Source organism: Papio anubis, chromosome 3 (genome assembly GCF_008728515.1).
Source record: "Papio anubis isolate 15944 chromosome 3, Panubis1.0, whole genome shotgun sequence".
NCBI classification, from domain to species: Eukaryota; Metazoa; Chordata; class Mammalia; order Primates; family Cercopithecidae; genus Papio; species Papio anubis.
Genome location: NC_044978.1, coordinates 83560115 through 83704293, shown reverse-complemented (window position 1 = coordinate 83704293; position 144179 = coordinate 83560115). Strand labels below are relative to the sequence as shown.

The 144179-nt window shown below is 37.4% G+C and overlaps 1 protein-coding gene across 2 annotated transcripts; it reads right to left on the bottom strand.

Moving 5' to 3' along the window:
- Positions 1-37798: 37798 nt before the first annotated feature.
- On the bottom strand, positions 37799-142500 carry PPA2 (inorganic pyrophosphatase 2). Of its 2 annotated transcripts, XM_003899048.5 has the most exons (12): positions 142300-142500; positions 125073-125137; positions 121979-122023; positions 117999-118052; positions 115398-115517; positions 106444-106530; positions 92695-92821; positions 68809-68936; positions 66005-66090; positions 53961-54030; positions 39099-39135; positions 37799-37996 (listed from the first exon to the last, which is right to left on the bottom strand). In XM_003899048.5, the coding sequence occupies exons 1-12, from the start codon at positions 142454-142456 to the stop codon at positions 37968-37970; spliced, it is 1005 nt and encodes a 334-aa protein (XP_003899097.1). In that variant the 5' UTR covers positions 142457-142500; the 3' UTR covers positions 37799-37967. The 2 variants fall into 2 exon arrangements, with proteins under 2 accessions (XP_003899097.1, XP_009205561.1); XM_009207297.4 differs by lacking the exons at positions 37799-37996; positions 39099-39135 and adding an exon at positions 50385-51281 and having other exon boundaries at positions 142300-142480.
- Positions 142501-144179: the final 1679 nt, after the last annotated feature.

Genomic DNA, 144179 nt, shown 5'->3' with positions numbered 1-144179 from the left:
TAAAAAATTATATAACTCATGCTACTTCTACCTCATCCTCTACACGTGGGGGCTCTCATGTGAAAGCAGAAAATTATTAGCAGAGCAAATCATAAGCAGTAGTTAAGACATCAGAAACCACCCAGACAGCTCTGATCACTTTTGTTCTTTCTGGCAGTTGGGTTAAATTCCAATAGCCGTAATGCCTGTGTCCTATGCCCTCTTTAAGAAATCTACTTGATGCAAAGTACTCTATTAACCATTTTCAATTGTAGCACACACAAGAGAGCTGGATAGTCTTCGAATACAGCCTCTGTAGGCAGGCTGCTGACAACACTCCTCCTTCCTTACATTCCTCCATCCTTTCTGGTTCACTCATCAACTTCTTCCTGCTCTCCCATTCCTAGGAGGGAGTCTTGTTTTCAATTAAAGAAGAAAAATAGTTTCTAGCCCCTGATTGTCCTTCTCAGAGCATTTTGGGACAAGAACAGCTGCTTATCATCTGTGGGAAATGGTTTTATTAAAGAGATTGGGGAGCATTGATTCAATTCAGTAGACAAGATAAGTCAAAATTACCATGAGCTATATTAGTGCACTTACTGTTCCAGACTGTGAAAGGAACTGTGAGGATCCTCACTCAGAGGCCACATGAAGGCAATGAAGGAAACCACAATTACCTCCCTGAAGATCTCTCACCAGGACTGTAATTGGGCATGCCACGAGGTACTCAGTGTTAGCTGCAGTGAGAACTCAGTGTTAGCTGCAGTGATGAACAGCCAGCCTGTCATTGCATGTACAGGAACCATCCTGGAACTAAAAGTCTTGGTGACTTCTGAATCCATATCTCATAATGTAATCAATAAAATCCTTCACTATGACCCGCCAAATGCTGCAGACATTACTAAGAAGCATAAATGATGCCTTGCATTAGATTCTAACATCTCCACAAAGGAGAAAATGGAATTCTCTGATTTCGCCATTTACAAAACCTATAGACAAGGGGAAAAAACCTACCCCCACTCCCCAGTTGGGACAACCTCCTACTACAGACCTATTTTCTTTTATTTCCTCTCCTTCTCAAACTAGCTTTTATTTGGGAGGCACACCATGTCAAATACAGACTTCTTTAAAAATCTATTCTGATTTTCTTTTAAATTGGTGCTACATTAAAGAATCAGCAACATTAAGTATATTATGCAGCGTTGTGGCTCTTTACAGCTTAAGGAGAGAAAGCCCCACATTTCCAGCACTTTCAATTTCTCACCTTCCCTCGTGAGAACCCAAATTCTAAATTTCTTAGGTCCTCACCTAATCTGAATCCCAGACCAAAAGACCGCTTAGAAATGCTTAATGAATTAGAAGCATCATGAATTTTTTATCCAAAACTACAAGCTTGAAAAAGATAACTTAGATCACAGAGCCAATCATGTGGACTTTTCTTAGAAAGAGCAAACCATATTCTCTTGGAGAAAAGGGCTTAAAACCAGCCCAGGGTAGGTTATAACTTCCTCTGTAGTCACGACTGAGTTGACCAACAGTGGCAACTTTATAAAAGGAAATGAAGATGTAAACTGAGCACAGTGAGCCAGATTCTCCCTCAAGAATTTGAGCTGTAAGGCAGACTAAATAACAAATATGACGACGGGTACAAGAAGCGGAAGCAGTAGCATGTAGAATTGGGTCATGCAGCCATAATGGGCATGTGCTGATGAAACCACTTAGGTTTAGCAGGAAATACTGCTAAGCACTCATGAAGAACATGCAGATTGGACGAAAGTCCCAGCCTGCCTGCCACTGGCATGCAAGCACACTCTCCCAAGGCCCTGGGGGTTGACATGCCTTGCCTGTGGCTTCTGGCTCCCAATTGGACCATCAGAGGACCTAACAACAGGACCAGAACACCTGCCACCTGCACTCAAGATGCCGCATCCACCACAGTCTGAACAGGCACACTATCTGGGGGCCTGAGAATAGGACTGCACTGCCTGGCGCCACCATCACCACCCACACAACCTACCAACGTTGAGACTGGCCCTCCTGGCCTGCTACTGCCACTGCTGGAAACCACACAAGCCACCTACCATATGACCCAGCAATCCCAGTACTGGGGATTTATCCAAAGGAAAGAAAAGAAAATCAGTATCTCAAAGGGACACCTGCACTCCCATGTGTTTTGCAGCACTATTCACAATAGCAACAACACAGAATCAACCTAAGTGTCCATCAGTGTATATATGGGTAAAGAAAAAAATATACACATACACACACACACACAAAATGGAATATTATTTAGCCATAGTAAATCCTGTTATTTGCAGCACCATGGATGGAACTGGTGGTCATTATGTTGTGTGGAATAGCCAGGCATAGAATAACAAATGTTGCATGTATTCACTCATATGTGGGAGCCAAAACAGTTGATCTTATGGAGGTAGACAGTAGGATAATAGTTACCAGAGGCTGGAAGGGTGTGTGGACGGGAGGAAGGGATTAAGAGAGGTTGGTTAATGGGCACAAACATACTGTTAGAAAAGTAAGCTCTAGTGTTCGACAGCACAGTAGGTGACTACAGTTAGCAATATATTGTATATTTCAAAATAGAAGATTTGAAATGTTCCCAACACAAAAGTGTTCAATATCATAAATAACCTCGCTTGATAATGTTTTCTATGCATGTATCAAAATATCACATGTGCCCCCTAAACATGTATAAATACTATGTAGCAGTTGAAAAAAACATGTAGACTTAAAGGACAGAGGAAGCATCTTACTTTTTAAATTTCCAGTTCTAGTTTCTACATGACTTTGCTCTATTTTGTTTTCTATTCCTAATGTATACATTCTACTTTAAGTGGGCTTTCATTTCTTCCAAGCAATAAACTTTAAAAAAAAATTGGATTATAACTGGTCCAAGTTACCAATTCACATATAAGGACAATTTGTGTACTAATTGAGAATGAAACCACTACAAAACTAGAGGTAGAAATATCCTTCACATAATTGGTGTTTCCCATTTTTTTAATGCACTAGGGAGTAACAAAAGTCTCACCACATTTCCAATTTCTCCCTATCACCACTTCCAAGCAGCCCAGTGTTGTGAAACTTCTGGACCATATAAATCATATACTAAAGTCCCTGGATTAACAGTCACATTTAACTTTACTGGTTGAAGCTCCAGTGCCTACTCCCGTGATTCCAACAAATCTTTTGAGAAAAAGTTTATTTTATTTTTTCATCATTCCATTCATTTTTTCAACCCTTAGAAATCCTGCATGATGGCTTATGCCTGTAATCCCAACACTTTGGGAGGCCAAGGCAGGCAGATCACTTGAGCCCAGGGGTTCGAGACTGGCCTGGTCAACATGGTGAAACCTCATCTTTACTAAAAATACAAAAAAATTAGCAAGGCAAGGTGGCATGTGCCTTTAGTCCCAGCTACTTGCAAGGCTGAGGTAGGAAGATCACCTGAGCCCAGGAAGCCAAGGCTGCAGTGAGCCATGATCACCACTGCACTACAGTCTGGGTGGCACGAGTGAGACCCTGTCTCCAAAAGAAAGAAAAAAAGTAAAAGAAATCTCAAAGATGCTCAATGTCTCAAAAATTACCAACTTCTTCTTTCATGGCCCATATTGAGAAAAATGACATAAGAAATTTCGGGTACAATCAAGATGGAACATTATCAAGCTTGGGGAAGCACTGGTTTTATGTTTCTTCTTTTCCCAACTACTCACACATATACCTGTGTTCGCTCCCTTTGCATCATGCCTCATTTGGCTGGTGAACTATTCCTACTCACATGAACCTACCACTGTCTTCTTACTTGTCATGTCTTCCTTTACTTTTTCTTTTTTTTTTTTTTTTTTTTTTTTTTTGAGACGGAGTCTTGCTCTGTAGCCCGGGCTGGAGTGCAGTGGCCGGATCTCAGCTCACTGCAAGCTCCGCCTCCCGGGTTTGCGCCATTCTCCTGCCTCAGCCTCCGGAGTAGCTGGGACTACAGGCGCCCGCCACCTCGCCCGGCTAGTTTTTTGTATTTTTAGTAGAGACGGGGTTTCACCGTGGTAGCCAGGATGGTCTCGATCTCCTGACCTCGTGATCCGCCTGTCTCGGCCTCCCAAAGTGCTGGGATTACAGGCTTGAGCCACCGCGCCCGGCCCCTTTACTTTTTCTTATTAGGAGGCCCTGCTTGTTTTATTTCTTCTTTCTCTGTAAATCTCTTGAGTTTTCCCTCTTGGTGTTTCTCCAGCACATTTTTGTAACCTTATTTGTATCCTTAATGTGATGGACATCTTCCATATTCCATGATGTTCAGGAAAATGAACTAGACTGAGACTGAAGGCACGTGTATCAATCCCAGCTCTGCCACCAGTTGTATGATCTTATCCCTTACTTTTCTCGTCTCTACAATGATGAAGTGTTGAAGCAGATGATCTCCAAAAGCCTTCCTTCTTAATTTCTGTAACTTCATAATAACATTTCTTCCAAAAGGAAAAACCTTTTTAAAATGTTTCTCCCATGACTATGTCTTATCTTTGTATTTCCAGTACTTAATACTGAATATTTGGAGGATGCCTAATAAACACCTGTTAAGTGAGCATATCACCCCTGGCACTGATTTGTGGCATGAGCTTCAGTAATGTTACATTTCATTATCATTAGTGCAACAAAATGGAAAAATGTACATTCTCCATAATTCCAGGTGGTAGAGGTGAGCAGAATAACCTGAAAAGAATATCCTCCATAAAAGAAGTCAAACTGATAGAACTCTACCAAATTTTCAATGGGTCTGCAGGTCATGGAAGGGTTTTGTGTCAGAGGCATGGGCATTTAGAAGGTGGCAGAGTCTAAAGGTACAGGCAAACGTTGGAAGACTGTGATGTGATCTCTTCCTACAACCCTTCACATCTTCAGTAATATTACTAAATTCACAAAATCATTGACTGGACTTTCATGGAAAATGACATAGTGAAAGTTTTCATGTTGGCTGGCGTAGGCTGGATTGTAATGGTATCAACATGCTAAGATTGATGATGATTAGAGATGACCATAAGAAAAATGGAATTGGGAAGTCATAGAAGTTATGTGGTGAATACACATACACAAAAAGTGGCATATTCAGCACTATGCACAATAACAAAGACAGGGTATCAACCCAAGTGTCCATCAGTGGATGAATGGATGAAGGAAATGTGTTATACACACAATGCAATACTATTCAGCCATAAAAAATGAATGAGGTGTCATTTGCAGCAACATGGATGGAACTGGAGGTTATTAAGTGTAATAAGCCATGCACAGAAAGATTTCTCATTTTCTTACTAATATGGGAGCTTACAAACTTGATCCCAAGGATATAGAGAGTAGGGTAATAGATATCAGAGGCTGGGGAGGATGTATGGGTGGGAGGGGTGATGAAGAGAGTTTGGTTAATGAGCATAACATATGGTGAGATCGAAGGTGCAAGTTCTGACATTACATAGCAGAACAGGGTGACTATAGTTAGCAATAACATACTGTATATTTCAAAGTCTCTAGAAGAGAGAACTTGAAATGTTTACAAAGCAAATAAGTGATAGATATCCCAAATACCCTGATGTAATCATTGCACATTCTATACATGCGAAATCCAGCATATTGAGAATTTGAGCCCAAGTCACCTAAACTTTCAAGAAACTGAAATCCCAAGTGACATCTGGGTTACATGTCTCATTCCTTGCCAACAATTAGGGCCACAAATGCATAATTGGATGATTATAAATGTGATAAAATAAGAAATTAATATATCAAACTTATATGGAAATGGTAGGATGCTATAATTAGGCCAACATCAATTATAATGGAAATACTTTCTTTGAATAAGGCAGGATGCATAGTGATACAGCTCATAAAAAACAAGCCTTTGGGCTGGGCACAGTGGCTAGCTCCTGTAATCCCAGCACTTTAGGAGGCCAAGGCAGGTGGATCACCTGAGGTCAGGAGTTCGAGACCAGCCAGATCAACATGGTGAAACCCCATCTCTAATAAATACAAAAAATTGGCCAGGTATGGTAGGGCATGCCTGTAATCCCAGCTACTTTGGAGGCTGAGGCAGGAGAATAGCTTGAACTTGGGAGGCAGAGGTTGCAGTGGAGCCGAGATTGTGCCATTGCACTCCAGCCTGGGCAACAAGAATGAAACTCCATCTCGAACAAACAAAAAACAAACAAACAAAAAAACCCACAAGCCTTCTCTGTGTACTAACTAAAAAAAAAAAATTGCCTTAACAGTATGTGCAATACTGCATTTGCTTTTCTGCCTACACCAAAGTACTAACTATGATTAAAAAGGAAATTATCTCTGGATCTCTGCCTTTTAAAAATTTACCACACCAATAACATCTGAAATCAAAGCTGTTGATCAAAGGAAAGAACCACTAAAATAAGTTGGCATTGTATTGGATAGCAGAGAGATTGAAGCAAAAGATATTCTACCAACCTAATGACTGGGAAACTTATTGAATGTGAACTTAAGCAGGCTGAAATCTAACATGTCATGTGGTATTAGCCCTGTCTCCCAAGACCCTGACTATTCTTTCCTCAGGAGTCACTTACGATAACATCTAAGATTATTTATCTCAGGATACACTTGACTTACCAATAAAATCACTGGGTGGGAATTATCACGTCCCTACAATCATAAGAGTAGCTGAAATGTGACAAACCAGAAAGGTAAAAAAAAAAAAAAAAAAAAAAAAAAAATGGAGTTATGCTGAGGTTGGCTTCAAGAGGCACTTCCTTTTTTCCCTAAAATGAAAACTATTTTTTTTTGCTTGACAATAAAAGACACAGATGTTTACACAGAAAGTCAAATAATATAAAAGATACTCTGGTGTCTCTGTCTTCCTCTTATAAGGATACAAATCCTACCAGAACAGGGCCCCAAGCTTTTGACCTCATGTAACCTTACTTACCTACTTAAAGGCCTTGTCTCCAAACACAGTAAAAATCTCAGGTGCTTTCCAGCTCTTGACGCACATTTTCACCAACAGTTTATGTTAGTGTCCATTATCCCTTGCAAATCAAGTATTCTCTACCTCCTCCCACATCAGACTGACAGTTTTAGGATTTTTTAAAAATTTTCTTTGAGATGGAGTTTCACTCTTGTTGCCCAGGCTGGAGTGCAATGGTGTAATCTCGGCTCACTGCAACCTCCGCCTCCCAGGTTCAAGTGATTCTCCTGCCTCAGTCTCCGAGTAGCAGGGATTACAGGCACCTGCCACCACATCCGGCTAATTTTTTGTATTTTTAGTAGAGACAGGGTTTCACCACGTTGGCCAGGCTGGTCTCAAACTCCTGATCCACTGCTTTGGCCTCCCAAAGTGCTGGGATTACAGGCATGAGCCATCGTGCCCAGCCTGATAGTTTTTAAAACGATAGAATCTTGTTTTTGTAAATTTTTATGTCACACTGGCGGCTAGGCGAAATTTTGGGCAGACGTGGTTTAGTTCACCCCTTCCCATAAATATTTCAGATATTTAAATTCATGTCAATATAGACCTACATGATCATTTTAATGGTTTCATAATATTCTCTTGTATGGCTATACCATCATTTAAACAGACACTTACATTTCTAAATTTTAATATTCTAAATAATGCTTCAATGAAAATATATGCTTAGGTGCATTTATGTTTGTACCCTATTCTAATAATTTCCTTACAGTATATTCCAGGTAAAGAGTCACCTTGCCCCTTTGGGCTTAGAAAATTGGCATTAGAAGATGTTGCTATTCTGGTTATTGCTGTGAGTAATAAAGTTTTTGTCTCTGGCCCAGGCATCCATGAAACTGTTATGGCCTAACCTGTTGGCTATGCCAGTAATGTAAAAATCTCAGGTGCTTTCCAGCTCTTAACATTTTAAAATCCAACAATTTATGATAGTGTCCTTTATCATTTACAGATAAGGGATTATCTACCTCCTCCTTTATTAGGCTGATTGCTTAGAAAAAAAAAATCAATAGAATCTTATTGTATTTACAAATTTTTGGGTTTTGGCCATTCCTATTGCTTTTTTGGTAAACATCAAGTTTTCTATTGTGTATTTTCTGTACAAAATTTAACATTTTTGTATATTAGAAATATTGGCATTTTGTCTGCTAGATATTGACTTTTTTCAACCTAAGTATGTTTTTTATTTTTCTAAAGCCAAATGTAAAAATATTTTGTTTTGTGAGATTTTGTCTAGATGTCATGTCTTCTCCCCTTTAAAATGAGTGCTTAGTGACATATCTTTGCAGATATTCAGGTAGGCCATCAACCGGCAGGAAGAGTGCACCTGTACTCCCCTCTTCCTAATTGAGTTCTCCAGTTTGGTGAATGAGAGGCAGCTGAGCAAATGTTTCATCCCTCAGTGTCGCTTTCTTTGGCTACACCTCAATATGCCAGTGGCAGGGGCTCGTGGCCCAGCAACACTATCCTGTCCATGCTGTGGCTTCCCTGTGCTCCACAACCCTTTATACTTGGAATTTACATCCCAATGCCAAAAGGCTTATGCAAACAGTTGCTGAACTTAAAATCCCACTTTTGTTTATCAAGACCTGGCTCTCCTGAACCAAATTCAGTCTGCCCATATCGTCACCCCTTTTACTCTTCTTTTGCAGACTTTGAGCTATTATCATACTTTACTTGTCCAAAAACTTTTGGAGTCATTTTGCAAATATTCCCTCATCTCACTCCCTGAGCTCAATGCCAGTAGAATCTTCAGTGGGGTTGCGTTAAATATGCAATTTAAAAAGCACTGATGCCTGAATCCACAGCATATTCCTATACATTCTTGCAAGAATCTTTTCATAGCCCTCATATGTCTTTTTCATATTATCCCACACGTTTATTGGTAAGTTTCATCTTTATTTGTTATTGTTGATTATTCATGTTTTCCTACTGTATAACCAGTTAGTCTATGTAAAAACCAATGACTTTAATATTTTATAGCCAGCCATTTAACTTAATTTTATTGGCATTAATAGTTTTCCAGGTGATTATTTGCAAATAATAGTCAGATAGCTATAGTCATTTTCTGTAGTGGCATTTAGGGGTAGCCAGATGAAATAGAGGACCAAAAATTATTTGCTCAGGTAAACTGATAAGTTTTTAGTATGAGTTTTTCCTATGCAATGCTTTAGAGTACTATTACTAAAAATTGTTGTTCATCTGAAACTCGAGTTTAACTAAGTGTGTTGTATTTTTATTTGGTAAATCTGGCCAAGTTTGGTTGTGGTGCTAGCACTACAAGAATTGTGCCAAATAATGATGATGATGGCATTGCCGTACATTTGTTTTACTGGAAATGACTCTACAGCGTTTCTCTGTCAAGTATGTTAATAGCTGCTAATTTTAGTTATTATAAATTCAACAGGACCAGAGACCACTCACAAGTTTGTAAGCACAGTCCTAGCACCATGCCCGATACACAGTATATGTTTAAAAGATATTGACTGAATAAGTAATAAATATGCTTTACTAGATTAGCAAAGTTTAAGAAAGAAATTGTATAGCTGCCTGGGCATGGTGGCTCACGCCTGTAATCCCAGCACTCTGGGAAGCTGAGGTGGGCGGATCACAAGGTCAAGAGGTGGATAACAGTCTGGCCAATATGGCGAAACCCCGTCTCTACTAAAAATACAAAAATTAGCTGGGCGTGGTGGTGCGCACCTGTAATCCCAGCTGCTCTGGGGGCTGGGGCAGCAGAATCGCTTGAACCCGGGAGGCGGAGACTGCAGTAAGCTGAGATGGCACCACTGCTCTCCAGCCTGGGCGACAGAGCAAGACTCCATCAAAAAAAAAAAAAAAAGAAAGAAAAAAGAAAAAAAGAGAAGAAATTGTATAGCTTACATTGTATTGTTTCGTGAAACTCTATAGGAATGTGTAACTCAAGTGGCAAGTAAGATAAGAATGCATCATCAGACATGAAATAACCGTATAAGAAGTTAATAGCAGCTAAGAGTTTAGGTTCAGAGCCATACTGCCTGGGTTCGCATCTTACCTCCATTATACTGACTGCCTGATCGCGGGCAATATCGAGTCTCAGTTTGCACATCTGTGAAACGAAAAGAACGACAGTATCTACCTCATAGGGTTATTATAAGAATTAATTGGGAAAATTCATGGTAAATAATCAGCACAGTATCTGGCACGGAGCACTTTCATAAGTGATATCTATTAGAAATTATAACTACTTTGGGAGACCGAGATGGGCGGATCACGAGGTCAGGAGATCGAGACCATCCTGGCTAACACGGTGAAACCCCGTCTCTACTAAAAAATACAAAAAAAAAAAAAAAAAAAAAAAAAACTAACCCGGCGAGGTGGCGGGCGCCTGTAGTCCCAGCTACTCAGGAGGCTGAGGCAGGAGAATGGCGTAAACCCGCGAGGCGGAGTTTGCAGTGAGCTGAGATCCGGCCACTGCACTCTAGCCCTGGCGACAGAGCGAGAGTCTGTCTCAAAAACAAAACAAAAAAAAGAGAAATTATAACTACTATTTATTGAACATTCTGCAGGACTAAGTACTGTTCTATGTATTTTACTTATACTATCTCATTCAAAATAATATCACTCTGCACTTGTTTGCCCTGTTTCGGAGAATGAAACTAAGAAAATAACTGAACTTTTTCAGAAGTCTGTAAATTGATAATAATACAAGACTCTCAAAAGATAAGCCAGTGATTCCTAAATTGTAACGCTGGGTCCAGCGTCCTCAGTATTACCAGACATTGATTTTCTGTTGCTGCTGTAACAAATGACCACAAATTAAATGACTTAACATAACACAAATTTATCTCACAGTTTTTGTAGATCAGAAGTCTGAATCCAGCTTGGTTTTCTGCTTAGCGTTTTTACAAGGCCGAAATCAAGGTTTCAGCAGAGCTGCACTGCTTTCCAGAAGTTCTGAGGATGAACCCACTTTCGTGCACATTCAGGGTATCAGAAGCCAGTTCCATATAGGACTAAGGTCCCTGTTTCCTTGAGCCATTGGGGGTCATTCTGTTTCTACAGGCCAACCACATTCCTTGGCTCACAGCTCCTATCCTCCGTCTTCAAAGCTAGCAAGGACAGAGTGAATGTTTTTCATGCCCTAAATAGCTCCGACCTCTTCTTCAGCCTCACCGCTCCTGTTTGCCTCACCTGCTTTTAAGGGCTCATTAGATTACACTGGCAGTCTGGGCTAATCTCCCTATTTTATGGTCAGTTCATTAGTAACCTTGATTCCATCTGCAAAGTCCCTCCACAGCAGCATCTAGATTGGTGTTTAAATAATCAGGGGATGGATTCCTTGGTGAGGCATCTTTAGAATTGTTCCTTTCACACCTGAGAATTTTTGGAAATTCAAATTCTCTTGCCCCATCCCAGACATACCAAATCAGGAATTCCGGAGGAAGGCCCAACAATCTGTGTTTTAATGTAATTCAGCTGATTCTGATTCGTGCACACCACAGTTGGAGAACCATTGAAATAGTGGAAGGGTTGGGGCATGCCATCTGATTTCAAAACCTAAAGCTAAGCCAAGGATATCTGGTCTTAATTTTAAAGTAGATCTCTGAGAGAAACTCACTTTAATAAATTATTTTATAATACATGACTATATTAGTTACATTATAGCAACCATTACTGATTTGTTTTCTTCAGTGGTGATATATTTCAGTTTAATTTTTTACTGATGCCAATGAAAATGTTGCTTCCTCAAAGAAAAAAGGTGTTTTATATACATCTTCTTGAAAAAGAGGCTAATTTAAGGGGAAAGTTTTACAATCATGGAGGATAATATGTAATTAAGAGCATATGAGAAAATCCATAAAACAGCCTAGACACTCCTTCAACGCTGGTTAGTTAGAGGTAGCTGAGCAGGATTTTCCAGGTGCCACTCATCTCTTATCATTCACTTCCTTCAGTAGCTTGCTTCTCATTTTTTGACTTTCAACACTTACATGAGAGGAGACTGATACAGAAGAAAGGGACTACAAGGGACAAAAGAGAACAGAAGACAAAAGCTGGCTCTAGAAAACAAGTCTTCAGAGTTAGTTGCTAAACTGGCCAGCTTGTGTACACATAGTTTGCAAATGCAGGCTAGCGAGGAATAATTTCCTGACTAAATTATTTTAAACACAACTTTTAATCCTATATAACTATACTAAATGCTTTAGAGACGTTTTAAAATGAAAGAAGAATAAAGTGGCATAAGACCTCTTTGCAAATGAAATGGCAAAAGATTGACATAGCTGCTCTAGCCCATAATGTCATACACCTACCCAAGTTGTAAGGAACCATCTTCAAATACATTGCCTATTGTTTTAAAAATTGGGGGATGTGCAATTATAGCTACATAGTAAACCTGACATATGAATCTGATAAATTTTTTAAGTTCATTGTATATACCTTGAAAAATCTATCAAAACTTCAGAGGGCTGTGGGCATATGATTGATTATTTTATCATATCTCCCTCCTTGGGATCCAGATTCTAGATCAAGCTCAAAAGCCATCACAATGCTAGCCTTCTAAGTCCACAAATTTAATTGAACTAACCTATGTTTTGTTAGTTTCTAAACATTTTCTTAGAAGGGTTAGACTATGAAAACTGTTTAAAAATATGATAAAGGAGAGGGCTCCCTGCAATGTGTTTTAAAATATATCTCCACTTAAGCAACCTCACTGCTAAACTTGTCACTTGAGGGGGAGGTTAGTTTAGAATAATACAAAATGGTCTTTCTTGCTAACCTTTTCTTCTCCCTTGTGTTTTTCTGAGCAGAAACTGTTACAATTCTATTTCAAGCTTCCAAAAAAAAAAAAAATGTTTTTTAAAGGCTCACCCTCAGCCCCTTGGCATTAGACCTGGTTGATCACTTTCCCCTGCAGACATTTACACAAGAGTATTAATGTGGCATGTCAGTAAATTGAGACTCTCAGAGTTAAGGGTTAATCAAAATAATTTAGGTGATAGCAGTTAACTCTCTGGAGAATCTGAGACCTGAGTCCTCATCAGAAGCTGGCTGCACATGAGATGGAAAAACATGTAAAAGCCAGGGCTCTTTCAGTAGAAATCTCCAGGTCTCAGCTGGCACACAGGCTCAATTATCGGCTTTTAGCTTGGTGAAAAGTCAAGTCCCCCCAGGACCCTGCTGCTCCAGGCATTTTATTGGCTCATTAAATATAGGATTTTGTTTTTCAGCCTCAGCCAAACGTGATATGCTATCCAAACAGAAAGTATGATGAGAGCTGGAATAGCTAACACATGCGCTTCCTTTACCCCCTCTCTGCGCTTCTCTCATCCCACCCCACCCGCTATGCACTTTATTACAAGCACAAAATTCCTACAGAAAGAAACAGTGAGAGGCTTCACTGCAGGGACTGTTCGTAAGAACTCCGACCTCAGTCAGGTACTCGGAAAGTATGTTCTCAGCATGTGTGTTAGATTAATTCAACTAGAAATGTTTTTGCCCCAAAGGGCTCAGAAAATAGAAGATGACGATGAAGAAACGAGACCCAGAAGACTTTAATACTAGATAAATATCAGTTAAGCATGCTAAAATGTTCCAAAGTCAGAAGCCATCAATGAACATGAGAAATCTTTGGAAAACTGCTTGATAAATCAGGAAAAGTGGAGAAGAGTTTTTGCTTCCATTACTCATTGAAATGAAGACTAACTTATCCCCTAGATTGAAATATTCAAATTATTTTGTAAAAAATAATTTGTAAAAAATATGTAAAAAATATTCAAATTATTTTGGAATGGGGACCTGTTCTATGCATGCATAGGAACTGACTTTTGATGGTTAAAGTAAGTTCAATACAGTGGAAGTAGAGAAGACAATTTCTGGATACAATCCAGCAGACCCCAGAGCTTCCTGCTACTCTGAACAGACAGACACATTACTTTTTTCTCTTTTAGAAGTAAGCCGTTTACAAGAACTGCAGAAATATATCTTGAAACAATCTGTCACGCCATTTGCCACACACATAATCCTCCTAGATTAATTTAAAAAATAATAATGAGTGTTGATATAAACAGTGTGAGTGACATGGTGGTAAAATAAAATGCATTCGTGTGTGGCTGCTGACATCCTAAAGTAATAAAACTCCTAATAGATAAAACCCTAAGAGCACCCAGAGAATATGTGTTATAAACCAAAACTATGTTTATACCTTTTGACTGAGGAATACCAGCTTGAGGATTTATCCTAAGATAAATAAATGAAGAGAAGAAAAAGTCACATACTTAATTTATGTAAAAAAAATTATTGGGCTCTATATTGGCCCTGTGTGAAATACTTATTTAGCAAAGAGACAAATAAGAAATTGTCTTCAATTACACACTACTTAGTGGAAGAAAATAGGGGCATAAATAATCACGATGTGATGTAATAAGCACATCATCTGAGATATATGCTAGGTTCAGCAGTAACACAGGAGGTGGGAGAAGAACTAAAGGGACATTTATTCAATGTATATTGTAGAGCACCTCCTAAGGGCTGTGCTAGGCTCTGAAAATAAGAAGCAAGGCAGATTGCCCCTGTGCTCATGATGCCCATGGTGGTCTAGTGACTCCAGATGAAAAGGGCAGCACATGCCCATAAGAGATGAAATAGCCTAGTATATTTGAGGAACTGGATGTAACAAGGTATATCTGGAGCATAGAGTTAAGGGTTAAGGTTAGAAGGAGTGAAGAGAGAAGCAAAGCCAAACTGTGGGGAACTGGAATGCACAAAAAGCTGTTTAGACCTTACCCTGTATTTGATGTAGCTTCACTGAAGGATTTGTAGAGGAATGACAAAGTCAGATCTGCATTTTGAAAGGTGATTCTGTTACCAGCATAACATGAGTTGGGTTAGGGTGGCTGTGAGCAGTGAGATTAGTGTCAGGGAGACCAAATGAGAGTCTACTGGTCTAGTCCAGATGAGAAGTCAAAAAAAGCTTGAACTAGGTGAGTGCCAGAGAGTACAGAGAACAGAGAAGCAATTCAAACAATCTGGTTAAGCTGGCCTTTGACCTTCACAAGAGATTTGTCCTTGCAAATCCCCAGTCTGATGACTATGGCAGTGTTTATAGAAGGGCCTGGCTTTCTCTCAAACAACTTTCCATTACCACTTACAGATTCCTTTCCTGTGCCTGTCTTGATACCATCAGTTAAATGACTATTAATTTTTCATTATATCTTTCTCTTTCACTTGAGCAGTTTTTGCACTCAAACTGGAATGGCCATTGAAGTACTTTCGCAATGATGAAGTTGGTTATGATGCTCATCTGAACCACTGCCAAATATGACATTTCACTTCAATTTATCCAAATGACTGTCTTAGATTGTGTTCTCTTTCTTTTTACCTTTGCCATTAGCAATGGGTAATAAGTTCTTTATAGAATTGTGTTCCATAAGAAATAAAGTTTTGTTTTTGTCACTGTATATGCTAGAACAAGTAAGGAATCACAGAGCTGAATATGGAGGCAGGATGGGTTTCTGTGACAGCTAGAAGCAGTGACTCCCTTCTGTACCTTAGCTATACATCATCCTACATTAAATATTGCCTCAGGATGTAATGAAATAATGCTTGTAAGGTAGTTAATATTGTATCTAGTATACCAGAAGCGTTCAAAAAATGTTAGTAATACAGTGAAATTGAATGCAAGTATCAAATTAGTTTTTTTTAATTTAATGGATATGAACTCTCTACCTCAGGCCAAAAAATTTTACATACAATTTCAGAATACATACAAATGTATGAAAATAAGTGCTATGCAGGTATTACCGCATATGCTAAAAACTAACACACATATGCGTGCACACACACATATATACATGCTAGTACATGAGAAAACCAAAGACCATTAAGTTAAAAAAGAGAAAAGTGAAAACACATAAATTGCATTTTTTATTTGTGTAAAAATTTTTATAAATCTATGGCTAGACAGGAGGAATAAGTTCTAGTGTTCTATACCACCGTATGATGACTATGGCTAACAATACTGTTACATAGGTTCAAATAGCTAGAAAAAGGATATTGAATGTTCTCAACACAAAGAAAGGGTAAATGTTTGAAATGATGAATATGCTAATTACTTTTATCTGATCACTTTACATTATATGTATCACATCACTATGTACCCCATAAATATATGCAATTAGTATGTGTCAATTAAAAAGATTTTCTCTTAGGAAAATAACAAATTTTTACAACTTTTAGAATATCTCTTTGCATTTTCAGAATAAAGTAATGAATAATTTCACAATTGTTCTGGGAAAAATATTCATGTGCTATTTTCAGGATAACATGATTTATGTCATCTGACATTTTGGGGGTCTTTTGCTGGCAATGAAAGTTCACATGCAGAGAGTAGCTAAGCATGCTGCAAAGTGATTTCTCAGTTGCTATTGAGGTGTTTTAAGGTTCATTCCCTGTAAACACACGAATTTCTAGAGTGTTGCTTTTTCAGACCTCTCAAGAGTTTACATGTCTGTAAAATGTCATTTAATGTCACTGGGATTCATGTAAATTGAAGCTTTTACCTCTGGTATAAAAATAAAGGTTATCACCTACAATGCAAAATGTGAATGTGTCATCTCTGAGGTGCTGGTTCACCAGACCCAAAGCATCAGAGCAGTGTTCCCAATATTAAAGAAAAAGAGACAGATTTGAAACTTTCCCCAGTAAGACAAAGATAGTCTGGGGGCAAGAATTCCTTGAGATACATTTAGCGTAAGTGTGAGTTGTAAGGCTAGGGCCTTGCGATTGAAAATATGGTCTTCTAACCATCAGAGCATCAGCAGCATCATTGACACCTGTCAGAAATACAGAATCTCAGGCCCTACTCCAGGCCAAGTGAATCAGAATCTGCATCTTAACAAGATTGCCAGTGATTTGGAAGCACATTAAGGTTTGAGGAGATCTGAGCTTAAGTCAGTGGCTCGTTTGGGCACTATCATTAACATTGTTTCTCATTAAACAACTTCATATTTTTATTTTTCTATAAATTGTTTTATTATTTACATTACTAAGCACTATATGGCTATTTTATTTTAACTACTTGAATATATACATCAAAATGCTGTGTTTTTCTATGGAAAACTAATGTGTCTATTTTTTAAATGACCCACTTTTAGGAAACTAACCATGACTTAAATTGAGTCAGAAAAAAAATCACTATAATAGGTGGACTTTAAAGGTAGCCCAGGAATACTGCAAATTACCAAGTCAAGGATTTACTAGGAGGTAGAATTGGCATGTCCTAATGAAACTGCAGGCCGGATGCAGTGGCTCACGCCCATTTTCTAAAATTTCATTACTTAAAGAGGACATTTAAAATCTAAAAACTGACAGCCCAATTTAAGCAGGAATGAAACTGCCTATCTTGTGTTTTAGCTAAGCTTGTCCATTGGGAGACTGCCTGCTTCTTTCTGCCTGGGAGACATACTTTCTCATAGCCAGAGCAGAGGTGCTTGTTAAGAGTAATATTTCAGGCTGGGCGTGGTGGCTGACGCCTGTAATCCCAACAGTTTGGAAGGCTGAGGAGGGTGGATCATTTGAAGTCAGGAGTTCAGGATCAGCCTGGCCAACATGGTGAAACCCAGTCTCAACTAAAAATACAAAAATTAGCTGGGTATGGTGGCACACACTTGTAATCCCAACTACTCGGAAGGCTGAGGCGGGAGGATTGCTTGAACCCAGGAGGTGGAGGTTGCAGTCAGACAAGATCATGCCACTGCACTCCAGCCTGGGCAACAGAGAAAGACTCCATCTCAAAAAAAAAAAAAAAAAAAAAAAAAAAAAGTAAATAAAATTTCAATGTTAAAACAATGAACTTTCTTTTGTGCCCTGTCTTGCCTCTGATGGGGATGCAAGCGTTCTCCAGGTTGGAGGACCTGATCACAGCAACATCAGCTGCCGGAACACCTCCTTCTCAGAGTGACCACTTTGGACAAGAAAATAATTTTTCATAGGTATGACATGATTAATGTTTCTATGAGTTTCCTTATCTGATGACAGGTGCAGCAAAATATGGTTTCAAAGATTAAGCCAATGAGATTTTATGCCCTTTGTCCATCAGCCCTGTTATTTCACAGATTATTTTAGAGCTATGTATCAGGTAGACACTATTCTAGATGCTTCACATACATTATCTCATTTGATCCTCATATTGTTCCTAACAAGTCAAGTTTCAGTTATAGAGATGCGTATCACTTTTTCTTTATTCCCACCTTATCATCACATTCCAGGAAGGGGTAGACCTTCATACGACAAGACCCTGATCCCCAGGTCACAGTTGACTAGACCAGAGGTCGACACCTAATATCAAGTAAACTATGCTAATCAAATTCATATTTGTAGGAATTTGCAGCTGGATATATAAAATATTAAAACCAACAAATGCTGTAATACAGAGGCTATATTTGATCCATTTGTAAGTCTTTAGAGAGAATAAAAAACGATCTAGAGACAAAAGACCATTTGGCTCTAAGACAAACTCACTCAGTACTCACTGATGCCTATGTTTCAATTCCTAGATTGACTTGTTTCTGAGGCCTACCACATTTCATGTCCTTGGGGGTTCATAAGGCACCCTGTATCTTTACAATTATTTGTCCTTTCTTCTTAAATACCTTGAATAGATAAGGTCATCTACTGAACACATTCAATACAACCCAATGGTCTCTAAGAGAGTATTCTTATCCTCATTTTATAGATGAGGAAACATACTAAGAGAGTTTAAGCAAATTACCCAAGATCATGCAGATAGGAAAAAGTGGAATTCAAGTCCAAGTCTACATGACTCCAAAGTTTATGCATTTCACCACTAGATTAATTTAGATCCAAAAATTGTAATATACCTTGCTGTCTGTTAAAGCTGTCTAAATCTAAGCTAGAGGCTTTGATTTACAGAAGTTATTGCCATGTCTCCTTAGAGTTTAATACTCAAAACAACTGCTCATTGTAAACAGACAGACATAGAGTATCCATATTTTCATCTACATCATTAAGGTTGGGGAAGTGAAACTTCCTGCTTTCTAGCTAAGTTGGCCTTCTTTCAAGGACTCCAGTTCTAATTGCTTTTGCAGAACATGTATATTTCTACTATGTTAGACTCATCTGCTCCCAAGGAAAAATTTGATTTTTTTCTGGTCAATTTGCTATGCACAATTTGTCATCACTAGACCATTCCTATTGTTTATCTTTATGGATGGTTTCCCAGATGAAATTGACATATATTTTTTTCTCTTTCTAACTAGCCATGAGGCTAGAGTTACTCGTGTAACTCTTCAACAGCTCAGCTCTGGAGTTTAGTTGTTAGCCTTCCTTTATGGAGAAAAAAACCCACTTAAGCAATCCTATTACCGTTTCTGAGCTGTTTTGGTTTTTGTCCTGGGAGATGGGGCCTCACCACTCTATCATCCTACATGACTGCTTAGCTTACAAGAATCTGGACTTGGGCCACTCTGATTCAATGATTATGATAATGGTTTAGGTTAAGACATTTTTTTTGTAGTTCAAGCAAAAAAACATCACTTGCTATAAATCCACCAATTTTGGTTACTTTAAATTTGTTATACCCATAACATTATAACATCAACAAGAATTGGTAAAAATCATCCAGATGTCCACCACTCCAAGAAATCACCTTCATTAGTTTTCCTGTATTATTTTGTGTTCTGTTTGTAGACGTGTATACCTATTACCTAGTTTTAATCATAACAGATGGTACTTTTAGTTAGCGTTCCTTCATATAATTTGTCAGGAATCACTTTTTTGAACTGCTAATTCTTTTAAATTATTGTTTGCGTAGCCACATTCAACCATGTCAGATGTTAAACTTTTAGTGTTTCCAGTTACTTCTTTAAACAATGCTAAATCTGGTAACCTAGCCTTTGAGGTGACAAGCTCATGCTTATACCCCCTCACCATGAGTGTTGACAACCATTGGCCACATGTAAGCAAAAACTACACTGGCAGCAGGAGAGCTCATCCCAGGATGTTGCCAGTTTTTCATTTGCCTGGCAGGGGATCAGTATGCACCCATCTCTTCCTTGGCAGTAATCTAGGCAGATTTGGAAGGTTTTCATCATACTTAACTTGGGGTTCAAAAGCAACAACAACAAAAAAGCAGCTAGGGATCACTGCAATAACACATTTCATACTGAGGGCAATACGGGTCAGTAGGTGACATGCAGTACCAATTGAAACTAGTGTTTTCCATAAGCACTCAAAGTTGTATGCCTCTGTCTTCTCTCCAAATAGGTCCCAAATATGTTACAGAAAAATCTAGGATGGTATTTTCTCCCTTTGACCACAGCTGTGACTCAGAGAGACTTGAGGTCTTTCTGGTACTATTAGTGATCATTTTTGAATTTTTCTCCTCTGGACCCTCAGTCAGTGCTTCTAGAACTGTGTGCCTCTTTTGGCTACTATAAAAGGCACAGTGATTTAAGCCTGGAGAAATGTAAATCTGGGCAACGAACAACCTCCCATCTATCCTTCAAACACATATACACACACTTTTTACACATATCGGTTCATTTTCTTATCAAACACAAATACATGGAACAACACAGTAACAAGAAAAGCAAAGAGACCAGGGGTAGATAAGAGGTAATCTACATTTCCTAAGGTGTTTATACTGACCATCCCTCAGCCTTAGCTTTACAGGAGGATTCTCTCTTAAGTCAGGTTGCAGTGTTTAAAAAGCTATGCAATTTGCTACTGTGTTACTCAGTTTCCAAAAGCCGCAATCTATTCAGTTCACCTGTTCTGAATCTTTCTTGATTCTCAGAGAAGGCTGTCTCTGATGAGCTCCATCCTTCTGGATCACACTTCCTTCTGATATGGGGTCCCTCTCTTCTGTGAAGGTCTCTATTCTAGTCTTCGTGAAGCAGCCTGACGAACCCTTCTTTCTCTGTGTTTTTCAAATGGCCACAGTGATGTCACTCTCAGCTGTTTCTAAGCTGGTTGCTAAGCTCAAGACTAAGGGAATGACTCAGCTGGAATCAGTAACCTTGTCTTTAAAAGGTCAGACTATTTTGAACCACCACCACCATAGACTTAATGCAGTACACCATTTACCAGACAGGTATACATTAAATACAGGTATACTAAACATGTGTTCTGAGTAAAAAAGACTTATAAAAGATGGAACATTGCTTGCCAAGATTCAAAAAAGTTTTAACTTTGAAATTTCATTAAAGTTAGTCTGTTGAAGGTGCTGGAGAGGATGTGGAGAAATAGGAACACTTTTACACTGTTGGTGGGATTGTAAACTAGTTCAACCATTATGGAAAACAGTATGGCGATTCCTCAAGGATCTAGAACTAGAAGTACCATATGACCCAGCCATCCCATTACTGGGTATATACCCAAAGGATTATAAATCATGCTGCTATAAAGACACATGCACACGTATGTTTATTGCGGCACTATTCACAATAGCAAAGACTTGGAATCAACCCAAATGTCCATCAGTGACAGACTGGATTAAGCAAATGTGGCACATATACACCATGGAATACTATGCAGCCATAAAAAAGGATGAGTTTGTGTCCTTTGTAGGGACATGGATGCAGCTGGAAACCATCATTCTCAGCAAACTGTCGCAAGAACAGAAAACCAAACACCGCATGTTCTCACTCATAGGTGGGAACTGAACAATGAGATCACTTGGACTCTGGAAGGGGAACATCACACACCGGGGCCTACCACGGGGAGGGGGGAGGGGGGGGGGAGGGATTGCATTGGGAGTTATACCGGATGTAAATGACGAGTTGATGGGTGCTGACGAGTTGATGGGTGCAGCACAGCAACATGGCACAAGTATACATATGTTACAAACCTGCACGTTATGCACATGTACCCTAGATCTTAAAGTATAATTTAAAAAAAATAAAATAAATAAATAAAGTTAGTCTGTTGAGAATGGTAGACATTTTTAAAGCTACTAGTGAACTCCCAAAACTCAATTCAGCAGGCTTTCCTCTGACCTCATCTTCCTTGACCACTAGGCCCTAGAGTCCAAAGGCTGGAGGGGCCGAAGTTCTGATGCCCAAAAGAAGGAGACGAAGGGTGTCCCAGCTTCAGGAGAGAGAGGAGAGGAGAGAGAGAAAGAGACTAGCATTCAACACGATTGTCCCTCTAACCTTCCATTCCTATCCTGGCTTCTCTGACATCCACAATGCCAAGTTACTTTTGCTCTCATTCCTTTCGTGTTCCCTCAGGTAGTTTATTCATGCCAAGTACCTGCAGTTATCACCTGCATGTGGTTTCTTGGTATTAGTTGGGAGTTGCAAGTAATAGAAACCTAACTTGAACTAGGTTACATTTTACAAAGATATTTAAGGATCTTAGGCAAGAATGAAGCTGCCTAAATAAGGAATACTTGGGATCAGGGACTCAAACATGTGAGTTTTCTACCAATTTTGTTTTCTTTTTCTGTGTGACTGTTGCATTTTCCTATGTGCAGACCATTTTGAATTTATATCTCTTTTGTTCTAGAGAGCTGGAAGACTGGGTTCTAATGTCTTGGTCTCAATTCCAGATTTGTAAGTAAGGCTATTGATTGGCTCAGTTTAGGCTCAGGTCTCAAATAAATCAATTTCAGCAGGCAGTACAGTCAAGGGAAAAGGTTAAGTGATCACCTTGGATCAATCAACCATGGCTGGGTGGTCATAAGAACATGGCGTCTCTAATGTCACCTCCAGACTTAGCCTCCCATCTGAGCACATAAAGAATTTGCTAGATATTGTCACATGCTGCCATCTCCAATTTAAGCCTGAAACTGATCTCATAATTTCCCACCCAAACTATAGGCCACCTTTACTATTTGTGAATGAATAGTATCATCATTCTGTCATCATCCTTGGCCCAAACCTTGGATCATCCTGCCCCATCTCCTTCTCTTCTGAGTACAGTCACCAATTTGTAAAATAGTAATGATTAATATTTAGTGAATATTTACTGTATACCACTAAATGATATATGTATTATCTCCTTTAATTCTCAAATAAACTCCTGAGATAGATTCTATAGGTAAAGCCATTTTTACAGTTTAAGAAACTAAAAAAGTTAGCTTGCTCAAGATCATACAACTACAAAGTAATGGGACTTAGGAGTCAATTTAAGTCCGTTCAAACTCTGAGCCAAAGCTTTTGTTTTGTTTTGTTTTGTTTTGTTTTGTTTTTTGAGACCAGGTCTCACTCTGTTGCCCAGACTGGAGTGCAGTGGCTTGGTATTGGCTCACTGCAACCTCTGCCTCCCGAGTTCAAGTGATCTCCTACCTCAGCCTCCCAAGTAGCTGGGACTACAGACGTGTGCCAAGACTCCCGGCTATTTTTTATTTTGTATTTTGTATTTTTAGTAGAGACACACTTTCACCAGTTGGCAAGGCTGGTCTCGAACTCCTGACTTCAGGTGGTCTGCCAGCCTCAGCCTCCCAAAGTGTTAGGATTACAGGTGTGAGCCACAGTGCCTGGCCTAAGTCAAAGCTTTTAACAATCATGCGATACTGTCTTATCACTTCTCAAACATTTTTGTTACATAATATTTCTGATATCTCATACTCTACAAATCCCTCCCCAATCAGCTTGTACACCCACACAAACAGCCCTGGCACTGCCATTCCCCTACAGCTGGAAAGCTAGAGTCCAGTGTGAGTAGTCCAAACTTTTTCAAGGGTTGCAGTGCTATGTTCCTTGACGTTATACGTTAATTTTTAAAACAATGTGTTCATTTTTTTCTTTTTTTTTTGAAATAAGTCTCACACCCATCACCCAGGCTGGAGTGCAGTGGCGTGATCATGGTTAACTGCAGCCTCAACTTCCTGGGCTCAGGTGATTCTCCCTCCTCAGCCTCTCGAGTAGCTGGGACTACAGGCACATGCCACCACTCCCAGCTAATTTTTTTATTTTTTTGTAGAGAGAGGATTTCACCACGTTGCCTAGGCTGGTCTTAAACTCCTGGGCTCAAGCAATCCTCCTGCCTTGGCTTTCAAAAGTGTTGGGATTACAGGCATGAGTCACGGTGCTCTGCCAGGTTTTTTCTTTTCTTTCTTCTTTTTTTTTTTTTTTTTTTTTTTAAAGCAGTGAAGTGTATTAGCTTGTTCTATTTCTCTTTAAATCATTCATTCCTCTGTTATATTCTATATTTTTCATGACTCACTGGACACCTGCAAAAATTCCAAAGCATAAAATGCTTTCGATGGATATAGCCACTTATTGTTGGCCTATGTGTTGAATATATCATATTTTCTTTGACTAGATGCCCCTCACTGTTAAGACTATTCCTAGGAAAGACTTTCTCATAATGTACATCAATTTTCAAGTCTGGTGAACCTTGCAACTCCTCCACTAGGGCACATTTTCCCTTGGAACATGGCAGTGTAGATCTCCTCTCACATATAACCATTTGCTGGCCTATGAATTTCTATTGCTTATGGTTAGTAGTTATAGTAGGGGGACTTCAAAATGGTGCCCAAGGACCCTCTCCTCCTGATCTTCACTCCTTTGTTTAATCCCTTCTCTCAAGTTTAGATTGAACCTCATGGCTTGCTTCTACACAATAGGATACAGGAAAGTTGATGGATGTCACTTCCAAGAGTGATTACAAAAAATGGTGATGGCTGTCTTGCTAGGAGACTCTATTTCATTGTTGGCTTGTACACTTTGATGAATCAAGTTGCCATGTTAAAGAGGCACATATAGTAAGGGGATGAGCCAGAAGCCAAACCTTCCTATCCACCAGTGTAAGCTTGGAAGCAAATCCTTCCCCAGTAAAGACTTGAAATGACCCTGGTAATAAGAAACCCTGTTAGGCCCTTCCTGGATTCTTTGACCCACAGAAATTGTGAGATAACGTTTCTTGTCTTAAGCCAGTAGGTTTTATGGATTTTTACTCAGAAACAGATTAATAATATAACAAAATTCAAAACATCAACCTTTCCTGTATTAAACTGATGTAATCATATATTTGACTTTTTGGGAAAAATTATTTTTACAACTGTTTAACTTTTATTTGAGTCACACAATAAGCTATTTTTGTTCATCCTTAGAGTGTTTCCAGTTGATGACTTCCATTATCCTATGCTAGGAACAGGGAAAGAGGCAAATGCAAACATGTGGCTCCTTTTCTCTTAACACTCCAACATTTGAGAAGCTGCAGCAAGTACACTTCCAACAGAATTATGTGAGCCTTTCAATGTGACTTCTTGCCAATCCAAGGTCCCTCAACTAACATTCTTTCAACCATCAATTTCTTCATGTAATATTCTTCCTACTAAATAGTAAACACACACTAAAAATTTAAATTTCAGAACTTAAAAACATAGCATATTAGTTTAGAAAAGTAATGAGAACAGTAGGGAAAAATATCTTTATAATCTGAAATGATTCCAAAATTAATTCCAAAGTGCATACAATTCAGGCTGCCAAATAACCTGTTAGTTATCAGTTGTAGTGAATAAATTACCAACTCCTTTTTATGATGTGATGACAACTTTGGCTTTAGTGACCATATTCTCTGTGATAACAAAGAGCAAAGGGGCACCCACTACCTGTTTCCTTAGATGTAAAGTGTTGTACTCCTATTTTCACAAATTACAGAAAGATAATTGCTTTTGTTAATTATTTTCTTGGGAACAGAAATTTTACACTGATCCTGCCATCAAAGATTTGTATTCTACATAAAGCCAAATCTACATAAATAGCCAAATTTCTGTTTGTGGAGAAAATAAACAAATATTTACTGTTTCTCCCTTTTTTCTCCAAGAAGCACCACCTTAAGCCACATGTATCTGTGCACCCCCATAAACCATCAAGTGTAATATTAGCCAGTTAGATGATCCTTTTTAGGGGAGAAAAAAGGGTCAGAAGCCAAATAGCATCTGCATGTAAAAAGTACTTTATTTCTCCAAAAAATAAGAAATCTAACTTTAAACTGCATTTTAAAACCAGATACCTTTTAGTGTGCATGCAGGTTTCACTAAATAATTCTTTGTCTCAGTCACCCCAAGCATCCAACCCTGAGACCAACTCTTAACACTCCTCATAAAATATGTTCCTTGTAATAAATTGCAAAAAGCTTTCATGGGATGGACAATTGGTTAGAGAGGATGAATCTAATCTGTGCCACAGAGTATTTGGCCAACATCAATTCCAGCTCCCACACCACCTGTTATCTTTGGAATTCTGTCTCTGTTTTAAATCATTCTTTCAATGCACATTAGAAAGAAGCACTAAGGAGTGGCAAACCTAATTTGTTGCACTTTTTGTTTTATACCATGGGAAAATATCTACACAAACAGATGCTAATATAAAGACAGTATTTTTTAATAGAATGGATGGTTTATGTTCCTCCCGTTTGCTCAAACTACTAACACATCATTAACATTCAACACTGAAGAACTTAGATTGACACACACTTTTATTGTCCAACAAAAGTGTTAAGGGAAAGACAGCCACAGATTTGCATTCATCTCTTTCCTGTTCCCAGCATAGGATACTAGGAGACACAGATTGGAAGCATTCTAAGGATGAGCAAAAAGAGCTTACTGTCGGACTCATACATAATAATTAAACATAATTTTGCCCAAAAAAGTTGCTGTGAGTCAATCACAAGTAATATTTTAAAATTTAAAATGTTAAATCACACAGTATTCTTGAATTTACATTTGATCTTTAATTCATAGTCACATTTACAAGCAATATTATCAGGTTGGGCAGTGGTAAAAATCAAATTATGGTTTGAGAGTCTACCAACTTCTTATTACAAAAAAAGATCTCTGTATGAAGAATATTATTTTGTATTAAAACTATCAGTTTTAAATAGCTGCCAGTTGGAAAGAAATTTACAACAAAGAATGGTAAATGATGTATATCTTCTTTTTCTTAGTCAGGACAACACAATTATTTTTAACCACATACAGTATGAAGGGGCAAATAATTACGTTTCTACATTAAAGGAGGCAAAGTACACAAGAAAGTATGACAAAAAGCAAAGGCAAAAATAAAACAAGTTTGGATTAAGATCTGGTTTCAAGCCAGTCCCCATCATTTGCTAGTCATGTGGCTTTAAAAAATTAACCTCTGTAGATTCTACATTCCTCCTCCAATAAGCAAGATTCTTTCCAGTTCAAAAAGGGCATTTATATTCTAAATCCCCTTCAGATTCAGAAAAGCAACCTACAGTCTATAGCTTTGTACTTTCTGCAGATTCTGTATTAAATAAAATCTATTTGTAAATGGTTAAGTATATTCTAGAGACAAATTAACAGACATTAATGTAAATTGCATTAATAGTACTTTGTTTTGTGGGGCAGAATACAAGCTGGAGTAGGTATTGGTAAAAATGAAATTATGGTTTGAGAGCCTACCAAGAGTTCTAAAATCTTAATAAAATAAGAGTAAAACTGTTCTTAAAAAACTAAAGAAAATGAGAAGTCAGAGGAATGACATGTAACGTTATAGAAGGAAAAGGAAAAAAAAAATTAACTTTTCTTTGAGAAAAATATCCCCTAAAACATAGTAGTTTCGAGTAAGTGGGGTTTTAAGTGGCCACAGGTGGCCTTTAAACTATTTTTCATGAGAGTTTATCAACTGAACTAATTTATATTACATCCGGGTGGATTATGTTTTTCTCATTTTCACTATATATTATTCTTATTTGTCCTACCACTCTCTTCACATTATTTAGGTCTTCTATCACTGTGGTCAAATCGTAGTATTTCTAATCAGAAAATCAAAATATGTTACTGCTACTTTCAAGATCAGGAGGTCAATTTTCAAACATGGAAGTGAGAGGTGAAGCTGGCTGGGCTTCTGGGTTGGGTGGGGACTTGGAGAACTTTTCTGTCTAGCTAAAGGATTGTAAACACACTAATCAGTGCTGTGTCTAGCTAAAGGTTTGTAAAGGCATCAATCAGCGCTCTGTAAAAATACACCAATCAGCGCTCTGTGTCTAGCTAAAAGTTTGTAAATGCACCAATCAGCACTCTGTAAAAATGGACCAATCAGCAGGACGTGGGCGGGGCCAAATAAGGGAATAAAAGCTGGCCGCTGGACCCATGGGCGGCAACGTGCTCAGGTTCCCTTCCAGGGTGTGCAAGCTTTGTTTTTTCGCTCTTCACAGTAAATCTTGCTGCTGCTCACTCTGGGTCCGCACTACCTTTATGAGCTGTTAACACTCACTGCGAAGGTCTGCGGCTTCCCTCCTGAAGTCAGCGAGACCACGAACCCACTGGAAGGAAGAAACTCTGGACACATCTGAACATCTGAAGGAACAAACTCCGGACACACCATCTTTAAGAAGTGTAACACTCACCGTGAGGATCTGTGGCTTCATTCTTGAAGTCAGACCAAGAACCCACCGGAAGGAATAAATTCCAGACACAGAAGTTAATATCAGTAATTACACAAAAACCCATGTAAGAAGTCACTTTGGAACAAGATTTTTAGCCTTTGAGCCCTGAGTCTATTTTTATTGTGAAGTATCTCATGTTTATTTTTTTCTCATCCTCTACAAAAAGGCAGTAGTAAACACATGATGACCAGCCCTTGTCAGTTAAACTTTTCCCCAGGGGCATTAGAGGAATTTTGTATGAGAACTCTCAAAATGCCTTACATACTGCTGTGACTAAGATGTTACCCAGAGAATCTTACTTTCTGGATATCATTTATTTACTTGGGGGGGAGAAAAAGCAACCCATAACTGGTAACACTAATTATTGTTTCAGAAAACACAAAATACTCTAGGCTGCATTAAAAGGTATGTGGAATGCGTAAAGAATGAGCTATTGGTTTTTGTTTTGACATTAGGCAAATGTTTACTATATTCATTTGGAGGCTCCATAGCAAATAACATAATAAAATAATTTGACTTTAAGTAAAAATCTCAATGATGAGTAGAATTTTAGGAGGCAAGAATTATGCAAAAAGTTAATTCATTATAAAATTTATTTCTATTTTGAAAAGAATAAATTTATTACTTTTTATACCTTAAGATTTACAAGGAGCTCTCTGGATACAATGATCAGCTACATATATGTTAAAAAGAAGCTAAATTTTAAAAACCTGGTATTTAAGTTAGATATGTTAAGTCTCCTTTTTTGGAGATCCTTAAAATAAATATATTCTTATATTTCAAAGATATTACATGGGCTTTTGAAACAGAGCAGAGAGACACCCCTCCAAATGCTTTCAAATGCAGTATTAGAGTGCTGACAAGATGCAGAAGGCCTGATTTCCAGGAATCCACTTAACTTCTCTCTAAACTTTACTCAATGTAATAAGTAAAGTGGAAAGAATATTTGTCTTCCTCACAGGATGTTGTATCTATTAAATTCAATGAACATGAACTGTTAATGTGCAAAACAATAATGCAAACATTGTCATAAAACAATCTCTGCTCTCAGTGAGTTTATAATCTAGTAAAAGGGACAATAGGAACAATTTTAATACAAATCAGAATGACCTAAAGACTATAATGGAGGAATAAATAAATAGGGCTATTCACCTCTCACAGAAAAGAAAATCATTGATTTCAATGTGAACGATTGGGGACAGAAAAGGCTGCATTTGAGCTGGACTTTGAGGATAAGTAGTAGCTCAAGAAGCAACACGATAAGAGTGAAAGGGACATTAATCCTTGAATCAAAAGCCAGAGCTCTGTTCTACTTCTGCCTCTACCACTCACTAGAAACTAGCAGGAATCCCTTGCACAGAAGAGGCCGTGAGCATGTGGTCTTGTCTGAGTTGCTGTTGTTCACACAGGAAGGGACAGCTCAGTCTACTTGCTGATTTCACAGTGGGCTTAGCTGTTTCTGTCCACCTGTGGACCGAATGCTCCTGATGCATGAGATTCTGGCCTGAATCCTAGTATTCATGTTCTACTCTCCAACTGGGGAGAATTCCTGCATTAGGATGGTAATCCCTGGTCTTGCCAACTACTAAGTTCTCCTAGTAGAAGACTACAGATGTAAATCAGCCATCCAATTTTAGCTGCTTTAATTAGGTAAGACTCACTGTTTGGCATTCTGCATGATTCCTTTCAAAACCTTGCTGGTATTACTATTTAGCCATTTTCAATTTACAGTGTTATTAAAAGCTTAAACATTTTTATCTTATTTTCATTTTTAACTTTTAAAGAGAACAGGAAGCAATAACATAACAGGGAGAGTCCTACAGCTAGTCCTGCTGCAAGCAGGGAAAATTAGTATATTCCCACCCTGGCTTCCTTAGTTAGCTTGGCATAATATTTTCAGGGCTCAGGTTTAGATTTCTGACTTGAAAGTGGGCTAATCTCTTTAAACTTGGATCCAGTATTCAGGATCCAAACTTTGCACCTAGAACTAAGGAATACCATTATAATTGATAAAAAACATTAAGATCAGTGGATAAGTTGGCAAAGACAAGACGAAGGACATTCATAGAAGACACTATGATTAGTAAATATGTAGGGAAAAAATTAAACCTATTATGAACACTATAACAATAATAAAATATTCTATCCTAGGAAGAACAGGAAAGAAGAAAATAGAAATCTCATATATTGCTGGTGACAATATAAGTTGGAATAACCCGTGTAAAATTCTATTTGTCTATAAAATGTTCTCTTTCTATTTCCACCTTAGGAAATTTATAGAAATCTCAGTCTTCTCATTTCCATCCCGGCTCCTGCCCCCAGCACAATCAGTTTTCAATACCACAGTGGGAATGATCTGCTTCTTTGTTCAAGACCCTCCAGTGGCTTCTCATTTTACCAGGGTAAAAGGGCAAGTCCCTAGATGATCCATAGACCCCATGTGATTTCCCTGCTCCCTCTGGGGCCTCATCTCTGCTCCTCTTCCCTGCTCCCTACACTCCGGCCACACAAGCCTCCTTGCTGTTCTTGGAACAAGCCAGCCGCACTCTTGCCTTAGGACTTTTGCTCTTAGCATTGCTACTTCAATGCTCTGGACCCACACGGGCTCACTCTTGTTTCTCTTCACCACTTTGCTCAGTTGTCATTTTCCCAGTGAGGCCTGCCTTGACCTACTCAACTCAAAATTTCAATTTGCTACTCTTATCCCTAGATTCCCAATATCTCCTTACTCTGTTCTTCCTTTTACATATTAGACAAATTATTTATTATGTTTATGATCTGTCTTCCCACACAAAATGCAAGTTTTACAACAGCAGGGATTTTGTCTGTTTTGTACTCATGTATGCTAAAAACTTAAAATAATAGCACCTGACACATACACATAGGCAGGCAATAAGTAATGGCTGAATGAGTTTTAGAAAAACATAAATGAGAAATCATGTCTGAAAACAGCAGACTTGTTAATTAAAATCATTGTAATGGCATGGCTTCTGGATGGATCCCTCTTATCTTTCCGCCTGATTCAATCTTTTGTAGCTAGGTACTCAAAAGAGGCGAAAGAGCTCCAACTATCTATGTATTGGGTATTCTTGAATGGAGAAGCGACATTGACATTTTTCCTCTCAGGGTGAACAAGGATCCTTTTAGAGTCGTGTTTACTACTCATATTATAGAGGGCATAATTTGAGAAGTGGAGTCTGGTCTTAACAGGTCATCAGAACAGGGTAAATGTCAGGTCAACCACAGAAACCTTGATCTGTGGCTATGGCTCACACATTTTACAAAGCTCTTCTATCTTCTGTGGCCACCACTGTCCCCTCCCACCCTTGTTAGAGCAGAGCTGCTTCTTCACTATTCTAACTCCTCCAAGGCTGTCACATCAGAAGCAGAGGATTATCTCTCATTGTGTCCTAGGAAGACATACATCTAGGTGTGGGGCTGATAGGGAGCCCAATTATTATGCGCTTACTTTATCTAACACAGTTTGCTAACTTAGAAAACAAGTTATTCTCATCAAGTAAATTTTTAAGTTTTAACCCAAACCACATTTAATGTTTAGTACTAAACTTAGTGTAACTTTTATTCCCTCCGTCTTTTTATTTTCTAACAGGAGGTAATAATAATATTCTGTGTATGAATCCACTACACAGGCAGACACCTCATTTTCTTTCTCCTTTTCTTGGTGGGGAGATAAACTCAAACAGAACATTAACACTGAAAAATTCCCAATATGATCTATCCTGTGAATATCTAAGTCTAATCTAAGACTCATGGAGGAAATGAAAAATGATTGTGGCTCTACCCTAGAAATTCTGATGAATAGATCTTTAGAGAACGCCAGGAATTTGTTCTTTAAGAAGCATTCTTGGTGATTTTGATGCTGGTGTTTCACAGAGCCCACTGGCAAAACAGAATATGGAAAGAAGGATGAAAATAATAGAAGCCAACTGGAATTTAAAGATTTGATTCACAATGTAAGTCATTATAAAACAGCATAATAAGTAAAGATAAACTAGTAGTAGCAAGATGTACCTTGACCTATGGCAAGACAATGAAGCCGCTTGTGAAACTAAATCATCATATTATTAATAAGCATGTAAGCTGCTAAAAATGCATGTAGTCATTGTTGGAGGAACAGACTTTAAGTGCTCCTCAGTAGACTGAAGAAATGCTACTAAATATATCATATATGAAATGTTTGTCTTATGTGAAAAATAAATGAAAGCTCATAAAAACTTCAGATATTTGTAATTATAGCAAGTTTGAGAATGATTCTTGGATAGTCCACCCCCTTTACTTTTTCACATCCATGGGAACTGGCTGTGGGTATTACCTAAAATTGCATCTATGGATAAATTTTAGTTTCCTAATTTGTTTTAGAAAGTTTTAACAATAATTCACTCCATATTTTCCCAGTAGTTTTTCTTTATAAGTATTTAGTATAATGTCTATTCAATTTGTTTCATGGGATTGGACTGGCAAAAATTAAATTAGCTAGTATGGAAGACATTCTGAAACAATCATGAAAGAGCTGCAATTTCATCATAATAGTGATGACTATGTAGCAACGTAGAAAGATGTTTACAATTTTAAAAATTTCAAAATTATATACCAAGATTATAATTACATAACATCACACACTATGAAGACAATCATTAACTGGGTAACATAGACAGATGGTATATTAGTTTGTTTATGTGTTGCTATAAAGAAATACCTGAGGCTGGGTAATTTATAAAGAAAAAAGGTTTATTTTGGCTCACAGTTCTGCAGGTTGTATAAGCACAGTACTGACATCTGCTTGGCTTCTGGTGAGGGCCTCAGGAAGCTTACATCATGGCAGAAGGCAAAAGGGGAGCAGATGTGTCACATGGCAAGAGAGCATGAATGGGAGTTGCCAGGCTCTCTCATGTGAGCTCTCATGTGAGCTACCAAAGTAAGTGATATGGCCTGGCTCTGTGTCCCCACCCAAATCTCATAATGATTTGTAATCCAAGTTGTAATAGCCGTGTGTTGAGGGAGGGGGCTTGTGGGAGGTAATCTGATCATGGAGGTTGTTTTCCCGTGCTGTTCTCCTGGTAATGAGTGAGTTCTTATGAGACCTGATGATTCTATAAGGGGCTTTTGTCCCTCGTGCTCTGCACTTTTCTCTCCTGCTCCCATGTAAAGAAGGATGTGATTGCTTCCCCTTCTGCCATAATTGTAAGTTTCCTGAGGCCTCCCTAGTCATGTGGAACTGTGAGTCAACTAAATATCTTTCATTTATAAGTTACCCAGGCTCAGGCAGTTCTTTAGAGCAGCATGAGAATGGACTGATACAGTACATTGAGTGGAGTGCTGCTATAAAGATAACCAAAAATGTAGAAGCAACTTTGGAACTGGGTAACAAGCAGAGGTTCAAAGTTTGGAGGGCTCAGAAGAAGACAGGAAGGTGTGGGAATGTTTGGAACTTCCTAGAGACTTGTTGAATGGTTTTGACCAAAATGTTGATAGTGACATGGACAATGAAATCCAGGTTGAGTTGGTTTCAGATGGAGATGAGTAACTTCTTGGGAACTGGAGCAAAGGTGACTCTTGCTATGCCTTAGCAAAGAGACTGGTGGCATTGTGCTGCTGCCCTAGAGAACTGTAGAACTCTGAACTTGAGAGAGATTATTTAGGGTATCTGGCAGAAGCAATTTCTAAGTGGCAAAGCATTCAAGAGGAAGCACAACATAAAAGTTTGGAAAATTTGTAGCCTAATGATGCACAAAGAAAAACATTTTCTGGGGAGAAATTCAATCCTGCTGCAGAAATTTGCTTAAGTACAAGACCACGAATGTTAATCACCAAGACAGTGGGGAAAATCTCTCCAGGGCAAGTCAGAGAACTTCACAGCAGCCCCTCCCATCACAGGCCTCGAGGCCTAGGAAGAAAAAATGGTTTTGTAGGTTAAGCCCAGGCCCCCTTGCACCGTGCAGCTTTGGGACATGGTGCCCTGCATCCCGGCTGCTCTAGCCATGGGTAAAAGGGGCCAAGGTCCAGCTTAGGCCATGGCTTCAGAGGGTGCAAGCCCCAAGCCCTAATGGCTTCCATCTGGTGTTGAGCCTGGGGGTGTACTTCTCAAGAAGTGAGATTTTGGAACCTCAGCCTAGATTTCAGAGGGTGTATGGAAATCCTTGGCTGTCCAGGCAGAAGTTTGCTGCAGGGGCAGAGCCCTCATGGAGAACCTCTGTTAGGGTAGTACAGAAGGGAAATGTGGGGTTGGAGCCCCCACACAGAGGCCTCACTAGGGCACTGCCTAGTGGAGCTGTGAGAAGAGGGCCACCATCCTCCAGACCCCAGAATGGTAGATCCACTGACAGCTTGCAACCGTGTACATGGAAAAGCCACAGACACTCAACGCCAGCCCATGAAAGCAACCATGAAGGTGGTTGTACCCTGCAAAGCCACAGGGGTGGAACTGCCCAAGGCCATGGGAGCCCACTTCTTCCATCAGCATCGCCTGGATGTGAGACATGGGGTCTAAGGAGATCATTTTGGAAATTTAAGGCTCAATGACTGCCCTATTGGATTTCGGACATGTATAGGACGTGTAGTGCCTTTATTTTGGACAGTTTCTCCCACTTAAAATGGCTGTATTTACCCAATGCCTGTACCCCCATTGTATCTAGGAAGTAACTAACTTGCTTTTGATTTTACAGGCTCATAGGCAGAAGGGACTTGCCTTGTCTCAGATGAGACTTTGGACTTGGACTTTTGGGTTAATACTGGAAAGAGTTAAGATTTTGGGGGACTGTTGGGAAGGCATAATTGTGTTTTGAAATGTGAGAAAGATGAGATTTGGGAGGATCAAGGGGCAGAGTGATATGGTCTGGCTTTGAGTCCCCGCCTAAATCTCATCTTGAATTGTAATCCAAAAGTGTTGGAGAAGGGACCTCATGGGAGGTGATCAGATCATGGTGGCAGTTCCCCTGTGCTGTTCTTGTGATATTGAGTGAGTTCTCATGAGAGTTTATGATTTTTATAAGGGGATTTTCCCTGCTTTGCTCTGCACTTGTCTCTCCTGCCACCATGTAAAGGATATGTTTGTTTCCCTTTCCTCCGTAATTGTAAGTTTCCTGAGGTCTCCCCAGCCATGTGGAACTGAGTCAATTAAACCTCTTTCCTTTATAAATTACCCAGTCTCAGGCAGTTCTTTATAGCAGCATGAAAATGGACTAACACAGTGCGAACTTACTCATTACCATAGAGATTACATTTCACCATGAGATTTGGAGCAGACAAAACACCTAAACCATATCAAATGGATTTACCTCACTAGCAAGGCTCACTAACTAGGTAGCATCTGAGTACTACTGACTGCTAGAAGGAGAAGGGGAAAAATACTAGGTGTGCCTTATGCCACAAGAGGACCACCAGGCACAGCTTACTTCTTCAAGAGACTAACGTCACATGCCATAAATCCACTATCTATCTCTTGATAATTCCAGCTAACTTTTTACAACTATTGCAATAATAGTACTCTATTCTCTATCTTTCTGTATGTTTTATTTTCACAATTTAAACGCTCAATATATCAAAAAAAGTAAAAAGAATTCGTTCTTCTCTTACACTCTTTCTTGTCCCTCAAAGAGGTTCATACATTACCGAAGACACTTCAAAGAGAATATTTACTCCTGGAATAATCATTTAAACTCTCTGTGCCTGTTTTCTTATCTATAAAATAGAGGAGTGCTCTGCGCTTTGACTACATTGCAAGGCAGTTGTATGTGAGAAACTGCATGCATAGAAGGATGGAAAAACCATAGGATTTACAGCCACAGACTAATGGGTTCTATCTAATCCTGGCTCTGAAACTGAACTAGTTGTGTGACTTTGGGCAAGTTATAGAACTTCTCAAGTACAGGCATATAGGGTATATGTACACATAGTATCCAAAACAGTGCTTGTTATACAATAGGTGCTCAATAAACAATAACTGTTATCATAAGTCTTTTGTAAACCACAAAGCACTTTAAATGCAATTTGTTAATGATGATATATAGAAAAAGGGAGAAAAAGTAGTGAACAAAACTGGTAAGAAAGAAATGCAGTATTTAGAGTGTGAGTATTAGATGTGTTTGAGGAGTGAGTAGCATTGCATAGCTGCAGGATGGGTTTGCTGACAAAAGGAGAGAGTCTGATTTTTATTGTCAAGAATATAGAAAACTATGCATAGAGGGCATTTTGAGAAAAATATAACAAAATAGGATCTATGTTGTAAGAAAATCACTGTTTAGAAATGTGGAAGATGGTATGAAAGGAGAAAAACTGGAGGCAAGACAACCACTTGGTTAGGAGGTAAGAGTGCATGATACTAATCTATAGCAATGGGGATGAGACAGAGGGGCTGGATCTGAGTCATGGAGAAGAGATAGGAGCCTGTTAACAAGAATCCAGTGAAGTAAGGGAAAAATCAACAGAGTAGGGGTGTCAACAAATGAGGACAACAAATAAACATTTAGATCATCTTCATGAGTAAAGAGAAGTTCCATATGATTTCAAGGCTTCAAGTGGAAGATTTAGAGAAAGTCAATTCCATCGTTCAAGAACAAGGAGAAAGGAGCATAAGTGCAAGTGAAGATGAATTCAGGTATGGACAAGAGAAGCCAAAGGCATTTAAACTGATGACCAATAGGTAGACACCAGAAAGAGACCTGGGCTTCTTATGGAGATTTGGGAGTCATTGTTACAGAGGTCACCATCATAGAGGGAGTTGTCACTACAGAGTGACATCCCATAGAGATGATGAGAGTCATCCCCAGAGTCATCACCATAAGCGGAATGAATGAGAATCAAAAAGAGATTAGGATTTCCAAAACAATAAGTTACAGGAAGGAGCCTTAATAAATGTAACACATTTACACAGGCATTAATAAGAGTAGAGGTTGACCAAATATTTAAAGCCTCTACCAGCAATGGACTTGAAAGGAATAATACAGTATGAAAATGAAAGTAACAGTTGTCTACACAAATTTTATTAATTTATTGAATTTGTGATTTTTACATCCAATCTATAGAAATAAAAACTAGTAAAATCAATGGGTTCCTTTAGGTATAGAAACTAGAATTGGTCAACTCAATGCCTCTAAATTTGTGCTATGAAATGAAACAAAATCTTTTTTTTTTTTTTGAGACAGAGTCTCTCTGTTGCCCAGGTTGGAGTGCAGTGGCATGATCTCTGCTTACTGCAACCTCTGCCTCCTGGGCTCAAGCAATTCTTCTGCTTCAGCCTCCTGCATAGCTGGGAGTACAGGCATGCACCACCAGGCCCAGCTATTTTTTGTATCTTTAATAGAGATGGGGTTTCAACATATTGGCCAGGTTGGTCTCGAACTCCTGACCTCGTGACCTGCCCACCCCGGTCTCCCAAAGTGCTGAAATTACAGGCATGAACCACCGCGCCTGGCCAAAATCTTGTTTTTATATCAATAAATGTCCAAAGGAGACTAATTTAAAATTCTGTTTATTTATATATTGCACAGCTCAAAAAGTTTGAAAAACTGAAGTTTTAACAGGAAGTCAGTAAATGCTCACAGATCCCCTTAGCACTTGGGGAAAAAGAGTCTTGGAGTCCTTAGAGATGGGAATCTTGACAGCAGAATTTCAGATGTTTCAATCACTTGCTAAGGAAGTGCCATACTTGCTCTGCATTTAAAATGGGGAAAGAGGGCATTGGGGAAGGGATAAAAGAAAGAAGGAGGGAGAAGGGAGTGATTAATAAAATTTAATTTAGACTTTTAGGAAATATTTAGGCAGATACAAACAGTCATAAGCTCTCTATCTAAAGTTGCATTTCTCTATTTAAAGCTATTTCCCTTTAAACTTTTGTCCCAAGTTCTCTAATTTGGCCCAAGCCTTATATAAAGCTATATTAAACATTCTAGAACCTTCCTACTTTATTTCTTGTATCTTTCTGGGTCATTTTAGTCTCTAGCAGACAACACAGAAGTGCTACAACATGAAAGGTTTAGATAAAGCTCGTATAGTAAAATTTGACTACACAAAAAATACCCCAAATGAGATAGTATTGCAAAGAAACAATTTGTTAGCTTACCATATAAGGAATACAGTTTGCTTTCCCATGAAATCATGTCTATGGATTTACTCCTTTCTAAACATGTCATACTTGACTCACATTAAATAGTTCTCATATTTCTTCCAAATCTGCAACTTGAATATTCTTCTAATATTTTATATTAAAACAAAAAGCCAAAAGCCTTGCAATATTTTGAAAGACAAATGATGTGTGCACATGCTTAAATTTTGAAAATTTCACTACAGAGCATTTTTACTTGTTTATTAAAATAGCTTCAAATAATGGTAATAAAAATATTGTATTTATTTTTAATTCTACAATAGTATAGGTTTTAAGATCTTCAGCTAAAATAAGTGATTCATTAAAATAAGATAAATATCTGAATGTAAGAGGTTTTTTTTTTTTTTTTTTTTGATTAAGTCTTTTAAAATTAAATGTGTCAGAACTGGCTGGAATATCTCAGTACTTCACCAAAAAAAGTCACTGTACAATCAAATCATTTTCTAGGCTAGAAAAGTAGTTAAATGCATTCTCTTTATTTTCTGAATTAGAAAATATTTCATCTGAAATTTCAGCGACTATTTTAAAAATATTTCACTTAGCTTATACAGCTTTTCAATTTATCTCTTTTTATTTTTATGTTTTGACTTCCGCTACTGTAAACAAATAAATTGATACGCCTCACTCTTAATGAATCAAAATATACCATACCTTCTTCATTATTTTCTTTATTCGGTGAAGATAATACCTGAAAATAAAAACAGAGAAAGAATCTCTGTTACAATAAATATTTATATGTGGAAAGCGCATCCAGAAAAGTTTTTTCATGAAATTACAGAACAAAGTTTACACACAATGAATCCCTAACCTGAAAAAGGTAAATATTCCCCTTTGTTTTTCATTATCATCGTTCATTCTTTCAGATAAACAAACCACGGACTTAGAGTGAAATAAAAATACTTGAAAATTTTTTTAAATCTTAACCCATGGAATTCACTGAAGGTCTTGCAGCTGGGAATGAGAAGAAAGGTTTTCTTTCAATTGCTTCCACAGCTGATGTCTTGAAAGTTAAAATCAAGCACACACACACATATTTAAATATACGTTTGTTCATGCTTGCTATAAAACACACACTTGCTATAAAATTTATCTGTTTTCTAGAACTTTAAATTATTGTTTCTGTTTATTCTGATGGCTGGACCAAGATTCTTAGAACATACAAGTTTGAAGAAACATTTTTCTGAGATAGTTTTTTTCCCCATAATTAAGAACAATACTTTTTAACACTCCATTGGAAGATCCATTTTCCATAAAGAAGAAGCCACAAAGACTATTTAGTTTAAAGAACCATTAGAATTTACATCTATGTGTCCACCATCCAAGTAGAGAAATGAAACATGCCAGGCCCCTCCCCAACTATGACCCCTTCCTTCCTAGCGATAACCCTACCCTACCCTGATTTTATAACACACTTTTCAGATTTCAAATTTAATAATTAACTTCTAATTCTCTGAATTTGCTGACCTTCAATAGACAGGAAATACCTGCCTCTAGCATTTGTTAAGTCTGAGGCAGAGGTACAAAGGTACAAATATATATCTAAATATTTAAAAGTTACAATAACTCAGGCTAACAAGTGATGAATATATATATGAAATGTGTTCCATCTCACTATCTTGATACAAGTACCTTTGTAATGACCTAGAAGCTCTCATTTAGGATTCCAGACACCTGAGAGACATGTGTCTGGATGTGGCAGAGGAAGGAAAAGAGGCCCTCATCCTGCTCCACTTCTCTCCCTATTCCAGGCTCCTTTCTGCATTTCAAGGGCCTCATCTGCACATGGGTAGAAATTCAGTAGTCCACATATCTAGGCACTTTTTACCTCCAAACAGCCACCCACTGGCCCCTGCAGAAGTAACGGTGGGTACAAAGTCCACAGAGTCAGGAGTGTGGACCTGGGGAGATGTGTAGCCTGGTATCTACAGAGGCCCTGGAAACACGCTTAAACCGGTCTGGGCAGAGGATTCCAGAGTCCTGGGTAGCCAGGATGTGGTCTAGAATGGGGGTATGCCCCCTAGTGAGTCTAACTTTGGCCCCTTGTGGAGATGTGGTCTAGAATGGGGGCATGCCTCCTGGTAAGTCTATAACTTTGGCCCCTTTTGTTCTATTAAAGCCTTCAGCTGATTAGATGGGGCCTACCAACATTATGGAGGGCAATCTGCATTATTCAGAGTTCACTGATTTAAATGTTAATCTCATCTAAAAACACCCTCCAAGTTGACACATAAAATTAACTATCATAGGGAATATTTTAATATTGCTGAAATGTAAATCTTTCTTCTTGTAGAGTGGTGGCTATTCAGTACTGCCCTCAGATTTAAGCACAGAGAGCCTTTCTCAGATCCTGCTTTTTGGAGGGTCATACTTGGTCCTTATTTAGTCGCATATCTTACCCCAGGGCAAGAAGACCAAGGGGCCAAAGTTATAGACTTTCTACTCCGTTTTAAGAAAAAATCTGAACAAACAGACTTTGTTTTATTTTCTTTATATCAAAAAAAAAAAAAAGAAAAAAAAAAGGATGGTGTAACCATGTTAATAAAATTACAATTTTATCTTTTTTTTGGTTTGTTTGTTTTAGAGATGGGGTCTCGCTAAGTTGCCCAGGCTGGTCTTGAACTTCTGGGCTCAAACATTCCTCCCACCTTGGTCTCTCAAAGTGCTAGGATTACAGGCATGAGCCACCGTGCCTGGCCTAAAATTACACTTTTTTAAAAACATCCTTTAGTTTTTCCAAGTACTTCAAAAAGAATAAAATCTACTCAGCTTGTGCACAAAGAGAAATTCTTAACTATCATTGATTTTCGGGATGGTAGGATTTAAATCTGGGTATGACAGTAACACAACATAAAAATTGTACTCCTTGAGATTAGGCATTTGGGATTTGACGGCTCTATTTTTCTAAACAGACCATAAAACGGGGTAACCTGCTTCTTCTATGAAATTGCTATATACTCCTTAAATTGTGCAGGATGCCTATTTGTGTCCTGAACAATTTAAGGAGAGTATAACAATACAAATTTTTTTTCTTAAATTAGCTGTTTAGATTTCCAAGTTCAAATTAGCAGCTGCTTCTTGTTGGAGCTGCCAAACATTTCAGAGGAATAAAATGTATAGTGTATAAAAACAGAATAATTGAGCAGCTTCTCGTTAACCTAAAAAGTATTACAGAAAAGAAATGAGCAAGCTACTCTAAAACATTTATCGTTACATTTTATTTTAAAATAATTTCCAGAATGGTTTTATTTCTTTATTCTTAAAATAAATTTCTCAATTGATAGAATATATTCAGAATATGCAAAGCCATATGATATATATTTAAATACACACACCCACCCACCCACCCCATCATAGGTAAGTCTGACACTCAGAGATAATGATAAAAATGTGAAGGTAATTTAAAAAATTACCATATTAAAACAGAAACTATCATTTAAATTTGAAAACATCAATTATAATGGATTCATGATAAACATTAGCTATTTGACTCTTTACCTACAGTCGATGATTTTCTGGTAACTAAACATAATGACAAATATAACATTTACTTACAGAAAACGGAACAAAGAAATGTATGGAGCAGTACCCAAAAGATCACTAATCCCAATTCTTCACTCTCAGGGGATACTATGATTACATTTTCATTGTAAGAAACTAAAAAAAATAACTTTTAGTTACTTACTTCTAATTTCTTTTAATGTAATACCTCATCTAATTTCTTAGTAGGAAAAGAATGTGGACATCCTCTACTCACCCAAGATAAATTATCCACCAACAATGAGTATTGTTTTATAGTCTCATTCTAAAAATGCTATTTCCATGGCTGGGTGTGGTGGCTCATGCCTGTAATCTTAGCACTTTGGGAAGCCAAGGCAGGTAGATCCACTTGAGCTCAGGAGTTTGAGACCAGCCCCGGCAACATAGTGAGACCATGTCTTTAATTAATTAATTAATAAAAACGCTATCTACTCCTCTTCCTCATCCCAAAAATCCTTCTCATTATCTTTATATCTTTAATTGCTTTCAAACAAATCTAATGGTTTCATTACCAAAGTATTCCTTTCTTTTCTATTTATATATAAACTGTATTTTAAATATAAACTGTTAATACAGCTGCTCTGTGCTTAAGTGTCTCTCTTTCAAATAACTCTACCAGGTCCCTATAAGCATTTTCACCTGCAAGTTACATTTGTTCAAATGAACAAACATGACACACTGAACCAATATAAAGTATCCTGCTTTACTATATCTAACACAGGGATTGATATTATGTCATTTTAGTAAAAGAGTTCAAAATTAAAGGGAAAGAAAACAGGTTCCCAATTTTTCATTCAGGTGATGCAAGGTTTTAGTTGAATTAAAGTGTCTTGGACATTGTCTTTCTTTTTCTTTTTTTTTTTCTTTTTAGAGACGGGGTTTTACCATGTTGGCCAGGCTGGTCTCGAACTCCTGAACTCAAGTGATCCACCCTCCAAGGTCTCCTTAAATGCTGGGATTACAGGTGTGAGCCACCGCGCCCAGCCAGACATTATCTTTCTGCATTGTATTTCCACACTTCATAAGGCAGTTATGCTACATTCATTTTACTTTTCACATAATCCTTTTCTGATTTTTTGCTTTAGAATCAATAAAATGTCCAATTCTTAGTTATTCATAGAGAAGACATAAAAATATTTTAAGTTCATGTAAGTTTAATCTCTTAATACTTCCTCATCAAGCATGCATTTAAATGGCTAGTAGCTAAGTAAGTGATTGGTTTTACTTTCACTAACTTTGTCTACCATCTGGTGGTAATGCACAGCAAGGCTGTTAAGGGGCAAAAAGAGAAAGAAGAGGGAGAAATAACACTAAAATAATGTCTTTTCTTCAGAAGTCAGGGTCTGGTTCTAATCAGACCCTGACTTACGCAGAAAACACATTATTTAAAACATTTTTAAATGAATTCCCATAAGGATGTTCATTCTCAGGGTCATAAAACAAATCTGTGTGACATAAATATTGTAGGGTGATCTTACTAGAAAATTGCATCCTAAGATCAGTTCTACTCCAAAAGAAAATACAGTCCTCTTTGATGGAGAGATAGCTTTGATTAAAGTGAGCGCCCTTAGAGGGAAGTACTTCTTGCCTAGGTAGTCTGAGGGGTCAAAGCAGCCCTGGTGGTAAGAGGGTATCCCAGTCAGACTAACCTCAGAGATTAGTTCTGAGCTGGCTCAATTTCAATAACCAGAAGCCAGGGAATGCCTTCTCCTTGTGGACCATGCAAGGAAGCTGTTATTGTCATGTCATCAGGAAAGCCCTAAATAGAGATAAAGGCTTTGCCCAAAGGAACCATATAAGGAACATGCTGTTATAAGTCCTATCCAAGAACTCTATAATGAACCCCACCATTCTTCTGCTGGTCATTACTTCTCCTATTTATAACTATTTAAAATATTCATTAATTGGTATTTTCTTATTAGAATGCAGAACCCCTAAGAGTGTGGTTCTAAGCTGACTGCTTTATTCACCCATCTTGTTGTGACCCTTAGGAAAAATAAAACACAACTTTGGTGTGATTTTTTTTTAAGTGCTATTATTCTGAATGATAACAATGCCTCAGACTCACATGAGATGCTTATATTGATGGATTCACCTAAAGTCCTTCACCCGGATTCATCTTTGAGTCTCTACATAAATGCCAATATGCATTTTGGGATGAAATAGATGGCCACGCTACATGCTGATGTTAACTGCCACTGGGATTCACCTTATGGCCTTGGCCTCCTGAATGCACTGCTTTTTACCATTCAGCTAAGAAGTCTTGCACCAACTATAAGACGACCATCCAAATTTTATACAACACTATGGATATTGTTGCTTTACTGAAGAAATAAGATCTACCAAATGTAGCCAGAAATAATACATTTATACTGAAGTTCCAATTCCCCCTTGACTTTTTTACTTCAAAACACTATCCATTTAGCATCCCATGTACCATCATCACTATCATCTGAGTCTTGTGTGCTCCAGGTTTATCTGAGACTAGTTTTAGTGGAAATCTGTCCATGAACAGGCAAAAACAAAATCAGACTGAGGGTGCTAAGACCTCTCTGAGAGGCCTTCTATCTGCCCAGTTTTAGAAGTCTTTAACCTTTTGAACTTCTTCCATCACTACTACGAGCTAGAGGTTCACAGTGGCATGGGTCTGGTTCCCTAGAACTGAGCAAGTGTATAACTACTTACTCTTCTTGGCCTGAATTCCAGACTGTAAGAGTTTTAAATCCCTGGAGTTAGGCTGTGCACATGTCTGAGGCAGGTCTGGGAATCCTTTAGCACCGAATATGGCTCTCTCCTAGCTCTATATGCCACGAGTTTGTGTGTGGAGCCTCATAAAGTTCAATCATTTTTCCAGTAAAATGACTACAGTACCAAGTATTAGCGAACCTTACACATTGTTTAATTCAAATTTCCCCCAACTCTGTATAATGCCTAGGGTGTTCCATTTCCTCAAAGAGGAAAGTGCTTACACAAAGCACAAGGAAGAATTTTGGGAAAAGAATTCCCAGATGGGAAGAGTGGTTAAACCAACTACTTTTCCCCTCCACTTGTTCCACCTCTTCTTCCTTCCTTTCTTCCTATTAAATTCCCTGAAAGTAGGACTAATTCTCATATGTCTAGAAAAATTAGTAAGGCTGACTTTTCCAATATCCAACCATGGAATGGGTCAACTCAGAAAGAAGTGATATCCTCATCAGTAGAAGTATTAAAAGAAGAGGCTGGAATAGAAGGGATTTCTCTCTCTGTGGTCAATTTAACTCAACTAAACCTACAGCAGTAATGACAAGTGTAACACCCAACATTTATTGAATACCTTATCTGCTGGACATTTTTACCTGGATTAGTTCATTCAATTCTCCACAACAGCCTGATAAGATACTATTATTATAAGCCCCATTTTATAAACAAGAAATCAAAGATGTAAATAAATTAAAATTTGCCTCAGGTTATAAATTAAAGAACTGAGATTTGGACCCAGACAATCTGACTTCAGAATTTTTTTTTTTTTTTTCCAAAAGACGTGTCATTAGACTAACACTGACCTGAAATAAACTACATGTAAAGTCTGTAATTTGGTAAGTTTTGACATATATACACTCATGAAGCCATCAATATAATGAAGATAATAAACATATTCACCACTATTCCTAAAAGTTTCTCCATGCTCTTAAAAACGAGACTGGAAAATCCTCCTTCCTGGCTCTCTCTGATCTGGTTTGCATCATTATACCTTAGCTTGTATTTCCTAAAATTTTATATAAATGGTATGATAAAATGTATATGATATGTCTATTTTCACTCAATATATTTTTTTAAAAGATTCAGCCATGTTGTGGCATGTATCAATAACCTATTCCTTTTTATTACTGAGTAGTATTCCTCATAAATATACTACAAGTTGTTTATCCATTCATCTACTGATGAACATCTGGGTTGTTTTCAGTTTCTATTACAAAGAAAGCTGCTGCAAGCATTTGCGTACAAGTCTTTGTATGGAAATACACTTCCTTTTGTCTTGGGTAAATATATACGAGTGGAACGACTTGATCACATGGATCACATGGTATGTACGTGTTTAACTTTTCAAGAATATACCAAACTGTTTTCCAGATGGTTGTACCATTCTGCATTCTAACCAGCAGTAAATGAGAATTGTAGTTCCTCCACATCCTTGCTAACAGTTGGTTTGGCTGGTCTTTTTACTTTTAGACATCCTAAAAGTGTGTATTAGCATACATTGTGGTTTTAAATTTGCATTTAATAACTAAAGTTGAGCATCACTTCAGGTGTTTCTTTGCCTTCTTTATAGATTTGGTGAAGTGCTCATTCATATATTTTGTACTTTTAAAAAAATTCTTTTTTGGGATCATCCATCCATTTACAGAGCCATATATTGTAGATCTTTGAAAACTGAATGTTTTGTTTTCTTGAGTTGTGAAAGTTCTTTATATATTCTGAACACAAGTCCCTTTATCAGATACATAATTTTCAGATATTTTCTTGTAGTATGTAGCTTTTCATTCTCCTAAGAATGTCTTTTGTAGAACAGAAATTTTTTTATTTTGATGAAGTCCAATTTATCATTTTAAAGAACAGATTGTGCCTTTGGTGTCATATCTAAGAAATACTGTCTAACCCAAAGTCAAAATAGGTTTAAGTTTTGTGCCTTAAATTTAGGTCTAGGATCCATTTTAGACAATTATATACAGTGCAAAACTGAAATGTGTTTTTAAAAATATGAATAACCAATTATTTAAGCACTATTTGTTGAAAAAAATCATTTTGAAAATCAGTTGTCCATATATATGTAGGTCTATGTGTAGATTTGGTTACACTAATCTATCTTTATGCCATTACTATATTCTCTTGAATATATTCTCTTGATTATTGCAGAGATATATATATATCTCAAAGCAACTAAGCAACTATTTTTGTATACTGGCTCTTGTTGCCCAGGCTGGAGTGAAATAGCATGATCTTGACTCACTGCAACTTCTGCCTCCCAGATTCAAGCGATCCTCCTGCCTCAGCCTCCCCAGTGGCTGGGATTATAGGCGTCCACCACCACACCTGGCTAATTTTTGTATTTTGTTTTTTTGTTGTTGTTGTTTTCTTTTTTTTTTGAGACAGAGTCTCATTCTGTCGCCCAGGCTGGAGTGCAGTGGCACAACCTTCGCCTCCTGTGTTCAAGTAATTATCCTGCCTCAGCCTCCTGAGTAGCTGGGATTACAGGCGTGCGCCACCATGCCTGCCTTATTTTTGTATTTTTAGTAAAGATGGGGTTTCACCTTGTCGGCTAGGCTGGTCTTGAACTCCTGACTTCAGGCGATCCACCCGTCTTGGCCTACCAAAGTGCTGGGATTACAAGTGTGAGCCACCGCAACCGGCCTGCAATTGTTTGCTATATTAATCTCATGTCCTGCAATCTTACTAAGCTCACTTATTCTAGTCGTTTTTAGGTAGAATTTGTTGAACTTGCTACAGAGACATTCATGCCACTTCCCTCACAATCTGAATGCCTTTTACATCTTTTTATTGCCTTATTGCACTGGCTAGAACCTTCAGTACAATACTGAACAATAGTAGTAGAAGCCAACTGGGCTTAGAGTTGTGCTTACAGAAAGGTTTTTAAGTACAAATTTAATTTGTTTATGCCTATGTCATCTTCAGTGAGCTTTGGTAGTTTATGTATTTCAAGGCATCTATCAATTTCATGCAGGCTGTCAAATTTATTTATATAAAATATGTTCATATTTCTTATTTTTCTCTTAATATCTGTAGAATTAGCAGTGATACTACTTGTTTCGTGCCTTACTTTGAAAAATGTGTCTTCTTTTCTTTCCTGATCATTCTGCCTAAAGGCTTATCAGTTTTACGGTCTTCTCAAAGAACTAGCTTTGGCTTCATTAATCTTTTTAAATTGTTTTTCTGGGCATATACATTTTTTAAATTACAAAATACTTCAAACATATTCTGTATGCAGAGACCATTACAACACATACCTACTCTCTAGATTTAGAAGAGTTAATATTGTCATTTCAGATCTTTATAACTGAAGTCTTTCTCCCTGTATATTAAAAATAAAAATCTTATTTATTCTCCTCCCTTCTCAGGGGTAACTTTTGGCCACCGTGCTGAAATTGACATTTACTTTTCTTATTTACGTTTCTAAAATGTAATACATGTTTGTATTCATAAAAAATATGTGCTACTGCTTTTTAAAAAATATATAAACGGTACATACTGTATGTGTCCCACTTTTTTCACCCAGTCTCTTATCAATAGACATTTAATTCCGTTTCTAATTTTTCCATTTCTGATCATAAACACATGTATAGTATCTCTGTAAGATGTGTACCTAGAAGGTAATTTCTGAGTAGTGAATTATAAGCATCAAGTTTAGTAGAAATTACTTAACGTTCTTCAAAGTAGTTGTAGCCATCTATATGCCCATCATACCATCAAGTATGAAAAGTTCCCTTTCTTCACTTGCCTAAAAACTCTTGGTATTAACAGACTTTTAAACTTCTGGTAATCTACAACTGTAAAATTGTATTGTGTTTTATTTTGATCCCACTAATTACAAGTAAGATAACGCAAATTATGATGTTTAGTGGTCATTGTATGTTTCCTCTTTTGTGAGCTGTCTATTCATGCTGTTTACACTTTTTTTTTCTACTGGGTTATCTTTATCTTGTGAGTTTGAATAAGTTATTATTTTAGATGCTAGTCCTTTTATCATTTATATGAAAATATTTCCTTCCAATCAATGGCTTATCTTGTAACTTATTTTAAGGTTTCTTCTACTGTTTACAGTTTTTTTCCCCCTTTACTTAAATTTATTAATCCTTTCTAGTTTATTCTTGGCCCTTTACTATTTCATATACATTTTAGAATCACCCTGTGAGGTTCAGTGAAAACCTCATTGGGATTCAGATGAAAAAAACAGACTGACTTCATTAATTAATATGAGAAAAATGGCCATCTTCATAATTAAGTATTGTTTTACAAGTTTATTTGCGTTTTCTATTTATTCTTGATTTGATATTGGCAATTTATATTTTAAACAAAATTCTCAATTCATCTGTGTTTAGAAAGTTGTTGCAAAAAGCTTTTCAGAGCTTTTCAGTATTCTCTTCTGATTATTTAAATATGTCTTATGCCTATAGTTATGTCTTCATTTTAATTCTTGCTATTTTTTTTTTGTGCCTATTCTATTTCATCATCTTTCTTGCCACAGGTCTATATAATTAGTCTTAAAAGAAAGAAAATGCAGCTTTTGTTTTAGTTGATCCTGTCATTATTTGTTTTCCGTTTCATTAAATATTTACTCTATTTTCTTCTAATATAAAAAGTCAGAAAAATGAACAGAGTAATTGTTAAGTTGAACTTCTATAATTTTCTTTCATTTCTGCTATATTGTATACATTTAATTTCTCAAGAACTATTTTTGCTGTATTACATAAGTTTTAACATACATTGACTCAGTTTCTTTCAATTTTAAATATTTTAGCTTTAAATATAAATTATTTATATTTTTCAGGCCTGATTTATTTATAAGTACTTTAAAATTTCCAAACACATGAACATGTATTTTCTCTTAATATTTTCATAATTGATTATATTGTAGATAGAGAATGTGGTCCGCATGACAGCAAGTCTTTTGCAACTCTATCTGTGGTCTAATATCTATTCAATTTTTGGAAATGTGTACATATACTTGAAAAAATCATGTATTCACTAATTATGTATGTCCATTAGATTAATCTTGTACATTTTGTTTGAATCTTCTCTACATTCCCAAAATATTATTTAGCTAAAGGGTCCTAAAAGTAGCATCTTAACCCCCAATAGTGAAATCAAATATCTTTAAAGACTATCAACTAATATTATCTGAAAGGCAAATCATGTCTTTGCATACACATACACACATGCACACACAAACACACAATCTTTGTTCTCTATAAATGCTCTGAGCCTTGCTCCCTGAAATAAAGATCCAACTGTTAGTCACAAAATTCTCAAGTATTGGGGAAGAATCTCATATCTTTTGGCTAAAAAATCAGGTGGTTAAAAAGAAAAAAAAAAACTTTACAAAAAGAAATGTAGGCTGGGTGCGTTGGCTTACACCTGTAATCTCAGTGCTTTGGGAGGCTGAGGTGGGAGGACTGCTGGAGGCCAGAAATCTGAGGCCAGCCTGGGCAATATAGTGAGACCGCCCCCCCCAACTACCAAAAATTAGAAAAACTTCGCCAGGTGTGGTGGCACACTCCTGTAGTCCCAGCAACTTGGGAAGCTGAGGTGGGAGGATCAATTGAGCTCAGGAAGTCAAGGCTGCTGTGAACTATATGATCATGCCACTGCACTCTAGCCTAGACGGCAGAGCTAGAACATGTGTCTCAAAAAAAAAAAAAAAATCATAATAATTGAGTGGATCTGCAGTTGAACTATTACATACAGGGTCCTGTTGCCAGGGTCCACATGCTGTAGCCCACTGAGAGCACTCTCTCTGCCTCTTATGGTTTCCTAGTGTGTTGGGATCAAATGAACAAAACTTGTTACGATACAGTCATGCTTTCTGTGATAATATATAGTTCAAACATCTATATTTGTAAACAAAGCCCAATAATCATTTTGATCATTTAAATTCTTCTGAAATCTTTTCAGATCTATCCTTCTTAAGATCTCTAACCTAAGTACAATAAATTACTTCTGTAGATAGTTTCTATTTTGTTTCTAAGATGGTTCTTAATAATTTTCATCAATTTGTCAGTTTATATTTTATTTTTCTTAGATATTCTGACAATATTTTTCCCAACTGATTTGTACGCATTGTTGGATGACTAACAATTTGTTTAGTCTCAGTGTTACACTTAATTGTGTTTTGATCAATATATGTTCATCCAGCATATACTTCCTACAATAGTTCTATTAACCACTGAAAAGTTTAGTGTATTTCTTTTCTTTTCTTTGTCTATTTTAAAAGTACAAAGCAGTTAACCATATTCTAAAATCTCAATCAACACGTCCTAAGTATTCTAGCAACATGCATCTCAAAAGTGAAAACTTCCATTATTGTCTGGCCTTTTAGTGACCATACTTCGGACTCATTTAACACCTACAGATAAGTCTCAAGATAATATTACTTAGGTACATGTTAGACTTGTTAATTTGCTCATTCTAAGCTACTAACAAAATCTGGGTCTTCTAATTTGTTTCATACAAACCCAGGACTTGATACGGTCTGAATCTGATCAAGTATGATGAATGACTTCTGCTTCTGTGTCTTCAATTATTCTAAGCAATTAAAGGACAAAAAAAAAAAAAAAAAAAAAAAAAAAAAACTGACAACACTTTGAAGACTGCACAATATTCAGTATACAGCAAAATGAAGAGACATGGAAATATACACCTAAATAATCTGATTCAAACACTTCAATGTGATTCCGAAAAGAGGAAATGAGACAAAATGCTTTTATGACAAAGAATTTCATTATTACAAATTAAACTTTATATGAGAAGGGTGTTAACTAATCTGGGCTCTAAGAATCCCAAATCATTCATGAGGGTGCTAATGGGGTAATTCTTTGACTTACAAATATTTAATGATGAAAATTGGCATACATGAAGTTCCACTGAGCTAGTGAAGAGGCACTGGTTTCTCTAATTTGTGAATTTCTGATGCAGTATTCTCAGTGAAAAATTATTCAGTATAGTGTCTTCTTCATTATTATAAAGCTCAACCAAGTTACCAAGCCAGGTAATTAAAGCTGTATGTTAACCTTTCTGAATTATAATCTTATTCCTCTAATCTAAATAGATCATATATATGTCCTCCAATTTTTTTTTTTATTGTTTTGCCACTAATGTGACAGAAAGCAATGAAAAAAACAGGATCTAATATAGAAACTTTGAGCCTGTGGCTAATTTTAAGACAAGTATCTACTGTATTATTTATGAATCTACAACTGAAATACATGGAATAGACTTAATCTGAGATTAGTGAGACAGACTGCTTGTACAAAGATGAAAAATTTTTGTTTCCCTTCATTTTTACCCTTAAAGAAGTAATGAAAACCAAATTCTGAATATAATCTACATAGATACAAAACTGATAACTTGGAGAAAATAATGTGGCCTGCATTATTGTGACAGCTTCCTTGTATCTTCTCTAATCTAATTATGGCCTACAGCCCATTCTCACCAATGCAACCAGAATGATCTTGTTAAAATCAAAGTCAGATTAGACCACTCCTTTGCTGAAAATATTTTAATGGTTCCCTACCTCATTCAGAATAAGAAACGCAATCCTTAAATAGCCTGCACAGAGTCTTTCATAATTGACCCCCATTTTCAAACCCAGATCCAAACATTTCTAATCTCATCTCCTCCTTTCTCCCCATACTTTCTCTTCTCTACCAGTCACTATGGTCACCTTGGGTGTTTCTTGAATACCTCAGAAATCCTCTTGCCTCAGAGCCTCTGGGAGTGTGGCCTTGAATGTTCTTCCTTCACCTGACCTTACCTTCTACAATTCTTGGCACGTATTCAGCCCTCTTCTTAGTAAGGCTGTGGCTGACCGCTTTTTTAATAACTACAACTCCTATCCCATTTCCGGCATTTTATCCCCTTGTCCCTGCTCATTTTTGTCATTTTTCAGAAGGCATTTTTGCTCTCTGAAACGTTCATTATTTTACTTGCATATTTCCTTCTTATCCATCTCTCCAGATAAAATGCGAGCTACACAAGGGCAGAGGTTTTTGTATCTTTTCTTTAATACTGCATTCCCAGCACCTATATCTTACCACATAACAGGCACTAGATAGTCAATACATTAGTGAAAAAAAAAAAAAAAAAAAAAAAAAACCAATAAATTGAAAGCAGCCACAATGATCAGCTAACATTTAGGAACATTTTAGTTGTTCTTGGTGTAAAGATGTAAATTCACTAGTTTTTCAACTTCATAGTTCTTAAAAACCCTTACTTTATAAATGATATTTCTAGCCTAAGACCACTCCTAAATACACTTTATATAAGCAATATTACTTGATTATCTGAATATAAATTTTCTAATTTAGTAATCTCCGAATCAGTCATTAATTTACTAATAAATTCAGTTGCCTCTATGCAGCATTATCACTAAGACATATAAAAATCCAAGGATATCATCTCAGCTTACAGAAAGAAAGCATGTGAGACAGCCAAACTAAAGGGAAATAAAAAAGCAAAGGGTCTTACCAATTTTATTTTTCTTAAGGTGAAAAACGTAATTTTAGTTTATTTTCAATTTTTTTTTTTTTTTTTTTTTTGAGACAGTTTCACTCTGTCGGCCTGGCTGGAGAGCAGCAGCACAATCTTAGTTCACTGCAACCTCTGCCTCCCAGGTTCAAGTGATTCTTGCACCTCAGCCTGCCAAGTAGCTGGGATTACAGGCATGTACCACCAGGCCCAGCTAACTTTTTGCATTTTTAGTAGAGATGGGGTTTCGCTATGTTGGCCAGGCTGGTGTCAAACTCCCGGCGTTAAGTAATCCACTTGCCTTGGCCTCCCAAAGTGGTGGGATTACGGGAATGAGCTCCCATGCTGGGCCAATTTTTTTTTCCTAAGCTGGAACTGTGCCAATAGCCAGTTCCAATGTAGAGGCTGGACAGAAGATCATTCATGGAGATACAACAGTACAGAGGAGAGCATATTTATATAAACAATAATAAACTGATGATAAGAAAAGCAGCATCATATGAAATTAGCTAAATGGTTAATGTACTTTCAAATACAAAATTTAAAAACTCAACTAAAAAGTTTTAAAGTTTTTCATTTAAATTCCTTGAATTTAAAAAGTAGATTTCAGTGTGATTTGTAAACTTTATGCTTCTCAAAAGGACTTGACACATTTCATTGCTAGAGATTTCAGAATTTCTACTAGACTTCCTATGACATTTATAAGATTAAAGGATGTCTTGGACGTTTGCCCCTTACCGATTCAACTAATGATCTTGCTTCCTCTTGAGTGCAACGGAAAGGGCTATCAGATATCTGCACGTTTGTGCTGGAGAGGAAAAGAGAATGTTATTATTAAACAGGATAAAAAGAAACAATTACCAAAAAAAACCCCAAAAACTAACTAACTCCAAATACTCCACATCAGTTGTATACTTTCAACCAATGACTAGAAACTGAATGAATAAAAATTAAGACAATGAAGATTATTGTATATTCTTTCAGGCAAGGTTAAAAGTATAGAGTAGTCCACAGCAAAGCACTCTCCAGAATGACAAAAGATTTTTAAAAATTATATTACACAAATCCTAATAATTTCCAGGTATATATAAAAAGCTATACCACAATTGCACTTCACCTTTATTGAAGAAAAGAGGAAGCAAATTTGACCCACTGAATGGGACCTAGGATAAATTTTCCTCTAAGCAAGGTGACAAACGTAGTAATGAGCTACTTAAAGTTTTTGCAGAATCTCTTTCACAGATAAGGAGATTAAAGAGGAAACTATACGAATATAAAGCTTGTTTTCTTATACGTAGGGAAGTTCAGCCAGGCATAGGAATAGCAGCTCCTTCCCTGACTAGGGAAGGCTCCATAGAGTCAAACACCACCTTTCCTATACCTCTAAAAGCATGCCACTCATTACATATTGCCAATCTCTAGACGAAAGCAAAAGCATTATTCCTCTGAAACATATTAAGATTGATTTTTTAAAATTTCATCAAAGGAACAGGCAGATTAAAATGGATAAAGAAAGAGGTGGTAGAGAAGGGAGTTAAAGCCAAATTAACTTTTTTAAATAGAAGAAAAAGTGATTAGCAAATCCCTAAAAGATAAAATAATAGGTAAAACACACGTAAACATATTCCCTCCCCCTCAAGTGGACCTAAGGATATACATTATCAAATTTATTTTCACAATAGCTTTGTGAAATATATTGAGATATCAGTGATAAAAAACATCTGTCTATATCTCTCTGTAATTGATGACACTGAGTATATAGTGATTATAATAAGTGGTCATTTTGGTTTCTATCCAGACTCCTAATGTGGGATTCATTTTCATTCTTGGCATGAATAGAATTTGATGAAAGTTAGCAGTAACATCTTTAAGGCTAAGCTTTTTTTGCCACATGGCACATTTACCTATATAACAAAACTCCACATCCTGCACATGTACCCCAGAACTTAAACTAAAAGTTGAGGGGAAAAAAAAAGATGAAGTTTTCTTGTATTCTCTTTTCTACAGCTCACGTTTAAGCAAGCTGAAAATTGAAAAAGGCAGAGCCTTGTAAGTCAGATGTTTCCTTGATGACTGTCAAAAATAAATTTAAAAAGAACCAGGCAAAAAATTAGACACTGTAAAAAAAGTGCTGGTCCTGTGAAGAAAGTATGGTATACAAAGTACTAATTACAATACATATAATGCTTTTAACATTATAACTAAACCAAAGTAAAACATTCCCTGGAAATTCTGGGAAAAGGATGGTGGATGGGGGCGGGGGGGGGGAGGGGCGGGTCTTTTCTAGATACAGTTGCCATATAAAATACAGAACAACCAATTACATTTGAATTTCAAATAAGCAACAAACTATTTGTTTGGTAGTATAAGTATGTCCCAAATACTGAAAGAGACACACACACTTACATGGAAAAATATTTGTTATTCTGAAATATTTAAATAGAAGAAAAAGTGATTTAACTGATGTCCTGTATTTTTAATCTGTTAAATCTGATAACCTTACTTCTTTTTCTTTTTTCCTCTCTCTCTCTTTTTTTTTTTTATTATACTTAAGTTCTAGGGTACACGTGCACAACATGCAGGTTTGTTACATACATATACATGTGCCATGTTGGTGTGCTGCACCCATTAACTCGTCATTTACATTAGGTATATCTCCTAATGCTATCCCTCCCCCCTCCCCTCACCCCACGACAGGCCCCGGTGTGTGATGTTCCCCTTCCTGTGTCCAAGTGTTTTCATTGTTCAGTTGCCTCCTATGAGTGAGAACATGTGGTGTTTGGTGACAACCCTACTTCTAAAGTAATCCTCTACTCCTACGACAAAATGAAACTATAAATAGGAATATCAGAAAACAATGACAATATTTAAGCCAGCACAGTAAAATTTAAAAGTATTTAAAATTTTATTTTAATTTTAAAAATTAAAAAAATTTTTAAAAATATCTCTGATAAAATGTCTTGACAAGTAACCAGTAGTGGATATCTTCGGAAAGTAAACTGACCCTGCTATTTTTTCACCTTAAAAAAATATATGAGCGGTTGGGTGCGGTGGCTCACGCCAGTGATCCCAGAACTTTGGGAGGCCAAGGTGGGCAGATTACCTGAGGTCAGGAGTTTGAGACCAGTCTGGCTAGCATGGTGAAACCCCATCTCTATTATAAATACAAAAATTAGCCAGTCATGGTGGCACACACTTGTAATCCCAGCTCCTTGGGAAGCTGAGGCAGGGGAATCACTTGAACCTGGGTGGTGGAGGTTGCAGTGAGCCGAGATGGCGCCACTGCACTCCAGCCTGGGTGACAGAGTGAGGCAATGTCTCAAAAAAAAAAAAAAAATGTGTGTATATATATATATATATATAAAATAGGATGATATATAAAAATCATCCTAATAGAATGAAAGATTACAAAGTTTCTTCTATTTACCAAATAGGCTCTTCGATCAGCTAAAAACAGTGCCAACATCCTCACTCACGTCCTTTTAGTCAATAATATATGTAATCTAGCTTGTAAGAACATATATGTATGTAAATATGTGTGTACACATACATATATGTACTTTACCCCCTCTTGGATTTAATAATTTGTACTTTGAATGTTTAAAAGTGTAATAAAAGGCATGATACCAAGAAATATTTTTATTTTTTCTGAACTGGCCTTCATGTAAAAATAGTTGTTTAACACTGATTCATATTTATTAGCCAATTCAAAAAAATCATACTACTTGTCAGGGACTTTTCTAGATGCTGGAGACACAATACTGAATCATGCAGCCCCCTAAGGAGCTTTTAATCTTTAAGATTCTTTTTAGTTCTCAAACTATGACTATGACCTGCCAGGGGAAAAGCAGTATAATCATTTAAAGGAGGGATGACTAAGCTTTTAGTGCCCACTATAAACGAAACTTAAAAAAAAAAAACTAAAAAGAATGCACTGCTTTCCTTTTTATATTAAGATACTAAATATTATATTTTAAATGTATAAATGTTACATGACCTATATACACCTTTGTTGACCAAAACAAGATGATATTAGAGCAAAAAATCAGTAAAACCAAAAATGCTGTGTACAACAAACCCAAATTACATACAAAAATAATAAAGTATATTAGTAGACAGATAATAGTGCTTTAGTGAAGGGAAAACCATTTTTTTCAAGTAAATCTCAAATCAAATAATGGCCCACAGTTATAATCCTCAAAGACAGTGTTCAGGATAAAGATATGTCAAGGCTTTTTATTCTAAAGCAAAGTGGTCAAGAAAAAGGGAGAGAGAAAATTTAAAGAGATCAGAATGACAAAAATTTTAGACCATAACCTCCAGAGTTTATAGAAGGAAGTGACCTTGGGATAAATGTACACAAAGGCAAAACAACTGAGGCTATCAATACATGAAAAAGTATCATATTACTGGTACCAAAACAGACATATAGACCAATGGAACCCCAGAAATAACACCACGCATCTACAACCATCTGAGCTTCAACAAACCTGACGAAAACAAGCAATGGGGAAATGATTCCCTATTTAATAAATGGTGCTGGGAAAACTGGCTAGCCATATGCAGAAAACTGAAACTGGACCCCTTCTTTACACCTTATACAAAAAACTAACTCGAGATGGATTAAAGACTTAAATGTAAAAACCAAAAACCATACAAACCCTAGAAGAAAACCTAGGCAATATAATTCAGGACATAGGCATGGGCAAAGAGTTAATGATTAAAACACAAACAGCAATTGCAACAAAAGCCAAAATTGGTAAGTGAGATCTAATTAAACTAAAGAGCTTCTGCACAGCAAAAGAAATTAGCATCAGGGTGAACAGACAACCTAGAAAATGGGAGAAAATGTTTGCAATCTATCCATCTGACAAAGGGCTAATATCCAGAATCCACAAAGAACTTAAATAAATTTACAAGAAAAAAAAAAACCATTAAAAAGTGGGCAAAGGATAGGAACACACATTTCTTGAAAGAAGACATTTATGCAGCCAACAAACATATGAAAAAAAGCTCATCATCACTGATCATTAGAGAAATACAAATCAAAACCACAATGAGATACTACCTGATGCCATGAATGGCAATTATTAAAATGGCAATTATTATCAGAATGGCAATTATTAAAAAGTCAAGAAACAACAGATGATGCTGAGGCTGTGGGGAAATAGGAATGCTTTTACACTGTTGGTGGGAGTGTAAATTAGTTCAACCATTGTGGAAGACAGTGTGGCGATTCCTCAAGGACCTAGAACCAGAAATACCATTTGACCCAGCAATCCCATTACTGGGTATATATCCAAAGAAATATAAATCATTCTATTATTAAGACTCACGTGCACGTATGTTTATTGCAGCACTATTCACAATAGCAAAGACATGGAACCAACCCAAATGCCCATCAGTGATGGAATGGATAAAGAAAATGTGGTACATATACATCATAGGATACTATGAAGCCATAAGAAGAAATGAGGTCAGGTCCTTTGCAGGGACGTGGATGAAGCTGGAAGCCATCATCCTCAGCAAACTAATGCAGGTGCAGAAAACCAAATACTGCATGTTCTCACTTACAAGTGGGAGCTGAACAATCAGAACACATGGTCACAGGGAAGGGAACAACACACACTGGGCCTGTTGGTGGGGGGATGGGAGGGAGATTATCAGGACAAATGGCTGATGCAGGCAGGGCTTAACACCTAGGTGATGGGTTGATGGGCAGCAAACCACCACGGAACATGTACACCTATGTAACAAACCTGTACGTTCTGCACATGTATCCCGGAACTTAAGGTAAAAAAAAAAAAAAAAAAAAGGAAGTGCGAGATTAAATATACCTTTCTCTAGGAATGTAAAAAGAAACAACTTCAAGACCTAAATAATTTAGATGAATTGAATATATTTATTTATTCAGTAAGCATATTTAGACTACCTACTATGTCAAGTCCTGCTATCAAGTGCTGAGGTAAAAACTCAATACAAAGTGTTAAAAAAAAAAAAATCTACCCCCAGTTCTACATAGAGGTATGTACAGCAGTGATACAACAGCCCAACAAAAATGAAACTGTGCAGAGATGACATCTAAACTGCTTCTTCAAAAATATGAAGATGTCCACTGAAGACAGGCAAGGGGATAGGAAGGAAGAGCCCAAGAGGCTGGAGGGCAGGTTTGGACACAATGTTTAAGAATAGAAGGGTTGGATGAAATCCCATTTTTGAAGGGAATCATAAGGTGTTTTTAGGCATAAAAATGAGTCATATTCATACTTTTGAAAGATAATTCCGGCAGTACTATATAGAATATGTTAAACAGGAGAATGATTGTTAATAAAAAAAGTTTATGAGCAAAGAAATGCTAAGCAACTGAATTAGTGCAGTTCCCCTCCCCCCCCCGGAAATGTCTGGATTAATTTTATTACATTGTAATGGTTTGCACTTTAAATGTAAGGATAATACTAAATTTCCAGTTGGCCATTATTCTCTTCTTCCCTTTAGGCTTTTTGAATTAAAATATTAAGAAAGCGATTTGCTCAATTCATCTTGTCAGAATTTATAGCCAAATTCATAAAATGTGCAAACATTTTATAAGAAAGTTTACAAGGTATGTTAATAATTATATTCATGCATTGTAAGTGTACTACCTTTTTAAAAAATCACTTTTGATTCTATAAAGTGAATTAAAATGCCTTATATCTATTCAAAACTAAAGGTGACATTAAATGACATTTTAGAGGCCCATGTTGAAAATGAGCTAATAAAGCCAATTAATCCATACTAAATATTAAAGAAACACGTTTCCTCTTTTTGAAAGCTACAAGACACTAAATTCACCGGTTCCCTTATATTAAAATTTTCAGTTTAATTCTTTAAACTAGTGCTTTTCATGGACAAATACAAATGTTAGCACTAAGAGCCATTTTCATACCCAAAACTGAAAACTTCATGCACATGGACATCAGAATAAAAAATGATGCAAATATTTAATATGAAGTGACTTTTGGCATCTGCGTTCCCTGAATAGAAAAGAGGGTTCCCTTTATGTCAGGCATTGCAACAGCCAGAATGAGACTTTTATGAATTCAGGAGTTGACCCACACTGCATCTACTCTGAGAATAATAACCATGTTAAACTTGGAATTCATTAAGTATTCTCTCTCCATAGTAGTAATAACAAACAACAACAACAACAAGAATAATAATAGCTAACACTTAAGTAGCTTTTACTCTGGACCAGGCACTGTTTGAAGCACTTTCTATTTATTTTATTTTATTTTATTTATTTTTTAAAAAAGTATTATTATACTTTAAATTCTAGGGTACGTGTGCACAACGTGCAGGTTTGTTACATATGTATACATGTGCCATGTTGGTGACCAATGGAACAGAACAGAGTCCTCAGAAATAATACCACACATCTACAGCCATCTGATCTTTGACAAACTTGACAAAAACAAGAAAGGGGGAAAGGATTCCCTATTTAATAAATGGTGCTGGGAAAATTGGCTAGCCATAAGTAGAAAGCTGAAACTGGATCCTTTCCTTACTCCTTATACGAAAATTAATTCAAGATGGATTACAGACTTACATATTAGACCTAAAACCATAAAAACCCTAGAAGAAAACCTAGGCAACACCATTCAGGACATAGGCATGGGCAAGGACTTCATGTCTAAAACACCAAAAGCAACGGCAATGAAAGCCAAAATTGACAAATGGGATCTAATTAAACTAAAGAGCTTCTGCACAGCAAAAGAAACTACCATCAGAGTGAACAAGCAACCTACAGAATGGGAGAAAATTTTTGCAATCTACTCATCTGACAAAGGGCTAATATCCAGAACCTACAAAGAACTCAAACAAATTTACAAGAAAAAAGCAAATAATCCCATCAAAAAGTGGGCAAAGGATATGAACAGACACTTCTCAAAAGAAGACATTCATACAGCCAACAGACACATGAAAAAATGTTCATCATCACTCGCCATCAGAGAAAAGCAATCAAAACCACAATGAGATACCATCTCACAGCAGTTAGAATGGCAATCATTAAAAAATCAGGAAACAATAGGTGCTGGAGAGGATGTGGAGAAATAGGAACACTTTTACACTGTTGGTGGGACTGTAAACTGGTTCAACCATTGTGGAAAACAGTGTGGTGATTCCTCAAGGATCTAGAACTAGAAATATCATTTGACCCAGCCATCCCATTACTGGGTATATACCCAGAGGATTATAAATCATGCTGCTATAAAGACACATGCACACATATGTTTATTGCAGCACTATTCACAATGGCAAAGACTTGGAATCAACCCAAATGTCCATCAGTGACAGACTGGATTAAGAAAATGTGGCACATATACACCATGGAATACTATGCAGCCATAAAAAAGGATGAGTTTGTGTCCCTTGTGGGGAGGGAGCAGGGGGGAGGGTAGCATTAGGAGATATACCTAATTTAAATTAGTGCAGTTTTACAGCTAGAATGCACCCAAGAATCAATCAAAACTTGAAAAATATGTAAGACAGATGGATCAAAATAAATAATGGTTAATAAAATAAAGTAGTAAACACAATAGTACATTTCTGATTTCTTAATAAGGTATATCAACTGGTTGAGAGAGTGGGAGAGGACTGAAGAATAAACTCAAATGTCAAAAAATGACTTCTCCCAGAATCGAGTTTAAAGTTTTCTTAGGTAAGACTAGAAATAATAAAATTCTCTCTGTTAAAAGAATATTTAGCTTTCAGAGTAAACACCCAGCAGTGGAAAAAATAAACAACAACAACAACAACAAAAAACTTATTCTGAGAAAGAGAATTTTCAAGGAATCAATTAAAAGAACTTAATAAATGCAGTGCTCCTGAAAAGAGAAGAGTCACTACCTGGATTAAAAAAAAAAAAAACAAGGCTAGGAGTGGTGGCTCATGCCTGTAATCCCAGCACTTTGGGAGACTGAGGCAGGTGGATCACCTGCGGTCAGGAGTTTGAGACCAGCCTGGCCAACATGGTGAAACCTCGTCTCTACTAAAAATACAAAAATTGGCCAGGCATGGTGGCCGGTGCCTGTAATCCCAGCTACTTGGGAGGCTGAGGCAGGAGAACTGCTTGAGCCCGGGAGGCGGAGGTTGCGGTGAGCTGAGATTGCACCACTGCACTCCAGCCTGGGCAACAGAGTGAGACTCTGCCTCGAAAAAAAAAAAAAAAAATTGTTGGCTTTAAAATATTATTCAACAATTTACTCCAACAGATATTTATTGAGTAGCTACTACATGCCAGGCATTAGGAATATAAAGATGAATAAGGCATCTTTATTCATCTGTTCTTGAGGAACTTATATTCTAGAGAAGAAGATAAATTCATGAACCAAGTACTTAATAACTGTGACAGATGTAATGACGAAAATCCGCAGAGAACAAGGAATACAGAGGGTACTGGCATTTCAACTAGCAAACTATATGAGGGAATGTTTCCTAGAGAAGACAAAGTAAAAATTAAATCTTAAAAGATGAGTAACATGGCCAGTTCAAGAAATGAGAAGACAATCATGGCAAAGGAAACAAAATGAATAAAGGCCTAAAGATCACTACAAGCACAGTGTTTGTGAGGAGTGACAAGTGGCCTTCAGTTATTGGAACACAAAATAGGAGACGAAGTGATGGAAAATGAGGCAAGAAAGGTTATCTAAATCTTGGAAGGCCTTGTTTGTTTTTCCATGAGAACAAGTTTGGATTTTATGATTCTTAAGGCTGGGCACAGTGGCTCACACCTATAATCCCAGCACTTTGGGAGGCTGAGGTGGGTGGATTGCTTGAGCCCAGGAGTTTGTGACTATCCCTAGCAACTTAGCAAGATCCTGTCTATACAAAAAATTTAAAAAGTAGCCAGGTATGGTGGTGCATGCCTGTACTTGGGAGGCTGAGGTGGGAGGATCACTTAACTCTGGGAGGTCGAGGCTGCAGTGAGTCATGTTCATGCCCCTGCACTCCAGCCTGGGCAACAGAGCAAGACATTGTCTCAAATAATAATAATAATAATGATAATAATAATTATAATACAGTTCTTAAGCAGAGAGGCTCATCAGAATCACATGGGGGGCTTGAAAAACATACATGTTTAGACTCTACCTCCTAAAGATACTAATACTCTAGGTTTAAAGAAGGGGACAATGCATCTGCGTTCTCTAACAATTTCCCTGCTTAATACTGTGTATTACATATACATTGAGAGAATGTCTACAATAGTTTGGACCTAAACTGAACTGAGTGAGAAAAATGGGTTTCAAAAAGGAAGGCAGAGGAAGCTTGCCAATCTATAATGGTACAGTTTAAGGAATTAAGAAAGAAAGGCAATTCATTATAGAAAGGCAAAAGAAATAAAAACTAACAACTCTGATTACATTTCCAAATTAAGTTATGATAAAAAAAAAAGAGAAATATGGATTAAAATAAGTTAAAATTCTGAAGATCTTGACTTTAAATTTTCTAGATGCATATGATGTATATACTGAAACTTACATCCTGAAAATTCTTACACTAAAAAAAGTTATTTTGTTGTAAAAAATGTAGAGGAGGTAAAAGAACATAGCTATTAAGAGAGTAAGGTTTAGGCCAGGTGTGGTGGCTCATGCCTGTACTTCCAGCACTTTGGGAGGCCGAGGCGAGCGATCACTTGAGGCCAGGTATTCGAGACCAGACTGGCCAACATGGAGAAACTCAGTCTCTACTAAAAATACAAAAATTAGCCAGGCGTGGTTTCAGGCTGACATAATCCCAGCTACTTAAGAGGCAGGAGAATTGCAAATCACTTGAACCTGGGAGGCGGAGGTTGCAGTGGGCCAAGATCGCACCACTGTGCTCCAACTTGGGCAACAGAGCAAGGCTCCATCTCAAAAAAAAAAGAGAGTACGGTTTAAATCCTGGCTCCACCATGCATTGTGTGACCTTCGGTAAGTTACCTAAATCTTTATGTGGACTCAATTTCTTCATGTGTAAAATGGAGATAACAATACGTATTTTATAGGATTATTGAGTATTAATTACATAACATATATAAATCACTCAGAACCTGGAACATAGTATAGAGTTAATAAATGTTAACTCTTACTGTTAATGTAATCCTTATCATTACTCAGGAGGCTACAGCAAAATGATTCCAGAGTTTAGAAATAAAGTTACCTTCACAGTAAGGATAATTAGACTCAGCACAGAAGGAATGAATTCAAGTTATAGATATACTAACCAAACAAAGGTCTCTGGCTCTGTAGCTGAAGAAACCTGGGGAAACACTCAAGTCTCATCAAAGACTGCATAAGCTTTTTAGAAAATGTGATCAGGAAGGAGATAAGACAGCAAAGAGCAAGCAAATATTTCCTCTGACAGTCAGAGACCCTCCCCTTCATACTGGAGGGACTCACTACACTGTAGTCTTAATTTTAGACCATAAAGAATAGCTCAGTCCACCATTTACTAGGATAGATAAGACTAGAGGACATTCAATCATATCCAGCTTTGCTGTGAATAAAATATATTATTTATATTAGAAACAATTACCTACATTTTAAGATTATGCTTAAAAAAAAAAAAAAAAAAAGAGTGCTCTGCATACGAGGTAAGAAAAAAGGGAGAAGGCCAAGGAGTTGACAGTGTTTCTTTAGTAAGCAAGAGAAATAAAGTCAGTATCTTGAATGCCAAGCATTTGTGTTGTAGGCAAAACGGGCCTTCTTGATGACTTAGGTAAAATATTCCTTGAGATTAAGTAATTCTTTACTCCATCTGATTACCTTATTCTAGTGATTTCTTTAACGACCCTCTTGATTCCCAGACTGTGCTCAGAGAGCGCAGGGACTCTATCATATTCATAGTAATATCTTTAGTAGCCCCACAGGACTGCTTTTGCCTCCTATACTTAGACTTACCAAGAGCCAGTTGTTTTTGTTCCTAAATGTGTTTGTCAATTGTACTTGTTACTATAATTTCAAAATTTTAGTATTACGTTCACAGATGAACTGTGAAAGAGTGTGGAAGAACTGTTTCTATGAACATTAAGTAGGTTATAAAACTATCGAGGCTTTAAACAATACCGAGGCCCTAAAAAGCCTCAATAAAGGTGAATCACTACAAAAATTTGATATCAAATTGGGTGTGGATAACATAGTTTAAATGATTTTTTAAAAAGAACTCTAAAAATCTGTCAGGGATTTTAAGCTATAAGGAGTTTAAGGATTACAAAATCTTTATTTTCTATCCTATGTTATATTAGAGTATATACAAAATCTATATGGAAACGAAATTAAAAGGGACTCAGCCCTATATCCAAAAATGGGTGAATATGCATTTCAATGTTTTAAATTACACGTTTGATTTATGTTACTATTAATTCCTCTTAATCAATCAACTAGTGATCATGATGAATAAGAAGGCTTTTTACTTTCTAAGAAATTATATGGTTGTTATTAGATTAAAAAAACCATATAGATTTACATGTTGAAAAATTGCGTTTTTCATCTTTGCACAATGTATTTCAATTAAATGTCCATTTATTTGTCAGTATTCCCACTAAATTATAAATCCCTTGAGAAAAAGGATCATGTCAATTCCTAGTTTAATAGTGCCCAACACTTAGTAATGCTCAATAGGTAGATACTCTGTATTGTTTACATTAAAAAAAAAAAAAATGAAATTTTCTTTTTAAAAAAATCTGAAATCTGAGTATTATGTGGCTGTTTAATACCAATTAATAATAAAATAGTGTTACTTACATACAAAGGACAAATTCTTACCAATTTATAGCTCCTCCATTACACTTCTTCATAAGCAATGCTTTCCAACATTGATGAGTGGATTTAATAACTTCAAGAGCAAAAGCCTAGCTCCAAACAAACAAATAAAAAAAAGACGTATTTAATATCAGTCACATTGTTATACTAACACAAAACTAATCTTGTGATGACAGTTAACTGTTAAGAGCATGAAACTCCAGAGTCAGGCAAAGCTTGGTATAAATTCTGGCTTCCTTATTTGTCAGCTGTGTGACTTTGGGCAGGTTACTTAAGCTCGCTAAGTCTCAATTTCTTCATCTATGAAGTAGAATGTAATAGGGATAATCTACATCAGGGTTGGCAAACTAGGGCCTATGGGTCAAATCCAGCCTGCCCCCTGTAAAGTTTTACTGAACAGTCACATTTGTTTGTGTTTGGCCTACGGCCTGCTCTAGTGCTGCAATAGCAGAGTTGAGCAGCTGTGACAGAAATCATACGATCTGTGAAGCCTAAAATATTTTCTATATGACCCATTACAGAAAAAAGTTTGCCAACCCCTGATCTAAGTCACAGAGTTGTTGAAACAGTAAGTAAGATGACATGTGTAAAATGCTTAACCCAGTACCCGGCTTGTCAGTAAGCATGCACCCATTAATTTCAGCATCATCAAAACTGCAGGCAGTCTAAATGTAGTTTTTCAAAGTAATTTTAGACTATCCACTGTCTGAAAGTAGTATATCTCCTTGACATTTATGACATTGTCTAAAAATGCATTAGCAACAACAGATACACCTCTTGTTGGATATACATCCAGTAAGAACATCTAAAGAAAACTTGCTTTATAATTCCAAAGCAGAAAGTTCTGTGGAGTTTTTTCCCAAAAAATGTTGCTCGTTTTCCTTATGGAGAGTCCCTACTGGTTAGTTCAAACTCCTTTCTTCTCCAATGATAACTACACACATTATGATAATAAAGAAACCAAAGAATCTTGGGAACTGAGACACAGTAATAATGGGAAATTTATCCTCTGAAAAGAGAATTTCTCTCAGGTCTTCTATTGCCTGCGATGGAGGACGGCTTATATCTTAATGAGATAGTGTTGGGCGGGGATCTCACTTCAGATACAGGACAAGAAATCTAATACATTATCTGATTATGTAAGGATAGATTTTTAATCCAATTATTTGGATAAGTGTGATTATTTAGAACCAATTTCAATACCTGCTTAAAGGAGTTGCAAGAAAAACCCAGAATAAAAGAAAGGAGCCATCTTTCCAACCATATTAAAGGGGCACAAATTAATTCTTGAGTTATGCCCTGCTATGGTTTGAGGGGATTTGTCCTCTCAAATCTCTTTCAAATCGATCCCCAATGTTGGAAGTGAGGCCTAATGGGAGGTGTATGGATCATGGGGGTGGATCCCTCATGAATGGCTTGGTGCCTCCTCAGAGTAATGAGTGAGTTCTTGCTCTGTTAGTTCCCACAAGAACTGATTGTTAAAAAGAGCCTGGGCACCTTCCACCTCTCTCACTTGCTTCCTCTCTCACCCTGTGGCATGCCTGCTCCCCTTTTGTCTTTTGGCATGATTGAAAACTTTCTGAGGTCCTTACCAGAAGCAGATGCCAGCACCATGCTTCTGGTATACCCTGTAGGACTGTGAGCTAAATAAACCTTTTCTTTATAAATTACCCAGCCTCAGCAATTCTTTCATAGCAATACTAAAGGAACTAAGGCTCTATATTTTAAATAGCAGTAGTAAAAAGCAATGCATAAAATAATTATTTTCTGGAGAAGTTGTATAAATGACCTCATCTTTATACAGAAAAGAATTACTATTTGTCAAAAAAAACGAAAACCAAAAACTACCTCATTCTTTACAAATTTGTGACTTAGCAGACTTACCCTGAGGCAATAAGGAGACACAAAAATACTATATAGGTTTGAAATTTCAATTATCTCAATAATAAAATGTAAATTTTTTAAAGAAAAAATAATGTATTGTATAAATGTTTAATCCTTTCAGGAAGATAATTTAATCTAAAATAATAATTTTATATTTACATTTAATAATCCCAGACAAAGCCCTCAAGATTTGAAGGATTCTTTTAATGTGTCTTCAAAAAAAACCACTGAGTCCAGCAATCAATTCTTTTACAGCAAAATACCCATCATAAATTTTAAGTTTTCATTAACATGCCTTATTTCACTTAAAAACATACTTACTGTTATCCACTTAAAAGTTGGTTTCAAATATTCAACTTACCTAGTGGTAATAACTTTTAAAAAAATTCCATGTTTTAGACTTTAACTCCTTGGCCTATTCTCTCCATTTATGTCATATTAGAGATACTTTGTGGTAACTCTGTGGTATTCTAATAGAAAAATCCTATGACAGTAAGATAATTCAGGTGTCCTTTCAATTGTTAAGCAGCTTAGTTCCATCGTGGTAGAATGAACACTTAGGAGGGAGCGCCCTACGGATTTATATTAAGGGTGCGTAACTTTCTCCTCCACAAAACAGTAAATAGAAAGTTTTTCTATGTACACAATTTGCAAAATTAGACTGATCATGAAACTTGTTCATTTTCTAACATGTAAGAGCTATAGACAGATAGATGGACATAGATATTTTTCAGCCTTGGTGATTCACTTAGAGAGATCTTCTGAAGCAAAATTTAAATAATAAAATAATGTTTTTAAATATGTAAGTCAGTAAAAAGCACTTTTCTTACCATACTATATATACATATTCACATAAGAAACTCCCCAAGTGAAATGAGTATTGTACGGGAGGTACATTTTAAAATAAAGATTCTCATCTTCACCTTGTTTTTGAATTCTCCATTAAAAGCAAACTGGTTTTCTGGTTTTCCATCTGGTACCTTATATAATCTAAACCAATTAAGAGTAGCTTCCAGGTAACCTGGTTTGAACTTCTCGACATCATCAATATCTGTAAAGAAAAAACAAAAAGATGTTTTGTTAAGAACCAAAATTCATTCCATTTAGTGGCAGAGCATTGGACTGAGGGAGCCAGGAAACATGGGGCCCAGTCTAACCGGCAGCACAATTGATTATGATACCTAGAGCAGCATCACCATTGATATGTATATCACCTTCAGACTTTTGTGTTTTCGTATGTATACTACTATTCCTGCACTCTACAAACATTTACAAAGCATCTTCAGACAATGTGCTATGTATGGGGAATAAATGGATGGATACAACAAAATTCTTTTCATCAAGATACTCAGAGTTTTTACCTCAGGGAAAGAGACAAAGAGTTAAATTGCAATTAAAATGCAATGAGATTTTAACAGAGGTAAACATAAGCAATGTTAATGTCATAGAAGAGGGAGTAAAAGAAAGCATTATAAAAGTGAGAAGTACATCACTAACTGGACAAGAGGGGAAAAGGTAGAAGGAACAGCACACATAAAAGCAAGGGACTATATTTTAGAATATACAAAGATGGTTCTGCATGGCTAGAGCATCACTGTTAGGAGGGAGGGGAGAAGGAGGAAACACCTAGGAGAAGCCAGTCACTGAGGATCATATACACAGTAATCTCCCTTTATCCACAGTTTTGTTTTCTGCAGTTTCAGTTACCTATGGTCAACTGAATCCAAAAATATTAAATGGAAAATTCCAGAAATAAACAATTCGTAAGTTTTAAATTGCATACCATTCTGAGTAGCCTGATGAAATCTTGCGCTGTCCTGCTCCATCCTGCCCAAGACATGAATCATGCCTTTGCCCACTGTGGCCGCATTCTGTATACTACCCACCATTAGTCACTTAGCAGCCTTCTCAGTTAGCAGATCCACTGTCTTGGTATGGCAGTGCTTGTGTTCAATTAACCCTTATTTTGCTTCAGAATGGCCACAAAGCACAAGAGTAATGGTGCTGGTAATTTTATTACAGTATATTGTCACAGTATATTGTATTGTATACAATATATTTGTTACAGCATATTGCTAAAATGATTCTGTTTTGTGATTAACAAAACAAACAGGGATGTTTTGCAAAAATTAATAAATACTGAGTTCATTGAATGTACGGTTTTCTTATTCAGAGGGGAAAAAAATCTTTTAGTCTACTGACAGTGAGTATCTAGAAATGCAATTTAATCAATGCCCAAGATAAATAATTTTCTAGGCTGGGTGCAGTGGCTCACGCCTGTAATCCCAGCACTTTGAGATCACCTGAGGTCAGGGGTTCCGACCAGTCTGGCCAACATGGTGAAACCCCGTATCTACTAAAAATACAAAAATAATTAGCTGGGCATAGTGGTGCTTGCCTGTAGTCCAAGCTACTCAGGAGGCTGAGGCAGGACAAATGCTTTAGTCCAGGAGGTGGAGGTTGCAGTCAGCCAAGATCATGCCACTGAACTCCAGCCTGGGCAACAAAGTGATAAATAACTTTCTGTTGTTTAAGTCTGATTTACGACTTCATCATTGTACCTTACTCAGACTATCATTTTCTGTTCCATTGTATATAACTTATACAAATCATGTAACTTTTATATGATTTTTGTTACTTAACTCACTGACTTCCAAGGAGAAAATGAAAGCTAATTATCTAATATCTGTCTCAGTCTAGGAGGCTTTCTCCCCAAAAGTCATAAAGAGGAACCCATTAAGCAAAGACACTAATTAGGAAAAAAAGTGAAAATTTTATAATGGAAATAGGAAGTATAATTCTCCAAATATAAGCTAAACTTTTCCTTTCTCAACTAATTATACCCTAGGAGAAAACAGCTGCACTGTCCCAAATAACAAAACAAAAAATTACAGTAAGATATTTAAACATTTTTAAAACCTCAATAGCAAATGCCTGAAGCCAAATTCTTACATCCAATGCCAACAGTCAGTTCAATAACCCCTCTGAAATTATAAAGTTCCAGCTAAAGTATATAAACTTATTTGTGGTTTATGAAAAGCATACATAGATATATATAAAACTTAAACTTGTTCCTCATGAAATTCCTGAGAGTTAAGAACAAGTATGTTTACATTCAACATAAGAAAACTACAGCTAAGATAGTTGAAAAGGTTTGCCAAAATCTATCCAACTCACTCATGATAGAACTCCTATTACATAAATACAAGACTTCTAATTCCATGACTTCTGCTTTTTCTTCTATACTGCCTAGTAACATTGCCTAAAGGTTTTATTTACATTTAAAAAATGTAAGTAAAGATGTATTTTTTCAGTTTTCTTTTACTGTGATAAAATATCCATAACATAAAACTTGCCATGTTAAGCATTTTTAAGTGTATAATTCGTGACATTAAGTATGTCTACAATTTTGTGCATCCATTAACACTATCCATTTGTAGGACATCTGTGATTAGATACATTTTTTACAATCTATGTTATTTTAAGAAAAGTGGCAATTCTCTAGTAGTCATTTATTCCCACTTGTGGAATTAATTTTATAGGAATTTTAAAGATGAACTAATCCAATAAAGTTAGGATAATCTGGAAAAGCTATATATGTAATCAAGCTAAATCTATTTCAGTTTCTAATGTTGATTACAAATTAAGCTCTTTTAATCGAACTCTACTTGATCAACTTACTGGACTGATTAGTAAAGACTCTACTTCTGTAGAACATTCTGATTAATGTTCACATGTTATGTATGCTGACTCTGGCAGAGTACTCTAGAATGAAGCCAAATTTTTGTTTCCATCAGTTAAGTTTTAGCTTTACCAAGCATCAGGTGTGTTTATTCCCAAACCATTTATGCTAACTGTATCTTTTATTATGAGATGTAATTAAATATTACATAAACCAGTGAATTTATGAGTACAGAAAAGTTTTTGTCTTTATGAAGTTAATTTGAATGTTCTGAAAGAATTCAATAAAACGTTGCTAAAAATATCTGTTGTCAAATTAAGCCTGGAGCTAGGTACCATGGCATGCCCCTAATCCCAGCTACATGGGAAGCTGAGGTGGGAGGATTGCTTGAGCCTAGGAGTTCGAGACCATTCTGGGCAACATAGTGAGACCCTATCTAAAAAAAAAAAAAAAAAATTAGACCTGGGTAGGAAAACAGTTAGATATTAGGAGGAAAAAGAAAAAAACATAAAAATCTGCAGTTAGGCACATAGGCTGCTTTGCAAGTAAGGTAAGAAGAGAATTTTAGATATGAGAGGTCAGGGATATCCTCTGGTGAAATCATTTTAGTAGAGTCTTGGATGAACTGTGGGAGCAACTAATTCAGGTATCTGAAAGCAGTACAGTCTGGGAGGAAGACAGTAAATGCAAATATTCTGAAGTAAGGGTGTGCTTTTAACATTTCAGGGAAAGAGTAAGAAGTCATAGCTAGAGCACAGTGAAAAAACAGAAAGAATTAGGAGATAAGATTAGAGAAGCAGCCACAGTCCAGTCACAAAGGACTCTAAGGGCCATACTAAGGACTACAGCTTTAACTTTGGGATGGTTTTGGGCAGAGGAGTAAATGTTTTAAGATCTTTCTATCTGGTGTGTAAAGAAAAGACTACATAGAGGAAAAAAAGGAAGCTGGAAGTCCAATAAGGGGCTGCTAAGAGTCTACTTAGGTGAACTATGATGAGGGCTTAGACAAACGTAGTTGTATGGAGATAGTGATGATTGGTAAGATTTTGGATATTTTTTACAAAGTAAAACTAAGAGGAATTACCAATGGAAAAAAAAATAACAATAATAAACCAGTAAAGATGGGACTTACATGAGATTCAAAGTATCAAAGAGCAGAAAAGGACAAACCTGTAACATTAATAACCTAAATTACAGTAAAACTAAAAGCAGTCCTCAAAATTTCTTTTTTCTCTTTCTCTTTTTCTTTCTTTTTTTCTTTCTTTCTCTCTCTCTCTCTCTCTTTCTTTCTCTCTCTCTCTCTCTCTTTTCACAGTGTCTTGCTCTGTCACATAGGCTGGAGTGCAGTGTGCAATCACAGCTCACTGCAACCTTGACTTCCAGGGATCAATCAATTAACCCACTTCGATTTCCAAGAAGCTAGGACTACAAGTGTGCAACACCATGCTTGGCTAATCTTGGTTTTTTGTTTGTTTGTTTGTTTTGTTTTGTTTTTCAGTAGAGTTGCTTTGTTTTGTTTTAGTCACTCTGTTACCCAGGCTGGTCTTGAACTCCTGGGCTCCAGTGTTCCTCCTGCCTTCGTTTCCCAAAGTGTTGGGATTACAAGTGTGAGCCACCACGCCACCCAGCCCATCACCCCAGATTTTTAAAAAAGGCTTTATAAAGAGTGTCATAACTTCTGACAAATAGTGTGCAGTCATGATTTACTTTCAAATTTGAAAATTTAATTAACAAAGATTATATAGAATCTCCCTAAGGGAATGTTTATATTAAAACTATAAAAATACATTTTATAAATAATCATTTTTCTATATAAATACATTGAAAATATCATAAATTTCTCTCTAAAATTCCAGTTGAAAAACAGGTAATAATGAAGCAATATAACAGAAAAATTTTAAGGTTCCATTGGGTTTTTCCAAGTTCAGAGCTCTCATTTTAATTTAGTTTTTCTTAACTAACTTCGGTTTATGTTTCTATAAAAGAAAACCTAAACTTACCTACCATTTTATCTCTGTAGACATGAGATAAATCTAACACAACACGTTCTAAGAGAAACGTTTATGACTTATTTTTTCCCTTCACTGGGGATACTGTATATCTTTCATATAACCAAATTTCCTTTCCATATAAACCAATTCACTTGTTTCTAAAATCTAATTAGAAAATTCTTTCTACTCTTTTTTTTTTTTAATCCAAAAACACACTCTGTTAAACCAATGGGAGTTTCTAATCTCATGTGTTTGCCAAGACTTCAATATTACCCAAACTTCAGAATAAAACATACTTTACAAGTAAGTTAATAGTAACGATATGACTTCAAAAGCCAAATTGATAAGGTATATTTTATATATGCAGACCATGAACAGTATACATGAGAGAAATCTAGAGAAAGTATGAGACCTATTTAATCTAGAGACATATTAAAACAATAAGCTTTAAAAATAATTATATACCAAAAACAAAGAAAATGTTAATAAATTTTAAACATAAGGAAATTAAGACAACACAGTCTATAAGTACAATATAATAAATTTAAAGATCAACAATAAACAAATTTAAAAACTCCTGCCTACTGAAAAAGAACCACCTCCAGTCCCCCGATTTTTTAAATATAATTAAAACATAAATATTAAAAGGAAATAAAGAAGAAAAAGTCTTATTAAATAAATAACTTTTGGGTCCAAAAGAAAATAAAAACTCTAAAAATATTCAGAAAATAATGACAATGAGAACACTCAGGAAGTTTCTAAGAAGAACTAAAGAAAAACATGTTTGGAATCAGACAGCACTAAGTTTAAATTCCATTTCTGGTACTTATATATTGTATCACCTTGGGGAAAATATACTACCTTGTTTCTTCAAATCCAGAACGGGGAAGAAGAAATCAAGGCTGTTATGTGGATTAAATAATGGGTGAAAGTCGCCGAATAAAAGGGAATAATTCTTAACAAATATCAATAATTCTCTCTCCAATTCCCCAAAACTTTGTCTATGAATGCAACCAAAGTTATACTTACAGGCAAATTAATAACCTTAAAAGCTTTTATCTTTCAAAAATAAATATACAAACATGAATTAATTTTTAGAAAAATACTAAACAGATTTTCATTAATACTGAGTTACTTTAATTTGCATAATGTTCCTGACAAATCAAGGTAGGTAGGCATAGTTATAAACAAACACAAAGACTAAAAATAACATATAAAAGGTATCTGGGCATACATATATACACATACACATGCATATTTATTAATAACTTTTTGCTATACACATATAGTTTTTCACTTAAAGACCCTAAATGAATTTGTAATTAATTTCTTATTTAACAACAGACGTGCTTACTTTTATCCCTAATATTATTACAATTTAGTTCCTATAAATTTATTTTTTTCCAATGTGTTGAAGTTTAACCCCTTTTTTAAACATTTGGAATGGAGAGGGAATATATAAATAGAACTACTTGAGTGAAATACCTATAAATATTTATTTCTGGAATGAGGCTTTCACTGAGTTCAAGTATATTAACCAAACTATCAGCAAATAAAAACACTCCTCAAGTTTCCAAAGCATTGTGCTTTGGAAAAAACAGAGACCTTTGACAGGAGGGGCACTAGATTCGTGTTTCAATGTACTCCCTCAGGCTAACCTACCTAAAATAGATACCTTATAAAAAGATAAACATCAAACAGACTCAAAAACAAGATAAGTAACTTTGTAGACCCAAGAGGGAACAAAAATACAAAACAACATGTAGGGCTGCATCCAGGGGCACACAGGAATCCTGATGTGCAGGCAGATAGGACAGGCTGTAAGCCCGGCTCCTGTCAAGTAAAGGCAGGATGACCATGCGATTTATTGTATATACTGGAATATTTCTGAGACCTATATCTAGAGAAAAAGCAGTTAACAGAAATCAATCCTTATATGACCTATGCAAATAAGAATTTTAAAGTAGTTATTACAAATATGTTCAGGACTTTCAGGAAACATGGTCACAATGCACGAACGTATGGAAATCCAAGATGAGGAACTGATACTATAAAACTTCAAAAAAAAAAAGAACCAAAAGGAGGATCTGAAATGAAAAATCAGGTAGGCTTAACAGCAGAACGTGGATATGGCAGGAAAAACAACAACAACAACAAGAAAAAACAGGGAAGTAGAAGACACATTAACAGAAATTATCCAGTCTAAATAACAGTAAGGAAAAAAAAGATGAAAAAGACAGGAAGAGTGTTAGTGATTTGTAAGACAATAAAAAGTAGTCTAAAATATGTATATTTAGTCTCAGAATGCAGGAGAGAAAACGGAGCCCCCCCCAAAAAGTGAAATAATATTGGCAAACATTTCCCAAATATGGTGGAAAAACAGGAACTTACAGACCCACAAAGCTCAGTATACCCTAAGCAGAATAAATACAAACAAAAGGCAACCTTAGCACATCAAACAAAAAAAAAAATTGCTGAAATCCAAAGATAAGGAGAAAATCTTTAAAACAGTCTGAGAAAAAAATAATACATTATACACTAGTAACAAAGTGTACATGAAGGATTAGTTCCAGGACCACCATCTGCTCCCCGAAAATCCATGCATATGAAAGTCTCACAGTAGCCCTGCAGAAACCAGCTATACGAAAAGTAGACCCTCATTATACTGTGTTTTGCAACCTTAGAATACTGTTATTTTCAATCCACATTTTGTTGAAACAAATCCATGTATAAGTGGACCTGTACAGTTAAAACCCATGTTGTTCAGGGGTCAACTGTATATGAGGTAACACTACAAATGGCTGTTCACTTTTCATTAGAAGCAATGGGGGCCGAAAGAAAATCGAACATCAATATAAAGCTTAAAAAAAACCCTATAACTTTAAATTCAACATCAAGCAAAATTGTATTTCTAAAACAAAGGCAAAAAAAGATTATTTTAGATAAATAAAAATGGAGAAAATTTGCCACCAGCAGGACTGCACTACAAGCATATATGAAAGTCCTTGAACTGAAAGAGAATGACACCAGGTGAAAACTGAGATCTACAGATCTTCAGGAAGAAACAAAATACATGGGTATGAAAATGGCAAATATGTGGGCAAATGTGAAAGACATATATGTACAGGAAATGTCTTTAAAAAACATTTTGTTATTTAAGACAATCTGTAACAAAGTATAAAGAATGAACACATGTTCTGACAGCAACTGGATACACTGCTGGTAGAAATACAAATGGTAGAGCCACTCTGGTAAACAATTTGACAGTTTCTTACAATGTTAAACATATAATTACCATCTTACTCAGCAAAATTATTCCTGAGTATTTCCCCACCGGAAATGAAAACATGTTCACATGAAGACTTGTACCTCTCCGCTCATAGCAACTTTATTCATATTAGCCTGAAACTGGAAACCCGAATTTCCAACAACATGTGAATGGATAAACTGTGGTATATCTAAAAAATGTAAGACAGTTCAATAATAAATTAGGAAGAACCACCCTAATACATGCAACAATATGCATGAATCTCCAAAGCATTAGTTAAGAGAAAGAAGTCATATACCCAGCCATGTGAATGATCACTGATGCCAGAGTCCATTGATAGGTAATTCTAGAAAAGGCAAACTATTGTGACAGAAAGTAGATCAGTGTTTGCTAATGGCCTATGGTAGGAAGAAGGGAATGATTGCACAGGGTTATGTGGGAATTTTGGGGGTTATGGAAATGTTTTGTATTATGAATGTGATCGTTGCTAGAAGACTATATATAGTTATCAAAACTCACTGAATTGTATACTTAAAATGGGGTGAATTTGACTGGATGTAACTTATACCTCAAAGTGAGCTAAAAAATATAAATGAGAGAAAGTCCCAGCCCTGAAAGAGTTCATAATATAGATAGGTGGGTAGATAAGGAAACAAATTATAAATCTGTGAAATCAAAGACATTTTACAGAATCAAACAAAATAATGTGGGAGCAAAAAAAGTGGCAATTAACCAACTGCCTTTGCCTTGTGGAGTCAAAGGCAATTCACTGAGAGATGATATTTAAACTGGTTCTCAAAAGATAAAACTACTAAGGTGCAAAACTACCTGGTATGTATAAGAAAGGGTGAAAATCTCAGTGTGTTAAGAACTTTGGATAAACAGTGTGAATGGCTAGAAAATAAAAAGTATTTTACTAAGTTAGAGAAACTGGATTTTTCTGTAAGCTCTGAGAAGTCAAAACATTTTTAAATATGTTTTCTTTAAAATAAGATAAGTCTGGTAAACAGTGTGGGAGATAAATTTTTTTGTCAGGAGGCTAACTAGAGAAATGTTAACACTGATTCAATGGAAAAGTAAGATATAATTTAAGACAACAGGAAGAAGGAGGGAATGGACTAAAAGATATTTGAGGTCAAATTGAGGGAATCTGGTGACAAATTGTGGTACCAACTTAATAAGAAAGATCAGTGAAGAACAAGATGACAAAGTTTAGAATGTATATATGACTAAAACACAACTGTAATAGTTAAGAATGGCAAAATTCCAAGTATAAATGAATGCTTTCTCCCTTTAAAATAAGTTAAAACACACCTATTTAACGTGTTTTAAGACTGTGCCAAAAGATATACAAGATATAAAATATATAAAAGAATTCCTGAATAAATGGGAAACATATATCAACAACTGATATAAAAATTAATGTTTTAAAGATACCAAAAATCCTTGACAATTAGGATTCTAAAACCTGTACACAAGAATAAAGGCAGTCACTTCCAAGACGGCTGAATAGGAACAGCTCTGGTCTGCAGCTCCCAGGGGGATTGATGCAGAAGATGGGTGATATCTGCATTTCAAACTGAGGTACATGGTTCATCTCATTGGGACTAGTTGGACAGTGGGTGCAGCCCACTGAGGGTGAGGAGAAGCAGAGTGGGGCATCGCCTCACCTGGGAAGTGTAAGGGGTCAGGGATTTCCTTTTCCTAGGCAAGGGAAGCTGTGACAGAGTGTACCTGGAGGAATGGTACACTACGCCCAAATAGTGCATTTTTCCCACAGTCTTCACAACTGGCAGACCGGGGTATTCCCTCCTGTGCCTGGCTCAGTGGGTCCCACGCCCACAGAGCCTTGTTCACTGCTAGAGCAGCAGTCTGAGATCGGCCTGCGAGACTGCAGCCTGGCGGGGGGAGGGGCGTCCACCACTGCTGAGGCTTGAATAGCTAAACAAAGCGGCAGGGAAGCTCGAACTGGGCAGAACTCAGTGCAGCTCAGCAAGGCCTACAGCCTCTATAGACTCCACCTCTGTGGGCAGGGCATAGCTGAACAAAAGGCAGCAGAAACTTCTGCAGACTTAAAGGTCCCTGACTGACAGCTCTGAAGAAGGCAGTGGTTCCCCCAGCACGGCATTCAAGCTCTGAGAACAGAGAGACAGCCTTCTCAAGTTGGTCACTGAACCCCATGTAGCCTGATTGGGAGACACCTCCCAGTAGGGTCCGACAGACACCTCATATAGGCGGGTGCTCCTCTGGGACAAAGCTTCCAGAGGAAGGATCAGGCAGCAATATTTGCTGTTCTGCAATATTTGCTATTCTGAAGCCTCTGCTGGTGATACCCGGGCAAACAGTGTCTGGAGTGGACCTCCAGCAAATTCCAGCAAACATGCAGCTGAGGGGCCTGTTAGAAGGAAAACCAACAAACAGAAAGGAATGGCATCAACATCAACAAAAAAGGACATCTACACCAAAACCCCATCTGTAGGTCACCAACATCAAAGACTAAAAGTAGATAAAACCACAAAGATGGGGAGAAATCAGAGCAGAAAAGCTGAAAAATCAAAAAACTAGAGCACCTCTTATCCTCTAAAGGAACGCAGCTCCTTGCCAGCAACAGAACAAAGCTGGATGGACAACAAGTTTCATGAGTTGACAGAAGTAGACTTCAGAAGGTCAGTAATAACAAACTTCTCCGAGCTTAAGGAGCATGTTCTAACCCATCACAAGGAAGCTAAAAACCTTGAAAAAAAGGTTAGATGAATGGCTAACTAGAATAAACAGTGTAGAGAAGACCTTAAATGACCCGATGGAGCTGAAAACCACAGCACAAGAGCTTCATGACACATGCACAAGCTTCAACAGCCGATTTGATGAAGTGGAAGAAAGGGTATCAGTGATTGAAGATTAAATTAATGAAATAAAGAGAGAAGACAAGATTAGAGAGAAAAGTGAAAAGAAACAAACAAAGCCTCCAAGAAATATGGGACTATGTGAAAAGACCAAATCTATGTTTCATTGGTGTACCTGAAAGTGACAGGGAGAATGGAACCAAGTTAGAAAACACTCTTCAGGATATTATTCAGAAGAACTTCCCCAACCTAGCAAGGCAAGCCAAAATTTAAATTCAGGAAATACAGAGACCACCACAAAGATACTCCTTGAGAAGAGCAACCCCAACACACATGATGTCAGATTTACCAAGGTTGAAATGAAGGGAAAAATGTTAAGGGCAGCCAGAGAGAAAGGTCGGGTTACCCACAAAGGGAAGCCTATCAGACTAACAGCTGATCTCTCTGCAGAAACCCTACAAGTCAGAGGAGAGTGGGGGCCAATATTCAACATTCTAAGAAAAGAACTTTCAACCCAGAATCTCATATCCAGCCAAACTAAGCTTCATAAGTGAAGAAGAAATAAAATCCTTTACAGACAAACAAATGCTGAGAGATTTTGTCACCACTAGGCCAGCCTTACAAGAGCTCCTGAAGGATGCACTAAACATGTAAAGGAAGAACTGGTACCAGCCACTGCAAAAACATGCCAAATTGTAAAGACCATCAACATTATGAAGAAACTGCATGAATTAATGGGCAAAATAACCAGCTAACATCATAGTGACAGGACCAAATTCACAAGTAACAATATTAACCTTAAATGTAAATGGGCTAAATGCCCCAATTAAAAGACACAGACTAGCAAATTGGATAAACAGTCAAGACCTATCAGTGTGCTGTATTCAGGAGACCCATCTCATGTGCACTTTGCTCAAAATAAAGGATGGAGGAAGATCTATCAAGCAAATGAAAAGCAAGAAAAAAAAAAAAAAAAAAAAGCAAGGGTTACAATCCTAGTCTCTGATAAAACAGACCTTAAACCAACATAGATCAAAAGAGACAAAGAAGGCTATTACATAATGGTAAAGGAATCAATTCAACAAGAAGAGCTAACTATCCTAAATATATATGCACCCAAATATGGGAGCACTCAGATTCATAAAGCAAGTCCTTAGAGACCTACAAAGAGGTCTCAAAATAATAAGAGCTATTTATGACAAACCTACAGCCGATATCATACTGAATGGGCAAAAACTGGAAGCATTCCCCTTGAAAATCGGCACAAGATAAAGATGCCCTCTCTCACCACTCCTATTCAACACAGTGTTGGAAGTTCCTGCCAGGACAATCAGGCAAGAGAAGGAAATAAAGGGTATTCCATAAGGAAAAGAGGAAGTCAAACAGGGAAAGGATTCCCTATTTAATAAATGGGGCTGGGAAAACTGGCTAGCCATATGTAGAAAGCTGAAACTGGATCCTTTCCTTACACCTTATACAAAAATTAACTCGAGATGGATTAAAGACTTAAATGTAAGACCTAAAGCCATAAAAACCCTAGAAGAAAACCTAGGCAATACCATTCAGGACACAGGCATAGGCAAAGACTTCATGACTAAAACACCAAAAGCAATGGCAACTAAAGCCAAAATTGACAAATGGGATCTAACTAAACTAAAGAACTTCTGCACAGCAAAATAAACTCTCATCAGAGTGAACAGGCAACCTACAGAATGGGAGAAAATTTTTTGCAATCTACTCATCTGACAAAGGGCTAATATCCAGAATCTACAAAGAACTTACATAAATTTACAAGAAAAAACCCCATCAAAAAGTAAGCAAAGGATATGAACAGACACTTCACAGAAGAAGACACATATGCAGCCAACAGACACATAAAAACATGCTCATCATCACTGGTCATCAGAGAAAGGCAATTCAAAACCACAATGAGAAACCATCTCATGCCAGTTAGAATGGCAATCATTAAAAAGTCAGGAAACAACAGATGCTGGAGAGGATGTGCAGAAATAGGAAGCCTTTACACTGTTGGTGGGAGTGTAAATTAGTTCAACCACTGTGGAAGACAGTGTGGCGATTCCTCAAGGATCTAGAACAAGAAATACCATGTGACTCAGTGATCCCATTACTGGGTATATACCCAAAAGAATTGTAAATCATGCTGCTATAAAGACACATGCACACGTATGTTTATTGCAGTACTATTCACAATAGCGAAGACTTGGAAACAACCCAAATGTCCATCAATGATAGACTGGATTAAGAAAATGTGGCACATATACACCACTGAATACTATGCAGGCACAAAAATGGATGAGTTCATGTCCTTTGCAGGGACATGGATGAAGCTGGAAACCATCATTCTGAGCAAACTATCACAATGACAGAAAACCAAACACCACTCATAGTTGGCAGTTGAACAATGAGAACACACGGACACAGGGCGGGGAACATCACACCATCACACACCAGGGCCTGTTGGGGGGTGTGGGGCTGAAGGAGGGATAGTATTAGTTGAAATACCTAATGTAAATGACGAGTTGATGGGTACAGCAAATCAACATGGCACATGTATACCTATGTAACAAACCTGCACTTTGTGCACATGTACCCTAGAACTTAAAGTATAAAAAGAAAAAACAAAAGAATAAAGGCATAAGAAAAATCAAGTATGAAAAAGTAGAACAAAAGTTGGAAGATTAGTCTCATATATGCTTTATTACAAGACTTCATAATTAAAATAACATGACGCTGGCATAGGATTATATCACTGACACCATATAGAATCCAGAAACAGACTCCTGTATAATGAAATGCGTAAGAAAGACATTCCAAAACAGTAGGAAGAAAATGACTTTCTGTTCAGCAGTGTTAGAAAAAATGTATACATGGACAATGTAAATTCCACATAAATTCAAGACTCGATTGTAAAGATAATAAAATATAAAAGAGTGAAAAGAAAATAAAAACATCTTTCTGACCAAGAGGTAAGAAATCTTTAAACTAGAATCAAAACACTAAAGTCATGTATAAAAAACACTGATAAAATGGGATACATCAAAATTTAAAACCTCCGTAAGCCAAAAGTCAATATAGCATCTCTGCAAATAGAGAATATTTGCAACCTAAATAATAAAGGATTATTATCCAAAAACTCTGGTATACCAAAAGAATGTCAACCCCAATAGAAAAAGTGCAAACAATTTATATACTCAATTCACAGAAGGGAAGATACAAATAATCCAATAAAAATACAAGAAAGATGCTCCAACCCAGTAGTAAGCAGAAAAATAAAGAATTAAAACAAGATAAATCATCTTTTATGTATCAGATTGGCAAAAAAATAATAAACTATTATTTAGGAAGCATTTACTCTCATACACTGATGATACAATCACTGCAAAAGACACTTTGGTAATATCTAGTAAAATTTTGAAATACTTTAAACCTATGGCTCAGTAATAGTGCCACAGGATTCTTCAGCTGTCGCTTTTCCAGCTGGAAATCTCTGTGGCCAGCGGCGCCTTTTCGCGAGTTTTGCTTAGCCCACTGGGCTCCTTCCACCCACTTGGCCTGGCAGGCCGCACTCCGCTCATGCTAAGCCTGGATCCCATGCACGCCAAGGGCAAGCCAGGCACAAAGTGGCAAGGAGCAGGCAACTCTGGGCACCAGCACAGGCACTGGCTCCCTGTGAGGCTGCAGCTGGACCAGGCAAACACTGCAAGTGGCTTCCACTGGAGGCTCCAGGAAACACGGTGGCACTTAGAAGCTTGGAGGCACCAGGAAGTGCAGAGCCCCAAAGAGGATGTCACAGCCCTGGCTTAGGGAGCCATTAGGTCTGGGATCCCTGAAGGCGCCCAGCTCTTCTCTTCTCCTTGTTGCCTGCAATGTGGTGAGCAGGATCAGAAGGTAGCATATTTCAGCCTTGTTTGCCTTAGGGTTCCTTCAGTTTCACCATTTGGGGGGTCCCGAGTTCTTCTCCCATATAGAGGAAGACTGAGGTACCTGGACAAATGGAGGGTGAGCAAGGCAAGGTGCTTTACTGACAGTACAGATCTCAGAAGATCAGAAGTGGGTAGCTGCTATCCACAGGCAGGTCATCCCATTGAGCCTGAGGCCCACTGAGACTGCAGCCCTCAGTGGAGAGGAGACCCAAAGTGGGTAGCTCCTATCGCAGGCACGTTGTCCCGTCTTCCCGAGTCTGGTTGAATCCCAGGTTTTTATGGGCTCAGGAGGAAGTGTGTGCTGACTGGCCCATAGGCAGCCATGGTTAGGCCCAGAAAACACACCATAGGTTCTCACTCCAGGCCAGATTTCACCCAGAACAGACAGCCTGGCCCTCAGGCTTCAGGCCATTCCTGGCTTTAAGGTGGGGCTTCAATGTGGACCCACCTCCTTCCGCCCAGAAGCCCGTCTGCCTCTCGCTATCTATACATCATCTACTGTACCCAGGCTGTTTGTGCCAAGGGGCACCTGCAGGCCTGCACCAAGCCACCCTCAGCACCCCTTTGGCCTCCCTCCCATGCTCATCAGTGCCAAAAGTCCCGAGGGGGCGGAGGTGGCAGGGGGCTGGTGTGTCAGTGCCACTCTGAGTGAGGGCACACCTGGCTGGGTTGCAACAGCACCCAGGTTGGGCCATGACTTCACTCCAAAATCAGAGTGGGGAGAGGCCAGACAGCATTAGCAGGCACTTCTGAGCTTGCAGAGGTCAGGCGGGGGTCTTCCCAGGCCCCCAAGAGTGCAGGGATGCCCAGGTCCACAGCTGTGGCTGGGTGGCTGCAGCTGTGTCCCAGAGGGTGGTGATCCCACCTTGTCAACTCAGAAGGGGATGGGGCTCCCACTTGTTCCTGGCTCCCACAGCTCGGTGGAGCTCGCAGTCCTGGCTGTGCCTCCCTGGCTGCAGCCAAAGTCTTTGCTGCGGCTGCTCCAGACGGGCCACCGCTGCCAACAATAGTATGTCATTTAAGCTTCACAACTTGTAAATTAGGTATTATTTATCTCTTTAATGCAAATTAGTAAACTGGGACTCTAAAAGATTAAGTAATTTGCTCAAGATCTCAAAGGGAATCAATATATTAGCTTTAAAAATGGAGTAACAGGTGTGTGGGGGGCAAATATCAAATTGAATTAGGTAATTACATCTTAAGACCTTCTTCTAACTGAATAAATATCAATATTGTTACCTATTGTTCTATATTCAGGACTAGAATGTCCAACCAGCAGAAAAGAATTCATTAACGAAATGGTTCTCAATTTGAAGGAAATCTATTAGAATCACCCATGGAGCTTTATCTAGCTATATAAATTCACATCTCTAACCTTTCTATCCACTTCCACAAATTGACAGCTACCTATACTTCCACAAAGATTAGGAGGAAAAAAACATTAAAATGCTGCTTTACCTGGATTATCTCCACCAAACCATAACACAAAGTGAAGAAAGCATACAATCGGCTGAGAATTTTTTGTTTTTAGATAAAAACCAGTGACATAAAAGTAATACCCTATCTCTTTGCCTTTATTATATAAAAGGGGAAAAAAAGACACCAGGATATGGCCTTATGCTAAAATTTTGTCCAAAGGGGAGGAAAAAAGAAAAATGAAAAAGGAGTTTCCATTTTACTAAAGGAAGTGATGTTGATTCATTCGCACAACACTCTCATCCCAGTACTACAAATGTTGCTCCCACAGAACTAAACATGTGCACAACTAGTACCCTCTAAAGAAACTCTGTGGGAAGCAAGAACATGTGTTTTTAATGACTTACAAACACTCACAAGAAAATAGTTTAACAACATTCACTGTATTTTCTGTATCACAAATAGAGGTCCCTGCAAAGAGAACTGATTTTCTTAATAATTTCTGCTTACTCAGAATCTCTAAAAGATTTTCATGTTTTCCAAACTGTTCTGCATATCTACGTTTAACATTCACGGGCTGATGAAGAGTATCTTTCATTGTTCTTGCCCTTTCCTTCTCCATTCTCCTTTTCACAAACTGTACTCTTACCAAGACAAAATCTGTACTAAGAATGTGTATTAACGTAATGAAAATATAATGGAATTAACGCATGTCAAAGTGAGTATTACCAAACAAGGTAATTCTACATAGAGACTATATGCACTGTATCAGAAAAACCTCTCAGAAAAGACTTAGATTTTTCTCAAAATATAAACATTCATTACCAGTTTACAAGTAATTTTACATGACCAGTAAAATGAAAACCATACAGATGCCTTGTACATGGAAGGAATTCAAATATTTCTAATCTAATTTTGATTTGAAGCATATAACAAAGTGGCTAAATGCACAGGTCTCGGGTCAGATTGACCTCCACTGAACTTCCAGCTTCATCACTTAACAGTTACCCTAAAGCACTTAAAAATGTGCTCATATCCCCAAGAAATCATCTAATCCTTTAATTTAAACTGGGTTTCCCATAGCACTAACTTTGAAGATAATTTAGGTCTTTCTACTAATAGAAGACAACAAGCTAAAAATAATGGATTTTTAAAAATATTTCCTAGAGCAAAAATTTAGAGATGGGAAAACCCTTGGGGATCTTTTACTTATCAGAAGATCAACTCCATAGTTTTAAGAAATAAAGAAGCAAAGGCTTTGAGAGGTTATGACTTTTCCAAGGTCAGATAATTAATAAACAGAAAGAGCATTTTAGAATTTAGGCCTCCCCCATACTTCACTATATCATAAGAATGACTGAAACCTAAAAAAACTGTAAGAGGTCAAGGTTCAAAAAAGAGACAACAGGTTCTTGGTAATTTAATTCCATCTTAATTATAGTTTTTGAACTCAATTTGTCCTTGTTCCTCAACTGCCTCCTCCCACAACCCATCCCTACATACCTATACCTATTAATGAAATAAGAGGAATAAAGATCAAAAGAGCTATCTTTTCACTGGAATCTCTATCATTGTCCCACTGATGCCTAAATTACTTAAGAGCAAATGGTCAGCACTCTTAGAAAGCAACAAGGTCCAAGGCCACAAATACAGCTGACTAACCCAGCATTTTTCAGAGCCAGACTGGAGTGGAATGACTGGCCATATGATTTAGGCTAGTTACTAACCATGCCCCATGCCCCTTCCACCCGGTGCCTCAGTTTCTCTATCCTTTAAAAAGAGAATAACATATCTTGACTGAAGTTGTGTGCAGATTAAACATAATCCAAAAGAAGCACTTAGCATAGTTTCTTCTTAGGCATATTGCGATTGTCTGACAAATGTTAGAGCTCTTAGGTTGATGATGCTGATATGCAAGCCCCTTTCCAAGCCAGAGTACATTCTGCTGTCTTCTAACACACACAGAAAAGCAAATTGAACTTTATTCTTTTTGGTTACAAAACATGAATATTTTCCCTTAAGATCACTATGCTATTCTTTTTTTCCCCCTATATGACAGTATTAAGTTGTGTTTTAGGAGGAAAGGAAATAGAACACTACATTAATTTGCTTATTTTTAAACAATAATTACAGAAGCACTAGAAGTGTTTACTTAGCAAATGAACATTTAAGCCAAATAGATTGTGTCTCAACGTATTTAGTTTTGCCTTGAGAGTAAGTAGTTTTGATTTTTAAATTTCTCTAAATATAAGCTGAAATTCTACATATATAAAAGACATACCTTAATAATTTTAGGACAAGTGTGATGCCGGCCTATGAAAATGTCAGAACTGTCTTATTTTAAATAATTGCTCATATGATTTATTCATCTACAATGTATCTATATCAATATAACTGTTCTGATTTCAATTGTTTTAAATCTTTCACATATTCAAACTATAAAATCACCGCACAGGTAAACAGTTACTGCAGCACAACACACAATAGTTTTCATTTATTTAAAGACCAAACAAAAGAAATCTTCATTGCTCTGCAAGTTGAAACAGCATCTAGGCCTAAATTAGCTCCTCGTGACATTAGTTCTCCTGACATAAGGTCCTTAGGCCCAGTGGCAATTCTGAAGAGGCACAAACATCTGTTTGGTGAGTATCTGAAGCTGTACATTATAGAAGGAGGTTAATTTAACCACGAGAAAAATTACACATGCCCTAGCATTTCAATCCTCTTAAAAAGCTCTAAACTTGGTTATTTGATAACCAAAGCTATTATTCGCACTGGCCAAGGTATTTTCTAGTAACAATTTAAGTGTCCTAAAAGTCTTATTAACTCTTACAGGCCATTAGGGTACCAACAAGAGCATTAGGGCCTGAAACCTAATTACAGGGCATAAAATGGTCTTCGTGCTCTGTTAGTGAGCCTGCTGAAGTGACCAATTTTGTATCACGGAGGACAGGGAGTTTCCTTTCCAATGTTATTTGGACATTTTTTAGACTTTTACAGTGGCTACTCCATTTTTAGAAGGTGAAACTAGAAGACTTAAAACAGTAACGTTAAAATTACAGAACTATAACCATAAAAAAGTTTTTTACTAATTGAAAAATGTTCTCTGATGCAATGGCTAGTTTAAGTTCAGTCATCATAGGTAAAAACCGTAAATATTAAAACAGGGGTATACAGTCTACCAAAGTCTGTACATATGTTAATCAGGATCAAAAAAGTTACTTCATTTTATTTATTTCCCAAAAAAAGTTATTTTATTTGTTCACAAATTAAAACAACCCCAAAACATCTTTGAAGAACCATAACTTAAATGTGTCTATATGAATAAAAAGAAAATACACAGATATAAGGACATACTATGAACTAAAACGAGCTTCATTCTCAAAAAAGAAAAACTTTGACAAACCATGCCAAATAACAGCTTCTTTTTCTTTTGGGATTTTTTTTTTTTTTTGAGATGGAGTTTTGCTCTTGTTGCCTAGGCTAGAGTGCAATGGCGTGTTCTCGGCTCACCACAACCTCCGCCTCCTGGGTTCAAGTGATTCGCTTGCCTCAGCCTCCCAAATAGCTGGGATTACAGGCATGTGTCACCACACCCAGCTAATTTTGTATTTTTAGTAGACATGGGGTTTCTCTACATGGGTCAGGCTGGTCTCGAACTTATGACCTCAGGTGATTCACCTGCCTCGGCCTCTTTTTCTAAAGATAGTAGAAACTAATAGGATGGATATGAATTTTATTATTTATTTATTTATAGAAACGAAGTCTCACTATGTTGCTCAGGCTGGTCTCACACTCCTGCACTCAAATGACCCTCCTGTCTCAGCTTCCCAAAGTGCTGGGATTACAGGTGTAAGCCACCATGCTGGCCAAGGATTTACTTTTAAAATGTCTAATAACAATAAAAATGTACAGGAAATTTAAAAAATCTCTATATACTCCTATATTACACACATCCCCAGAAAACTACACAATTAAAAAGAAAATTCCTGATAGCTGCCCTCCCCTAAGTGTTTTTAAATTTTTCTCGTTTATCTGACAAACAAGCCAAGAAGTATAGATGACAAATGTTTAAAGTCATAAAATATAAAATCACTTATTCCTTTATAATATAAATTTCAATTTATACACAGTAATTTATATTTAAAGTTACTGCATTAGATATTTTTGGAAAATGGACACCAGCCAACAATGAAAAGGGAAAACTAAAGAGGGAATGGTAGAATTTAAGTAAGTAGAATTAACCAAGCATTGAAAAGAAACCCGCAGGTGATAGCTATGCAGGAGGTTCAGAGAACAGTCTGTCCAAAGATGATCACTTAATAAATAGTATGATAAACTAAATGAATAATATTTACATAATAATACTGTAAATGCTACTTAGTTTTTAATTTTCAGATTCAACCATGAAGCAAAATAGGAAAAACAATTATACTTCACGTAATGTAAACATTATAAATTTTGACACTATAGAATTGATAGTGGAGCTGAGAGAAGTTAGGTTGTAAGGGACAGAAAAGGATAAAAATATAGAAACTGAATGTTCTAAGTTCTACACTGGGCAGTTAAGAGTTATTGTTCAAAGTCAATGAGGCAATAAATCCAGCTCCAAATATACAACTTAGAGTTATTAGGATAACAGTAGAAATATGGTAACACAGTTGATAAATGTTTAAGAATTTAAGTTCCTTGTCTTCCAAAGTAATAATTTGAGTCAACAGGGCAAATGCATAATTTAAGAAATTTAAGCACATCATTTACAGAATAGAAGCAACCATTCAAAAGAACAAAAAACATCTGCGATAAGATATGAGAAGATGAGATGGGCGGTAGGAAGAAAAACTTTACTTTTCATGTTATATACCGTTTTTTACACTTCTGAGTTTTTATTTCCATGTATAAAATTAATTTTATAATTTTAAAAATGCCATCTAAAATCCTGTGTTTGTGATTTTAGATGGTAAATATGAAAGACATAAATACCAAAACATTTTAAAAGTTGCTTGATTTAGGATTAAATACTGTTGACTACAAATAATTTTTCAAAAATAAAAAACATTTATACTACAATCTCTTCTTCCTTTCAATTTGTGCCTACATCAATTTTTTTCCTGGGTCTCTGTAAAGTAAGAGAAAAGAAAGAAGAAAATTCAACAAAGGTATGCAGAACATATTAACAATAATGTGAAGGTAAAAGGAATGAGAAAAAAATGTGTTATTCTTAAAACTATCAAACTTGCCGGGCGCTGTGGCTCAAACCTGTAATCCCAACACTTTGGGAGGCTAAGGCGGGTAAATCCCTTGAGGCCAGGAGTCCAAGACCAGCCTGGTCAACACGGTGAAACCCCATCTCTTCTAAAATACAAAAAATTAGCCAGGTGTGGTGGCACACGCCTGTACTCCCAGCTAGTCAGGAGGCTGAGGCACAAGAATCACTCGAACCTAGGAGGCGGCAGTTGCAGTGAGCCGAGATCGTGCCACTGCACTTCAGCGTGGAAGGCAGAGAGAGACTCTGTCTCAAAAAAAACCTACCAAACTTATTTCATAAAATCTAGACGTAAGAGAAGAGTACTTTAAGTATTAACTAATATGAACAATATACAAATATCCTTAAAATAAACAATTTTCATTTTCCCCATATACTTTACTCATTCTTTTGGGATTTCAAAAACATATTATGAATAAGAATTGTTATGTTTTCATGATGAAAATAACACGTGTTCACTTTTAATACAATGATAAATGTACTGGTTTTCTAAAACAATAACATCTTGTTTTAACTATTCAAGTTCAATAATTTCTTCTCAACCCAAATCAGCAACTGGCTTTAGTGTTTCTGCATATCTCTTCATAAAAGCAAATGTGAAAGGAATTTAGAAAGATGTCCAAAGTGCAAAGTCATCTCCATTCTGAGTACACAACAGAAATAAAATGAATAGAGTTAAAACTTTTTATTCTAACACTTAGGAAACTCAAGGAGTCATGCTGGGCTTATGTGATCTAGTTTCAATACCTCTAGTTACAAATATATAAATTACTAGAATCAAGGATGAATTGCTTGGTGTAATAGTATAGATGGGCTATATATTGCTCAGTACAGTACTGAGCAATTCACACTTTAGAATCAGACAGAAACGAGTTCAAGCTGTATACTATTTACATGTTTGCAAACGTGGGCAAGTCACTTACATTCTCTGAGCATCTTCTAAGTTAAGAACAATAATATCTATTATAACAGGCACCAGTGCTTGTTATATGCTGGACAATTTAAAATGTTAAATCACATCTCCAATAGTACTGAACTACTACTCTCTAAATAATATTTTCATTTTCATTCAAGTGCTCAGCTTTTTCAGCTTAAAGGGGCATCCCTTAGTACAGTTTCATGACTTTTAGTGTGGCAGATCACGAATGAATTAGGTGGATGATTTGTTTCGGCTGCCTGTGGCACTAATAGATTATCAATTCTCATTTGAGGAGCAGTTAAGGTGCTAAAAAATGTTTTTAACTAAATAAAATTTATTTACTATTCTCATATATATGTATATGAAAAGTATAAAAATAGACAAAATCAGGGTAAAATAATGAGATAAGAAATATATATGGTTTATAGACTTGAGGCTCCTATTTTAATTGTAGTTTTCACATTTTACTTTTGACCCTCAGGTTACATGCACTTCACCCTACCAGACCTCTCCCTTTCTCAATTATATGCAAGAATGACAACACAGAAATCTCTCCTGCTGTTTCAAGTGCAAGAAAAGGTACATAAACTAAGATTAATACATTGTTAATGAGGTTCGGTCATCTTAGAAATGGTAATATTTCCAGTTTTAGAATTGAAGTTTACAAGGAAAAAGGATCCTGAGCAAGAATAAAACAGGAAAGAAAAATGGAGGAAAAATTGGTCAAAGAATAATAATAGTTGTCATATATTCGACACTGGTATGTGAAAGCCAGAAGCTTTAAATAAATCATTTCTTATATTGCCAACAACTTTACAAGTAGGTATAATCATCTCCATTTAGAGATGAGCAACTAAAATTCAGGAATGATCTATGCAAAGTCACTCATCCAGGAAGTAGCACAGCCAGAACTTAAACTGAAGTCTGTCTGACTCCAAACAAAATTAAATCATACCAAGCTATTTCCAGAACTTAAAATTTCTAGCACATCAAAATTTCATTAGAGGGCAGTTACTTCTTCCTTCATTTGTACAAGAAGAGACAAAAACTAGGTGCAGAAATAGCTTTTGCTGTCGATGACACTCCTTCCTTCTTGTTAGTCATATGAACAAAAGAGATTTCAGGGTAAAAATGCCAGTATTGTATGCTTTTATTCCTAGTCAAAGGATGCTTTCAAAACAATTCCCAATAGCAGGTGGGCCATCAAAACCATGGAAGGAAAGAAGAAAGGAGGGAAGGAAGGAGTGAAAGGGAGAGGAGGAGAGTGAAAGAGAGGTGACAGGAGAGGGAAGAAAAAGGGAATAGAGGGAAACCAGTAGAATGTACTTTCTTCATTTAAAATATAATGTGTCTATCTACCTCTTTTCCTCTCTTGTTTTTAAAAAGTACATTTAACTCCCCTATGTGAACTTCTTTTAAGTTCTAAGAATTCCAGTGACACACTAATTTGCTTTCACTTTCTGGAAAGTAACAGTCTTACCATGAAACTTTGAGGCTTCAGGATCATTCACATTGATAGCAATTAATTTCCAATCTGTTTCACCTTCATCAATAAGAGCCAAAATTCCGAGAATCTTCACATGAACAACTTCTCCACAAGAAAGAATCTTTAAAGAGAACAGAAATTCACTATAGGCTTTGGAGAGTTTACTCACATATCACAAAATCCATATAAAAGATGAAAAGAACTACAGACTGAAATGTAATAAAGCCTCAATAATTAAAAATAACATGAAAATAGCCAAAGTCTGCCTTGCAATGAATGTCCCTTTAGAGTTAACTTTCTCAAAATTTCCACTTTCACCAATGATTGAATTACTTTACTGATAAACAAACAACTTGCCCTCCCATTGCAAATAGCTAAAAAACTGGACAGAATATATGAAATCACTCATTTCAGACATTAAACAACAGGCAGTACAGGACTGTGACCCCAGAGAGAAGTAAACAAACGAGAAGAGACATCTGATTGCCCTGGCTTTCTGCTCAATACACGTTCCAAACCACGGTAGAGAGAAAGGAACCCTGTAAGAGGACAGGGATCTCACTGAGGTTAAAGAACAGAGTTTAAAAAAAAAATGGAGAGGATGAGGCAGCTGGAATTTGTAGGGCATGGTACTAGAGATAAGAAATAACTACAGCAATATACATTGGGGTTCCCTTGAGACACAGATTAAACACTAACCTGTGCATGCATGGGATGAGACTCTATAAGTCAAGAGAAGAACAACTGCCAGAGATCTATAAAATGAGTTCCAACCACCCAGGAAAACCTCATTCAGCACAAGGGGCATTCATTAGTGAACCTATAACAGGCATGCCTTAATGGTAGGACTAAACTGGCTCTCAAATAAAGGTTACTCTAGACCTGTGCTAACAAAGTTTTAAAAGTGCCTGGATACAACCAAACTGACTCATAATTAACTACCTGTAAAAACAAATATTCTTTAAAGGAAGACAACAACATCCAGGCACTCAACATAACACAACATCCAAAATTCTGTCAATACACAAGAAAATGTAAGCTCTAAATGGGGAAAAAGATTAAAAATCATTCAACAGAAACATTTCCAGAAATGTTAGATGATTTAACAGATAGGAACCTCAAAACAACTACTGTAAATATGCTCAAAGATTTAAAGAAAAGCATGACAATATGGAAGGGAGAAATAGAAAACATAAAAAGAACCAAATGGAACTTTAAAAGCTAAGACATACATGATCTGAAATGAAAAATTCTCTCAATAAGCTTAACAACAAAATAGATATTGCCAAAGAGAAAATTAGTGAACCTGAAGACACTGTAACAGAAACTTTCCAAAGTGCAGCAGAGAAACAAAAAGGATAAGAAAAAATTAACAATCCCAGTGTCCTCTCGGACAGCATCCAGCACTCTATCTCATGTATAAATGGAATTCCAGAATGGGAAAGAGGAAGCAGAAAAATACTTGAATAAATAACAACCAAAAATTTTCCAAATTTGATGAAAAGTATAAACCCACAGATTGAGAAAGCACGCATACACACACACACACACACACACACACGTGCGCACGCACGCCCATCAGAATAAACAAAAAAAAAATCCAAAGTGAAGCACATCATAATCAAAGTGCTGAAAACCAGTGACAATGACAGAGAATAAATCTTAAAAGGAGATAGAGGGGAAAAAAGATTACATAAAGGTATGTTGATAAGAATGACAGCCAATTTCTCTTTAGAGGCAATGTAAGCCAGAAGACAAAAAAATGAAATTTTTAAAATTCTTAAAAACACTACCAACCTAGAATGCTGGGAATCAGAAAGACTTTGCAAAGGGGAAAGGGGGACCCTTCTGGGATGATGGAAATGCTTCATATTTTAATTGAAGGAGGAGGTTATGTGTGTGTATACATAGGTCAAAACTCACTATATACTTAAAATGAGTACACTCTATTGTAATATATGTTATATATATACACATAATGACTTAAAGTTTATTTTAATGGTTAAAAAGAAAATAGAAGGTTGCTTCCAAGATGTCTGAATAAGAACAGCTCTGGTCTACAGTTCCCAGCAAGATCAACGCAGAAGACAGGTGATTTCTGCATTTCCAACCGAGGTACCTGGTTCATCTCACTGGGACTGGTTGGACAGTGGGTGCAGCCCATGGAGGGTAAGCCGAAGAAGAGCAGGATGTCGCCCTACCTGGGAAACACCAGGGGTCGGGGGATTTCCCTTTCCCAGCCAAGGGAAGCCGTGAGTGACTGTACCTGGAGGAATGGTGCACTCCTGCCCAAATACTGTGCTTTTCCCACAGTCTTCACAATCAACAGACCAGGAGATCCCCTCCCATGCCTGGCTTGGTGGGTCCCACGCACATGGAGCCTTGCTTGCTGCTAGCGCAGCAGTCTGAGATAGACCTGGGACGCCGGAGCTTGGTGTGGGGAGAGGTGTCCACCATTACTGAGGCTTGAATAGGCGGTTCTATGCTCACAGTGTAAACAAAGCCACAGGGAAGCTCGAACTGGGCGGAGCCCACCGCAGCTCAGCAAGGCCTACTCCCTCTCTAGATGCTACCTCTCGGGGCAGAGCATATCTGAACAAAAGGGAGCAGCCAGCTTCTCCAGACTTAAACGTCCCTGCCTGACAGCTCTGAAGAGAGCAGTAATTCTCCCAGCATGGCGTTCAAGCTCTGATAACAGACAGACTGCCTCCTCAAGTGGGTCCCTGACCCCTGTGTAGCCTGACTGCAAGATACCTCCCAGTAGAGGCTGACAGACACCTCATATAGGCAGGTGCCCCTCTGGGACAAAGCCTCAGGCAGCAATATTTGCTGTTCTGCAGCCTCTTCTGGTGAAACCCAGGCAAACAGGGTCTGGAGTGGACATCCAGCAAACTCCAGCAGACCTGCAGCTGAGGGGCCTGTTAGAAGGAAAACTAACAAACAGAAAGGAAATAGCACCAACATCAGCAAAAAAGTCATTCATGCCAAAACCCCATCCGCAGGTCACCAACATCAAAGACCAAAGGTAGATAAAACCACAAAGATGGGGAGAAACCAGAGCAGAAAGGCTGAAAATTCCAAAAACCAGAACGCCTCTTCTCCTCCAAAGGATCACAGCTCCTCGCCAGCAATGGAACAAAGCTGGATGGAGAATGAGTTTGACAAGTTGACAGAAGTAGGCTTCAGAAGGTCAATAATAACAAACTTCTCCGAGCTAAAGAAGCATGTTCTAACCCTTCGCAAGGAAGCTAAAAACCTTGAAAAAAAGTTAGACAAATGGCTAACTGGAATAACCAGTGTAGAGAAGAGCTTAAATGACCTGATGGAGCTGAAAACCACAGTACAAGAATTTTGTGAAGCATACACAAGCGTCAATAGCCAATTCGATCAAGCAGAATAAAGGATATCAGTGATTGAAGATCAAATAATGAAATAAAGAGAGAAGACAAGATTAGAGGAAAAAAGAGTGAAAAGAAACGAACAAAGCCTCCAAGAAATATGAGACTACGTGAAAAGACCACTATGTTTGATTGGTGTACCTGAAAGTGACGAGGAGAATGGTACCAAATTAGAAAACACTCTTCAGGATATTATCCAGGAAAACTTCCCCAACCTAGCAAGGGAGGCCAACATTCAAATTCAGGAAATACAGAGAACACCACAAAGATAATCCTCAAGAAGAGCAACCCCGACATATATAATTGTCAGATTCACCAAGGTTAAAATGAAGGAAAAAATGTTAAGAGCAGCCAGAGAGAAAGGTCAGGTTACACACAAAGGGAAGCCCATCAGACTAACAGCGGATCTCTCGGCAGAAACCCTACAAGCCAGAAGAGAGTGGGAGCCGATATTCAACATTCTTAAAAGAATTTTCAACCCATAATTTCATATCCAGCCAAACTAAGTCTCATAAGTGAAGGAGAAATAAAATCCTTTACAGACAAGCAAATGCTGAGAGATTTTGTCACCACTAGGCCAGCCTTACAAGAGCTCCTGAAGGAAGCACTAAACATGGATATAAACAACCAGTACCAGCCACTCCAAAAACATGCCAAATTGTAAAGACCACTGATGCCCGGAAGAAACTGCATCAATTAATGGGCAAAATAACCAGCTAGCATCATAAAGACAGGATCAAATTCACACATAACAATATTAACCTTAAATGTAAATGGGCTAAATGCCCCAATGAAAAGACAGAGTGGCAAACTGGATAAAGAGTCAAGACCCATCAGTGTGCTGTATTCAGGAGACCCATCTCATGTGCAAAGATACACATAGGCTCAAAATAAAGGGATGGAGGAAGATCTACCAAGCAAATGGAAAGCAAAAAGAAGCAGGAGTTGCAATCCTGGTCTCTGATAAAACAGACTTTAACCAGAACTCATGTTCTAACTCACAAGTGGGAGTTGAACAATGAGAACACATGATACATGGAGGGGAACATCATACACCGAGGCCTGTTGGGGCTTGGGGGCTAGAGGAGGGATAGCATTAGGCGAAATACCTGATGTAGGTCACGGGTTGATGGCTGCAGCAAACCACCATGGCACACACATACCTATGTAACAAAACTGCATGTTCTGCACATGTAACCCAGAACTTCAAGTATAATAAAAAATAAAAAATAAAAAATAAATAAACAGAAAAAACTCAATTGAAATGGAAGAAACCATGAACAGGCAATTCACAGAAGAAATGAAAACAGCCTTTAAGGGTATAAAAAGATGCTCAAGCTCATTCATGATATAACTACCTTGTGGTTTAAATTAATATCCCTGCTTAGTGTTTGCAGAATTCTCACACAATAGGTAGTTGCCTGTCATTTTGATCTTCTCCTCCATATTTTGCTTTCTCTGTTCTGGAGGAAATTTCTCTGGCTGCCAGACCTAAATCTACAAAGGGGATCATTTTTCTTATTCTATCCAGAGGAATCAGCAGTTGAAGCAAAACTTTTAATTTCATTCCACTGAACAAGCCTGGAAATTATGGACATAAGACAGCCTAGGCAAGTGTGGCTAGAAGTGCATTATTTTATTACCAAGAAAATTTAAAGATAAATGAGAATCAAAGATGACCAAGAGGCAGAATACAAGGAATGAGTAGATGACAGTAACTAACTAAGCTGGCACATCTTCCATTGGCAATACTACTCCAGTCACTGGCAGCTATCATCAATGAACCTGAGATTTTCAATATGTGTATAACTTATTCCCTTATGCCTACCTACAAAGTTTCATATAATGGTCAATATTCCAAAATTTAAAAGTTAAGAAAAATGTCATTTTAAGGTCTAAGAGCAATTTTTTTAATTAACAAATCAAAATCTCATCACATTATGTAAGTAAAAACAATCCATATATTTAAAAAATTAGGCACCAAGAAAGTGGACCTGTTTACAGTTTCAACCTATTGCAATCTGTGCTGAAACTGAAGTTATTTACATGTCTTGAAATTTAAGATATCCACTAGGCCTAGAAGCTCACACTAAATAGAAAATAAAACCATTACATAATATAAACTTGATTCCTCCTGCTTGAGGGGAAAAGAGACCTGAGAATCCTTTTAAATTGCTTCATAGTACCTTTTTTACAAATCACATTTATCAGTTACTAGTGAAAAGTAAAACATAATAGAGTAAAGCCTTAAGAAAATAATAAATGATATTGACAAAACAGGTTTCGCAAAATACTTCAAAAATATTTTAAGAGAAATCCAGAAATAGTGTGACTTAAGCAGATGTTCTATGTGCTTAAGAAAGTTATTTCAGTGAGGCTCCCTCAAGCTGCCAATGTCAAGTTTATATGCGTGCATTCTTTCTATACATCTTTTTTATTTTTAAAGGTTTGGTTGGCTATAGATTTTCACTGTAAACCTGGAATTTGAACACATGCTTCAGAACAAATTTCTTCATAATTCAAAATGCAGTTTCACATTTAGAAAACAAGGTATGTAGAAAAAAAGTCACTTCTCTGTCCTGAAATTATTTATTTTGAGGGAAAAAAACTAGAATTTTAAGTCATAAAGTCAAATAAATCCTGTCAGAATATTTGGAAGTTGATTCTAAAATCTTAACATAAATCTGTATGGAATTGTAATTAGCTAACACAACTAACGTGACTGTATACACTAACTGAAATCTGAATTCCAGGGGAATATACACAATTATATTAGACTCTTACATGTTTAGCCTCTATTAAGTACTCAGCTCTATATTAGGCACTGTGTATTAAAAGAAAGAATGAATTGTTCTCAAGGATTTACAGTCTTAATTTGGGTGACTTAGATACCTCAGGGCAGAACAGAATATAAGACTGAACACATAGTGAGTTTAAACATGTAATATCAACACTATGTGCCTCATTTCTCATAGCTGTGCCTTCTTCATTTCTAATGCCACTGCCCTGATCTAGGAACAGAGAGTCAAGGTAGGTTCTCCAATATGATAAAAGGACAAGATAGAGGCTAACAAATCAGAAGACTATAACACTATAGACATGAGGTAATTTGGATCTAGATTAGAGACATGACAGCGGATAGTCTAGATAAGGGTAGTGAAATATTTAAAAGGAAAAACAAATAGTACACAAGGAGAAAAGAAAATGATTTACCAAACACATACTGTGTGACGGGCACTAGAGGATATCTTCTATGGGTACCATTTTATTCTTCACTTACAAAAACTAGTGTAGAGTGTAGATATTATCCCCGTCTTGGAAATAAAGATACTGGGATTCACAGCAGTTAAATAATTTTTGCCTGAGACCACAGAACTAGTGAATGGAAGACCTGGGATTCACACCCCAAACTGAGCCAAAGCTGCTTCTCTTGTCAAACTGTACTGAGAAAGCGGATCAGTCCTTGCCTGAGGAAAGAAGGTTGGGAATGTCAAAGGAAGAGATTACAAAGAAGTGTAAGAAAACATTTGGGGGTGATAAATATGTTCATTTTCTTATTTCTGATAATAATTTTGCATGTAATTATAGCAAAACTCATCGATTTGTGTACACTTTAAATAGGTACAGTTTATTATATGTCCATTATAACTCAATAAAGCTAGAAAAAAATCTACTTCACATTTATGGCTAAAACTATTTTTTTTTAAAATGCATTACTTTCTTGGATAAAATAATTATTCACATTTGTTTAAGATGAAATCAGACATAAGCTTGTTTTAATTTAAAAAAATCACAATACCATTTCACTACCACTAGGATGATTGTTATAAACCAAAAAGGGAAAATAATGAGTACTGGTAAGGATCTGGAGAAACTGGAACCCTTGAATATTGTTCGTGGGAGTTAACATGCTGGGGAAAACAATTTGGTGGTTCCTCAAAGAGTTAAATTCAGAATTACCATATGACCCAGCAATTCCACTCCTAGGTGAATAAAATGGATAAGAGTATTCAAACAAAAACTCGTACATGAATGTTCATAGTGGTGCTATTCATAATAGCCAAATGGTAGAAACAAGCCAAATGCCCATCAACTAATGAATGGAAAAGTAAAAGGCAATATTATCCATCAGTGGATTATTATTCACCCATAAAAGGGAATGAAGTGCCAATACATGCTACAACACGGATGAATCTCAAAAGCACACTAAGTGAAAGGGGCAGATACAAAAGGTTACATATTATGTGAGACCATTTACATGAAATATCCAGAATAGGTAAACCTATAGCATAGAGACAGTAAATCAGTGGTTGCCAGGGGCCAGTTAGAGAATGAAATGGGGAGTGACTGCTAATGGGGATGGGGTTTCCTTTTGAGGTCATGAAATGTTTGGGACTAGACAGATACAGGTGATGGTTATACAACACTGTGAATGTATTAACTGCCACTAATTTTACTGTATACTTTAAAATGGTTAATTTTATGTGAATTGAACCTCAATTTAAAAATTAATCACAAATTATTTTTGATGATAATGAAGGTTGTTATATACATGTCAAAATGAACCATAATAAAACAGCTCCTATCCCTTAAGTCCTCTCTCGAATATAAATATAAATATAAATATAATATTCTCACAAATATTAGCAGTAGAGGCAGAAGGGGATAGGGCAAGCTTGTCCAACCCACGTGCCCTATGGGCAGCATGTAGACCAGGACGGCTTTCGATGTGGCCCAACACAGATTCATAAACTTTCATAAAATATTATGAGATTTTATTTATTTATTTTTTAGCTCATCAGTTATTGTTAGTGTTAGTATATTTTATGTGTGGCCCAAGACAATTATTTTTCCAATGTGGCCCAGGGAAGCCAAAAGATTGGACACCCCTGGTATAGAGACTAGGAACACAGGCTCCAGGACAAGATACCTGGAATTCAATCCCAATTCTGCCAACTTACTAGCAATGTAAGTTTGGGGAAATTACTTAACTTCTTTGGAATATAATTTTATATTAAATTTGAAAATAAAAATACCTGTTTCACAAGGTAGCAGTTTTAAGAATAAAATGAGATAATCCATATAGAGTACCTCAAATAATGGTTTACAGACTAGTACTTTACTATAAGCATCAGTATTAAGGTTTGGGTTCCTAAAGGAAATCATTCATTTTTCCCCTTACCATTCTCAGTAAACAAAAATGCTAGGAGAAATTTTTTTTGAAAAGTATGTGCCTCATGAAGTATATGTATCTTAAAGGATCAAAGACAAGGAAGTAGATTTTCTGAGGGATACTTTATATGTTATTCCCTACAGTGATCTAATTCTATAAAACGGCATGTAACCATTGTTTATAGCATTCTTAAAAAAACACCAAACCTCTGATTTCTTAACCTGCTTTTCTATTTCTTAATAGAAAAAGAAGTTTCATCTTTCTTAGTCTGCAAATTACAGGTAAACAACTAAGCTGCTTCCACTACAAAATTAGACTCCTACTTGAAAAACTACAGAAAGATGTCTCTGGAGATGGAAAATGGGAGATGTGCAGACTTATATGGGCTCCTCTGAACTGATACTGGCACCAACTCACAGAAGCCACTGTGTGATTAGCTCAGCTGCTCTTTTTGCATGCCTCCAGGGGTTAATAGCTAAAGCTACATCTGTGGAGGAAATATAACGACAACACTATCCACGGGAAAAGACATTATAAACAAAGAATTTCCCTCTACAGTTGAGGTCTCCATTGTCTGAAATACTGTCTGTTCCTTTCCCAGTCCCCGCCCTCCGGCATGCTTCTTACCAGCTGCAATCACAAAGTGTTTCTGATACATGTCCTCAAGTTTGGACTCTGGCTGCTTAAATTCTAGATTCTCAAGTCCAAAAGGAACATACGACAAGTGATTATAAAGATATGGACGATATTTGCAGCTCTGAATATACATCAAAACTAAAGTACTCCATAGAAAAATTTTACAACTGCGTATGTAATTGCTAACTTATACAGGCTGGATCATATTTAGAGAGGGGCGTTTAGCTGTGGTAGTATGCCATTCTATTTATTTATTATTATTTTTTTGAGACTCAGTCTTACCATGTGGCCCAGGCTGGTCCTGAACTCTTGGGTTCAGGAGATCCTCTTAGCTTGCCTCCCAAAGTGCTGGGATTACTAGCATAAGCCACTGAGCCCAGATTGCTCCATTCTAACAGGGGCATTAACAGAGATGATCTAGTGAAAAGTAACCAGAGTGGAAAATAATCTAGAAACTCTGTCAGATAAAGAACAACTAGAATAAAAAGCCTGGAGAACAGAAGGCTTCGGGAGGGTATGGTATATTGGACCAAAAGACATGTAAGATCCTTTATAAAACAAAAATGTTCAAATTTGAAGTTATCACATAATTGCCAGTTTAAAGTCGGCTATACTGGTTAACATACTAGATACACTGGATGAGAGGGTCTCAACCAAAGCCAATGTTGCCCTCTAGGGGATATCTGGCAATATCCATTTTGGGTTGTCACAACTGGGAAGGAGGTATTACTAGCATCTCCTAGGAAATGGCAAGGGATGCTTCAGAGGACAGTCCTCTCTCATAAAGAATTATCCATCTGTAATATCAATAGTGTCAAAGTTGAGAAATCCTGTAGATGACTCTGGCAGCAGGGTATCAGAATTCCTGGAAATCACATATAGCTTTTAAAAACCACATTCTAGGCCGGGCGCGGTGGCTCACGGCTGTAAACCCAGCATTTTGGGAGGCTGAGGCAGGTGGATTACGAGGTCAGGAGTTCGAGACCACTCTGGCTACTACGGTGAAACCCCTTCTCTAAAATTTTTTGTATCTAAAAATACAAAAAATTGGCTGGGCATGGTAGCAGGCGCCTACAGTCCCAGCTACTTGGGAGGCTAAAGCTGGAGAATGGCATGAACCCGGGAGGCGGAGCTTGCAGTGAGTCGAGATCATGCCACTGCACTCCAGCCTGGGCGACAGAGTGAGACTTCTGTCTCAAAAAAAAAAAAAAAAAAAAAAAGCACATGCTAAATTATTTTATCTATTTTTATTCACAAAATTTACTTTAAAATTTCAAACAATATAAGAACAGGTAAGACATGCATGGGTTATAAAGCAAGCAAGGAAGCATGCCCAGCAGATTTACCAAGTTGCCTCAGAATGAGACACACCCTTTGACTTCACATGCAACAGAAAGGCACAGTTTTATTTCAAACAAAGCACTGTTTTGCTGTAACACCGTTAAAAACTAGAAAGGAAAACTCAATCAAACCAAAAACTAGATGCTTAGGAATAAATGGTAGAATTCTTACAAAACCACCACACTTCAATTCAATCCAAATCAATTCAACAAATCTATGTTCAAACTATAACATTTAGTTTTCTTAGACACTGAATGAGCAATACAAAAATCCCTCAAGGGACTTACAACATTAAAGTTTTCTATATCTGTGGTTCTAAGTCTGTTACCAACTTCCAGGACTCTGCTTCTTTCCCTCTGCCTATTAACAATGTGGTGTTAAAAGAGACTTCCTACCACTATGTTTCTTACAGCTGATTCAACCACTCATCTCATAGCCAGGCATGAAAGAAAGGAGCATACCACTAACAAAGAACTATTCTTTAGATGGTAATCATATATTTATTTCATATTCAGTAAATATTATTTCAGGTCTTATTAACTAAAGGAATAAACTGCTCTGGCTATAAGATGCAAGGATGATACGCATATTCATGAAGTGCTCCATATTCTTCACTCAGATACAAGAAATTCAGAGAACACTTGAGAGGTACTATGCAAGATGAATATCACCAAGGCACACAGTCATCAAGGTCTATCCTAAATATACATGCATGCAACATCAGAGCACCCAGATTCATAAAACAACTACCACTAAACCTAAGAAAACTGAGCAATACAATAGTGGGAGGCTTCAACGCTCCACTGGTGTTCTTGTGTCCTTTAAAAGCACATTAAAAAGGTAACACAATTCATCATTATCAAGTAGGGTTTATTCCAGGAATTCAAGGATGGTTGAACATATACAAACCAATAAATGGGATTCACCACATAAAGAAAACTAAGAATAAAAACCATATAATCATCTCAATAGATATAGAAAAAGCATGTGATAAAATCCAACATTCTGTCATGATAAAAACCTTCAACAAACTAGGCACTGAAGGAACATACCTCGAAATAATAAGAGCCGTCTATGACAAACCTATAACCAACATCATACCAAATGTGAAAAAGTTGAAAGCATCTCCCCTAAGAACCAGAATAAGACAAGGATGTTCAGTCTCACCACTCCCATTCAACACAGTACTGGAAGTCCTAGTCAGACCAATCAGCCAAGAGAAGGAAATAGAAGGTATCTAAATTGGAAAAGAGGAAGTCAAATTCTCTCTGTTCACTAATGGCATGATAGTGTATATAGGAAACCCTAAAGCCTTCTACAAAAGACTCCTAGACTTGATAAACAACTTCAATAAAGTTTAAGGATACAAAATCTCTATATAAAAATTAATAGTATTTCTACACACCAATTAACATTCAAGCTGAGAACCAAACAAAAAAATCTCATTTGCAACAGCCACACACACGCATACACACACACACATTACCCAGGAATACATTTAATCAAGCGGGTAAAAGATCTCTGCAAGGACTACAAAACACTGATGAAAGAAATCATAGATGATACAATCAGAGAGAAAAACATCCCATGCTCATGGATTGGAAGAATCAATATTCTTAAAATGCCAATATTGCTCAAAGCAATCTGGAGATTCAATGTAATTCCTAGCAAATTACCAATGTCATTTCTTCACAGCATTAGGAAAAAACAATCCTAATGTTTATATGGAACCAAACAAAAGCCAGAACAGTCAAAGCAATCCTAAGCAAAAAGAACAAATCTGTAGGTATCACATTACTCAGCAACAAATTATACCTGTAGTACTGGTATAAAAATAAACATGGTACTGGTACAAAAATAAACACATAGATCAATGGAACAAAACAGAGAACAAATAAATGAAGTCACATACCTATAACCAACTGATCTTCAACAAATAAAAAAAAAAAAAAAAAAAATGGGGAAAGGAGACTCCATTCAATAAATGGTACTGGGAAAACTGGCTAGCCATAGGCTGAAGAATGAAACTGGACCCCTACCTCTTACCACATACAAAAATTAACTCAAGATGGATTAAAAACTTAAATGTTAAGATCTGAAACTATAAAAATTCCCAAAGAAAATCTAGGAAAAACTCTCTGGATATCGCCTAGGCAAAGAATTTATGATGAAGACCCCAAAAGCAAATGCAATGAAAACAAAAACAGACAAATGGGACTTAAACTAAAAAGCTTCTGGATAGCAAAAGAAATAATCAACACAGTAAACAGCCTACAGAATGGGAGAAAATATCTGCAAATTATGCCTCCAACAAAGGACTAAGACAACTCAAACAACTCAACAAGAAAAAAAAAAAAATTAAAAAGTGGGCAAAGGCCATGAACCGACATTTCTCAAAAAAAGAAATATAAGTGGCCAAGAAACACATGAAAAATGCTCTACATCACTAATCATCAGATAAATACAAATTTAAACCACATTGAGATTTTTTACATGCTGGTTTCTGAGCTCTACACGATTAAAGATAAGATGTTATTCTAGGAGTGAGAAAAAACGGGGAAGAGTTGAATGTCTGCAGAGAACAAGAAATAGTAACAATAAATGTAGTAGAAAATAGAGAAAGAACTAACCAAAGACATATAGAAGGATTGATGGGTAGCATCAATTTCTGAAATTGTGGATTTTGTTTTTACTCAGTAGGATGTGGCAACCTGGAAGCAGGCACACAGAAACAGAAAAAGTATCAGATGACTTTCATGAGAATTGAAGTTTCCATCTAAACAATAGGCAAGGAAGGTGAAGACAGGACTTGGCAAATTTTTCCATACAGGGTCCAGATGGTAGATATAAAATAATAAAATAATAACAAAAGGCTTTGTAGACCATACAATCTCTGCTACAACACCTCAACTCTGCTGTTGTAGTATAAAAGCAGTCACAGACAGTATGTACATGAACGGGCATACCTGTGTTACTTATAAAAACAGGTGTTAGGCTGGCTTTGACTTGTTACAGGGCTATAATTTACCAACCCCTGGTTTAAGACAAGAAAGTGAAGATAAAAAGAGGGACTGATAACACAGAAATCAACAGGCTTGAACTCTGAAGAGCTGAAGAACTAGAGGCTAAAACGAAATTTTATGGCATGAATAAACCAAAACTCATGTTAGAATTAATACAGTCTATAAAACAAACCTTTGAGCCTATTTCACAAACATCAATAGGATCATTATCTCCAAAGCAGTTCGTGCTCTTATCTTTTTCACGGGGATCTTCCCAAGTCTAAAATTAAAAAAAAAAAAAAAAAAAAAAGCAGAAATGTAACTTAATACTATAATGTACTTTAATCTTTCCACATAATCACAAAGTTTTATAGATAACAATAATTCGAAGAAAACATTATCAGAAATTACATAGGCACAAGGCCAACAGGCCAGTATGTCCCTAAGGATCATAATAATTAAAACAGATGTATAGTATTTCCTCCCTCTGTCTCTCAATTGTCAGTATAATTGCATCTGCGAGTGGGTGGTATATCCAGACATACTCATCTTCCAAGTTCAGTCAGGGAATAAATTCACATTCACTTTTAGAGTTTCAGTGGATGTTCCCACTGTCTGTGCCCTTGTTTCTGTGTTTCCACTGACTGCCTCAACTGTGGCTTCCGTCATTCACTGCTTCCTTTGACATAGTAACAGCACAGGGATCTAAATTATTAAAAGGAGCCCAGGTTTTCCTTTATAAACGAAAGGACAAAACACTACTAAAGAAAATTAAAACCTATTTTGTCTCATTCATTCCATTAAAAAATCCTCTACCTGTCAAATCTCAAGGACCTTGATAAAAACATGAAAAGACATCAATTCTTTAGTTTACTGGCAAGATTAGTTACAAAATAAATACATGGGAATTTTTATAAATGAAGACCATAATAGAAATTTGCTAGTAAGATTAAAGATCCCTTCGGCACTACCTCTCCCAAAAAGCCTCAGAATTGCCTGATTCTAAATGGAACTGTAGAAGTTCCCTAAAATTATTTGCTTTAAATTCAAATTAAAAGGGATACAGAGATTGTCATCCCAAGATTCAGATTATCATTATTATCTAAGATTTCAGGTTATCTAAGTTTATTTCCTTTAATTTTATATAAATAATTACAAATAAACTTATTTACAGCTAAGCATTAGAGAAATTCCAGTATTTTCCTTCTAGTACTAATAATAGTTTATTCAGAAATAACCTGGCCTAACTTTATCTTAAAAAAAAATTAATAAATGAAGTCCAACAACATTTCACTGCCCCTAACACTAATACTACCAAGAAAATGTAAGAATAACCACAATTGTTAATCTTACATACTGGCCATAGGTGACAAACACTTTCTAGCTAATATATATACACACACAACATATACATATATACATACATTCTGCATGAATAATGTACCATAACGAATTCCACTTTATAGACAAGTAAATTGAAACACAGTTTAAACTTGCACAAACTCATGGTTTCTAAATGGTAAAGACTGTATTAGAACTCATGCTACTAATCATTATTTTTTATGTGCAAATTATAACAACAATTGAATGGCATTTATTTCAAATATAACCCCATCTACTTCACAGTTCTCTTCTTTTAAATACTTTCTCTTACTCTGAGAATCTCCTAGGTAACTTTCCTATAGAGGTTCTCTTCTTCCCTAGTCTTCCCTTTACTGCTTCTTTTTTTCTATTAACAGGCATTCACTCATACAGTAAAATATTTATTGAGTACCTATTTCGGGCCAGTAACAGAGATGTATAGGGAACAGTCAATGACATGGAGAGTGTCATGTTAACAAATGGTATGGCATTTGTGACAAACACTATAAAGGTAATCTTAATGTGCTGGGGAAACCAAGATGGGACACCCAGGTATAATTAGAATCAAACAACCTACTGCAGAATCAGAAAATATCTGAGAGGTTCCTCCTTGCTAATGCAGAAATCCTACCTCATAATTTTCCTTATCCCTACTCCCACTTCCAAGAGAACAAATGTGACAAGCTAGAAGTCCCGTTGGCTTAAAGGAAAACATCTAGATTCTACCACAAACTATCTTGACTAAACCATCTACATCCGTTTCTTCAGCTATTAAGAATGGCTTAAATGCCGGGCGCGGTGGCTCACGCCTGTAATCCCAGCACTTTGGGAGGCCGAGGCGGGCGGATCACAAGGTCAGGAGATCGAGACCACGGTGAAACCCCGTCTCTACTAAAAATACAAAAAATTAGCCGGGCGCGGTTGTGGGCGCCTGTAGTCCCAGCTACTCGGGAGGCTGAGGCAGGAGAATGGCGTGAACCCGGGAGGCGGAGCTTGCAGTGAGCCGAGATCGCGCCACTGCACTCCAGCCTGGGCGACAGAGCGAGACTCTGTCTCACTCTAAAAAAAACTACTAAAAAAAAAATGGCTTAAATAAGAGGACCTTTTTTTGTTTTCTTTTTCTTTTTTTTTTTTTTTTCCAGACAGAGTCACACTCTTCTCTCCCAGGCTAAAATGCAGTGGCACGATCTCCGCTTACTGCAACCTCCGCCTGCCAGGTTCAAGGGATTCTCCTGCCTCAGCTTCCCAAGTAGCTGGGACTACAGGCGCCCACCACCACGCCCGGCTAATTTTTTTGTATTTTTAGTAGAGACAGGGTTTCACCATGTTAGCCAGGGTAGTCTCAATCTCCTGACCTCATGATCCACACGCCTCGGCCTCCCAAAGTGCTGGGATTACAGGTGTGAGCCACTGCACCTGGCCAATAAGAGGATCTTTAGACACATCCTAGCCCTAAAATGCTAAGATTGTTAGTGCTCATTCACAATCTGCATGAATGCTACCAGTGAATAGGAAGCCCACATACTTATGACCTACTTAGGACAATTTTGATGGGCATTAATTTTTTTTTTTTTAAAGTCCTTCCTCACACAGAGACAAACACTGTCTTGACATTAACTTGGTTGTGGTGGATATTTCCATTGGTTGGTTGGTCCTCAGAACTCCAATTTCAACATTACCTAGCAATATGGTTACATACGTTGAGGAATTAAGTACCCAAGTAGAAAATTATTAAACTCTACAATATTGTTGTGTTTAGGGCCAATTCTTCATGATTTTACTTACCAGCAAAAATACCAGACTGGTTCTCTTTATTTCCAATCTTTAATACTCTGCATCTACAGACTTCACTTTTTACTACAAAAAGAGATATACACTAAATCACCTCTAATTTAACTTGAAAATACAGTATAATTTCAACAGGAAAGGAAATCCTGACAAATTTAAGCTTTGGGTACGCCCTCTTGTGGAGTCTTATGTGTACAACTATTAACAGACAGACAACTAGAAAAGAACAAACGCTGAAGAAGAAATATCAAGAAGCAGAAGTTCAAAATCTTAATATTGGTTTCACAAAAATGACAAAAGATTAGCTTCCAGACTTTAGAAATAATTTTGACAACTAAATAAGAAAAAGGGCAACCCAACTAAAATGGGCTGAAGATATGAACAGATAATTAAAAGAAGGGGAAACATGAATGACTTATAAATTTATGAAAAGATACCTAGTCTGATCAGAGAAATGCTAAAATCACAATAAGATACTATTTCAAAAACCTAAAAATCTTATAATCTAAAATATTAGTAAGGATGTACATTATCTGGAACCCTATATACTACTGGCAGGAGTATAAATTGTCACAACTTCTTTTTTGTTTGTTTGTTTTGAGACGGAGTCTCACTCTGTTGCCCAGGCTGGAGTGCAGTGGCACAATCTCGGCTCACTACAAGCTCTGCCTCCCGGGTTCACGCCATTCTCCTGCCTCAGCCTCCTGAGTAGCTGGGACTACAGGCGCCCGCCACCTCGCCCAGATAATTTTTTGTATTTTTAGTAGAGACGGGGTTTCACCGTGTTAGCCAGGATGGTCTCGATCTCCTGACCCTGTGATCCGACTGCCTCGGCCTCCCAAAGTGCTGGGATTATAGGCGTGAGCCACTGCGCCCGGCCCCCATTTTTTTTTTTTTTTTTTTTGAGATTGAGTCTCGCCTTGTCACCCAGGCTGGTGTGCAGTGGCTCGATCTCGGCTCACTGCAAGCTCCAACTCCAGGGTTCAGGCCATTCTCCTGCCTCAGCCTCCCGAGTAGCTGGGACCACAGGCGCCTGCCACCAGGCCCGGCTAATTTTTTGTATTTTTAGTAGAGAAGGGGTTTCACCGTGTTAGCCAGGATGGTCTCTATCTCCTGACCTCCTGATCTGCCCACCTCAGCCTCCCAAAGTGCTGGGATTACAGGTGTGAGCCACCACGCTCGGCCTGTCACAACTTCTTTTATAAACAATCTGGAAATATTTAGTAAAGTAAAATAGTTACACAACTCATAATTTGACTAACAGGTATATAACTATACATACTATCTATACAGACAAACTTTAGCATGGACCCAAGAAAGACAAAACAGAAAGCTACACACAACCTATCAACAGGAAAACAGTATTATAGAAAAGATGTTTATAAAGCTATAAAAATGAATACATCAGAATACACATATTATTGTTATACCCTAAAACAAATCTTCTCATTTTCATGCAGGTGTTTGTGATTATTACCTTACGATCTATAAGTATTGGTGAATACATTTGTAGTCACCATGCCCTGGTCCTTAGGTCTCTTAAAAAATCCCTGAATCATACAAAGCCATATATACAGGTGGTTCTTAAGAATATCTTCCTGATTAACCAGCATTCCTATCACAAGTCAAAGGAAGAAAGACCTCTGACTTTCCCACTACCTTCGCCTTTTTTTTTTTTTTAAGAGAGGGTTTCACTCTGCCACCTAGGCTGAAGAGCAGTGGTCTGACCATAGCTCACTGCAAACTTAAACTCCTGGCCTCAACTGATCCTCCCATCTTGGCCTCCCAAAGAACTGAAATTACAGGGATAAGTCATTATCTATGCTTTCCCAGCTTCAATTTGGAGCAAAAGCCTCTACCAGTGTTTTTACTACTAGCAGCTAACATCAGTAGCACAAGTGTCATCATCATTGAGTTAATATTATTAAGAACTCACTACGGGGCCAAACACCTCTGATCAACTCATTCAATACTCACAATACCCTTGTGGGGTAGGTAATATGATCATCCACATAAACAAACAGGCCTAGAGAGATTTAGTCATTTGTCTCAGGTTATAAAGCTAGTAAGTGGTACTATATATTTGATTGGGGAGGTCAATGAACCAAATTTATAATTAAGCACAAAGTAAACATATCAATACTAGATTAAGACTGAAGAAATTTTGAATTTAAACTGAATCTAGTCTTTTAATATTTGCCAGACAGGTATTCTAAATATTCACTCAATGAGATGTAACACTGAAATAACCCATTATATGTGGGCAATAGGAATAAAATGGTAGGAAGACAAAGATGAATTTTTGCCCAGGCAAGCTCCAATTTTGAGGAAGGCATTATTAGGAGTGTGGGAGATGCTATTCAGGTTAACAGTCTAGACAGCTCAAGGTCTGAATAATGACGGCATACTGATGAATCACAAGCTAAGTGGATAGACTACTACTTAACAGTATTCTGCTGCTTAAATGTTCTTCCAACCACACAGTTGGCTTCGTAACTGCTCTGAACAAGTTTCTTGCTGCTACAAGACAAATCACAGAACAGCAAAAGTACCCACACAAGCCTATGAAACAAATGTGACACACATACACGATGCATTAATTCATTCATTTCATAGTTATTGATCACCTACTCCATGGCAGGCACAAAACAGACAGAATCCCTGCCCTCGTGAAGTCTGCATTCTAGCTGGGAGAAATTAACAATAAACATAATAAATAAATTATACAGCAGGTTACAAATTGGTAGTTGTTATGGAAAAGGGGAAAAAAAAGTATGAGACGGGGAATGGGAGTAGGGTTAAAAGTTTTAAAGGATGGTTGGCAGATACCATAAAGAAGATGACTTAAGGGCAATTTAAGGAAGCCATGTGCATACCTGGAAAGGAGTGTTCCAGGGAGAGGACACAGTGAAGGTCAGGGCCTGAGACAGGAGTGTGCGTCAAGCACCAGAGTGCCAGTGTGGAAGTGAAGCAGAAGGCAGAAGGAGAGTTGAAGATGAGATTTAAAAGGTAAATGGGACCGGGGCTGGCTTTCATTTTAACAGGGTCACGTCTGAACATCAACAATCAAGAAAAAAAAAAAAAAAATTAGGTAGAGCTACCCCTTCCCATAAATCATTCCCAACTGGCATGATTTCAGCATTCTTAAAAACATCATTCAATTTAGTTTCTTTGATAAATAACTAACTTATATGCAATTTATGGTGTATTCTTTCCCTGAAGACTTCACACACACACACGTGCACACACACACACACACACACTCTCTCTCTCTCTCTAAGATCAGTCAGGTTTAAAAAAATAGTACAGATCTCTAGCTGAAAACGGCAGAGAAAATGCAGGTCTATTTCCTTTCTTTCACTTCCATTCTAGACACATTGATTTCCTTTTTGATACTCACAAATGCTAGGCCTATTTCCACCTCAGGACCTTTATACTTGCTGTTTCTTGTTGGACTGTTCTTCCTCTACATGTCCACACTACTTGTTCCTTCACTTCCTTTAGGTCTTTCTTCAAATAACACCTTCTCACTGAGATTGTCTCCCTGTCTAAATTGCAACAATCCTAACATTCCCTAGCCCCATTCCCTGCTTAAATTTTGACACACTTACCACCACCTGAGATTTTACTTGGGGTTTATTTTGTTTATTGTCTGTTTATCTGACTAAAATAAAAGTTCCAGAAAAATATATGTCACTTTTTATCACTGTTTTACCTGCAGTACTTATAAGAACACCTTGCAAATACACAGGCCTTTAATAAATATGTACGGAATGAATGAACAGTTTGGTGAAGGCCTGGTGTGGACACAATGAGGTAAGTTAAAAACACTGAAGAAGACTTTGTAGTGGATAGAAGTGAGAAAGGCGGAATGCTGCAAAATGAGGATAGAGAACTAAGCAGAAGCCAGATCATGCAGGGTTGAGTAGCAATGTTAAGAATTTTGTATTTTATCTTTTAAGCGACAGGAGACCATTAAAGCATTCTTGTACAAGAAAAGCATCTGCAAATTTGTGTTTTAAAAAATATCAATTTGGATGTTGGATGGAGTATGAAACTTAGGTAGGCAATGGTGAATGCAGGGTGAATACTGAATTAAGGGACTACCACAGTCTAATTCTGTTTTATTAATTTCTATTAATAAATTAAGAACTACCATACCTGCCAGATTAATACCACTGCATAACATCTTGAAATTCAAACACATCCAGAGGAGTACAGAAGTTTGGCAAGACTTTAAACAGAAAACTAGAGAAGTTTCTTTTGCATTTACCTCCATTCCTCCCCTTCTCTCCTTCCTGTCAACAGGTTTGTTTTCTTATTTTTTTCATAATTTTAAATTAGTAGATGAATTAGTAGTGCCTATTATACCACATCATAACCAGCAGTTTAGTTGTTGATTGCCCCAATCAGACTACAAATAACTTTAGGGAAAGAATCATACGATAATAAAAGTACCAGTCTTAATTATAATAATTGATTACTACATGTTACACACTATTCGAATGCAGTAACTCATTGAATCTCAACACAAAGATAAGAAGCAGATATTTTATGTTCTCATTTTACAGATGAAGAAAATGAGGAAAAGTATCTTTCCCAAGGTCACATCACTAGAAAGTGACAACCTCACTCCCAAACCGACATTTTCCAGTCACTTATTATGAGGCCTTGATGTTACATCTATATCTCATCTGTCTTTTATATTCCCAACACCTAATATCCTGCCTGGCACATAAATGCTTAATAAATGTTTAAAGAAATAAATACATGCACTATAGTTTATTCTCTAGCTCCTCTACTTACTTCTCTGTTTCTGTCGGTCTCTAATTCACTGGCTTCTTCAGCATTCCCCTCATCCATACATTTCCTACAGGCTGCATCCCCTAAGCTTCATAGAACTTTCGCAACCTTTTGCCATTGGGTCAAACGGCATATCTATTGAGGTACCTGGAGAGTTAGGAAACCTGCTTTCATGGTTTCCACAGGCATTCTCATTCTTAGCACATCACTTTAGAAGTGCCCATTTTAACCAAGAATGTATCCATGTGGGTGGTCTAACTGAATCAGAGACAGCCTGACTCTTTAGAAAACAATTTTTTTAAAATTTTCCTGTGAATGTTTATTCTACACAGGCAAGTTGCTTATTCATGTTGGATAAAACAAGACCTCTCTTCTCTGATATTTCCCCAATACCATCTTGAAATTTCATGCAAAATAATAAAATAAATAAAAATATAAAAATTAAATTTCCAGACAGATGGTCTACGGTTTTTATAAACATAAAGGCAGATGGTTCTCTGTGTCCCCAAAACCTAGAATTTTGATTCAGCATATTCTGAGTTTTACTCACTAAATAATCTGGAAGAGTTACCTCTTTCCGGGAATGAGGAGACATGAGAGAAAACCAAAAGAGGTAAAGAAAGGAAGAAAAGCAAATTGTTGTTATTCTCCAATAGGAATGCTACCTTATCATTATTTAGCTCATTTTCTCTGCTTTCTACTTAAAAATTATTAACTCATAACAGTAAATAATATAAGTTGTGCAATTCAATTTACAACGAGTTCCAGGAAAAAAGTTAATAATTTAACACATTCATCTGTTAAAGTTTAAAATATAAAATTCATGCTATCATATACAAATGCATATAAAAGCCTAACTTGTCATGTTCAAAGGAATGACTGTAGATAAAGCCTTGCTTAAAAGTTTTTCACTGACACTTAATAGCCAAGACCAGAAAAAAAAAAGTATTCAAAATGTTAAATGTGAACGTTCCATATGCCTGACTCCAAGAACTTGAGTATAGACATATATGTGGTTTCAAACAAAAATTTATTGATATACTAAAACTCCATCCACATTAATAAATTCCAAATTTACAAACCTCTCCAAATGACGTGTCCTCAGAACCAATTTAAATTCAAGTAGTTCACAGGATTTATAAGGCAATTTTTTCAGACGACAGGAACGTTTTACCATTGTAACAAAAATGTTACCTGAGGGAGGGTACCATAATTCCATATATAACCCTTGTAAGGGAAGATATTCGCCACATAGCGTAGCTTTCCATCCTTTACATATTGTTTAATGGGATTCAGTGGCTCTTCGGTGGCAATCTAAGCAAATCACAGAAGGAAAAAAAGGAGACGGGATAAGAAATAATTAATTCTACATCCAAATAGTACTTTTAAAAATCTGCTATTTTCAGACTAAACATTCATATTCCAACTTAATGATCAAAGGTGCTTTAAAAGAAATTAAGCCAGCTCTTACTACTAATTTATAGCACTCTATGAGAAACTGTTTGGAAAGGAAACACCAGATTATATATTTAGTCACTCTATTATTTATGTACTCCATTATTTCTAACACAAATAATAAAATGATTGAGATGGCAAGAAGATAAAGATTAATCAACTTGCCTTTTGTTACTAATCACAGGCTTTATTACCATCAATATTATGATAATAAAGCTAACTCAAAGATTCCTACCATATATTCAATAGTGAAATGCTGAAAGCCTTTCCTCTAAGATTGGGAAAAAGAAAAGGATGCCCACTTTTGCCACTTTTATTTAACATACTATTGGACATCCTAGCCAGAGCAATTAGGCAAGAGAAAACAAAAAAAGGCATCCAAAGTAGGAAAGAAAGAAGTGAAACTGTCACTGTTTGCTGATGATATGATCTTATATATAGACAACTCTAGAGACTCCATCAAAAAAATTGGAAATAATATATAATCAACCTAAGTGTCCATCAACAGATGAATAGATAAAGAAAATGTGGTACCTATACATAATAAAATAGCACTTGGCCTTAAAAAAAGCAGAAAATTCTGTCATTTGTGACAACATGGATGAAACTGGAGAACATTATGGCAAGTGAAATAAGCCAGGCGCAGAAAGACAAATATCTCATGTTCTCACCTATATGTGGAATCTAAAAAATTGAACTCATAAAAACAGAGAGTAGAATTATGGTTACAGAGGCTAAGGGTAGGGGGAATAGGGAAATGATAATCAAAGGATACAAAATCTCAGGAGGAATAAGACTTTTTGTTATTGCGACAACAATACAACTTGATAAGTATAGTTAATAACGTACTAAGAGTAAATTTCAAATGTTCTCACCACAAAAAATGGTAAGTATTTAATGTGACAGATATATTATTTAGCTTGATTTAGTTATTCCATACTGTATTCATAAGTCATAATGTCACTTTGTACCCTATAAACATATACAATTATCAATTGTCAATATAAAGTTAAAACATCACCAAAAAGGAGACTCTCACCAACTGATTTGATTTCAAAGTTAGTTTTCTTCTTTTTTTTTTTTTTTTTGAGACAGAGTTTCATTCTGTCACCCAGGCTGGAGTCCAGTGGTGCGATCTCAGCTCACTGCAACCTCTGCCTCCCAGGTTCAAGCTAATCTGGTGACTCAGTCTCCTGAGTAGCTAGGATTACAGACATGCATCACCATGCAAAAATTTGTGCCCAGCTAATTTTTGTATATTTAGTAGAGACGGGGTTTTGTCATGTTGGCCAGGCTAGTCTCGAACTCCTGGCCTCAAGTGATCTGCCCACCTCGGCTTCCCAAAGGGCTGTGATTACAGGTGTGAGCCACTGCACTCAGCCTCAAAGTTAGTTTTCTATCAAGTATATTCATATTGCTATTTTTAAAAAGTATGCTATATAGGAAACAAAAAAATAAGCCATGTTGAATGAAGAAACACTCCTTAAGTTAGGTAGATTCTCACAGATCCTCGGATCCTACACCTAACTGAGGTAGAGTAGCAAGAATGATGAAAGATTATACACGAAACAACACCAAAAAAAAATCTAATATCTTTACTTTTTCCTATTAAAGTGTTAACAAAAAATACTGCCAGGACCTGATGATAGTACTGACAATTCTCTTCCAAATATAAATTCTGAAAAATATACACCTACATAATAATGCCTAATTAAAATACTTAAAATAATATTTGCTATCACACCCAAAGTTATAGAAGGTTTATATAACTAAACCAAGTAACATAAATTAAATTTCATTTAGAACTATAAGGAAGCTTACCTAACTGAAGAAAGCACAAGAAAATTCTGAAAAGCAAAAGGGAAGTTCTTATAGGTTCATTTCCCAGAAAAATTAAAAAAAAAAAAAAAAAATAAGCTAACCAGAAAAACAGCAGATGCTCTGTGATAGTCAAAAATTGAGTAAACCAGGAAATGATTTATTTCCTGGTAGAATAAAATCTAAAGGAGAATTGAGTCCTAAGAAATTAAAATTGCCATCGGCCCCAAAGAAAAGTTTCAGTTGCATCTGTGAACCAAATATATCTCAGAATCTACTTAAATAACCTTTAAAAGTATTTGCCATTTTCATAGGAGAAAAAAAGAAAATTAATATGTATATAACAAACTGAGAGGCAAAATTGAAAAAAAAGAAAAAAACTCTCTAAAAAACCATAAAGTATACACTTAGCTTTATTTTTCTCAACTATCCCAAATTGAAAATATTATGCCAAACAACTTACAACAAAGTTTTATATCATTATAATCATTTTGGTTGTATATTAATAAAGTATATTGGTACCTCCATTTTAGCATTTGTCCACCGAGGTATTTCTACAATCATATTAAACAGATTCTGCAGTTAAAAACAAAACAAAGAGAGAACATTAAAAATTTGACCTTTTATTTTTTCCGTTACCTCCTTTACAAGAATGCTTTAGATGCTTCTCCCCAACAACAACAAAAAAAAATGTTTACAGTCTCCATCAGACATCTACCTATGCCTTAAATTTTTTCTAGAAATTAGAGTTGTCTAAAACAAAGCCAAATTTAGGCCACCATGTCACTTGAGCACTAATACACAGTGTCAGAGGTTACAAGTCTGAGAATATCTTTGATGTATAGTGACAAAATTAGAATGGAGTCAAGAAATGTGTTTCAATTTTTATTTTCCAACTAAAATAGAAGTGAGAGAACCAGTCCCTCATGTAAGGATTCAGTCTCACTTTTCCAATCTGTAAAGTAAGTGTGATAATCTCTGTCCCACTCACCACACAAGGTTGTTATGAAGACCAATGGCAATATACAGAAAATTATGACACAAAATATATTTTAAAATGATAAAACAATAATTAAATCCAAGTTACAATCACAGCGTAAAATTAAGGACATAAGTACAGCTATTACAGAGATCACAAAGAGCTACACCAAATATTCTAGACTTAGTTTGCATATCTAGTGAGTTCAGACTCCCTAACGTTACGAACTGACTATGGTTTCACTTTTTTATTTCTTTTTAATTCCTGAACTTTGTAGAATGCTTACACCAAAGGAGACCCTAGGTCAATGACAAGTAAAAATAATTCCCTACAGTTTGCCTTACAAAGAGAAAGTCTTAAGGTTAAAGACGATTTGCACACATTTTGACATTAGTAACTAACAATTTATCAGGGAAACAATGATGGTTTAAAACACTGTACTCCAAGGGTAGCCAAGAAGGACCAGGGTCAGTCTGCAAACTGATTGTTACTGGCTCATTTACAAACATTGGTAGCAATTAAAAAGAGCAATTTTTATACCTGTTGAATCTAATAATAAAAAATTGGAACCTGAATTACACTTTCCTTTTTTTTTTCCCTCTCAAGATGGAGTCTTGCTCTGTCACCCAGGCTGGAGTACAGCAGCACGATCTCAGCTCACTGCAACCTCCACCTCCCGGGTTCAAGCAATTCTCCAGCCTCAGCCTCTGAGTAGCTGGGATTATAGGCGCCCGCCAGCACACCCAGCTAATTTTTGTATTCTTAGTAGAGACAAGGTTTCACCATGTTGGCCAGGCTGGTCTCGAACTCTTGATCTCATGATCTGCCCGCCTCAGCCTCCCAAAGTGCTGGGATTACAGGCGTGAGCCACCGCACCAGGCCCACACTTTTCTAATGATTCATGTTGATTGTATTTTTTTAAAGTATCAGTTTACAACCAATTAGAAATAAACCAGCCAAAAAACTAGTCCTTCATCCCAAATCGTTTGAGAAGCAGTGATTTAACATACTTATTTTCGATCAATACCATCTCACCAGCTTCAATCAATTTAAAAAAAAAAAAAAGTTTCCCAGAGCCCCATCTCTCATCTATCTAAATTAAATTGCTCTGGGTGGAGCTAGGGCACTGCTTATTTTTATAGGCTTTCCAAGCAATTTTAATATGCAGCCAAAGCTGGACTAAAGCATTGCTGAACAGTATCACAGAGGTTTTCTAGAGTAACATGGAATGTTGTTATTTCAAAGAATGCTATTTACACAATTAAATGTAGATATATATTGGGCCATAAAAGTAATGATGATTTATATTGTTTTTCTACATAAGACTAAAGGTTACAAATGCCAAAGCTGCAAGCCCATAATGAGATAAACAACAAAGCTGAGAATAAATTCTCAATAACTGTTCCTTAGAAGTATGTCTCATACCTATCTTAGCAACCTTACACATAGTTCTGCTGTTATGTTTCATTTTCTATGCTCTTTCATGAGATACCCCTGCACCTGTTTAAATATGTCTGAAGTAGCTGTAAAAAAGAAAAACCGAAGTAAATGGCAGATGTTCACATAATTTATTCATCCCTGAAAGCCTGGTTATAGGAAAACAAATGCTTGCAGATGAATACTCAGAGGTGACCAAGAAGACCAAGCTGGTGACAATCGTTTTACACAATGACACCTACCAAAACTACTCAGATACTTGAATTAGGCCAAATGAACAATAAATGAGGTTCGAATTTTAAGCCTGCAAACCACACTCTCCCTCTTCATTTGCTCCTAATCACTAAGAGCTTATTTCCAACCTGCCTTTCTTCTCTCCAGCTAAAATGCATTTGTCCTGTAATTAATTTTTTAAAGCCAATGCTAGCCTAGTTTTCCTAAGATTAACGTTAATTATAAACCAACAATGGTCTGCCAAATGTGACATGAAAATAAAAAAGACAAAAGGAGCACAAGTCAAATCAGCAAGTTGCGTATGTGGCAAGGACCGTGAACTACTCCTTCAGTCCTTTTCTTTCTCTCCATTTTTTCCTTGTATTTTGTTGCAAAAGTCAAAATACAAAAACTAATAAGATGTATGAAAAAGCAGTCAGTACATTTTATATACATGGGGAAAAGACAGGAAGAAATCACTCTTCTTTCCTCTCTAATCCTGAAAATTTCAAATAAACTCAAATCAGACAGTCTCTATCATAAAAACTGTGTTCTAAGAATTAAATTTTAATTTGAATGTCTGGGCTCAGAATATGTTTTTCCCACTAATGTATTTCATTAACCTGAAATAATCGTTTCAGGTTAATACACTAAGTCCCTGGGGATCTAGAAACCCTTGTTCACTCAACATCTAGGGCAGTGGTTCTCAAACTTCATGTCTAGGATGCACCTAGAACACTTGTTAAATACCTAGATGAACCAGGCCCTATCAAGCAGAGAATATGACTTAGTATATAGGAGATGGGGCATGGAATCTGAATTTTTAACAAGCACTCTAAGTGGTTCCAGTGTAGATGGCTCAAGAACCACACCAGTTTAGAAAAATAGAAGATAGATAGCAGGCAAAGGTTGTAGGAATTTAAAGGCTCCCACAGGTATGTTTGGAAGTAGATTCAAATGCTGCAGCTGTAAATTTCAGTTGGGGTAGAGCATAAATGGAAATGAAGCTGGAGAGGTAAAAGAAGACAGGAAGGCAGCAGGAAAAGCTGCCTGGCATCAGAATTAGAGGGATAAAAGGACACTTGTAGCAGAAGATGGAATGACAGATATCAATCAAATGTTCTGGTCCTAAGTCAAGAACTATTAAAGGTTTGACGGCCACATATATTTACCTAGATATATTTAGAATGTACATATTTAGAATATATTTATTTTAGCATATAGTTGGTATAAGTGTTTTTCTTCTCCTCTACTCCCAAAAGATTATTGTTCCTGGGTCCTAAAACAGCCCTTCAAACCATCTTCTCTCTTATAGTTTAAAGTGAAATATTTCATTTATAATGAAGTACATTTACATTAGACCATCTTCCATGATCATTAACTCACTACTAAAATCTGGGTTCCTGTGCTAATTCTCTCAGGTTTTCCCGTTGTAAAATGAAGTGGAAACGAAATAGCCAGGACAGTCAAATTCATAAGACAGAAAGTAGAATAGTGGTTCCCAGGGCCTTTGGGGAGGAAAGAGGAAATGAGGAGTTGTTGAATGTGTAGAGTTTCAGCTTGGGATGATGAAAAAGTTCTGGAGATGGATAGTGATGAGGATTCCACACAGTGTGAAATAACTTAATGCGACTAAATTGTACTTTTAAAAAGTTAAAATGGTAAACCTTTTGTTATGAATATTTCACCACAATAAAAAAAAAATTAAATGGCAATAGCGGCCCTAGCTGCCTTAAAGAAAACCACCAGAATGCACATGAAAGTCTTTGCAGGGGTAAAAACCTTAGAATCATTTTACAAAAGCAAACTATCATCAAGGTATTTAACAAACAATACAAAAGTGATTCACAAAAATAAAAACCTTTGGATATACCTCATATTCATCATTTCGTGCTTTCTTCGTAGGAATGCCATTTTCCTGTAAAAAGAAAAGACGGTGTTTATGACTATAATATTTCATGAAAGTATACAGTGGCACTGCATAGCAATAAAAATATGACTATTGTATAGACATTCTACACAAAGACTGTCCAGAAATCTGAGTCAACAGAGAACCTACCAAATGCCCACTTCGTTTTCCCCTGAGCATTTGTATCCCCAGAATAGAGCATCGAAATGTTTCATAAAATAAATGATCAGAAAAGCTAAATCTCTTTCAAGTATATTTTCCCAGTTTTTATAAAATAAGCAAAGGCTCTATTCAGTCTTTAAGAAAAGAGTGGTAGTTTCCAGTGATTACGCTTAAAACAGTCATTTCATTATTGAAATGAAGCTCCAGGGAGCATGACTAACAAGCCGTGAAAGTACTCAGCTGCACCTCCTGCCTGTGAATTCTACCAAGGTGTGATTACTACGCCTCCACCAAGCACTTTTTTTCTTTTCCCATTAAACCAAGCACTTTTAAATGAAAACTGACTTCGTGGTGGGTTGGGAAGAAAAATTATGCCATTCACAAATGCTCAACTAGTATGTGTAACGTTTATATATCAAAATGACTACTAATGAAGAAAACAAAACAAACAGAATATCATTATTACAAATCAGCTCTGAAGCATTATTTGTGTGTGTGTGTGTGTGTGTGTGTGTGTGTGTGTGTGTGTGTGTGTCTTTTTTGAGACGGAGTCTCGCTCTGTCGCCCAGGCTGGAGCACAGTGACCGCGATCTTGGCTCACTGCAAGCTCCGCCTCCCGGGTTCACGCCATTCTCCTGCCTCAGCCTCCCAGTAGCTGGGACTACAGGCACCCGCCACCATGCCCAGCTAATTTTTTTGTATTTTTAGTAGAGACAGGGTTTCACCGTGTTAGCCAGGATGGCCTGATCTCCTGACCTCGTGATCCGCCTGCCTCGGCCTCCCAAAGTGCTGGGATTACAGGCATGAGCCACCGCACCCAGCCATTATTTTTATTCTTAATACATCACGTCCAAAAGTACAAAGCAAGAGTTTTAATCATTACTGGCTGAGATCTAGGGAAACTTATTTATACAACCACCGTGTGTACCCATTTCCATATCTCCAGAATTCACTGGCATATCCTGTTGTATTTGCCAGCTCTATCATCAATTTTGTCTAATTCCAAATTTCATATTTCCCAAAACCTATCCTCCTTAGACAAAATGTTATTCTCACTGACATGTTTCTAGCTTACTCTCTTTTCCACCTCCACCTCTATCTACTACACGATTCTCAAAAATACGGCTTTATTATTATTGTTGTTATAATGAGGTATACAGATTTTGCTATAGCATACCCCTGACAACACTACCCACCAGTCATATTTTATCTTTCATTTCCCTGTTGTATTTTTATAGCACTTAACATTATCTGACTGACTTGTTTTATGGTTGTTTCCTCCAACTGAGTGGAAACTACATCTATCTTATTCACTACTACTCCCACAGTGCCTAGAACAGTGCCTGGCTCATAATAAGCCTTCAATAACTATTGATTGATTGAATGAATAAATTAATGAATAAGGGAATGCATGCACTTTTGGTCAAAAGCAAAGAGAAGTGTTGGGAGACATGAGATATTTAGGTTTGAAAGTTCAGTGGCCAAAACAAAACACAGGAACACATATACACACACACTCACACACTCGCACGGACACACACAGTAACACAGAGTTCCTTTTGCCTCTAGTTTCCTTCTATTGTCCTGGAGTTGCACACTTAAAAGTAATGAGCTGGAGGCATTACACAAGAGAAGTGAGGAGTACAAACTCTGGAGTTAGAGCACCTAAATCCAATCCCACCTCCAAAACACACAAGATTTATGATGATGGGCAAGGTACCTAGCCTCATTAACAAAATAAGGGTAATAAATGTAGAGCCAGAAGGATTGTGATAATGCATGTCAAGCAGGGAACACAGTGCCTGGCTAAGCACCACAAGCACTTGATAAATTATCGATATTATTCTACTGCCAGTTCCTTATTCTGAAGAGCTGGGAAGCAACACGAATCCTACTTCACATCCCATAACCTCACTACGATGCATAATATTCAGCCTCTGAGGTAACACCAAGGTCAGATAACCCTTGCATCTGAAGCAGCCTCCTCACTTCTTCACTGGCTTCTACCCCTACATTGATCTCCCCACATCCGAGAAAACCCAACCCCATTCACCAGTTCCATATAATTTCAACCTGGAATGTGGTCCTGGTTATTTCCTTAATAGTTGTACCCCCTTAAAAATTTTGGTAATTCACTACTTGGATTTTAAGGAAATAACTTACAACTTAATGATGATCATGAATACTACCAAATATGCCATCTTACCAACTAATCAGGAGAGATCTCAAAATACCCCAACGATTTGGAGGTCCCAAATCAATTATTTTGATTTGATAGCATCAGTTCTCCTGGCATCTTTCACACCCTGACAACTGTCAAGTGATTTTCAGTTCTAAGAGAATAGCTATTCAAACACCATCATTTTTACCCCTGCTTTATTTCTCTAGCACCTGTTTCATAGAGTGGTTAAAGAGCATGAGCTTTGTGGTCAGAAATGCTAATTCCAAAACTAGCTCTGGCATTTACCAGATCTAGACAAGTCAATAAAAATGCCTTGAGCCTCAATGTCCTTGGAAAGAACAATAGCAACTCATAACAATTAAATAACATTATGTTCACACAGTGGCTAGCAAATAAAAGATAATCCACAAACGTTAGCTGATTATTATAAATAAAGCTCTTGTTAACTTCCTAAATTACTACCCTTAAATCTTTATTTCCTACTGAATTCTAAGTTTTATGGACCAGTAACACCCCATTCTCCCAATTCCTCATGGAAGAATCCTATTCTCATACAAATTGTAATTCATATCGGAGGCTTATGATCCTGTTATAGTAACTCCTGTTTGTCCTCCTGACTTCCAACACTTTTTCCTTTCAAGGTGCTTCCAAAGAGCATCTTATGGTGATACTGGCAGCACACATTTTCATTCCCAAAACAAGTCAAAACAATACCTCTTTAGAGTTCACCTTCAGAGGAATATCATGAAAGGGGGAAATGTAGTGACCAGTTACATCCTCTGCAAAGAAACAAACAAAACAAAACAGAATTAAAGCAACAGACACATTGTTCTGTACAGCAATAATAAATATCCTTATCTACTTTTAAACTTACCCATTTTTTCCAAAGCTAACTTTAACTCCCAACTTAAATTCAACTTTTAAAACTTGCCACAATCTAAGAACCGAAAAGAAATATATACCAGCTAAACCACATTTGGGTTGCTGAAATAATTTACTTATCCCTGTGGCTTAAAACACCCAAAGCAGAAAATATCTACAATAGACTAAAACCTAAAATACAAAAAACAAACAAAACCATCACTTTTGAAAAAGAGACTCATAACTAAGTGAATTCTATTAAAACTGATGTCAGTTTCCCCTTGGGGACACCCAACAATAGTATTCCCAATTTCTACCTACTATCCATAGGAAAAAAAAAAAAAGTCCAAAGTTCCTATTCAATTAAAAGAAAAGAAACATTGTTTCCATTCAATGTGGTGAGGATGCTAGTACTAAAGTAAGCTTAGAACAAAAACAAACTTCAATAACAGAAACTATCTTATCTTAAAAGTTGTATACTAAAATGTATATTTTAAATACTTTCAAAAGTATGTATTATTTAATTAAACACAATGCCTTTTAAATAAATACACTGCACTTTTACTGGAATATATCTGTTTCCAAAAGCTAGGTTTAATAGAGCCCTATAAAATTTTCACTTTGTAATTTCCTAAATCAGGTTGTTTTACTTCTGGCCTGCTACCTGTTTGGCACGATTTTCAAATTTAAATTTCAAGAATATTTAACAAAATAAAACAAAGACAGGCTACATCCCAATAGCAATGAGCACGCCAGCAACCACATCTTGGTTTCTTTCTTTTCTTTCTTTTTTTTTTTTTTTTTTTTTTTGAGACAGGGTCTGGAGTGCAGTGGCATGATCATGGCTCACTGCAGCCTCAATCTCCTGGCCTCAAGCCAGCCTCCCACCTCAAGCCTCCAGAGTAGCTGGGATTAGTGGCATGCACCACCACACCCAGCTAAGTTTAAAGTTTTTTGTACAGACAGGGTCTTGCTCTGTTGCCCAGGCTTGTCTCCAACTCCTGAGTTCAAGCAATCCACCCACGTTGGGCCTCCCAAAGTATAGGGATTACAGGTGTGAGCCACTGCACCTGACCCAGATTTTGGTTTTGAAATGCCATTCTCCAGTAAAAGGAACTAGGCCTCCTTGGAGAAAGGCTTGATTCTAATGCTGGAGCAAAGAATACCCAAGATGAGCCTGGAGCATCTTGTAGGGTCAGAAGGCAACCAAGTGCTCAAAAATCAAAAGATTGGAGGTATGGTAAAGGGAAACGTGAACCAATCTGAAACAGGCCAAAGCAGGAACAATTTGAGCAACAAAATATACAACAAATATGCATGAATCCACACTAATACAAACAAATGATAAAATAAATAAATGAGAGAGAAGAAACAAATCCAAGATTGAGAAACTGTAACAGATTGTTAGACAGTAAGGAAATATGATGACTAAATGCAGTCTGGTATGCTGAACTAGATCCTGGAACAGAAAAACGACATTAGTGGAAAAACGAGTGAAATCCAAATAAAATCTGGAGTTTAGTTAAGGCTATGTGCCAATGTTAGTTTCTTAGTTTTGAAAAATGTACAATGGCAATGGTAAATGATGTTAAGATAATATTAGGGAAAAACTGGGCTGCAGGGTATGGTAGAATCCTGTACTAACTTTGCAGCTTAACCCAATCTAAAATTATTCCAAAATGAAGCTTATTAAACAACAACAACAACAAATAAGCCTTGGCTTCTCCCTAATAAAAACAGAGGCATGGCCGGACACGGTGGCTCACGCTAATCCCAGCACTTTGGGAGGCTGAGGCGGGCAGATCACCTGAGGTCAGGAGTTTGAGACCAGCCTGGTCAACATGGCGAAACCCCATCTGTACTAAAAATACAAAAATTAGCTGGGTGTGGTGGTGCATGCCTGTAATCTCAGCGACTCGGGAAGCTGAGGCAGAAGAATTGCTTGAACCCAGGAGGTGGAGGTTGCAGTGAGCCGAGATCACGCCACTGCACTCCAGCCTGGCGACAGAGCAAGACTCCACCTCAAAAAAAAAAAAAATAGAGGCATATAACTTAACAATGAAGTTGTTAATTTCCACCAATATTTTATTTTCCCCTACCATGCTCTGTGCTTTACCTTAGCACTTATCACTAGAATTAAGTTCTGGAGTTTTTGTAGTTCATTTTTGTTTGTTCTGTTATGCTTTCTACTGGATCTCTAGCATCTGGAAAAGTACCTAGCACTTAATAGGCATCCAATATACACTTGCTGAGCAAATATCTGTTAGATAAATGTCTCTATTACTATTTTTTTCCCCTTTAAACTGTTAACAAAATTTTTATTTCCCCACCTTAGCAACAAGGTAATTCCTGAAGGATGTGTGCACAGGTAGGGATAAAAATGAGAAAGAGCACACAAATGGCAAGTGCATAAAACTTCGGCTATGGTCTATAAAGTTCTTTGCATCAGTTAAAGGGACGCACTTAAAAAAAACCTCTTCTTTCATATATTAAATCAGATTTCAAATTCTCTGCCTGCTTTTCAAAGTTATCTATGTTATCTATAACAAAAAAAAAGTTATCTATAACAAAAGAACACAAAAAACAAAATTACCAATTTTTTGCATGATTATTTACTTTTCTAAACATAATAGATACTAAAGTGGGCCACATTTACATGTTTTCGATTAAAATAAAATATGGTGATGGGAACTGAAAATGGTGCACTCGCTTTGGCAAACAGTTTGGCTCTTTCTTGTAAAGTTAAACATACAATTAGTATGTGACCCAGAAATCCCACCAAGTATTTAACTGAGAAATAAAAACATGTTCACCCAACAATCTCTAAACGTTTACAGCAGCTTTATTCGTAATCACCAAAAACGGTAAACAATGCAAATGTACAACTGGTAAATGGACAAAAATTATGTTACACTCATATAGTCATCTTTTAATCAATGATTAATTACTCCACAATAAAAAGGAATGCACTATTGATACACATAATAAAATGGATGCATCTAAATACATTATATCAGGTGAAAGAAGCTCAACTCAAACAGTTCCATTTACATGACATTCTGGAAAGGCAAAACTATAGGATAAAGTGCAGATCGTCGGTTGGTTGCCAGGGGCTGATGGTAAGAGAGTAGGGTTGACTCTAAAGGGGTCCACAAAAAATTTTGCAGGGAGGGGTAGACGTGTTCTGTACTTTGATTGTGATGCTGTTTACACAAATCTATGTTCTGTCAAAACTCAGAAGTGTCCACAAAAAAAGTAAATTTTGCTGTATGGAATTTTAAAAATAAGTAAATATGGAGCTGAAAGACAACTAGGAGGAGGTTAAGAAGACATACACAGTAAGTCTTCCGAATCTGCAGATTCAAACAATTGCAGATTGAAAATATTCTGCAAATTTAAAAAAAAAAAATACAACAATAAACAATACAAATAAAACAATACAATATAACAACTATTTACACAGCATTACAAGGCATCAGATATTGTAAGTAATCCAAAGAGGATTAAAAGTAGACAAGAGGGCTCCTTTCTCTTGGTTTCTTTCCCCCCTCCCCGACCCATAAGAAAAAAAAAAATAGGAGGAGTGCATAGGTCACATGTAAATACTATGCCCTTTTATATCAGGGACTGGAACATCTGCAAATTTTGGTATCCATGGGGGTTCTAGAACCAATCCCCTGCAAATACAGAGGGACAACTGTAATGTATAAATGGAAGCTCTTATTCCAAGAACAATCATCAATCTGTGATTGTCCTCTCTTCAAGTCACTTAAGTAAAAAAGGTAGAATTCTGAAAAGAAAAAAATACAATCCTTTAAAAGACTACTTCAATTGTTCATTTGGGACCTATCATTGTCCCAAACCAATTTATCAATTTCAGCTCTAACAATCCAGGAAGTTACACAAACAAGGGAAGTTTGTTATCATGGGGGTAAAAGAAACTTGACAGAAAAGCTAGACTGCCTTTGTAATTAATAGTAAATAAATCTAGGACACTGATTTGGTGTCATATTTCCCTAAAGATCCAACGCTCTTGTTAACTGTGGACAAGCCCAATACTTATTAAGATGTAAGATCATATATATATACCCATAGTTTTCTAGTTGTCATTTGGAAGGTAAAAAGATTACAAATGAGTGAATGGTCTGTATTTACTGACTTACATAACCATAACTACTAGAAGCTATTTCATGAAATAGTATTAATAAATAAAAATGTAATAATGAAGAAAAAGAGTAAAAATATAACTATTCCTAGAAAACAAATATGGCCTTAGATCTCAGATAATGATAATGCTTTAATGGGCAATATATCTATAAATTTGCATAGGAGCAATGACTAGAAAGGTCAAAAGCCTGACTTCTAGTTACTCAGCTTGATAAAAGTGGCAACTGAAGAAAGATGAGGCTCATAAATTTGGAAAGCAGAGCTTTATTTCTCATAAAGGGCTGCAACCTGCAAGCATGCTCAATTGAGCTTCATGCTTCTCCACAGGACCCATGTTCAAAAAATGGTGGTGTCACCATGATCCGAGGGTGGAGTTTTCAGCTCTCTGATGTCAAAAGGTGAAGTGGAAAACATGAAAACCCTCACTGCACATTCTCCATAGATTTGCCAGAACCACTCGTATCAGGAGGGAATGCTGGTGAGTTGTTTTGTGGAAACCACAAAAGGGAGGGGCAGCTGTCAGGCTTTTGGTTGGTATCATCATCTGTGGAGTCTTTTGAAAGGGCTGGTTTCTATTTAGCCCTTAGGGAAGAAAACGTAATGGCAGTTAGTGAGGGAAAGGGCATAAGCAGGCGTATTTGACCTCCCCATTCCAGTCATGGCCAAGAACTCAGTTTTCAAGGTTTCTCTAGGGTCCCCTTGGCCAAGACAAGACCCATTCAGTCAACTGAGGGGCTCAGAATTTTAGTTTATTTCTCAACAGTTACTCAATTTCTCTGAAGCTTAATTTTCTCAATAGTTTCTTGCACTAAGCAATATGTATTTATAGAGTGTTTCACATGAAAAGGAAATGTACTAGATTTTGGAATACAAAAGTGCTAGACAGTGATCCATACCCATAGCTAAGACAAGACACGTTACATCACTGTCATCATCATCATCACCTAGTAAGTTTAAACACAAAGGCATCCTCTCAGCACTATTAGAGAATTAGACATTTCCCTAAAGTGCAAAAGGATAAGAACTCATTAAAAGTTTTCCAGGGCCAATCATGTTAGTATGCTATTATGTTCCATTTAAAGGGTATTAAAATCCTCTAAAGGTGGATTTAAAGACATGTAGTATCTATCCTGATCCTCTACAAAATGAATAACATAATCTATATTTTACATATGCGCCACAGACAGAGGGATATGGTATATGGAGCAAGCGCTGGGGCAACATATGCCATTATTTTTAAAGATAGTAGAACTTATCTAGCACTAGGTTAAAAAAAAAAAAAGATGGTAGAACTGAAGCACACATCAGACAGCCCTTCCTCAGAACCACAGAATACATTAGTGATACATTTTAGGTTAGAACTTTCTTATCTGAAGCTCAGACTGCTTGTTTCTCAACAGTTGAAAACAAGCTATTGTCAATTTGCTTTTTAAATTACCTATTTTGCTGTTGTTAAGCCAAAGCAATGCAGGTCCATGACTGAAAAAATAAAAGTTTCCACCTCTCACCAGTCTAGTTCCACTTCTGAGAGCAACCCATTTTCAACTCTTTGTATTAGGTCTAGTGGTTACCTTCATCTTTCAAAATAGCATATTTAGTAGTTTTTGTTTATCAACTGTAGAAATTACCTACTGATTCCAATTCTGAGAGAGAGTTTAGTTCAGGCTATTCCGCATAAGTTCTTAATTGGCTAATGTTAATACTTCATACCTTTTTATTCCACCAAGTATACTGATACGGTTTGGCTGTGTCCCCACCCAAATCTCATCTTGAATTCCCACGTGTTGTGGGCGGGACTTGGTGGCAGGCAACTGAAACACAGGGGTAAGTCTTTCCTGTGCTGTTCTCATGATAGTAAGTCTCACGAGATCTGATGATTATATAAGGGGGAGTGTCTCTGCACAAGCTCTCTTGTCTGCCACCATATGAGACGTGGCTTTCACCTTCTGCCATGATTGTGAGGCCTCCCCAGCCATGTAAAACTGTAAGTCCAATAAACCTGTTTCATTTGTAAATTCCCCAGTCTTGGGTATGTCTTTATCAGCAGCATGAAAATAGACTAATACAGTAAATTGGTACCAGCAGAGTGAGGTGCTGCCAAAAAGATAACTGAAAACGTGGAAGCAACTTTGGAACGGGGTAACAGGCAGAGTTTGGAACAGTTTGGAGGGCTCTGAAGAAGACAGGAAAATGTGGGAAAGTCTGGAACTCCCGAGAGACTTGTTAAATGGCTTTGACCAAAATGCTGATAATGATATCGACAATGAAATCCAGGTTGAGGTGGTCTCAGATGGAGATGAGGAACTTTTTGGGAACTGGAGCAAAGGTGATTCTTGATAGTTTTAGCAAAGAGACTGGCGGCATTGTGCCCCTGCCCTAGAGATCTGTGGAACTTTGAACTTGAGAGAGATGATTCAGGATATCTAGTGGAGGAAGAAATTTCTAAGCAGCAAAGCATCCAATAGGTGACTTGGGTGCTGTTAAAAGCACTCATAGCCTAAAAGTTTGGAAAATTTGCAGCCTGACAATGTGATAGAAAAGAAAATCCCATTTTTTGAGAAGAAATTCAAGCTGGCTGCAGAAATTTGCATAAGTAACAAGGGGCCAAATGTTCATCCCCAAGACAATGATTAAAATGTCTCCAGCGCATGTCAAGAGGCCTTCACAGCAGCCCTCCCATCACAGGTCCTGAGGCCTAGGAGGAAAAGGTGGTTTGGTGGGGCCCAGGGTCCCTCTGCTGTGTGCAGCCTAGGGAGCTGGTACCCTGCATCCCAGGCAGTCCAGCCCTGGCTAAAATGGGCCAAGGTACAGCTTGTGTTTTCGCTTCAGAGGGTGGAAGCCCCAAGCCTTGGCAGCTTCCAAGTGGTGTTGAGCCTGCGGGTGCTTGGAAGTCAAGAATTGAGGTTTGGGACCTCTGTCTAGATTTCAGAAGGTGTATGGAAATGCCTGAATGCCCAGGCAAAAGTTTGCTGCAGTGGCAGGGCCCTCATTGAGAACCTCTGCTAGAGCAGTGTAGAAGGGAAATAAGAGATCACAGATCCCATACAGAGTCCCTACTGGGGCACTGCCTAGTGGAGCTGTGAGAAGAGGGCCACTGTCCTCCAGACCCCAGAATGGTAGATCCACTGTCAACAGCTTGCACCATGTACCCGGAAAAGCCACCGACATTCAATGCCAGCCCACGAAAGTAGCAAGGAGGGGGACTATACCCTGCAAAGTCATAGGGGCGGAGCTGCCCAAGACCATGGAAACCCACCTCTTGCATCAGCGTGACCTGGATGTGAGACATGGAGTCAAAGGAGATCATTTTGGAGCTTTAAGATTTGATTGCTCTGCTGGGGCCTGTAGCCCCTTTGTTTTGGCCAACTTCTCCCATCTGGAACGGTTTGTTTACCCAATACCTGTGCCCCCATCGTATCTAGGAAGTAACTAACTTGCTTTTGATTTTACAGGCTCATAGGTGGAAGGGACTTGCCTTGTCTCAGATGAGACTGTGGACTGCAGACTTGAGTTAATGTTGAAATGAGTTAAGACTCTGGGGCACTGTTGGGAAGGCATGATTGGTTTGAAATGTGAGGACATGAGATTTGAGAGGGGCCAGGGGCAGAATGATATGGTTTGGCTGGCTCATCTTGAATTCCCAGGAGTTGTGGGAGGGACCCTGGTGGGAGGTACTTGGATCATGGGGGCAAGTCTTTCCTGTGCTGTTCTTGTGACAGTAAGTCTCACGAGATCTGATGATTACATAAGGGGGAATTTCCCTGCACTAGCTCTCTTATCTTGTCTGCCACCATATGATACATGCCTTTCACCTCCTGCCATGATTATGAGGCCTCCCCAGCCATGTGGAACCGTAAGTCCAATAAACCTGTTTCTTTTGTAAATTGCCCAGTCTCAGGTATGTCTTTATCAGCAGTGTGAAAACAAACTAATACAAATATATAGTATTTCTTGACATAAATAACCTGCCTTCTACCTCCCTTTCTTCATTCTTCTAATTTTTTGTCTTCTGTCCTTTTATTTTTTCATGGCAAGGCTGACAGAATGTTCTGTAATCATATTGAATTTTCTATGCATTTCCTATTATATATATCCAAAATTTCTCTTAGATAAGAAAAACTTGGAATGCTCATTAAAATGTAGATCCCTGAACCACCATCCTACATCTAGTGAAGCAAAATCTCAAGGAGAAACGAATATCTGTATTTTTAGCAAACATCCCAAATAATTCTTACACTCAGGTGTGTGAGAAGCATTCTCTATGTGTCTATTTTTGGTGAGGAGGATACTATAATTAAATTTCCTTTTTTGGTTCAGCTTCTATTTTTCTTTGTGCTTCTAATTATCTTTCTTACATTGTCATAATCACATCTATAAATTATTCCAATGCCTCACAGGTATCATCAAAATTATGGAATCTTCTCCTTACCCAAACAGCTCCCTCAGGAGCCCTCTATCCTCAGGCTACAATATGAACTGGATGCTTTCTGGGCATCCTAAGACTGCTTCTTTGCTCTCCAGCGTAGATCTATCATTTTCTGGATCCCATGCATTCATGTTTTTTGGTTTACTTGTCTTGCAGAAGCATATTCCTAATAAGTGTTCTGTAAGAAGGAATGCGTGTGAGGCCAATTTCTCAAGTTGTTAAATGTCTAAAATGTCTTTACTTAGTTCTCACTCCAGATTGACAGCTGGCTAGGTAGAGAATTCTAGGAGGAAAATTCTTTTCCCTCAGAATTTCAAAGGCATTACTCCAGTCTTTGAGCATTCAGTGTTGCAGGCCTATTATTTAACCACTCCCAAGCCCTGCACCCAGCAAGACATGTAGGATTCTCTCAATAGTTGTATAATAATGTCACTGGGAGGTCAGAACACTTGGGTCCTTCAATTCTTAGATTTTTTTTCTATTATCCCTTTTACAATTTCTTCTCCATTTTGTTTGTTCTTTCCTTCTGAAACCCATATGAGTCAAATGTTGGATTTTCTGGATTCAATCTCTATGTTACTTCTTGCCTCCTTTATCTCTGATGTTTTGTTCTACTTTCTGATAAGATTTCTTTCCCTTATCTTCTAATTCATCTATATTCATTTTTTAGGACTGCTGTAACAAATTACCACAAACTTCATGGCTTAAAACAGAACACCATTCAACCCACTACACCTTCTACTGAGTTACTTGTTTTAACAAGTTATTTGTTAAAGAGGTCTTGGTCTTGATTGCCATTTCTTCACAGCCCACTCCTTCCTTTCCTTTATAACAGATGTAACAAACAACACCCATTTGACCTTTTAAAATTCAAGTTTCTTGTTTTTCCCATTTAATTTTTAAGTTTTCCTTGAATTCATTCAGTAAATATTTATTGAACATACGCACTGTACTAAGCATGGTTCTAGATACTAGATAAAAATTCCAATTCCCTGCTCTTATGGAAATCACATTCTAGTTGGGGAGCAAAAGAATTGATTATGTGTTTATTCTATCACATATCATAAGCATTATAAAGATAAAGGAAAACAAATTAGGGAAAGTGAAGAATGAATAATTACCAGTGGCAAATCCCTATGGCTCTGCAACAACCTCAATTCTTGCCTCCTCAGAAGAAAGAATTCAACTGAGGGACAGAAGCAGAAGGAGAGGCCAAGGCAAGTTTTAGAGATGGAATGAGTTTATTATAATAAAAGGCTTTAGAGCAGGAACAAAGGGAAGGAAGGTACACCTGGAAGAGGGCAAAGTGAGCAACCTGAACAGACGAATGCACGGTTTGACATTTCGACGTGGGGTTTTATACATTGGCATACTTCCGGGATCTTGTGTCCCATCTCCTGAGTCTTCCCTTGGAGCAGGCTGTCTGTACACACAGTAGCCTTCTAGCACTTGGGAGGGGGACCAAGTGCAACGTGTTTACTGGAGTTGTACGCATGTTCACCTGAGGTGTTCTTCCCTTACCAGTCGAATGTCCCTAGGGGGTCATATACGAAACTCTGCCATTTTGTTCTTAATGTTCTCAAATGCTTGAGCCCACTCACCCAGTTCCTTAGATCTCATGGGAAGCTGCTGACCACAAGCTTCAGATGCTTCTGTTTATTTGGAGACTACCTCTCCCTGGTGCAGGCTGCAACCAATTAATATTTTAGAGAAACAGTTAACAACTGCCTGACCATCACCTGATGGTTGCCTGTCATTCCTGGTGTGTGGTGAGGGAGAGGAGCCCTTTTCTGCCCTGCTCATGCCTGACTAGCTATCTACTGTAATAGAAGGAGTAATATTTGATATCGAATGGTCAGGGGAGATCTCTCTGGTGGGCAACAGTTCAGCACAGATCTGAATGAAGTGAGGGAAGAGATCAAGCAGACCTCTAGGGAGGAGCACTGAAGGCATAAAAAGCACAGGTGTGCAGAGGAAAGAACATACATGGCATGTCTGAGAAACAGCAAGGAGGCCAGGATGGCAGGAGGACATTGATCAAAAGGAAAAGTGGCAAGCAATGAATTCAGAGAGGAGCCCAGTATTAGATCCAGTAGGACCTTGCATACTATGATACATATTTCAAAAAAATTTTTGAGTGAAATGGAAAGCCACTGGCATTTTCAGCAGAACTTGGACATGATCTGACTTACATTTTAAAAGGATCAAGGTGATTGCTGTATGGAAAGTAGACTATACAGGGATAAAGGTGGAAGCAGGGTGAAGAATCAGGAGGTTACTACAATTGATCAAGGTGTATGATGGTGACACAGAGAAAATGACAAGGGTGGAAGTGGAGAGAAGGAATTATCTTTTGGTACATTTCAAAAAATATGCTAATGAGTTAGCTGTGGGATAAGAGTAAAAAGTGACATGAATGATTCCCAAGTTATGGGTTAGCAACTAAAGACAGAGAAAGAAACAAGTTTGGTGGGGATGGGGAATCAGGAGTTCTGTTTTGTACTGTTAATCTTGAGTTGTATCTTAAATATTTCGGTAGAAACACAGAGTAGAAAGCTGGATGTGTAAATTCTGAGTTCAAGAAGAGACTGGGGCTAATGTTGTAAATCTGGGAATTATAAAGTGTCTAACACTATGGGACCTGATGGGATCACCTAGAGTGACAGCAATGGTCAGCAAACTCTGGCTCATGGGCTAAATCTGTCACATGGCCTGGTTTTATTTCTGTAAATACAGTTTTATTGGAACATAACCACAGCCATACTTTTACTGTCCATGGCTGTATGTTACAAAGGCAGAGCTGAGGAGTTGTGACAGAGAGTGAATGGTTTGCAAAACCTGAAGTATTTCTTATCTGGCCCTTTACAGAAAAGTTTGCCAACCCCTGCCCTAGAGAGGCAGTATAGATAGAGAACTGGGCTGAGGATTGAGCCCTGGGCACTTCAAAGGTTAGAGTTCAGAAATATGACAAAGGTTCAGCAAGGGAGAATGTGAAGGAGAAGCATCAAAACTAAGACAAAGTGCCTTCCCAGTGGAAAGCAGTTTCCTCTGGGAAAGACAAAAAAAAGTGTTTCAAAGAGAAAGCGATCAACTGTAAAAATTACTGCTGATTGGTCATATGAGGACTTCAAACTGACCATTAAGGTTGCAGCATGGAGGTGACAGGTAGCCCTGACAAAAAGCAGTTTGGTAGAACAGTAGTAATGAAAGCCTAACTTAGGTGATCCTTGGCTATTTGGTTTATATTAAAGAGACTAGGAAACAATGACTGGGAGCTCTATGTTCCCACAGAAATGAATGGGTAGGAGGCTGGTTGTTATGCTGGGGTCCCCAAATGCCAGCATGCAGAGTACTGCTGGGGCACCAACACCATCAGGGGTCCTACTTCCCTCTCAGCTCTTCATTCCACTTTTATAGGTGGAACTAGCACACCCCTCATGCATTAGACCTGCATGGGAAATATTTGTGTACTATTTGTAATACAACTTAAACTAATCCCCCTGTGTTAAGTTCTACATCCATCTAACTCTCTATCCTATCTGATATCAACATACCCACAACCTCTCTGAGGTTCTGCAGCAGCTCGGCTTCTTCCTAAACTACGTCCCCTGAACACATATACTTAAGCTGGGACTTCTTCCACACTGCTTCATTAATAACCATACCTCCATCGGTTTTTTCATCTTTTATACATATTTCAAAATCTCAAGCTTTGGTGGCTCCTTCTTATCTGTTGTTTTAGGGTTATCCTTTCTTACCCTCACTATCACTTTAATAGGATATTTATTATAGGGGAAAAGAGATAAATGATTGTAGTCACTGCGTCATTTTTGCCTTGGCATTTTCACTGTTGTCAAAAATCAGATTGTGTCCTTAGGCATTAATTGCTAACCTCTATCAGGCCCATCTATCTACAAGATATTGCCAAACAGTGATCAAAATTTTCCCTTCAACTGGTTTAAGATTAGATTTTATTCTAGCATTTCCTAAGTTATCTATGTCATTCTTTCTCTCACAAGAGCAAGTTGTATCAGGATGAAAGTTTATTACTTACACTAGAGCAAGTGAAAAAATTGAATGGAATGTGAAAACCATACCTAATTTTATGTATCTATACCAGACAGCTAAATGCATGCCATATACCAACATATGATGACACACTATTACAAAACCACTTATAGAGATTCTTACTGGAAGTTTCAGCAATGACTGAAGCTAGCTTTGTTTTATTTTCTGATAAAAAGATTGAGAAATGTAAAGAAGCCTAAAAACTTCAATAAAAATGCTTCCTCTGTTCCATGTAGATCACACAATTCCTATTTCACAGCATTCATATAGAAAACGTTTAAGGTTTTAAGGACTGAAAAATCAAATAAAATACTTTTTCTATATTCACACAAAACCCATTGTGTTCTATTATATCAGTTGAAGTTCTATGACATAGGTCAACTTTAAAAAGTTACAGAAACTCATATTTAAGACTCAAACATATTTTGTGGATTATTCATGGGAAGTTCTCTTTTAAGTCCAAAGATAGAGCACTTACAATGGCAGATTCCACCTACTACCCAGATGACGTAAAGAAAACTTATAGTAATTTCAACACAAGCACATGCTTACTGTAAGTGACAAAGTAAATTAATTTTAAAGAATGGCTTGGTTCATTTCCAGACTAAATAAAAGCAACTTGAATTATCCACAGCACTATTTCTCTCAGTAAACCAGTTGCCTGTCCCATAATAACAAAATTCCAAATTATGGAAAGCATAGCTTTTCCCTATCCTCGGAGAAAAGTTTGAAATCTAAAATAAAATTTCAAGTTATTAACAAAACAAAACAAAAACACCCAAGATATCAAAGGAATATATGCAGTGTTAGGTCTTTGGCTCAATATAAGTGAATCTAACTTCATTATGATTTCACAGTTAATTCAAAAGACTGCAAGTACCCATTAAAACTTTAAGATCTAGGAAGCCGGGCACAGTGGTGCATGCCTATAGTCCCAGCTACCCAGGAGGCAGAGGTGAGAGTATCGTTTGAGCTGGGGAGGTCAAGGCTACAGTGAGTCGTGAGTGCACAACAAACCAAACAAAAATAAATAAAATGAATAAACGACAGCAACAAAAACCCCTCTGAAACCTATAATTTAATAGGAACACTTTCAAAATAATCAATTCTATCCACATCCCTTATTCTCTCCCTTCACAGAATGTAACAATAACATTTTAGTCTAATGCCTTAAAGTCAAAAGGGAAAAATAAATAACATTTATTAAATACCTATCATGTGTGAGACACTGATAATTATACACATAGTCTCATTTAACTGCCACAGCAATTCTATAAAATTACTAGTGCTTTCCCCATTTTATTTATGGAGAAACTGAGCTACCGGATGTCATCTGAGGTAAGGGATGCCATCTGGTGGTTAATTCAGTCGAGTGACTTGTCCAAGATGGTAGTCAGGACTACAACTTAAGTGGTTTGACTATTAGTCTAGAACTGTTACAGCACAGTTGCTTCTGGAAGCTGCAGAAATCATAACCCTGGTGTCACTAAGATGTTAACAAATGTTCTGAGAAATAAGTACTCTGTGGTTCAGGTTTCGGAGAAGTTACATCCGAATTTTCCAGAACTTCAATAGGCAAATTACTCTTCAAAAAAGCAATAAAATGGGAAGTATTCTAATTTATTAAACCATGAAACCCCCTGTTTTAAAGAAAACCTAGTAATACACCATGGGATGCTTGTGTTCAACTAAGCAGTTCGGAAAATGATCATCTGGTCCAATCTCCTCATTCCGTGGTTTAAAACAATGAGATGCAGGGAGGTGAAGTGACAGCAAGATACTAACAGGGTCAGGGCTGGCACAAGGAGGCCTGATGATTCCCACCAGGATACTCTTTCCCCTAATCATCCTGTCTCACTGTTTCTACAGAGCTTAACACCAATTTTTTTAAAGTATTACATGAATCACTTATTCTGATTTTACTGAATGACAGTAAAGAGAAACCATTTACAGACATGAAGCTGGAAAATGTTCTACCTCCCAATGCACTAGTATTTCAGAGACTTGGAATATATCTGGAAATGTGGAAAATGATTCTGCTTCAGTAACAATGAATAACAAGTTTAGGCCAAGTAGTACTACACTCATATTTGTCTTTGAAGTGAGACATTAGTCCACCCTAGTACTGCATACAGACATACTGAGTAAAAAATATCCAATCTGTGACCATCTTTATAAAGGGTAATTTGTTCATTGTTTTCCCCTTACCCCATTCGTCCTAGAGTGGCTTCCTTTCACTTTGCCCTACCCCTTCTAGCAGGTAGTAAACGGTCCTGGCCAGTGATGCCATCTGGCGGTTCGTTCAGAAACTGTTTAACCAACACACTTTCCAATCAGGATCTCACCATCTGGACCCTCTCCAAAACCACACTCCCCTTTCTTCCAATTTTTGCCCATTTACCTTAGTAAAATCAGCTTTTCTTCTTTCCTGTGCTGTTTATCCAGCTGAATAAAAACGTATTTTATTTGTGGCACTCTAGTTACAGAAAAATCATGAGTTCTAAGTACATTTGAAGCTAAAGAAACAAACCAACAAGAGGAGGCCAACATAATCCCGAAAATGCCCCCATTCGACATCCTGTCCTAATAGAGACTGTTAGAATCTCCATTATTCATCCAATGCCTTCAGGGAATACCAGTGCTGAGAAGAACCTTGAGGATCATCACTTCAAGGTCAAATGCTTCATTTTACGGCTGAAGAAACTGGCTCTGTGAAAAAGAATTGAAGTAACCACCCACCCAACAGCACACAGCGAGTTAATGGCAGAGCCAAGATTACGGCCTAGGACTCCCCATTCCAAATCCGGTACTGGGTCAACTACTCTGTGCGTGCCAGGCTTCTCAAGCCTGTTTTTGCTCAACCAGTGTATTTACTTTTTCCATAATTAATTATAGTAATATTGTGAATCTCTGTACTATGCCTAACAGTGTCTAGCACACTTCATATTTATTGAATATTTGGGTATCTATTAATTACTGTAGTTATTGCAAATCTAGAAGACTTGCAGCAGACAGGCTTTTTTTTTTTTTTTTTTTTTATCTGCTTAAAAAGTGAACTACCACTTTAAACATTGTTTCTATGACTATTCCCATTATTCATCATATGGTAACCTTTTGGAACACAATCCATTCAGAAATTTGAGACTTCCTGTTCACCTGATTAGTCTTAACCAAAGACAGAAGAAAATATGTGGCACAGGGTGAAAACTGCAACCAATTTTGAAGAAAACAGAAATTCTAGTACTAGTTGCATTATAATCACACTTTAGGCAAACTTGTCTTCTCTCCCACAAAATAATCCTCGACCCTAAACTCATGTAGGATAACTGCAAATCCTTCATAAATTACAAATATTTATAATGATTATAGTTATTAATAGTAATTTATATTTTAGGCCCTGTGACTAATCACTTTACATATACAATGTCATGTAATTCTTGCAGCCCTATTTTACAGATGGAAAAAACAAGGCTTAGCAACTTAAACTCGTTCGGGGTCACAGAGTTAAGACCTGAAGAACTCGGAGGGCCTGCTTAGAAGTGAAAGCCTCCAGGGCCAGTGCTCCGAAAAGGGGAGCAATAATGCAAGGCCCACTTTGATACTACCACTCCAAGGCTCTGCAGTCAGTGGGGCGTGAAGGCAAGCGACCAAGATCGCTATTTTCAGTTACATTTAACGTACATAGTGAAACAATGGGGTACACGGAAGACCTGTGTCCTTTCTCTGAGCTGGAAAACTCAGGGACCACCCCCCCCCCAAGTCGCTTAGCCCTCTGGGCTGTTCAACTTGGGGAGGAAAAGGGGCTGCCCCGGGGCCAACGAGGCTTTGGATGGTGGATCATATTCAGGGTGTAAACCTGTGCGTACCGAGTCAAGCTTCTGGGAAAGAACCTTCATCAGAGTCCCTCCAAAAAAGAAGACACGCTGGATTAGGCATCTGCAAAGTTCCGCCCGCCTCTCCGACGTCAGTGAGCTCCCGCAGTAGGAGCTTTTCTTACGCCACTAGAAAGGCCGGCGTGTGGGCGGGCTCTGCCTTCCCTTCCTCACTAAATTGTGTGAACCGAGAACCGCGGCCTGGCCGGCTAATGGCTGCGGGCCGCCGCGGGGTGGCCGCTAGCACTCTGCCCACCCCTCGGGGAGGGCGGCTGGCAGGGCACAGGGCGCTGTGTACCCCCGGCCGACAGCCCTGAGCCTCTGCGCTCGCTTTGGGGTCTTGATCCGCCGTCTCCTCGCTGTCAGTTCTCGTGACTCGGTGCGCGCTCCGGCGAGAAGGAAGGTTGCCTGGACCGCGCAGCTACCGCCGAGGGCCCCAAAAAGAGAGACAGGGGAGACCGCGCGGGGCGCCGCAAGTGTCCCCTATTCCATCCCCCACCCAGGTTTCTCCGGTGCGCCGCTCAGCGAACCTCCACGAGCTACTTACTGAAGAAGAGGCGATAATTCTGCGAGCAGGGCTGGCCGCGCTCCTCGGTGTGGTACAGGGCCATAGCACGGCGCGGCCCGGTCCCAGCACTGGTCCCCAACCGCAGGCACGCAGCGGCAGGGGCACCCGTGCGCAGCAGCCGCAGCAGCGCGCTCATGGCGTCAACGACGGTCCGGCTGTGCGCGCGGAGCTACCGGGGGACCCGACCCGGCCGCGCGCCGGTGCCCCCTACCGTCCGGAGTCATCCCTCCCGCCCCGGCGCTTGGGCTAGGATCCTGGTGCCTGCCAGTGAATCTGGGCCACCAGCCAGTTGCGCGCACTGTGCCCTCAGCGAGGCCGCAGCTCAAAGACGAGTAAGACAAGACCCACCACCCCTGAAGCGCTCACTGCCACTTGTTAATTTATACATTTATTCATGCCTTCATTTATCCCGTCAAGATTTGCTATCGTGATTTTTTATTACAGTGATGTAATATTGAGTGATTACTCTGTGCCAGGAACTGCTCTAGACCCCGTCCAATATAGGAGATGAGCGCACATGCACACAAAGACATCACTATAAGACAAAATGATCAGGCCACCACGTGAAAACGTGACGTTGACACCGACTTATAGAGCAAAAAAACCCTAAGTAGCTTACTCAAATGCCATCTTCTCCATGAGACCATTTCCCAACCCATAGAGATGATTTATCCTTTCCTTTTTTTGTTGTTGTTGTTGTTTTTGTTTTTGAGACAGTCTCACACTGTTGCCTGGGCTGGAATGCAATGGCGCAATCTCGGCTTACTACAACCTCCGCCACCTGGGTTCAAGCGATTTTCCTGCCTCACCCTCCCGAGTAACTGGGATTATAGGCACGCGTCACCACGCCTGGCTAATTTTTGTATTTTTAGTAGAGACGGGGTTTCTTCATGTTGGTCAGGCTGGTCTCGAACTCTTGACCTACGGTGATCCGCCTGCCTTGGCCTCCCAAAGTGCTGGGATTACAGGCGTGAACCACCACGCCCGGCTGGGAGAATGGATATTGTAGAACACCAGTACTCTGCCCCTATTGTAGAACACCAGTACTCTGCCCCAAGTGTCATTTTATTTTTTTCTAGTCCATCTTCTTTGGGACTATCATCATCTAGACCACTTTCCTACTGGGCAACCAGGTTCTTTCAGCATCTCCAATTATTGTGTGATCATTAAAATTGAGAAACTGGTCTACCCAGGTTCCAGAAAGGATCCCTAGGAGATGTTGTGACCAGCTACTTAGAGACTCTCTACTAAGATTATAGATACTAAAATGTTTTTGTCAACAGTGGTAGCTTTGTAATGTGTCAACATGAATAGGCACAACTATAAGGCAAATGCTCCCATAAAAAGGAGAGAAAATCTCTTTTGTGCATATATCACACGGTTGTATAATTTTATTGTTTCTTTATGTTGGAAAAAAAGCTTAATTTTTCTATTAACTTTTGAAGATTAGATATTTGAATAAGACAAATTCCTATGGAGGCAGGGTTGTGGGCTAATTTCTAATGATCTATGGATACTTAAAAGTATCCAGGCTGGGCATGGTGGCTCATGCTTGTAATCCTAGCACTTTGGGAGGCCAAGGTGGGAGGATCACTTGAGCCCAGGAGTTTGAGACCAGCAGCCTGGGCAACATGGTAAAAACCCATCTCCACAAAAAATACAAAAATTGGCCAGGCGGGTGGCACACGCCTGTAGTTCCAGCTACTTGGGAGGCTGAGATGGGAGGATGGTTTGAGTCTGAGAGACGCAGGTTGCAGTGAAGCCAAAATCAGCCACTGCACTCCAGCTTTGGCAACAGAGCCACGCCCTGTTTAAAAATAAATAAATAAATAAATAAAAAGTTTTCTGTTGAGATAATC

Excerpts from the sequence above, each read along its gene's own strand:
- PPA2 (XM_003899048.5), bottom strand. The coding sequence starts at position 142,456 with ATGAGCGCGCTGCTGCGGCTGCTGCGCACGGGTGCCCCTGCCGCTGCG. Across the intron at positions 125,138-142,299 it reads GAATTATCGCCTCTTCTTCA|AGGATGTAACTGGTCACTAC; the intron begins GTAAGTAGCTCG and ends GTTTCTTTGCAG. Across the intron at positions 66,091-68,808 it reads ATGGAGAATTCAAAAACAAG|GCTTTTGCTCTTGAAGTTAT; the intron begins GTGAAGATGAGA and ends GTTTGGAGCTAG.